The sequence below is a fragment of the Microcaecilia unicolor genome, chromosome 1, assembly GCF_901765095.1.
Source record: "Microcaecilia unicolor chromosome 1, aMicUni1.1, whole genome shotgun sequence".
NCBI classification, from domain to species: domain Eukaryota; kingdom Metazoa; phylum Chordata; class Amphibia; order Gymnophiona; family Siphonopidae; genus Microcaecilia; species Microcaecilia unicolor.
The window spans coordinates 265,396,452-265,540,630 of record NC_044031.1 but is presented as its reverse complement, the minus strand read 5'-3'; the positions used below and the strand labels follow the sequence as shown (position 1 = coordinate 265,540,630).

The following is a 144,179-nucleotide window of genomic DNA, read 5'->3' as shown; positions in this document are numbered from 1 at the left end:
GTAATATGTTTGTTTTGTATTTGCTTATGTTTGCTTTTATTTTTGCCTGGTACTTATAATTAGCAATATAAATAAAGTGAAAAAAAGGAAAACTAAAATGCGCAGACAACAAAGGTTGAAAAAAAGTATTTTATTCTGAATTTATTAATTGGAATGTCAGCTTTTGGAAATGAAACAAAACAAAAAAAGGCACAAAACTGCTTGCACAAAAGCATAAACAAACAAAAAGCAGAATAAGATCAAAAAGGTTTATTGGAACAATACCCGACGTGGCCACGTTTCGCCCTCAGGCTGCATCAGGGGTACAACTATTAAAGGTGTATAGTTCAAAAACCAGGTTCCAATCAGAACCTTCCTCTTACTCCAACAGAATAGATCAGTTCTGTTGGAGTAAGAGGAAGGTACTGATTGGAACTTGGTTTTTGAACAATTTTTGGTTTCACCATAAGTGTGTATAATATATTTATATACACCTTTAATAGTTGTACCCCTGACGCAGCCTGAGGGCGAAACGTGGCCACGTTGGGTATTGTTCCAATAAACCTTTTTGATCTTATTCTGCTTTTTGTTTGTTTAAGCTTTTGGAAATGCACATCTCTGATATTTTATATTTCAGTTTCCATTTCTGCCTTCATATATTTATTACTGATCTGTGGTCCCTTGTTTCATATTTGTCTCTCTGTGTCCTGCGTATGTGATTGGAGTATGGTCTTCTAGAGAATATTGTTTCCGTGTAGTGATCTTGTAGTAGTCCCATTTGTTGTGTTTTCTCACTAGTGACCCTGTTTACTAAGCAGCGTTATAGGCGCGTTAACATTTTTAACGTGCGTTAACTGTGTATATGCGTTAACCATGTATGTGCCTACAATATCCCTATAGGCGCCTACACGGTTAGCAAGCGCATTGTGTAGGCGTGCTAAAAACACTAACGCACCTTAGTAAACATGGCCCTAGGTGTGGTGTATTAGTATTTTAGGACCCAGTGTAATATTTACAGTGCTATCTTTTCACTCATAAAATTGTTGCTCTTTGAGTCCTGGTCTGGTAAGGTTCCAACTCTGTTTTGCACAAGTTTGGGCAGAGTGTTTTCGTGGAGGGATTGTATGTTGGCCTTACTGAGGTTATATCAAAATAATAATATAATTTTAGTTTACATAAGTACATAAGTATTTCCATACTGGGACAGACTGAAGGTCCATCAAGCCCAGCATCCTGTTTCAAACAGTGGCCAATCCAGGTTACAAGTACCTGGCAAAATCCCAAAACAGTACCACACATTTTATGATGCTTATTCTAGAAATAAGCAGTGCATTTTCCCTAAGTCATTTTAATAATGGCTTGTGCACTTTTCTTTTAGGAAGCTATCCAAACCTTTTTAAAACCCCGCTAAGCTAACTGCTTTTACTACATTCCCTGGCAACTAATTCCAGAGTTTAATTACACATTGAGTGAAGAAATATTTTCTCCAATTTGTTTTAAATTTCCTACTTTGTAGCTTCATTGCGTCCCCCTAGTCCTAGTATTTTCGGGAAGAGTAAACAAGTGATTCATATCTACCCGTTCCACTCCACTCATTATTTTATAGACCTCTATCTTAACCCAGTATGGCTATTCTTATGTTCTTATAAAGCGCTTGGGGACAGACTTAAAGAACTCAATATGTATACTTTTTGGAAGAAAAGCGGGAAAGGGGAGATATGATAGAGACATTTAGGGTCCTTTTTACTAAGGTGCGTGTTTTTAGCGTGTGTGCTAACCATGTAGGTGCCTATAGGAATATGGTAGGCACGTACATGATTAACACACGTACATGGTTAATGCACATTAAAAACATTAACGTGCTTATAACGCTGCTTAGTGAACAGAGCCCTTATATACATATATGGCATAAATGCACAGGAGGTGAAAAGAAACTCTGGAATGAGGAGGCATAGGATGAAGGTGAAAGGGGATAGTCTCAGAAGTAACCAAAGGAAACATTTCTTCATGGAAAGGGTGGTGAATTTGTGGAACAGCCTCCCAATGGAAGTGTTAGAAAGAAAACAGTATCTGAATTCAAGAGAGTACATAGGATCTTTAAGGGAATGATAGGGAGAGTAGATGGCATGGATGAGCAGACTGGATAGGCCATATGGTCTTTATCTGCCTTCATTTTTCTCTGTTTCTAAGGTTACAGTAATGGCATGTATACACATCTGAGTGCAAACACCTACGTATGCCAAAAGTGTCCTTATGGACTATTTTGTAATTACATGCTTATCTTACATGGTGCATAGTTAGCTGGTGGGTGTACACATGGACAGAATGTGGGTGGGGCAGACATTTATATGCATAACTTATAGAATACTATAAATTATGGATGTATCACACACTTAGAACTGCTCTGTGGGTGATGCAAATGCTTGTGCCTTAGAGGGGCATAATCGAAAGGGACGCACAAGTTTTGCTGAGGACGTCCTCGCAAAACATCCCGGTGGAGGAGCGAGGAAACCCGTATTAGCGAAACAAGATGAACGTCCATCTTTCGTTTCAATAATACGGTCGGGAACGCCCAAATCTTGAAATTTAGGTAGTCCTTAGAGATGGTCGTCCCTAGACTTGGTCATTTCTGATTTTCGGCGATAATGGAAACCAAGGACGTCCATCTCAGAAACGACCAAATGCAAGCCCTTTGGTCATGGGAGGGGCCAGCATTCGTAGTGCACTGGTCCCCATCACATGCCAGGACACCAACTGGGCACCCTAGGGGGCACTGCAGTGGACTTCACAAATTGATCCCAGGTGCATAACTCCCTTACTTTGGGTGCTGAGTCCCCCAAAACCCACTATTGTACACCACTGCCATTGCCCTTACGGGTGATGGTGGGCACCTAGATGTGGGTACAGTGGGTTTCTGGTGGGTTTTGGAGGGCTCACATTTACCACCACAAGTGTAACAGGTGGTGGGGATGTGCCTGGGTCCACCTGCCTGAAATGCACTGCACCCACTAAAACTGCTCCAGGTACCTGCATACTGCTGTGATGGACCTGAGTATGACATTTGAGGCTGGCACAAAATATTTTTAAAGATTTTTTTGAGGGTGCGAGGGGGTTAGTGACCACTGGGGGAGTAAGGGGAAGTGATCCCCGATTCTCTCCGGTTGTCATCTGGTCAGTTCGGGCACCTTTTTGTGGCTTGGTCGTAAGAAAAACAGGACCAGGTAAAGTCGTCCAAGTGCTTGTCAGGAACGTCCTTTTTTTTCCATTACGGAAAGCATCTGGGAACGCCCAAAATCGGCTTTCGATTATGCTGATTTGGGCGACCCTGTGAGAAGGACGCCCATCTTCCGATTTGTGTCAAAAGATGGGTGTCCTTCTCTTTAAAAAATGAGCCTGTTAGTGTATGCATAAATACCTACCCAACATGTTAGTACTCTGTAAAGAAAGTAGGTGTCTGCTTTCCTTTATAGAATATGTGCCTATACATAGATGCACAGTTATAAGATTACCCCCCACTATGGCTAGTCCCATAGAGGAATGCATTTGGTACATAAAATCAATGCAGAGACATCCCTTTTCTCTCCTTTCTCGCTTTCCATCCCTCCTAGGAGATGGGAGAAGGTCGCTGCTGGAGAAATCCTCTAAAATTCTCCAAATGTTCTTAACTCTCTTACACTGTGCTCTTTTCCTTTATAGCTATCCTTTACTACCTAATAATGTAGTTCCTTTCAATCTTTTATGATTACATATTTGCAACAATTAAACTGCTCAGATAGTCCACTAATGAGCGGTATATCAAAAATGCAATACACTTAGAAACTATTCTCTTCATGCATTCTGAAAATTTGCTCCCTGGCTATTTCATCATCAGATTGATCTGGCTCTTTGCAGTAAAGTTCATTCCTGTAGCTCTCTGCCATACTGGGTCAGACCAAAGGTCCATCAAGCCAGTCCAAGTCACAAGTACCTGGTAGGATCCCCAAAATATTCTATACTGCTTAACCCCATTGATAAACAGTGGTTTTCCCCCCAAGTCTATTGTAATAATGGCTTATGGATTGTTTCTCTGGGAACTTGACCAAATCTTTTTTAGAAACATGATGGCAGATAAGGTCAAGTGGCACATCCAAGCTGCCCATCTTCAACAACCACTATCTCCTCCTTTACTTAAGATCCCACATGCCTGTCCCATGCTTTCTTAAATTCAGACACAGTCTTCATCTCCACCACCTCCACCGGGAGGCTATTCCACGCATCCTCCACCCTTTCCATGAAAATGCATTTCCTTAAATTACTCTTGAGCCTATAATTTCTTAACTTCATCCTATGCCCTCTCATTCCAGAGTTTTTATTCATTTGAAAAAGGCTCACCTCCTGTACATTAATACCACAGAGGTATTTAAATGTCTTTATCATGTCCCATTTCTTCCAGAGTAAACATATCGAGGTCTATGTCTGTCCCCATACTCTTTATAATACAGACCGCTGACCAGTTCTGTAGCCACCCTCTGGACCAACTCCATCCTTTTCCTTCAGTACACACTTTATTGTTTGTACTGGAAAGGTTAATCAATGGAGCTGCCAGAACTTCTCCAAGTTCCTTGAGTACCCTTGGATGTATCCCATCAGGCCTCATCGTTTTGTCTAATTTTAATTTAGCTAGCTCCTCATGAATACAGTCTTCTGAAAATCGGTCCTGGTCTACCACATATTCATTCCCATTAGTATTTGTTTTCTGTGGTCTTACCCCCGGCCTTTCATCCGTGATCACAGAGCAGAAATAATATTCCTCCCCGTCATCCTTGAGCCTCAAATTGCCATTTCAGCACTTCTAAAATGGCATTGTGAGACTGGCTTCTTTTACCCTATCCTCCAACAACAAATTCCAGAGATTCATTATGCAATGAATTGTTCAAATAAAATAATTTTAACACATCTTTGATAGCTGAAAGTTTCTATTTATTTCATTTAGGAGACCGGCCAACGGAAAACAACATACAATGCACACATAGCACAGACAGAATTGTAGTCAGGTTTTGACGTCAGGAGGAGCAGACCTTTTGTAAAATAGGCACTGGTGCAAGGCTGAAGGGCTGGTCTACATAGGCACCATTTCATTCAAAATCCGTTTGAGGGGAGCAGCCGCTGTCCTTGCCCCCCCCCCCCCCCCCCCCCACACACACACACATACATCGCCACCACCACTACCTCTGAGCACTGCTGGGTACTGCAATAGTGCCTTCAACATTCCATCAGGTTTATAGACAAAGAAGTATCTGTGATTTTTAATTAAAGCACAAAGGCTATTTTCTCTTCAAAGCACATTCTTTTGTCACAAACATCACTTAATCCTCACACATTGCTGTATGACCTTGAGTAAGAAACACCAGATCCTTTGCTGCTACATTTACAAGCTGATTTCTAGCTACTTTCCTTTTTAATGCTTCTTCGTTTAACCCTTTCTTCACTTATGGACACTAGGGCCTAAATTTACATTTACTGAGGTGAAAAAAATATTTTTTTCCTCTTCCATTTTAAAATGTGCTACTTAGTATCTTCATGGTATGCCCCTTAATCTTTTTTTGAACTGGCACACCTCAAAACATGAGCTAGCTAAGACATAGGTTTTAATGCACTGGGCAAGATCCTCTGAGGCAATTTGGCTAACATTGCTCTCCTCGATTTCCTGTTTTGCAGCATCTTCAAAGGCCTTGGCCTAGACTTCAGCAGCAGCTGCATCCTTTCCTGATGTAGCATTTCCAAACATATCCAGTTTGGCCTTTTTACGTGTGACTACTACAGTCATTTTCTGCTCTTCATCCTCCATCCTAACCCCTTTTCTATCTTCAAGGTGGTCTTTTTTTTCACTAATCTAATGTAGGATTTATTTACTGCCAAATCCCTGTAAAGGTTCAAAGCTGTTTACAAAAATACAGTGATACAAACAAGTATTTATATTACCAAATCTAAATTAATTCATCAGTAACATATTCTTCATCAAGAAACAAAAATATAAACAGCTCAACTGATTAAACAAGTAAGTTTTAAGATTTTTCCAAAACAAGCTGGGGTGTATGTCCTCCTAACAGATTCTGCTGAGCATGTGTGACTCTGTTTCTTGTGGACAGGTTCGAGTGCACTGGCTTAACTGACCTTGAAGATCTAAAAGAGCTGGAATGCTGTGATGTAACTTCCTTTATCAGCTCTATTCTGGCCTCTGTCATTATTAGAGTATCTTCCACTAGGTTTTCACATTCTCGATCCATGCCATTTTGAAAGTCTTTTCTTTTTCTCTGAATTGAATTTTATTAGGAAACATTAAACACCCCATGCTTGGTTTCTTCTCATGCTTTCTCTAATCTCATTATATTCCTATTTTTTTCTGTTTTATAATTCTCCCAGGCTTTGGGGTCAATCTGACAGGCTAGGGCTTGAGCTGAGTACCTTTCTATTTCAGTAATCAGATGGCTTTCTGCTGATGTAACATTTGCCATTATTCTGCAGTGTCTGTGTCTGAGCAATCTCTGACTTCAAAACAAGTATAAAAAAAACAAATTTGGGGGGGGGGGGGGGTTTAGCTCACACTTGTTCAGTATATAATATTGTGGATATCCTGAAAACTATACACTTACATGACCCTCACAGAGTAGTAGAAAGAGAGTTATATTCGGGTACAGTAGGACTTACAAGTCTCCATAGGGCATACAATCTAAGGGGCCCTTATACTAAACCGTATAAGCGTCTACATGCGCCCAATGTACGCCAAAATGGAGTTACTGCCCGGCTACTGCATGGCTCTTGCAGTGATTTCATTTTAGGTGTGTGTCTGATATGCGTGTCCAAATAATTTTTATTTTCGGATGTGCATATCGGACGCACACCAAGTGGCATTTGACGCAAGTAGGTCATTACCATCCGGTTATCGCGTCAGTCTTTACCAAAGGGTATGGATTTTTTTGGGGGGGTGGGAGTGTGATTTTTGAGATCTTTTTTCCTACAAAAAAAAACAGTTCATAAGCACAGTGGGCTTAACCCAAGTGCCAAAGAGTTTTGTGATATTTTGTGAAAATGTATCCTGTTAAAGTGTCTTTCTAGGAACAAGACTAACAAAAAGTGAGGAATCTGGGACCCAGAAGGAGTAAGTTTACAGTTACAGTTTATTCAGACTTGATATACTGCTTCTCTACTATAGCAATTGAAACGGTTTCCAATAATAAATCATAATAACATATAAAAAGAACTTTATAAAAAATAGTAAATCACAATCACCCAAAATCACACAGCCATCTAATCCAAACATACCAAATAAAAAACAAAAACAATATTTATCTGAATATATATCTTTATCTGGGCTCACCGATCTTCAAAACAGTCTAACCCTCAGGTAGAGAGACTGAAAAAGCCTGCTGAAAAAAATGGGCCTTCAACAGTCTCGTAAAATGAACTAGAGACTGCATCTCCCTAAGTTCCTGTGGCAAAGCATTCCACAGTCTAAGTACAAGATTTAAAAACACTGCGTAGCTTCCAGCTGGGCACATGTCACCGCAGGCATCTGCAACAAAAGTTCTGTTCTGGAACACAACATTCTTCCTGGCACATATGATACTAATAACTTCCGTAATGTTGATGGAACACCAGTATGACAAACTTTATGAGTTAAGACTAGCACCTTAAACTACATCCTATAATAAACTGGTAGCCAATGATAAAGTACATATAATGAAGTTACATGATCATACCTTCGCAGACCTCCCAATAGGCAAATCACTATGTTTTGCAAGGTTTGCATCTTATGCAATTCGACCTGTGGAACAGCAGTCAGCTACGAATTAGCATAGTCAAGTTGAGACATTAATAAACTATGCAAAAGTGTTAGAAAAGAATCACAATCTACCAAATTACGAATGGCCCTCAATTTCCAAAGCATCACATACCCCCGTAGCATCAACCCAGCCACATGAGGCAAAAATGACAGCTTTCCATCAATCAAATACCCCTAGGTATTTAAAAGATTCTACCACAGGTAAGGACCGTCCAAACAAAGTCACCAAAGGATCCATTACTCCCCTTCCACCATGAATCCAACAGGCCACTGTCTTCTCAATATCACCAATCTATTCACAGCCAACCATGTGTCAGGTGTGGCTACACTCTCCTGCAGACCTTTCAAATCCAGTTGCAATTTCTTAACCATACCAACAGGCGTACTTTATAGAATAAGCCTAAATTTCCATGCGGTTTATAAAATATGTCAAGCACCAGTCCGCGCTGCTAAATTTAATCACGGGCAGTTACGCCAAGTAAAACCTGGTGTAAATGCCGACGCCTAAATTAAGTACATGGATTCTAGGAATGCCCATGGCCCAGAATTTACATGCAGCACGTTATAGAATACACTTAGACAGTTCTGCGTGTAAATTCTAATTAATGTCAATTAGTGTCAACAATTGCTTGTTAATTGGGAATTATCAGCACTGATTGGCTTGTTAACCAATTACGTTATACACATTGTTAAGGAATACGCTTCAATTTCCATGCAGAAATCTCAGCGCAATATATAGAATCCAGGGGATAAGGACTAATCCCATGAGTCTGAATCACACTCACCAGCGGAGCAACAGAAACATTAAATAAGATGGGAGACAAGGCCAAGCCTTGTGGTACTCCACACCGTAAAGGCCAAGAAGTAGACACCTCAAGTCACTGTACCACTGTTCAGTTAAGAAATTCAAAAATCCTACTCAAAAGCAGCCCATACGCAGATGCTGTACCAACAAATCATTATCTACTTTATCAAAAGCAGAGACCAGGTCCAGGGATACTACTAGGGCCTGGTCCCCTGAATCTAATATACATCTCAATTCACAAACAAATTTTATCAATATCATTTCAGTACTATATCCCACATGATACGCAGTTTGCCTAGGATGTAACAAATCAGAAGAAACAAAATCAATTAACTGTTCAATTACAACCCGCTCTGTTACTTTCGCCAACAGAGGCAAATTTGAAATCAGCAGGTATTGCTTAGGCTTCAACGGATCCAGCTGTACTCCTCTCAATACTGGTCAAACTGCTGCATGCTTCCAATTCTTAGGCACCTGGCCAGTTGCCAAATTCTGATCCACCATGGCCAGAACAAACGGCAAAGGGCCATGGGTTGGCAACAACAACCACTTAGGGGGTATAACATCCAACACTGGCATAGACTTCCCTACCCTCCTTATTATCTTTTCCAATTTGAACGACACCAACTGGAACTCTCTCCACGGACTTACAGTATCCGCACCCAACCACCTTGAATCAACAAAGCTGGATAGTGAAGCACCAAAAGCAATGGCCTGAAGTCGTAAAGTGAATAAGGTGGCTAATACATTGAGGATCAAGAAGAAAATCTTTGTTTCTATTGGTCTTTGATGGAATTTTGATCTGAAGAAACTAGTTTGTTCAAATTTTCCTTGAGCAATTTTTATTCTTCTAAACCACTCAAATAAAGGTGAATTGTATTAAAAGGAACACATCCTGTGGACTTATTGTTATGTGGAGTGAAAGCAAGAATGAGGTTTTACAAGTCCGGCATCTCCCTCCCTCCACCTACTAGAATCCCTTTTATAGGGTTTTACAAATTACATGGGCAGCTGAGAAGGAAGATAAAGTAGCTCATGTTCTTGTGAAAATGCCTCACACATGCACTGGTTTATTTATTTATTGCATTTGTATCCCACATTTTCCCACCTTTTTGCGGGCTCAGTGTGGCTTACAATACATTATGAATGATAGAAATACAGTTTGTTACAATTCGGTTATGGATTACATTGTGAAGAGTTATACGAGACAAAATCAAAGTATCGTTAAAGAATATATCAATGGAAAAGAACATTAAAACATTGGAAGGAAAACAACGGGAAACTAGAGGGTCTGAGGACAATATATAATATATAATAACGAAAAACATATGGTATACATTGAGGCATATTTTCAAAGCACTTAGCCTCCCAAAGTTCCATAGAAACCTATGGAACTTAGCCTCCCAAAGTGCTTTGAAAATATGCCTCATTTTCTGTGATTAAAGGTATGAGTGTGGTGAGATTTCAGGATTGAGAATTCATAAGTGGATGTGTTGTTGTATAACTGAACAGTGAGTGTGGATTTTATATGTTTTGGTTCTTTCCGTAGATTTTATCAAAAAGATGTGTGTTCAGTAATTTGCATCCTCAACCTAAACATGGCCAAAGAAAGGCCTCTTTCTAGTGGTGCTAAAAGTGAAAGTATTGTGATCCGCTTCCCCTGTGTCTAATTCTCAGCCTCTATTAGAGGATCAAGTTTCAATCAGGCCAATTTACTCCAAGCACTATATACTACTACTACTACTACTACTACTACTACTTAACATTTCTAAAGCGCTTCTAGGGTTACGCAGTGCTGTACAATTTAACATAAAAGGACAGTCCCTGCTCAAAGAGCTTACAATCTAAAGGACAAGTGAACAGTCAGTCCAATAGGGGCAGTCAAATTGGGGCAGTCTGGATTTCTTGAAAGGTAAGAGTTAGGTGCCGAAAGCAGCATTGAAGAGGTGGGCTTTAAGGAAAGACTTGAAGATGCCTACTCACTTAAATGGCTTTGAAAATTGCCCTCACAGTATTTTTGGAACAGGTAATGTAGGTCTACATAAAGGAAGTCCTCAAAAATCATTTTTACACATTGCTGGGACCAAATTAAAAAGCATTTCCTGTCTTGTAGCAGATGCCTCAAGCAGTAGTCATATTTGTTTCTCTCACCTTAGCTGCTAGGAAGCAGTTGTGTTGCTATGATGAGTCATTTGTTCGATCTGTCCTGTCCCACCTCTGTTACTGCCAGTCCTTCATACGCTAAATATGAGAACATTGCTTACACATTATATTACGCACCGAAGGCAAGCAGATGCAGGCTCACTGTACGTCAGAGGAAAAGCTTTGGGAAATAACTGCCTTACACGTGTACATCCAAGATAAATACATTCTTTTCTAAATGAAAAGAATAAATTTGTACGGAGGCCTGTCTCAAGTGTGCAGATGAAGCACCTAGACTCAGTTCCTAAGCTGACTCTTTGATCTTTTTCTGAATACAAGCTAGAGACTCTGGAAACTGTGCTCAGGGCCCTTGAGGGGGTAGAAAATGCCAGAAGCTCCAAACTCATATTGTGAGACTCACCAAACATGTATATACGTACCCATCCCTGGCAGAATCTGGACTCTTATGTTCCTCACAAGACTATCACTGCAATATCAGAGTTGTCACATTTAGGTGATATATATAAGCCATGTATGTTATTTTTTTTTTTATTGTAAGTCTGTTTATTGACGTATTATAGCAACAGTACATTCATAATTTTGTAACAGAGAACATTGCTAATACAACCGTAGTCTATTATATCTAATACAAACGTCAAATCAATTTCTTCAAAATATCCCCAACCAATTCCCTCCCCCACCTGACCCCTCCCTGCCGTATAGACACTGGAACAATATGTAATGGTAAACAGCCCATTTATAGGTATGTAGTAACCTTAGTAACAAGTATATACATCTGTTAGAAAACATAATCTGAGTTGTGCAAGGAAAACATCGCCCCATTGTTGACAATCCAAGTTGCTCTCCTTCTTCCATCCCTCCCCCTAAATGCAGTGTTCAGTATCTCTGCTGTACTCCCTTACTTGGGATCAGGGGCGTAGCTACGGGTGGGCCTGGATGGGCCCAGGCCCACCCAGTTTAGCCTCAGGCCCGCCCAGAAGCAGATCCAGTTGCCGTGACCGTCTCCCACCCCTGCCGCAGCGCTTCATTTAATGTTGTCTGCGCTGCTGTTAGTTTCCCACCCCCGCGGCGGCGCTTTACACTTTACCTGACGGCAACGCTACAGATGCAGCGCTGACATCCGACGTCCTGCTCCGGGCCTTCCACGCTGATGTAACTTCCTGTTACGGAGGCGGGACGCGGAAGGCCCCGGAGCAGGACATCGGACGTCAGCGCTGCATCTGTAGCGTTGCCGTCAGGTAAAGTGTAAAGCGCCGCCGCGGGGGTGGGAAACTGTAACAGCAGCGCAGACAACATTAAATAAAGCGCTGCGGCAGGGGTGGGAGAGGGTGAGGAAGTCAGTGGGGTGCTGCGTGCTGGCCCAGTAAGGGGAGGCAGGGAGGGGAGGGAACAGAAGGGTGCTGGACTTGCAAGGGGCAGAGGGTTGGAGGGAAGGGAGAGAGATTTTGGGATTTGCAGAAGGGAGGTTGGAAGGAAGGGGAGAGGTTTTGGAATTTGCAGAAGGGAGGTTGGAGGGAAGGGAAGAGGTTTTGGATTTGCAGAGGGGAGGTTGGAAGGAAGGGAGAGAAGTTTTGGGATTTGCAGAGGGGAGGTTGGAAGGAAGGAGAGAGGTTTTGGGATTTGCAGAGGGGAGGTTGGAAGGAAGGGGAGAGGTTTTGGGATTTGCAGAGGGGAGGTTGGAGGGAAGGGGAGAGGTTTTGGATTTGCAGAGGGGAGGTTGGAGGGAAGGGAGAGGTTTTGGATATATAGGGGGGATGGAAGGAAGGAAGGGGAGAGGTGCTGGATATGCAGGGGGGTGGAGGGAAAGGGGAGAAGTGCTGGATATGCAGAGGGTTGAAGTGAAGGGGAGAGGTGCTGGACATGTATGGGAGTTGGATGAAAGGGAAAGAGGTGCTGAACATGTAGGGGGGCTGGATGAAAGGGAGAGATGCTGGACGTGTGTGTGTGGGGGGGGGGCTGAAGGAGAGGTGCTGGATATGCAGATGATGATATGCAGAGGGAAGGGAGAGAGATGCAGGGAGAAAGAGCCAGATGCATAAGGGGAAGGAAAGAGAGGAAGAGAAGCTGGTTGGGGGTGGGATCAGAGAGGAGAGGGACACATTGGTGTGGAGGAGGGAGAAAGGGGACCTAGGGAAGTATACAGATACAGAAGGGAGATGATGGGCATTAGGTGAGAGCATGGGGACAGGGACACAAATGTGAGATGCTGTATGGGGATGGCACATGGGCACAGAGGGGTAATGCCTGACCAAGGGGGGGGGGGTATAGAATAGAGATAAAATTCTGGACACTGGAGAGAGGGGTATATGGACACGGGGGTGGGGGGGAGATACCAGACAAGGGAGAGAATAGGAATGCAGAAGGGATATGCTGGGCATGGGGTGCATAGGTGCACAGAGGAATGATGATGGATGAGGGGATATGAACACAGGGGAGATACTGAACAAGGAAATATAGGAAAACAGAGATGGGAGATGGATGATGGACATGAAGAAAGAAGAAATGTCAAATAGGAGACCCTGGCAAGTGAGTTAAGAGAAGACAGAGGGAAGCAGAAACCAGAGACTGGGACCAATATGATTTCAGAAAAAATGACCAGACAACAAAAAGGTATAAAAAATATTTTATTTTCAATGTTGTGAATATAATATGTTGGATTTGGAATGTACATCTTGCCAAAGTTGATGGTAAACATGGCTGGGGTCCAGGACAGAAATCTAGGAAAGGACCCCAAAGTCCATTACCAGGCTGCTCCTTCAGCTTCCAGCATGCAGGCTTTCTCTGGCCAAGGAACCAAGCACAATTGCCCTAGTTCCATCCCCTAACACCATCCCTGGCATGTGCCATCTTTATATTTTGCACAGGAGCAAGTGCCTTTCTTTCTTGTTTCTCTGGTGTTGTACTACATGCAAGGTCTAGTTTCTTGGGGTTTCCGTTTAATTTATATTTCTAGAGTTTGTGGTCACTTATTCTGTATTTGGCATTTGTGTCTTGTGTGTGTGACTGAGGTATTCTGTTAGCATGAAGTTTCCATGTAGCATTCTGTAGTAATTTGGCTTGTTCAGCTTTCCTGATAAATGTATTTGTATTTTAGGGCCCTACTATAATATTTAAGGCACTTCTTTTTCATAGGTAGGATCTTTGTTTTTGGAAGTTAATATTGGCATGGTAGATTTGCTCTAGGTTCTGAGTGACTTTTGTTTTATAGATTTTTTTAAAGTTAATTTATAATATGTCTGTAATTGAGATTACACTAGAAAACAAAATTTCTTTATATGATGAGTTTTATGGAGAATTGTCCTTGCTGTGCTCTGTATCCATTGTTGGTGGACGGCCAGGAGGTCCTCTGGATGCAGAATGTGTGGCTCAATGGGGCTGAATAGTGCAGTCTATTGTACTTCCCTTAGGTCTCAATTGGCCTGCAGCCACTGAAGCCTGCACTGCAACCCTCATTGAAGTTATGGGGAGTGGGGTAGGGACAGAGCATGGGTGCATCAGGTTTGCTGTTTTTTTCTTTTTCAAAAAAGTTGGCAACTCTAGTGCCCACCCATCCAACCTGTTGGGCCACCCAAAAATTGCCTTCTGGCTACGCCACTGCTTGGGATCCCCTATATCTCACCCCTTCTCCTTCCCCCCCCCCCCCCCCCCCTTGCTGCAGAAAATGTCTCAAAAACTCAAGAAATGTATTTTTTTTATTAACTCATTGATTGGTTATGTATTAACCGCCTCTATGTTTATTAAAATTCTTATATACAGCTGCACAATACAAATGAATGATTGACCTAAGTGATTTACATGAAAACACTGATAAAATCATAAATAAATCATAAAGCCAAAACCAAATCAAAATTAAAAAAAAAAATGCCTCCTCACAAGTCAACCACATTCATCAAGAACCTTTTTATTTTTAATTAAGAGGTAAAGATCCAAGTTTTTAATCATTTCTTTAATTTCTTCATATCATTCTTCAAATGAAGTTCCTAAGGCAGTGTACAGCAGTTACACAGTTTAACATAATATTTACAATTTGTTAACAGTATAACAATAGTAAAATGACCAAATATAAGCACAAACACAATCAATGAGGTAAATCTGAAGATGGAAAATTGAATCCTAGTAATAGGACTAATATGATACCGTTTCAGAAATATACACATTTAACAGCACTGTAGAGCAATCATATAACAGAAATATGATAAATATGATTTATGCTGCTGTCCAGTTTGCTTCTGCCCTAACATGGAGGTAAACTAATCAAGGCAGTTTGCAACTGGCAAAAAAAAAAAAAAATCACAAAATGCTGTCACTGTTCTAAATCATAAATTATATACCCAGGTCATTAAAGAGAGAATTTTCATTTTCATATATAAATGGTCTGTTTTAAAATCCAGAATGCTGTAAAAGTGCATGCTTTTACATAAAAGCACTGCTATTTAAACTCTTTACTACTAGTGAACAAGCACTATCACCTCAACCCTTATGTCGAACATGGTCTCTCCATAATCGACAACCTAATAAATGTTATAATCCAATTGTCACTCAGGAACCTTCATGCAATACCATAATGTGTTCTTCTTTACCATGTATGTATGCACATGGTATATATATATATATATATATATATATATATATATATATATATATATATATATATATATATACCATGAACTGTTTCATCTATGTTACCATGTATGTATGCACCTTAACGCAACACCACTTGTATTCTGTTACCCGGAAATGGCAACCGCCATTACGGCAAATGTAAGCCACATTGAGCCTGCAAATTGGTGGGAAAATGTGGGATACAAATGCTACAAATAAAAAATAAAAATGCCAAATTCTTTGCTGGTAGGGGCAGAATACAGAAATATGTGCTTAGATTATAAAAATCCACTAATTTTTGCACATACTTAAACTTCAATATCTAAGCAAGACATTTTTACTTGCTACTGTGCCTGCACCTACCTGCCTTTATAAAACTGACAAAATAGGCATACGGAAGCTCACTTACCCTAGGTACCTCCTTATAAAATTATCATCTGAATGCCCTAGAAAATCAAAGTATTGCCTCAGGAATTAACTCAGGGGCCCTTTTACTAAGCCTATGTGCACCCAACGCGTGTAAATTTGGAGTTGCTGCCTGGCTACTGCTTGGCCCGTGCGGTAATTTCATTTTTTATGCACGTCTGCTACACGTGCCAGAAAATATATGTTATTTTCTGGCGTGTGGCGAAAATCGGGCGGTAACTCTGACTTGACGTGTGTAGGCGATTACCGCATGGTTAATTCAAGAGACCTTACTGCTAAGTCAATGGCTGGCAGTAAGGTCTCAGACTCAAAATGGACGTGTGCCAATTTTTATTTTGCCACACGTCCATTTTTGGCAAAAAATGTAAAAAGGCATTTTTTACAGGCTCGCTGATAAATGGATCTGCATGCGACTAAAACCCACGCCTACACTACCGCAGGCCATTTTTCAACACATCTTAGTGAAAGGACCCCACAGTGTCTGGTGGTCCGATGTGTTTTTGTGCTACTGGGGTACCTGTTACCTGGTATGCAATATGTGGATGTTTCTCCCTGGGAAGGGTCGTAGGAGGAGGTTAGGTAAGATTATAGAGGGTATAAGAGTAGCTAAGAAGGAAAACTGCATTTTGCTTCTTTCTCTCAAAGAGGGAGCATAGGGCTGGGTCTTGGGCACTGGCCTAATCTCTTGACAAAGGGAGATAAATTGACAGTTTCTTTTTTGTCTTACCAGACAGGTAGAGAGCTTGATGATTCCAGAGCTCCAGGCCTCAGGCATACATACCAAGTCACATACATTAGGCATGTGAAACATGCAATTGTCCCACTTCATACACCAAGGCTGTCCTGGGTCCTTGCTCTCCCCTTTCACATAGGCCTACATGTGCTGTCAAACCATGCCACATATATACAGTGACTGTATGTGGGGACTTGTGTTTGGGCAGATGAGATGGGATGTGCGTTTGTGAGTACAGCTGGGTCATATGTGCCCTGTCCACATGTAAAAAAGGTCATGGACTTGAAATACCACCTTTTCTGTGGTACAACCAAAGTGGTTTATATATTCTCTTTTTTTAAGGAATCTTTTTATTAATAACAAGCAGAGCATTCCAATGCAAACAAAAAGCAAATACACTCCAAATTCTAAGCAGGTAATTTCTCTGTCTCTACTGGGTTCACAATCTACATTTTTGTACCTAGATGACAATGGATGGTTAAGTGACTTGTCCAGGGTCACAAGAAGTAGCAGTGGGAATCAAACTGAGTTCCCCTGGTTCTCAGCCCTACTGCACTAACCATTATACTACTCCTCTAGGCATGTGATATCCTTTCTCTAGCCCTCTCCCAGTACCAATCTTATCCTGTTCAGAATATGTGCTGGAGATATGTCTCTGGCCCATACCAGACATGTGTGCCAATTTCTTGCATGGATTCAGTTTCAGATATGTCTATTTCCCTTACATATCCTCCCAGCTCTGCCCCTCTGTTGCAACTTACTTTCCTGGGGAATGATGCCTGCCTGTTGAATCTGGTCCTCAGCCTCTCCCAGGACCTTCTCCCAAATATTGAATGCTGATGCCCAGACATGGCCTGGCACTGAATATCCTGACATAACACCACCGGAAGTCAAAAAAGTCTCCACCACCAGCTGAATATTTACCCCTTTAGTGAAATTTGGAGTATAAATGTAGGCACTTAGCCCTACTAGATATTGAGAGAGATCAATTTAGGAACATAGCTCTCAAATGGCCCCTTTTACAAAGTGGCAATACACGTACTGTGGCTTTGCCGTGCACCAATCCGGCATTACTGCTGGGCTACCATAGGAGCCCAGCGGTGGTGTTTGCCCCCAACATGCACCATTTCTGGTGCTGAAAAATACTTTTATTTATTTTAGCACTGGGGGCTTGACTTAACTTGACTTAATTTACCTTGGCAATATTTAAATCGCCACAGGTTAAATAGTAGTAAGATGCAAAACATGAAAATGCATATTTTGCATCTCATTACAATGTAAATAGCTTAATGCGACAAATTCTGGGGTTAGTTTACCATGCCAGGAGCATCAGGACTCAAACTACGGCCCAATGCTCCCAACTGGAGCTTAAAGATGCTACAGTGCAAATTCTGGACCCTCCCGATGCAAGTCTCCCACCCCCCTGACCCAGTCCCCACACACACACACACACAATGAAGCCCCCAACTTCCATAAGCCCCCCCCCCCCCTGCCACCACCATCCCTGTGATCATACCTGTCTGGCTTGATGGTTTAGCAGTCAGAGGGCAGGAGTGATCCCCAGTTGCTCCTGCCCTCCCAGTGCCAGGTGTCAAAATGGGGTCCCTTGCGATAGTTTCATATTACTACCACTAGGCTAGGGGGTCATGTTTCTTTATACCTGGATATTTAACACCCGGCCATACACATGCACCTGCACTTAATATCCAGGTATTAAGCAAGCTCTGACACTTATCCAGGTACCAGCAATATTCAGACCAGTACCCGGATAACTCTCCACATAAAGGGGTACAATGCGTACTAAAATGCGGTACAATCTGAGTCTAGCATGTTCTAACATGAGACTTTCCTGCACAGTAAGCCTAGATGTACCGCAACATTTTTGTAGGGCTTTTTCTTTTTTGCAGGTCCTGCATTGTTTGCATTAGCACACGGTACCTGCAAAAAATTAACACAGGAGCTCTTACACAGGGCTCCCACATTGACCTACCATTATCCAGTTAGCATGACCTAACCCTAAGGCACAAGTTTGTTTTCCTGGTTGCTGTACACTGTGAGCTGTTTTTGAGCTGTGATTTCCACCTATGATTGTTCTGGGCTGCCCCTCTTTGGATCTTCCATCTTGCTGTTTGCCCCCACTGGGACATTGCTGGCTTCGTCCCCAGTGACATCACCGGGTGTGCGGAGTGAAGACCAGGAAGCGAATGCCGGAGGCGCTACATGCTGGAGGTGTCATGCCACATTGGAATGCACTACCGAATGCCTTAAAAACAACTCACGATCTGACAGCCTTCCGGAGGTCACTGAAAACCAAATTATTCAATGAGACTTATAATAAGAATCCTTCATAAAAGACTCACTATGATATCTGCATTAGAACCAATCTACACTGTACTCCTCAATTTGATTACTTTAACTATACTGTTATTATCTAACATTATACTTTATCCTACATTTTGCTTATCTGATATGTATTAATTATTTCTTTACTCTTATTTTCTTGATATCTTATGTACCTAACGATACTCTGTTCTTCTCATACTGTTAATGACGATTGTCATTGCAGCATAATGTAAGCCACATTGAGCCTGCAAAGAGGTGGGAGAATGTGGGATACAAATGCAGCAAATAAATAAATAAAATAAAGGAGCAGCATTTGAGCAGCTATTGTTATTATTATTACTTTATTTATTTGAGTTGTGTTTTTGTTGGAGATTTATGTGTAAGATTTCTGTTGTTATGGGGCATGTCCTCGATATAGTGGGGTCATAAAAGGGGAGGGGGTGTATTTTGTATGAAATTCCATTACAAGATATATAGTTTAAGGATACCGTTTTTTTTTTTGCAGGTGGGATTATTAAATGCTTGGTCTATTTGGGGGGAAAACTTCTTTAGTGTATGATTTATTCTCACAGTATAATTTGGATATTTGGGGGAAAACAGAATCATGGTTGGAGACTTCTGATGTGGTTCTTGTAAACTCCTTTCGCTTAATGGGTTTTTTGTGGGAATGGGTTTGTAGGGAGGAACGGAGAGGAGGAGGAGTTTTACTAATTTATCGTGCCTCATTAAAATTTATCAAGATATTTGAGAGGACATGTTGTGGAGCTGAAATTCTAGTATTAAAAGGGAATATATGCTCTGTTCGTTGTACTGCCCACCACAATTGTTTCAAGGGGATTATTCTGCTCTTCTGATGAGTTTGATATCTTTAAAGTAGATATCTCCAGATTAGTAATTATGTGAGATTTTAATATCCCCTTTTCACCAGGTACACAAGTGGGTCATCAGATATTGGTTGTGCTATCTGGACTCTTCTTGGAATAGATTGTTAAAGTAGCTATGCATCATGCAGGGCACATCCTGGATCTGATATTTGACCCTTCTGTATGGGTTGATAATGTAATAATGGATGTACAGACGTTGGGATGGACTGATCATGCTATGGTGTTGTTTTCTATGCCTGTTATTTTAAGGGCGGAATTAAGAAATCAGTAGTATTGTAAGTGATCTTGGGTAGATACTGATTTATTGGTACAGGAATGGGCATCTAGATTGGGGGATATATCTTCCGTGTCTTTTGATAAGATGGTTTCTCATTGGAATGTTACTTTGGAGGAAGCTCTTGATGTTGTTGCACTTAAGTGGATCCTTAATCAAAGGGACATTGATAGGTCTGTGCCTTGGTTATCAGGTGAAACAGGTTAGGAGGGAATTAAGGCAAGCTGAGAGGATGTGGCAAAAAAACTAGAGATGAGGATTTGAGAGATAATTATATAGTGAAATTAGTAGAATATACTGCTATTGTGAGGAATGAGTAAGAGGTTTACTTTTAAAAAACATAACACTGAGACATTGCTAGCTGCCAAGGTGGATGAAATAAGGACAAGTCTAGATAGTCATCAATGTTTGGTTTTTTTTTGCCTCTATGGACATAACAGCAGCCTTTGACATCGTAGACCACAACATATTATTATTACAGCACCTCAGTGCCTGTGGCCTTGCAGGAACCATTTTTGATTGGTTTCATTCCTTTCTCTATTACAGGATGGCTGTGGTACAGTGTGTCGGCTGTCTATCATTTTGCAACTGGGGTACCACAAGGGTCAGTTTTGTCAACCTTTGTGTCTTCTATTACAATCTTTAGGAGTTTCTTGCAGGATTTATACAGATGACATCCACATTTTTTTGCCTGTGACAGTGACTGATACCAATCTGATTTCCCCATTGCATTTGATTTTTGAAGCTGAAATAATGTGGGTTGTGTCAGATTCTTCATTGGTGTTGCCTTCACAATTGGAAATACAGGGTGTACTTGTTAAGACTGTAACGCAGATGAAGAACGTTGGAATTGTGTTGGATCCAGCCTTTACATTTAGAACGCAGGTCCAAGCTTTGATTCGTTCATTGTATTTTAAATTGAGAATGTTATCTTGATTGAAATCACTTTTGTCATGGCATGATTTTATAACAGTGTTGCAGTCTATGGTGATTAGTTGCCTAGATCATTGCAACATTGTGTACCTTGGCCTGCCAACGTATTTACTTCAAGCACTTCAGACAGTCATGAATTCTGCAGTGCGATTGTTGATGGGGCTTTCCCGTTCTGAAAATATTACCCCTTGTAGGAAGCGCTTGAAATGGTTACCAGGACAATGAAGAATATTGTATAAACTGGTTGAATTTACCAAGATTCAGATCACTATTTGAAAACTGCTGTGCAACAGTATATGCCATCTCAATATCTATGCTGTGAGCACCAGCATATGCTTGTGATTCTTGCATTACAGCATGTGCATTTGGAACTGACAAAGCTGGGTACTTATTCCATCAGAGGTCCCATTAAATGGAACAGTTTGCCACTGCGGCTTAAATATGAAACCAGTAAATCAGTATTTCGGAAGCATCTACTACTACTACTATAAATCACTTCTATAGCGCTACCAGTCGTACACAGCGCTTTACAATTGAACATGAAGAAAGACAGTCCCTGCTCAAAAGAGCTTACAATCTAAATCAGGACAAACAGACAGGACCAAAAAGGAGAAGGGAAGGACAGACAGAAGGACACATAAGGATATGATAAAAGCTACAAGTCAGGAGTCGAGAGCAGCATCTTTTGTTTAAGGCCTTTTATAATTCTGACTGATGATGTATTTGTGATACACTTTGATTTTTCTGTTTTCTGTATTTGTTCATTGTAATTTTTATGAATGTTTTATTGTCACCCGCCCTGGATAAGGGCAGGCTAAAAATAATAAATCTAATCTAAGCTGGATAATGCAGAAACACTCACACTCCATCTGTGACATGCCCCCTTCAAAAACATTTTTTTTATAACAGCTAATGCGCAGTGGAAAATATGTAGACTGTTGGACCTTTAATAAAAGGGCCCGAAAGTTAGGGAAGGCTTTTTCGTCATCCTTACCTTATCTGGTTAGTTATCAGGGTGCCAGTCGAAATATGATTGGTACCCAGATAAATGCCTGCTCCAGCCTAGCTCCATCCCAGATTGCCACAGCAGTATCCATCCACATAGTGCCTGGGGGAGGGGAGGGGTCTTCTTAAATACTGATTTAGCAATTTATCAATGAACTATTTCAATGGCATTAAGTAGGTACCACTGAAATTGGGTGGCGGAGCAGTTGGGGGGAAGAGGGGGTGGTGGTTGGGAGGCGAGGAGAGGGGAGGGCAGACTTGTACGGTCTGTACCAGAGCCGGTGATGGGAGGCGGGACTGGTGGTTGGGAGGCGGGAAATACTGCTGGGCAGACTTGTACGGTCTGTGCCCTGAAAAAGGCAGGTACAAATCAAGGTAAGGTATACACATATGAGTTTGTCTTGGGCAGACTGGATGGACCATGCAGGTCTTTTTCTGCCGTCATCTACTATGTTACTTGCATTATCTTTCGTAGAAAGATTGAGCAGAACACAAAGCACATCTTTATTTTATTTATTTATTTATTTATTAATGATGCTGTGTTCACTGAAACAAAAAATATTTCCAGCCAGAACTATTCTTTTAAAATCTAGTTGGAGACTCAGTGCACTTTTATCTACTCTCTCAATTTGCTTACCTACCCAGTCAATTACATATGTAAAAACAGTGTGAATGAGCATAGCACTCATTATTATGCAGAACAAAAGCACAGTGAGATGAATAGCCTATTGATACAGTGACATAGAGTTTGTATTATATGGCATGAGAAATAATTTGGTAATGAAGGTTTTGTACTATTAGATATAAAACTGCTGACTTATGACATGTTCTTGTGTCAAAACCATGTAATTGGTTCCCAGCAAGCTAGGAGCTGATGATGTCTCCGTTCAAAACACAGCAGAGATGTCATTTGTATTGTGTCCAATCAGTGCAAGGGCGTTGGGTCTGTATGCAAACCTTGGCATTTTGCCCCCTCGGTGATCTTTCAGGCCCCTAGGTTTCCACACACCACCACCCCCCTCTAGAATTTGATAGCTAATCATGATCACTTCAACATCACCTCTCCCAGAATGATCCTGTAAAACCACATTGGTTGATCCTAATTCAGAACCCAACATTTTGTGCCTGTAGTTGAGTTTGTTTTTCACTGTGTTCATCATCACTTTGCACTTTTTGTTCACTTGGAGGGTGACTGTATAATAGTCAACCTATTCGGTGCCTACTTTTTATAACCCGGATCTCACCGCCACTAGCTCAGTTCTCCTTCGGGGGCTCAGACACCCCCAGCATGACCCGGGTCACAGGGATAAAACACTTTTTTCTCTTTCACACAGTTTATCTCCAACTCACACAGTCACAAATTATCCCAATTCGAGCTTGGGTGTGGGACAGGCCCTGAATAGAGGTGATGGGGAATTAAGTGGACTTCTCAAAGGTACCCTGCCAGTCCAGGGAGCAAGGGTCCTCACTCCCACTCCAAAGACCACACTGTACTCCAAGGATTTGATTTTATGCAAATTCAACTTTACTGAACTTTTTGCAACAGGCAGGTAAACTTGCTTGTAACTCCTAACATAGTAACATAACATGGAAGGGCATTTTCAATATGACACCTAAGTCCAACTTTGGACGTTTTACCAAAAACGTCCAAAATTCAAGTGGGGAATATAGCCATTTTCAAAACAGAAAACCGTCTATCTTTTTTTTTTTTAATGACTATTTGGTAGATGATTTTGTGCTCTGTACATTTATCTTTCTGGTCCATTTTTGAAAAAAAAAAGTCCAACTCAAAAACACACAAACTCAAGCCATTTGGATGTAGGAGGAGCCAAACATTTTTAGTAGATTGGCCACACAGCCATCCCAGGAGAGCAATGGGGCACCCTAGGGAGTGCTGCAGTGGACTTCAAATAAATGCTCCCAGGTACATATCTCACCGTTGCTCCCTTGTCTGCTGAGCCCACCACCTCCCCCCCCAACCCCCCCCCCCCCATACCCTCAACTGTACACCATTACAACAGCCCTTATGAATGAAGGGGCACCTATATTTATTTATTTATTTTATTTATTTGTTGCATTTGTATCCCACATTTTCCCATCTACTTGCAGGCTCAATGTGGCTTACGTGGAGGGGCATAATCGAACGTGAACGCCTGTCTCCATGGGCGTCTATGTCCAAAAACGGGTACGTGAGGAGGCGGGAGAGACCATATTTTCGAAAAAAATGGACATTTTTCAGCTGGGCGTTTATTTTTTTAGCAATAATGGAAACTAAAAACACCCAGCTCAAAAACGTCCTAATCCGAGCCATTTGGTCGTGGGAGGGGCCACAATTCGTAGTACACTCGCCCCCCTGACATGCCAGGACACCAACTGGGCACCCTAGAGTTCAGTGCGGTGGACTTCAGACAACGCTCCCACATGCATAGGTCCCTTACCACGGGTGCTGAGCCCCCAACCCCCTCCCCCAAAACCCACTACCCACAAATGTACAACACTACCATAGCTCTTAGGGGTGAAGGGGGCACCTACATGTGGGTACTGTGGGTTTTGGAGGCCTCCCATTTACCAGTACAAGTGTTACAGGTAGGGGGGATGGGCCTAGGTCTGCCTGGCTTAAGTGCACTGCGGTACCCACTAAAAGTGCTCCAGGGACCTGCATACACGCAGGCCTCTAGGACTTGTTGCTGCTATATAACATTGGCACAGCAGTTGACACCTGAAGACTAATCTCTCCGAAAATGTCCTTTATTGGAATAAGCACGCTTACTCACAGTTAACTGCAGATCAGAGGTTGTGCCCCACTGGCAACAAGTCTCCCTGGTACTGAGATGAGCAGTAGGTCAGAGCTGGCAGAATGCTGTACAGTGCCCTCTTTCAGCCACATTCAAGGTAAGAACTAAGTTCTGTAACGTGGCTAACACGTGAAAGGGATCTAAAACTGGCTTACAAAAATGGCCACTACCTCATGGACTACCGGAAACAAAACAGGGCACACTCTGACCCAGTAAGCAGGGGGAAAAGCACCATTGGAGTAGAGCCTACCAACTACCAACATCGTGAGCATTTGCCACAAGCTAGTGGAATCACGGAGCCCAATACCCTACACCCACCACAATGCATTGCTGATGTGACTCTGCAGTGCGCATAACAGAAAAGGTGTCACACTCACCTGAGAGCCACATCAGAACCAGGGAAAGGCTGTCACAGGATAGAACACATTTTGCTGTCATAGAGGTGGGTACGGCATTTGAGGCTGGCATAGAGGCCGGAAAAAAAGTTTGTAAAGTGTTTTTTTTTTGGTGGGAGGGGGTTAGTGACCACTGGGGGAGTCCGGGGAGGTCATCCCCGATTCCCTCCAGTGGTCATCTGGTCAGTTGGGGCACTTTTTTGGGACCTGTTCGTGAAAAAAAAGGGTCCAAAAAAAGTGACCTAAAATCGCGGTAAAAACGCCTTTTTTTTTTTTCGATTATCGGCTAAAGACGCCCATCTCTCCTCGGCCGATAACCACGCCCCAGTTCCGCCTTCACCACGCCTCCAACACGCCCCATCAACTTTACCTGTTTCCGCAACGGATTGCAGTTTGAAACGCCCAAAATCGGCTTTCGATTATACCGATTTGTGCGTCCACGGGACAAAGACGCCCATCTCCCGATTTGGGTCACAATATAGGCGTTTTTCTCTTTCGATTATAAGCTGGATAGTACCGTAAAGGCGTTCGCCAATTCCGGTATAAAACAAATACACAGTGATATTGAGGTAGGATAGAGTTCGTGTGGAACAGACTTATAGGGAATCGTAGCGAGGAAGGGTTATGTTGTATCCATTATGTGCTTTGATTTCGTAGTGTTGCAGGGTTCAGGCATTTAAGTTGGATCGGGAGGGTATGCCTTTATGAACAGGTAAGTTTTTAATGATTTCCGGAAGTTTAAGTGGTTATAAGTTGTTTTCATGGCTTTTGGTAATTTGTTCCATAGTTGTGTACTTATGTAGGAAAAGCTGGATGCATAAGTTGATTTGTATTTGAGTCCTTTGCAGTTTGGGTAGTGGAGATTTAGGTATGTTTGTGTTGACCTGGTTGTGTTTCTGATTGGTAAGTCTATAAGGTCTGTCATGTATCCTGGGGCCTCTCCATAGTTAATTTTATGAACCAGGGTGCAGATTTTGAAAGCAATACATTCTTTGATAGGGAGCCAATGCAATTTTTCTCTGAGGGGTTTTGGCGCTTTCGAATCGCGTTTTTCCAAATATAAGTCTGGCTGCCATGTTTTAGGTGGTCTGAAGTTTCTTTGAGTTGTTCTTTACATCCAGCATAAATTCCATTGCAGTAGTCTACATGGCTTAGTACCATTGATTGTATCAGGTTGCGAAATGTTTCCCTCGGGAAGAACGGTTTCACGTGTTTGAGTTTCCACATAGAGTGGAACATTTTCTTTGTTGTAGATTTCACTTGGCTCTCAAGTGTTAGGTTGCGGTCGATTGTAACACTGAGGATTTTCAGGCTATCTGAGATGGGGAGGGTGTAGTCTGGGGTGCTTATGGTTGTGAGGTTGTTTATGTTGTATTGGGATGAAAGGATGAGACAGTGTGTTTTTTCCTGTATTGAGTTTTAGTTGAAATGTGTTTGCCCATGAGTCCATGATGTTCAAACCATGGGTACAGTGGGTTTCTGGTGAGTTTTGGAGGGCTCACAGTTTCTACCACAAGTGTAACAGGTAGGGGGAGGTATGGGCCTGGGTCCACTTGTCTGCAGTGCAGTGCACTGCACCCACCACTAGACTACTCCAGGGACCTGCGTGCTGCTCTAATGGACCTCAGTATTTATTTATTTGTTTGTTTGTTTATTTATTTATTGCATTTGTATCCCACATTTTCCCACCTCTTTGCAGGCTCAATGTGGCTTACATTACATCATGAATAGTGGAAATACATAAGAAAATAGACAATTAGTATTGCATAATATAGTATATCATCTGATGCTGGCATAGAGGCTGGTAAGTAATGTTTTTGATCTCAACTTTTGGGGGTGGGAGGGGGTCAGTGAGCACTGGAGGAGTAAGGGGAGGTCATCCCTGATTCTCTCCAGTGGTCATCTGGTCATTTAGGGCATTTTTTTGTGGCTTATTCATTAATAAATCAGGTCTAGACCAACGCATCCAACTTATAGCCCTGGATGTTATTGTTTTGTTCCATTATGGCAGAAAAACGTCCAAGTGTCCACCCTTAACATGTCCCTGGCATACCCCCTTGTGATTTGAAGACTCTTCTGAAAGACTTCATAGGAAAACATCTAAATTGGTTTTGAAAATACCAATTTGGACATTTTTGTGAGAAACATAACAAAGAATGGTCAATTGAGTCCCGCAACGGCGAGGACAAAAAAACAAAATTGACCTGAAACCAAACTCAACTAATTGAGAGTGCAGAATAAAAATGGGCCTAGGGGGGGTGGAGTTGGATTCTAAACCCCAAACAGACTCTGCAGCACCGACTGCCCAAACCGACTGTCGCGTCGGCTATGCTGCTGAAGGCAGTAATGTGATGTGAATGTGTGGATCGAAGCCCACGTCGCAGCTTTGCAAATCTCTTCTATGGTGGCTGACTTTAGATGAGCCAGTGACGCCGCCATGGCTCTAACATTATGAGCCGTGACATGGCCATCCAAAGTCAGCCCAGCTTGGGCGTAAGAGAAGGAAATGCAATCTGCTAGCCAATTAGAGATGGTGCGTTTTCCGACAGCAACTCCCCTCTTATTGGGATTAAAAGAAACAAACAGATGGGCGGACTGTCTGAAGGGGCGTGTCCGCTCCACGTAACAGGCCAGTGCTCTTTTACAGTCCAAAGTGTGCAACTTGCTTTCGCCCGGGCTCGTGTGAGGAGGGGGAAAAAATGTTGGCAAGACAATTGACTGGTTCAGATGGAACTCCGACACCACCTTCGGTAGAAACTTTGGGTGCGTGCGGAGAACTACTCTGTCATGATGAAAGACAAGGAATGGTGCATGAACTACCAGGGCTTGAAGCTCACTGACCCTACGAGCTGAAGTAACAGCCACCAAGAAAATGACCTTTAAGGTCAAGTACTTCAGATGACAGGAATCCAGTGGCTCGAAAGGAGTTGTCATCAGCTGGGTGAGAACGACATTGAGATCCCATGGCACTGGAGGAGGTTTGATAGGGGGCTTTGACAAAAACAAACCTCTCATGAAACGCATGACTAAAGGCTGTCCAGAAATCGGCAAGCCATCAACAAGCACTGATTGCGCTAAGATGAACCTTGACCGAGTTAGTCTTAAGACCAGACTCGGATAAATGCAGAAGGTACTCAAGCAAGGTCTGTGCAGGACAAGAGAAAGGATCTAGACCATTGCTGTCACACCAGACGGCAAACCTCCTCCATTTAAAAGAGTAACACCTATGTGTGGAATCTTTCCTGGAAGCAAACAGAACTCTGGAGACACCCTCAGAGAGACCAAAGGAGGCAACCTCTATGCTCGCAACATCCAGGCCGTGAGAGCTAGAGACCGGAGGTTGGGATGTAGAAGCGCCCCCTCGTTCTGAGTAATGAGGGTCGGAAAACAGTCCAATCTCCATGGCTCTTCTGACGAAAGTTCCAGAAGAAGGGGAAACCATATCTGACGGGGCCAAAAGGGCGCTATCAGAATCATGGTTCCCTGGTCTTGCTTGAGTTTCAGGAGAGTCTTCCCCACTAAAGGGATGGGAGGATACGCATAAAGGAGTCCTGTCCCCCAAAAAAGGAGGAAGGCATCCGACGCTAGTCTGCCGTGGGCCTGAAGTCTGGAACAGAATTGAGGAACCTTGTGAGTGTCCTGAGAAGCAAAAAGATCTATCGATGGAGTGCCCCAAACTCAAAAGATCTTTTTGGCAATAGTCATGTTCAAGGACCACTCGTGAGGCTGCATAACTCTGCTCAGCTTGTCGGCTAGACTGTTGTTTACACCGGCTAGATAAGTGGCTTGGAGAAACATTCCGTTTTGATAAGCCCATAGCCACATCTGCACGGCCTCCTGACACAGAGGACGAGATCCGGTACCCCCTTGCTTGTTGGTGTAATACATAGCCACCTGATTGTCTGTCTGAATGAGGACAATTTTGTTGGCTAGCCGATCTCTGAAGGCCTTCAGGGCGTTCCAGATCGCTCGCAATTCCAGGAGATTGATCTGGAGATGCCTCTCCTGAAGAGACCAAGCTCCTTGAGTGTGAAGCCCATCTACATGCGCTCCCCACCCGAGGAGGGATGCATCCGTCGTCAGCACTTTTTGTGGCTGAGGAATTTGGAATGGGCGTCCCAAGACCAGATTGGATCGAATGGTCCACCAATTGAGGGAGTTGCGAAAATTGATGGACAGCCGGACTACATCCTCTAGATTCCCCGTGGCCTGAAACCACTGAGAAGCTAGGGTCCATTGAGCAGATCTCATGTGTAAACGTGCCATGGGTGTCACATGAACTGTGGAGGCCATGTGGCCAAGCAATCTCAACATCTGCCGAGCTGTGATCTGCTGAGACGCTTGCACTGTGGAAACCAGAGACAGAAGTCTGTCCGCTCTGGGTCCTGGGAGATAAGCGCAAGCTGTCTTTGTGCACAACAGAGCTCCTATAAATTCCAATTTTTGAGCTGGGACGAGATGGGACTTGGGATAATTGATGACAAACCCCAACATCTCTAGCACCTGAATAGTCATCCGCATGGACACCAAAGTTTCTTGCGGGGAGGTGTTCTTCACCAGCCAATCGTCCAGATAAGGGAACACATGCACTCCCAGTCTGCGTAGCGACGCTGCCACAACTGCCAGGCACTTTGTGAATACCCTGGGTGCAGACGCCAAGCCAAAAGGCAAAACACAGTACTGAAAGTGCTGTGATCCCAGCCGAAATCGAAGATACCTCCTGTGAGCTGGAAGTATCGATATGTGGGTGTAAGCGTCCTTCAAGTCCAGAGAGCATAGCCAATCGTTTTCCTGAATCATGGGAAGAAGGGTGCCCAGGGAAAGCATCCTGAACTTTTCTTGGACCAGGAATTTGTTCAGGGCCCTTAGGTCTAGGATGGGACGCATCCCCCCTATTTTCTTTTCCACAAGGAAGTACCTGGAATAGAATCCCTGCCCTTCTTGCCCTGGTGGAACGGGCTCGACCGCATTGGCGCTGAGAAGGGCGGAGAGTTCCTCTGCAAGTACCTGCTTGTGGTAGGAGCTGAAAGACTGAGCTCCTGGTGGGCAATTTGGAGGTTCGGAAATCAAATTGAGAGCGTACCCGTACCGGACTATTTGGAGAACCCACCGATCGGAGGTTAAGAGAGGCCACCTTTGGTGAAAAAATTTTAACCTCCCCCCGACCGGCAGATCGTCCGGCACAGGTACTTTGATTCTGGCTATGCTCTGCTGGAGCCAGTCAAAAACCCGTCCCTGGTTTTTGCTGGGGAGCTGCAGGGGCCTGCTTCGGTGCCCGCTGCTGACGAGAGCGAGCGGGCTGGGGTCGAGCCTGGACCGGCTGACGGGAATAAGGAGTGTACTTTCGGTTCCTAGAAGCGAAAGGAGCACTTCTTTTTCCCTTAAAAAACTTCCTAGCAGTGGAAGTGGTTGCAGAAGGCGCCCGGCGGGAGAGAGAATCCATAGCGTTATCACGCTGGTAGAGAAGATCAATCATCTCTTCTACCTTCTCTCCAAAAAGGTGATCCCCCCGGCATGGGATATCTGCTATCTTCCGCTGAGTTCGTTCCTCCAGGTTAGAGGCACGCAGCCATGAGAGCCTGCGCATCGCTATACCTTGAGCAGAGAAGCGAGATACCACATCGCAAGTGTCAAAAATGCCCCTGGACAGGAACTTGCAACACGCTTTCTGCTGCCTGATCACTTGACGAAAGGGTTCGGCCTTCTCCTCAGGGAGTGTATCTACCAAACTCTCAAGTTGCCTCACAGAGTTCCGTAAATGAATACTCGTGTAGAGTTGGTATGACTGGATCTTGGCGGCGAGCAGACCGGCCTGATACGCCTTTCTCCCAAAAGCGTCCAGAGTTCCAAACTCCCGCCCCGGGGGCGCCGAGGAGAAGCTCCTGGAACTCTTGGCCCTTCTGAGAGCGGAGTCCACCACCGCTGAATCATGAGACAATTGGGTCTGCATGAGACTGGGTTCCCCGTGGATCCGGTATTGGGACTCAACTTTTTTAGGGACGGTTGGGCAAGAAAAAGGCTTCTCCCAGTTCCTCAGCATAAGTTCCTTGAGAGTCTCATGAAAAGGAACTGTGGCAGAAGATGAAGGTGGAGATGGATAGTCCAGAACCTCCAGCATTTTGGCTCTGGGCTCGTCCACAATTTCCACGGGGAAGGGGATGGCCTCAGACATCTCCCGAACAAAAGATGAAAAAGACAAGCTCTCGGGAGGAGACAGCTGCCTCTGTGGCGAGGGAGTGGAATCAGATGGAATGCCTTGAGAATCCTCGCCAAAGAACTCCCCATGCACTCCATCATCATCCTCAGATGAGGTATTGTCAGATGGGGCTAAAAGCTCAGACAGAGCCGCCCGGATCTGAGCCCGTCTCGACGAAGAGGCTTGATGGCCTCTATGATGATGCCGAGAAGTTGACGGTCCCTGAGACTCCGGAGAAGCTTCCTGCCCCGATGTCTCGGGAGAGTCAACTCGGGAAGTCAAAGACACCGGCGCCGGAGGCGGCACCGGTGAGACAGACCTCACCACAGGCTGAAGGCCTGATGCAGAAACATCCGGCACCGGCAATGTCGACACCTCCGACGCCGTCGGCACCGGTGCCTCTGAAAACATCGACACCGGCACCGCCGACGCCGTCGGCACCGACAACCTCGATGCCGACTGCCACTGCTGCATCATGTCCATAAAAAATGGGAACATGGCCTGCATACGCTCATCCAAAGTTGGTGCCGGAAGATGCTGCGGGGTCGGTTGAGGCATCGGAGGCAAAGTCTGCTGAGGTTGGGGAGTGGGGACTCGGCTGCCAGTGACCCCACGCGTCGGAACCTCAGTAATAGAGGGAGAGCGGTCCTCTCGGCACCGACGCTTCTCGGGTATCGATGACCCGGAGCTCCCGGTGCCGTGTCTCGAAGGAGATCGACGACGATGCCTCTTGGCCTTCGCCCGACGCATGTCGTCGAGACTCCTCGGCACCGGAGAAGAGGACGTGGAATCCACACGTCTCTTCGGGGCCGGGTCCGACGCAGGACGGTCCCGGGGGGTCTGCAAAGCAGGAGGCGCCGAGGTGGGTGGAGACCCACTCGATGCATCACTGCTCCCAGCGTGCATCGGTCGAATGGCAGCCTGTCCCCGGACTCCCGGTGCCGACGCTTCCTTCGACGTCGACCTCGACGACGCCAGCCCTGAAGACATCGTCCTCGACGGCACCGACTTCACCGGCACCGACTTCCCCAGCGCCGATTTGGACGGTGCCGCCTTAGATGACGCCGACTGCGCCGACGTCGACGGCGCCGATGCCAAAGCACCGGGCCCAAAAATCTTTTCTCTCTGGGCGTCTCGAGAGAGTAGTGTCTGCTTCTTCATGGCGAGACACAACTTACAGCTCTCCGAGCGGTGGTTCGGCCCAAGGCACTGAATACACCACGAGTGTGTGTCAGTGCCAGAGATGGCCCGATGACAGCGGGCACAAGGCTTGAAGCCGCTGGGCGTCTTCGTTGACATCTCGGGAAAAACTATCCCTGCCAAATCAAAAGACGCGATTGTGTCTATAAAAAGAGGACACAAAGAAAAAAGAAAAAGGGGAAATAAACCCGACCTAGCGATTTAAATAAAATCGCAGGCTAAAGAAAGGAAACTTAATAAACGAAAAAATTTCTAAGATAACTAGAAAGGATACTTCCTTTTCTTCTTGAATCTTCACCTCCGGGCACAGGAGGAACACGAAGACGAAGGTCGAGCTCCGTGTCACCTCAGACGCGGAGAAGAAAAAACTGAGGAATGTGCCCGCGCGACGGGCGGGAAAGTGGACGCGCGCATGCGCACTGCATCCGCCCGCGCGACGGGGGACATTTTTTAATTTTGTCATGGACTTTGCTAGAAAGTCCTCCGGGCCGACGTGACGTCACCCATCAGTGAGAATATTGGCCTGCTTGTCTTTGGAGAAACATGATCGCATGTCCTGGGCATTTGCTTCCTGGTTGCACTGCACCCTGGGTAATTGCAAAGCATTATGGTCCCGGGTGCACTGAGTTGTGGGTAATTTGCAGAGCATTATGGTCCTGGGTGCACTGGGTAATGTAGTTGTAACATGATCACATGTTATAAGTCTTTATTCTGCAGATGTGCTGGCGTCTGTTGTCTGAGGTAGCCAGCAAATGGTTTAGCAAGCAAATGGCCTCCTGTTTATGATTTCCTCTGAATCCTTTTGTCTTCAATAGCTGGATTCACACCTTTCCAGCCTTTCTGTCTTTTGGTGTCTTTGATCTCTTGTTCTTCGGAGATGTCTTGATGAGCCTTCAGGTACCCACCCAGCCAAGCTTTGGTTATCAGTCCTTCAGGTGGGAGGGGGAGAGGAAGTTTAAAACCTTTTGAAGCAGTCCCTGTATTTGTTTTTGACTAGCCTTTTGTTCCAGAGGGAGGAAGGGGGGAAAGAGGGACTTGAGATCCAGACCAGTCAATTATTCTGCTACATATTTCAATAATTCTGACAATTAAACTCATATCATTACACTCCCACGACCAAAGGGTTTTCTAGCCAGCTGTTTCTGACGAAGATTATGAGAGAGAGATGGATTTGCAGCTCTCCCTGTCTTGGGGGTCGGAGTGGACGCTTGCCGCTATCTATCACAACGAGTCAACACCTCCTCAACCTTTGGAGCTTCCACGGGTGTTTAACAGCATTTGCCTGGACCATTTTGGACTCCTTTATCTCTACTCTTTTTCTTTCTCTCTACTCTGATTACATATCTATTTAATATTGTATTTGTATGTTCACTGGTTTGGCACTAGCCTTTTCAGTCACTTGTAAGCCACTTTGAGCCTGCATCTTGTGGGAAAAGGTGGGGTATAAATACGATAAATAAATAAATAGCAACAGTTCCGCTGACCCCCAACAGCCTAATATCCAAAATATGCATCATGTATCGCCGTACAGATGACAAAAACTGTCGAATCATTAGACAGCTCCAGAAGGAATGAGGAAAGGTACTGTCCTCTCTACCGCACTTAATACACAAAGGGGTCTGTATGCCCTCCACAACATACAACCATCTTTGCATAAAATAAGCCCTAAGTAATACCCTATAATAACATTCTCTTCACCAAGCACAGGTGGTAAGTGCGAGCATGCTCCTAATAGTAACTAAAAGGTTCCAAAAACTAGATTCCAATCTGACAGATCCAATCCCATATCACTGGCCCATTTTTGTCAATGTGGGAGCAAAGATTAGCACAAATAGCATGCAATTACATACAAATGTATGTTAATGAGGTCATTTCCTATTCCCTTCCAATGTTCAATGAACAGAGCACAATACAAAGCAACCCTTACTTACCACTGAAAACTTAATGCTAACTCGGAGCATGCATTGGGGTGTGTGAAGAGAGGATTTCTCACAATTTTTTTACTTTAAAAGCTGACGGTTTTTAGTTAATTTGAAAGCAAAAGAAGGCTCATGCGAGCCTCTAAGCCAGAGATTTTCAACCTTTTTAGTCTCACGGCACACTTACATGGCACTAAAATTGTCAAGGCACACCTTCACAAATGGTCCTGAATTTTACCTTCTACCCCACCCCCACCCACACATGGTCCAGCATTTTCCCTCCCCCCCCCCCCACCTGCACCCCACCAAATAGTCCAGCGTTTACCTTCTTCCCCACCCCCATCCTCACAAATAGTCCAGTATCTCTCCCTCCTGTTCCCTCTCCAGTCAGCGACCAGGCATCTTCCCCCCCCCCCCCCCCCCCCACCCCAGCTACTTTTTAACATTTTTCTTGTCTCCAGAGCTCAGTGGCAGCGATTGGTACAAGCTGATAAGCTGTTCATGCCAATCCTGGAGCCTTCTCTCTGATGTTATTTCCTACTTATGTGGAAGCAAGAAGTTACATCAGAGAGAAGGCTCCATGGTTAGCGGAAGCAGGTTGTATGAGTCACTGCTCACTGATATCGACCACTAGAGACAGGGAAACTTTTAAAAGGTACACTTTGTTCTGACACAAATTAAGCTGGCTCTACTAATAAATGACCCTCAACTCCCGCAGTACACCTACAGACCAGCTGCGGCACACTGGTTGAAAAACACAGTTCTAAGCGGTGGTAGTGAGTGACAAATGTATTCAAGTCAGAGCAAACCCGAAAGTGAAAGCACACATTGGTGCCTGTTTTCTTCAAGCTTTTCATCCCAAAAATGTTTTGAAAAACTTATATTTTAAGGTGCAGAAGAATGGAGCCATGTGTACTTTGCTTCCAGGCTTAACTGGCGCATGCGTACAAAGGCCGTGCTTATCGCAAAACTCTTATTCGCATGCACCAGGCATGTTCTTCTCCCTTGCTTTCAGTCAAACAGCGCGCATATCATTTGCATCTTTTTATGATTGAGAGTTGGGGAGTTATTTTTCTTCACTGCTCCCGCGGTACTGATCGGGTGCTGTTCTAGATAGCGCCGAGTTCTGAGCATTGGACCATAGGTGCTTATTTGTGAGACAATTTTTCAATGGTATTGGCTGGGAGAGTGAGACATGCAGACACAGCGATCCTTTAAAGCTAAATTCCCCATAGGAATCTAGGCCAAAGAATGAACAACAAAAAAAGCTGACACGTGGCATCCGAGACATGCCAGAACTGGGCTGCTGTCAGTCTCTGATGCTGCTCTTACGTGGCTTAGCTCAGCAGTTTCCAAACTGGTCCTTGAGGTACACGTCGCTATTTTGGTTTTCAGGAGATGCATGAGGCACAAATTCACTGTGGGTATCCCAAAACCAGACTGACTGGGTGTGCTCGGAGGACTTGTTTGGGCATCACTGCTTTAGCCGATGAACGTGTCTCCTTCTACCACTGGAAGCTTAAATGTTAAAGGAGGCAGGAAGTGGACGCACTGTGCAGCTGAGTCAGACAGGGCCCAAAACCGTGACTTGATAGTGGCTCTAGACTGGTACTGCTCTATAGTGAATGATGTTTTAAATTGCTGTTTTTCTCTTTCACTTTTCCCTCTGTAAAATGTCCATCCCAGAAGGCATGCCTGAAAGTCAAAGGGCATCTTTTCTATTAATGATAGACCCGTGGGTCCTTTCAGAGGCCAAATTCTAGCCTGTGTGTGCTGCAGTACAGACTAAACTACAGGGGTCGGCTCTCTCACTTTTAATTGCTTCACAGATGGCTCTTCCTGGAAGGCTTTTAACTGTAGGGCTTGTTCATAAATTGATAAACAAGAACCCACAGATAAAAGATGTAGTTTTTCCAACCTGATATACCCACTTATTAAGTTGCTGAAATATTACTCATGAACTTCTAAGAAATTGCTTTAGCTGCATCGGATTTTTGGAAGTGAACATGCTACAAATCACTCCACCCTTTTAATAACGTACTCATATGTCGTGTCTTGCTTTAAAATCTATATATTGCATGTGTAGACCTTGTTCCACAGTTATGAAATTATGCAGCCCTTAGAGTGGCTTAACTGTCTATGTACAGTATAGACCACTGTATGCTTTGGGTTTTCTTTAGAAAATCAATTCTGGATCAAAAACTTAAGATCTTATCTCCTTTTATTTTATTGTTTTTTTTTTTAGTATGCATTAGCGCTTCTTTCTAAATTTAAAAGTGTTGTGTTGGTCAATGAGTAAAGCAGAAATTCACATGTGAGAAGCTGCTCTATAGATGATAAGTCAGGAAGACTGCAAGCCCAGATGCCTGGATCTTCTAATTCCCAGGATCTCTACATCACATAAAGAATCATTAAAGCTGCAAGCTAGGTGAGGGCTGTGTGATGCTGACCAACTACAGTACAACCTCACAGAGACCTTTAAATGGCACGGCCTGTTCTGTTTTGTTTTTTCTCTTTTGCAAACTGGAGTAGTATAATGGCCAGTGCAGTGGGTTTGATTTCCACTGCAGCTCCTTGTGATCCTGGGCAAGCCACTTAACCCTGCATTTGTGAAAACTGTCACAAGAGAAACAACACCTTTGTAATAACTTTTTTTTTTTTTATAGATGGGATTTGGAGAGGGGTGGGATAAGGGAATTATATTGATTATATTGATCTTTGATTTTGAATATTATGTTTGCTTGGATTTGGGGCTTGTTCCTAATCATTTAAGCTTGAGATTTTGAATTAGATTTGAGTTGCCACCTTGCTTTCTTCTTATTACTTATAGTTTGCATATAAAAGTTCATTCTGGATGTTGAAGTTTGCTGTAATAGTATAGCAAAGAGAGGGAGCAAAGTACAAACCAAAGTCTGAAGAACAAAAAACAAAAAGTACCAGGGGCCTTCAAAAAAAGGGGAACACCTTTATTGATATATTTTGTTGAAAACAATCCTTAAATGGACCCGACATGGTCCATGTTTCAGTGTGCAGCGCCTGCGTCAGGGGTCACAAAGCGTAGCATTCAATACATATGCTTGAAGCGATGTGTCTCACCACCGTTTTATCCCTTCTCACATGATTGAACAGAGAGAACTCCTTGAGTTGCAAGATCAGTGATGATGTGGAGGAACTGACAGAAATCTCAGTGAACCTGGAAGACATACTGAGACAAATTGACAAGTTAAAGAATGATAAAACACCTGAATCAGATGGCATACATCCCAGGGTACTGAAAGAACTCAAACATGAAATTGCTGACATTGCTGCCTGGATGTCTCAGCGCCATCTGAAACTAAACATGACCAAGACTGAGCTTCTTATCTTTCCCCCTAAACCAACCTCTCCTCCTCCCCCCTTTCTCTATTTCTGTGGATAACACTCTCATCCTTCCTGTCTCATCAGCTCGTAACCTTGGGGTCATCTTCGACTCCTCCCTCTCCTTCTCTGCACATTTTCAACAGACTGCTAAAACCTGTCGTTTCTTTCTCTATAATATCAGCAAAATTCGCCCTTTCCTTTCTGAGCACACTACCAGAACCCTCATCCACACTCTTATCACCTCTCGCTTAGACTATTGCAACTTGCTTCTTACAGGTCTCCCACTTAGCCATCTCTCTCCTCTTCAATCTGTTCAAAATTCTGCTGCACGACTAATATTCCGCCAGTATTGTTATTTATTTTATGGCATTTGTATCCCACATTATCCCACCTCTTTGCAGGCTCAATGTGGCTTACATTTCGTCAAGGATGCTGGAAATAGCAGTGAATATACATTTGGTTTACAGAGGGTTTTTTATACATTTGGTTTACAGAGGGTTTTGTGTTACATGGTGGTGAAATACATGAAGGCGGTAAAGCAGAAAGACATTATAAGACAGTCTGGAAGTTTTAAGATTATACAGTTATACATGTTAGATTATACAGTTACACATGTTGATCTTTGTGATATATCTTGTCGAAGAGATAGGTTTTCAATAGTTTGCGGAAATTGGTCAGTTCATAGACCATTTTCAGGTTACGTGGCAGCGCGTTCCAGAGTTGCGTGCTTGTATAGGAAAAGGCAGATGCATGCATTGATTTGTATTTCAGACCCTTGCACTTGGGAGGATGGAGATTAAGGAATGTGCGAGAGGATCTTTTTGCGTTCCTGGGTGGTAGATCTATCAGGTCTGACATATAGGCTGGGGCGTTACCATGGATGATTTTATGGACTAGGGTGCAAAGTTTGAACATGATGCGTTCCTTTAGTGGGAGCCAGTGTAGTTTTTCCCGCAGGGGTTTCGTGCTTTCGTATTTTGGTGTGCCAAATATTAGTCTGGCTGCTGTATTCTGGGCTGTCTAGAGTTTTTTAAGTATTTGCTCTTTACAGCCAGCGTAGAGTGAGTTACCAGATTGCGGAAGACAGTTCTTGGAAAAAATGGTCTAACTCTTTTTAGTTTCCACATTGAATGAAACATCTTTTTAGTTGTGTTATTTGCATGGTTCTCAAGTGTTAGGTGTCGATCAATGGTGACACCAAGAATTTTTAGGGAGTCCGAGACTGGTAGATTTAGTTTAGGTGTGTTGATGGTGGTAAATTTATTCTTGTTGTATTGCGAGGTTAGTACCAAACATTGGGTTTTCTCTGCATTGAGTTTCAACTGAAATGCATCTGCCCAGGAATTCATAGTATGTAGGCTTTGCTTGATTTCACTGGAGATTTCCCTTAGATCTTGTTTGAATGGGATGAAGATTGTTACATCGTCAGCGTATGGGTTTAGGTTCTGATTCGATAGTAGTTTGGCCAAGGGTGTCATCATTAGGTTGAATATGGTCGGTGAGAGGGGGGATCCCTGTGGAACTCCGCATTCAGGTATCCATGTAGCTGATGTAGTCGAATTTATTGTCACTTAGTATGAGCGTGTAGTGAGGAACCCTTTGAACCAGTTGAGAACGTTGCCTCCGATTCCGAAGTATTCGAGGATGTGTAGTAGAATTCCATGGTCAACCATGTCAAATGCACTTGACATGTCAAATTGTAACAATAGAATGTTGTTGCCGTTTGCTATCAGTTGTTTGAGTTTGGTCATGAGCGTGACTAGTACGGTTTCAGTGCTGTGATTAGAGCGAAATCCTGACTGAGAATCGTGTAATATTGAGAACTTGTTTAGATAGTCTGTGAATTGTTTGGTCACTATACCTTCTGTTATTTTGGTAATTAGTGGGATGGATGCTACTGGTCTATAGTTCGTTAGTTCATTAGTGTTTTTCTTTGCATCCTTGGGTATAGGGGTGAGTAAAATGTTACCTTTTTCCCTTGGGAAGAGTCCATTTTGTAGCATAAAGTTCACGTGATTTGTTAGGTCCGTTATAAATTGTTGAGGGGCCGATTTCATGAGGTTGTTTGGGCATATATCTAGTTTGCAGTGGGATTTGGCGTATCTTTTAAGCATTTGTGAGATAAGATCTTCCGGTAGTGTTGTGAATTCAGTCCAAATCCTGTCTGCTGGGTAGATTCCAGGGTCTGGGTCCAGTTGAATGATTTTCTCCTTGAAGTATTTCGCCAAGTCGTCAGCTCCTGGTGTGTCTTTGCAGTTGTTGGTGACTGGAGTGGTGTCTAATAATTTATTCACAAGTTGGAAGAGTTTGTGTGTGTCTTTGTAATTTGGTCCAATTTCAGTTTTGTAGTATTGTCTTTTGGTTTGTCTTATGGTGTATTTATATTTCCTTCAGAGTTGCTTCCAATTGTTAAGTGTGGGATCGTCTTTCTTTTTGTTCCATGCACGTTCCAGTTTTCCTAACTTGTGTTTTGAGTTTTTTCAGTTCTTCGTTGAACCAAGGTATTGAGTTCTTTCTGTGCGAAGTTCTGGTTTGGATCGGGGCGATGTTGTCTAGTGTTAGTTTACATCTATTATCCCAATTATCTCCTCCACCGCTAACTCCAGACTCCGTTCCTTTTATCTTGCTGCACCATATGCCTGGAATAGACTTCCTGAGCCGGTACGTCAAGCTCCATCTCTGGCCGTCTTCAAATCTAAGCTAAAAGCCCACCTTTTTGATGCTGCTTTTAACTCCTATCCCTTATTCACTTGTTCAGAACCCTTATTTTATCATCCTCACCTTAATATTCCCTTATCTCTTGTTTGTCCTGTTTATCTGTCCTAATTAGATTGTAAGCTCTGTCGAGCAGGGACTGTCTCTTCATGTTCAAGTGTACAGCGCTGCGTACGTCTAGTAGCGCTATAGAAATGATAAATAGTAGTAGTAGTGATATCACTCCTGGAATTCCAGTAACTGCATGTGCTTGCAGCAAGCTAAGGATGTACCCAAAAACATTTTAACACTTATATTTCCAAGTTTCTAATGGTTATCAATTCCAAAGCAGTTCTTTAAAAACTTGTACTCACACTCATTCACTTGCATGATAGAGCTCTGGCACTCATGCTGTCAATCACACAGACACCCAACCCAACACTGCAGCTCTAGCATTCCAAGAGTTTGCTCCTGCAGCCTCTGCAGCTCCTACCCACCCCTGGTGAGCACATATTTTTTTTAGCCTGCTTACAGTGACAACATTCAGGGTTGGGGGAAATGGAAGGAGCTGGGGGAAGGGAACAGATTGGCACTATAAAGGAAAAAAGAGAGTGAGGAAGATAAAAGATGGGAGGAGTAAGAGAGAAGCTGAATGAGAATGAGATAGAAAACTGGAGAATGGAGATGGAGGGAGAGAATATTAGAGAGTGGAGAGGATGGTGAGAAATAAAGAGTTTGAGACCTGAGGAGGGTCAGCACTAAGGTGTGTGAGTGGGGGGGGGGGGGGGGGGGGAGGAGTTATCAATGTGGGCTACCATTAAGATGGGATATTTTGCTGTAACCCAGGTTATTAGTAATTGGGTCTCACTGCATAAAATGGGTCCTGTGCAAAAACATGAGATAGTGGTAAAATAATCCATCTTAACAGTAGCCCATGTTGATAACAGACTGACTGTCTCATATGTCTTATGTATAGGCCTGGTAATACTATATAAATGTCAATAATAATACTTTCCTTAATTAATCTCCTTGTTTTCTAACTCCTGTTATTCTGTCTTAACTATCTATATGTTCCATCTCTGCTTACACTCTATGCTGTCTTTTAAAATGTTTTATTGTGTATTATGTTGGCATTTTAATGTAGTATACTATGCCATACCTTGTATTTTTATCTGAATAATTTAACTGCTGAAATTGTCTATTGCCTATGTTTGACTTATTCAAACAATATACAGTCTTGAGTGAATTCCTTCAAACAGGCAGTAAATAAATCCTAATGAATAAATAATGGACTAATGAATAAATGGTGGACTAATATTTGCACATTTACTGATTCCCATCCTATGATTCTCACCATGCTAACGGAGCAATAGCTTATACAGCATACCATAGCAGGAGAAAGATTCCTTTCATTTCTTAGAGCAGTCGGTGGTTGGAAATGACACAGAAGTATTGCTCAGCGCTCTGGAGAGGAATGATTGTTCACAATTGCTCCCCAATGACAGTGACTTGGCTCTGAACAACCCTGTTTGCCTCACCTTGTTCTACAGGAGGTAGCTGCAGCTACAGATTTATACAGGCAGAATTCCTGTAAAATGTGAAGAAACATTCAAGAATCACTGATGATGCCATCCTGTTTGAAAACCTCAGAAGCGTTACTGCTCTGGGGTGCTGTTTAACATTTACATAAATGATCTGGGAAAAAGAATGTGTGAGGTGATCAAATCTGCCAAATCTGCTGATGACACACATTTATTTAAAGCTGTTAAAACCTGAGCACATTGTGAGGAGTTACAGGAACACCTGGAGTGGGGGGGGGGGGGGGGGGGGGGGCTGGAAATCTAAATGGCAGATTAAATTTGATGTAGACAAGCATGAAGTGATAAACAGAGAGAGAAAAATAATCCCAACTCCAGGTACAAAATGCTGGGTTCAGTATTAGAAGTCACTGCCTGGGAAACTGATGTTGTAGTCATTGTGGAGAATATGTTGAAATCTACTTCAGCCCACTGTGCAAACAGAGTATTGAGGAATATTAGGAGGAAAAAAAATGTATTGCTGCATGGTGCATTTGCAGTCCTGCGCTCCAGCTCCAGAGAAGAACAACCTTAAATGATAAAGGGGATGGAAGGGCTTCCTTACAAAGAGAGGTTAAAAAGATTAGTGCTCTTCATCCTGAAAAAGAAATGACTGAGAGAGTGGATATGACAGAGGTCTGCAAAATCATGAGTAGGGTGGAACAGGTAAATAAGGAACATAAAATTATATATATAGTAAAAAAGGCCCATTTCTGTTTTAAAGGAAACGGGCGCTAGCAAGGTTTTCCTCGGAGTGTGTATGTTTGAGAGAGTGTGAATATGCAAGTATGTGTGTGTGTGTGACAGAGAGAAAGTGAGACTGGGTGCGAGTGTGGGTGTGAGAATGAGAGTATGTGCCAGGGTCCCCCCTCTCTCCCAGTTCCAGGGTCGTCCCCCCCCCGGTATGTCTCCCATTTGCAGGGGTGTCCCCCCCTCCCTCCCAGTTGCAGGGTCCCCCCTCCCTCCCTTCCTCCTTTGTTCCCAGTTGCAGGGTCCCCCCTCCCAGTTGCAGGGTCTTTGTGTCTCCCCCCTCCTTTTGTCCAGTGGAAACAGCTGTAAAAACGGCAATGAGAAGCAGCTTCTAGGTTTCCTTTTTTTTTTGAGTGTATAGGAATGACTGCTGCTTTGGGGAGTGGAATCAGAGATTAACCAATGGGCTTCCTTGCTTACCATATACTTGCTTTGTTCACTTCCACTCCTGTCTATTGAAAGTCCTGCAGCATGTCATAGCAGCCAATCAGTGGCACTTCAGGAATGATGTCACTTTTATCTACTCCACTTTCCTGAGCAGCTGTGGCCGGAAACCACGGTTCCAGGCAGCCTCAGAACGTTGGAGGTGAGAATTATTATATAGGATATATATATATATATATATATAGGAAACCCTGTGTGCAGGAGCTCATCATTAGTCTAATGCTCAACTCAGCTGGTATGGGTGTGGGGGAAGCTAATGGAAGGAGAATGATTGGTTGTGAGAGCAGAAGCCAGGGATTGATTAGGCAGGTGGGAAGGAGTCCCTGCTCCACACCACTCAGGATTTTGTAGACCTTAATCATAGCCATCTCTTTTCCAAGCTGAAGAGCCCCAACCTCTTTAGCCTTTCCTCGTATGGGAACGGTTCCATCCCCCTATCATTTTGGTCGCTCTCTCTTGTTCCCACTTGCTCTATTCCATATGCCGGTGACATGAGAATGACACTACATGTTTTATGTACACAGTATAATGAACCTAAAGAGTAGCCCCCCCAACCCCCCCCCCCCCCCCCCCCCCATATAAACGGGGGCTTATTCACCTTCTTTGAGATATTCTAACCATTTTCAAACAGACCATGAAGATTTTTATTTTTCCACTATGGTGAATAACTCTTTGCCAGAAAATGTTCTATAAATCCTGAGTGGCGGTGAATCATGCCTGTATATGATCTGTTCTTAAAACCTTTTTCTGTCATCACCATTTCAAAGTCCTGAATTTGGGTGAATCTAGCCCTGTAGTGCAGCAGCCAACACATTTCCAAATATGTAAACTGTGCAAACACCAAGCTGTTGAAGATCAGCAAACTGTTTGACATGGAATACTCTTCTTTTAACCTTGTGCTAAACCAGAAAGCACAAATCATTCAAGGACTGAAAAAGTGCTGGCTTGATGATATCACATGTTTTTGTAGATCTTTTTATTCTTGTACAGTATAGCCAAGATTAGCTAAAAGTGGGTTAGGCATCAAGGGAACAAAAGTGTATTGATGTGAAAACAGTGCTTGTTATTGATGCTTCTATAGGTCTGTTGTTTCAGTAAACTTCTAAGAACAGCAGCACAATAGAACAATACAAGTCAACAATAGAAATACCCAGTAGGTATCCACAGTGCCAGCAGTGTAGATAAGAAAATAAGGCAGACTAGCAATGCCTTAGCTGCAGAGATGTTTTACATTTCTACATGCAAAGACCCTTTGCCTTATTAAAGAATAACATAGTAACATAGTAGATGACTGCAGAAAAAGACCTGCATGGTCCATCCAGTCTGCCCAACAACATAAACTCATATGTGCTACTTTTTGTGTATACCTTACCTTGATTTGTATCTGTCATTTTCAGGGCACAGACCATATAAGTCTGCCCAGCACTATCCCTGCCTCCCAACCACCGGCTCTGGGACATTGTTTAACACAACACATGGCATATTTCTGTACCTCGCTGGCTGCGCAAGAGATAGTTTCTTTCAAGAGAGGGAGTGTACAGCTCCTATAGAAGAAATTTGTCTTTAACCTTCTCCTGCAATAAGCAGAAGCCATCTGCCCCAGCATATTGAAAGGAGAGCAAAGTAGCTCATCTAGGAATCAGCATGTCTGAGGAATTCATGTACTGCCACGTATACCTTTGGACTGAGCTCAAGAAAGTCCTTTTTCTATTCAATTCAGGGCCTTGTCACAAATATACATAAGTTAGTCCAGTAACAAGTGGGAAATGCACACAGACTATGGGACATGGATTTCTTTACAACCTTTTCTGTATATGTGTGTGTTAATGATAGATAGATAGATAGATAGATAGATAGATAGATAGATAGATAGATAGATAGATAGATAGATAGATGTCAAAAAATCCAAATAAATAAATTGTCAACAGATTTAAAAGGACAGATTTTATAGTTTAGCCACAGAGTACACTGTCCCTAGGCACCTAAGTTCCTCTATAGAACAGGCTCCTACCATGTGCCCTATTATAGAACTAGCCGTTAAGCCCGTAAAAACGGGTTAGTATAGTTAAGGGGGGGTTGAAAGCCCCTTCCAGTCACCGCTGCAAGGCCCCCCCCGCCACCGAGCTCGCCCCCCCCCCCCCGAGTCGCTGCCACCCCTCCACCCGGCCAGGCCCTTGCTCCGCTATTGAAACAGCGAGGGAACACAGCACACAGCTCTGCTCTGCTGAGCTGCCGTCGGCCTTCCTTCTTCTTCTCTGCCTGTGTCCCGCCCTCGTGTGATGTAACATCGTCGAGGGCGGGACACAGGCAGAGAAGAGGAAGGAAGGGCGGCAGCTCAGCAGAGCAGAGCTGTGTGCTGCATTCCCTCGCTGTTTCAATAGCGGAGCGAGGGCCCGGCCGGGTGGAGGGTGGGTGGCGGCGGCGACTCCGGGTGGGGGGTGCGTTAGCGACAGCAATTTCGTCCCTCGCAAATGCGCAGTAGAGACCCTCTCTGTTCCGCCCCCGTCATCATGTATTGACGCGGGGGCGGGGCAGAGAGGGTCTCTACTGTGCATTTGTGAGTGAGTACGACACTCGCCATTTATATGTTTGATTTCTCTCCAAGTGTCTTTTTTGCAGAGTTGTACATTACTTCACAAAGGGGTCCTTTTACCAAACTGTGCTAAAAAGTGTGGGTTTTCCGCATGCTGTGGCCACTTTTAGCACAGCGGTAAAATGGCCACCTTGGCATAATTTCTGTAATGGCCATGCATTAATGTCCCCATTAGCGTGTGGCCATTGCCATGGGAGCCCTTACTGCGACCTATTTAGGAGGTGATGAAGGTTACTGCGCTAATTGGGTAGCACGCGGCAATGTGCCTGTGCTACCCGATTAGTGCTGGCACACCTCCCACGCTGGAAAATAACAAATATTTTTCAGCATGGGATTTGCACGGGCTGAGGGGGAAGCTACTGCGGGTCACCTCAGCATGTCCCACGCTAGTTCTATTATAGCATGCGGTAGGCCCACGTTAGGCCTACCACACCTTAGTAAAAGGGCCCCAAAGAGTCTGGCACTGGAATGTAAGTGTGGCATTCCTATAAAGATACCACAGTTTTAATATTTAAATATTTGGCATGGTAAGTTGTATGAGGAAATGTCATAGCTCCATTGTTAGGAGAATATGGAGAATATATTACAGAACCGAGAGGTATGTGATTTATATTGAAATTCTGTCCCATCCTGTCTATATGCCAGATTTCACCCCATGCAGAAGAATTAATTGAATCACACTATCAAACAATTATGATAGTAGTTTTATTGAGTGGCTGAAAGCAACCAGGGGATTCTTTATGCATAAAAAAAGACTGCTGGAATCTATTTTGCAGTATCTTTTATAGATAATTTAAATGTGGGAAAGGGAGAAGTGTGATGTGCAGAAATGTCATTTTGGTTTCCTCCCTCCAAACTTGATGCCCCCTCTATTGCCTCCCCAAATACTTCTGCCTAGAGATGTCAACTGATGGTTGAAATGAGGAAAAAGGAGTGTGTGCTACCTAAAGGGCACAGAATGGGAAACCATGGGATAGAATGGAATCTCCAGCAACAGAAGAAAGTAGGATGCAGAGGCAAGGAGAACTGAAATAGGAGCCTCAGACGATGTGCCAGTAAATTTAAAAAATGCAAAATCTACTCCCTCACGGAATTAATTCTTCCATTAAAAACTATGAAGAAATTAGATCTTTGATCTCAGTCCTTTACCATACAATGGACAAAAATAAACATAGCAAGTATGAAACATATTTTCCTTACTGGGCTTAAAAAATGGTTTTGAGCAAGTTTCTGGAGGGCAGATCCATTAACAACCATCTCTTGCTGCTGAGAACTGGGAGGAAACAACATGAATGAATCTCTGCATTAAGACCTGTTAGGTACTTTAGTGGCATAGCCAAAGGTGGATTTGGGTGGGCTGGAACTTGCCCAGTTTGGAATCAGGCACACCCAAAACTGTGGTATTCTTGCTGTGGCTGGCAGAGATCCCCAAACCCCGCCTACTGAAGAATTCCTCCTCCTGGGGAAACCAGTGCTATTCCAAATGGCAGCTGGCAACACTTGCTTTGAGCTGATGCCGACACCGGCCCCTCTGCAGCTTTCGTACATGTGCAAGCACTGAGCATGCATGACCTTCTGGTGGAAGCAGCTCGAAGCAAGTGCTGCCAGCTGCCATGTGGAAGAGCACAGGCTTCCTAAAGAGGAGGAAATCTTCAACTGGAAGGGTTTGGGGATCCCCGCCAGCTCAGGTATTTAATATTTTAGGTTTGCGGGTGAGATGAAGGGTGGAGAGTGGGCAGCAGAGCACTGAGAGCCTATTCTTAATAGCATCTGAACACCCAGATTACATCATAAAATACTAGCATAACCTGTCATTGGTGCGCCTTAACACTGACACATCTGCAGTTACACCAGCCATAGACCTGGTATAACTTCAGGCAGCTAAATGCAGCAAGAGTGTGTGTAAGTGTCGCGTCCCGCGTTCCTACCTGCTCCTCCGCGGCGAGGGGTAGCGGCCCGGAGGCCTCGGCGGGGATCCGAGGGCCGCCGCAGTGATGGCCGTTCCGGCCGGGACCGAGGCCGGAGGCTGGCGACTGCGGCCGCCAGTCTCTCGGTCGCTGGCTGTGGGGGCTATGTTTGCGCCGCCGAAGGAGGCGGCGCCGAGGCGCGATGGTCGGCGTCTTCTTCCCTCCCGGGCGGGAGGGCCCAGAGCTCCGCCTCTGAGGCGACGGATTGGGAGGCCAAGTTGGTGGTCCCGCCTGGGAAATCTGACAGAGCCAATCAGAGGGGCTCTGCCGATACCCAGAGCCGGATTGGTCGGCTTTACCTATGGGGGCGGGGCGGCTGATATTGTATTGTATTTAAGGAAGGGAACTGAGCTAGCACTTTGCTTCAGGTTCTGTTCCCGAGGCCATTCTCCGTGGTCCCTGTGTTTCGTCGTTTCCCTGGTATTGCTGTTTCTGGATTTTGGACTGTTTCCTGGTTGTTCCTGCCTAGCTGCCTGCCTAGACCTCTAGCCTGACTTTGACCCCTCTACTAGCCGCCTGCCTTGACCTCTTGCCTAACTCCGACTTCGCTATTGCTGTCTACCCTGATCAGCTGCCAGTTTGTGGACTTTGCTTTACCACCTGCCCGCTTCTCTCCCGGTTCCAGCCAGGTCAGTCCGTCAACCCCGCGGTTCCTGAAGTCCCGTTGACCGCCTGCAGCTGGGGGCTCAACCCTTGGTGAACGGCGGTCGCTGCGGGTGAAGACTTGGGGTTGCATGGCTGTCCTCTGAGGTCCTTCTGGGCCTTGCGGGACCTAAGGGCTCACCCACCATGTGGACAAGACAGTAAGTGACTAAAACTCTTCTATTAAAGGGCATTAAAACCCTTTAGTGTCCAATGTTCCCAATCAATCTGTTCCCATATGGCTTATTACGGGAACATCAGACACTAAAGGGTTAAATTAAGCACTTAACTTGTGGTTGATGTGCTGAAACAGGCTATTGTGTGGTTGCGTTAAGGGGTTTTGCTTTAATTTGCCTGTTTGTATCCATTAAACCATGTGTTACAGAATTTTTCAGTCAGGCAGCATAGAATGGGTGGAGAGTGGAAGGTGAAGAAGCAGGCATGATAAAATTAGATTAAAAAAGCCTTTATTGTAGAAAGCCAGATAAACAAACGCCCAACACAGCCAAGTTTCACCCAGCAGGTTGTCTTCAGGGGCAATACTTATACTAATAAACATATAAAAACATAAGTTAGCATTAAAATGCATATACACATCTAATATAATAAAACGCACCGTGAACGTTCTAATGAGGACAACGTTCTGAAGTCACTCAAACATTTCTTAGGGTTCGTGGATTCGTGGTGTGAAGCCAGCCAGGCTGCCAGCCGTCTCTGCCCCGCCCTCGCGTCAAACGTCATGACGTCCAGGGCAAACGTCATGACGTCGACGGCGCAAAAAAAAACAAAAAACAAAACGCAGCGTCAGGGAAGGAGGCGGCGCTCCCCACGTCTCTAGCCTTCCCTTCGCTGTGTTCCGCCTTCTTCTGACGTCAGAAGAAGGCGGAACACAACGAAGGGAAGGCTAGACGTCGGGAGCGCCGCCTCCTTCCCTGACGCTGCGCTGCCGGAACCGCCGCCACGGAGGTAAATTAAAAAAAAAAAAAAAGGGATGTAGGGGGAAGAGAAGAGGGTGGGCAGTTGAACAATGGGAGCGGGAGGGCAGAGGAGAAACGACAGCAAGGATGAGAAGGGGGGGGGGAAGAAGGGGGCGGGACATGCTGGGACATGGGAGACAGAAGAGCATGGATGCGAAGGGGGGGTCATGGAAGGGAGAGAGGGGAATTGCTGGAAAAGGATGAATGGAGGGGGCAGGGGACAGAGAAGCATGGATGGGCATGGATTGAGATGGCAGGGCTCAGGGTGAGAGGGGAATTGCTGTAAAAAGGATGAATGGAGGGGGCAGGGGACAGATGGGCATGGATTGAGATGGCAGGGCTCAGGGAGAGAGGGGAATTGCTGGAAAATGATGAATGGAGGGGGCAGGTGACAGAGGAGCATGGATGGGCATGGATTGGAAGGGCAGGACTCAGGGAGAGGGGAATTGCTGGATAGGGATGAATGGAGGGGACAGATGGGCATGGATGGATATGGATTGCAGGCCAGGCCTCAGGGAGAGAGGGCAATTGCTGGATAGGGAAAAATGGAGGGGCCAGGTGACAGAGGAGCATGGATGGGCATGGATTGGAAGGGCAGGACTCAGGGAGAGGGGAATTGCTGGATAGGGATGAATGGAGGGGACAGATGGGCATGGATGGATATGGATTGCAGGGCAGGCCTCAGGCAGAGAGGGGAAATGCTGGATAGGGAAAAATGGAGGGGCCAGGTGACAGAGGAGCATGGATGGGCATGGATTGGAAGGGCAGGACTCAGGGAGAGGGGAATTGCTGGATAGGGATGAATGGAGGGGACAGATGGGCATGGATGGATATGGATTGCAGGGCAGGCCTCAGGCAGAGAGGGGAAATGCTGGATAGGGATGAATGGAGGGGGCAGGTGACAGAGGAGCATGGATGGCCATGGATTGGGAGGGCAGGGCTCAGGGAGAGAGGGGAATTGCTGGAAAAGGATGAATGGAGGGGGCAGGGGACAGATGGCCATGGATTGGGAGGGCACGGCTCACACTCTCTCTCTCATATACAGTGTCTTTCTGACTCTCACTCTCACACACTCTGTCTCACACTGTATCACATTCACTCTCTATGTGCCACACAGTCACTCACACACTCGCTTGGTCTCATACACTCACTCTCACAGAGAATCTGTGTCTCACACACACTCTCTCTCTCGCCCACACACACACACTCTCTCTCACACTGTGTCTCACATACACACTTGCACACACTCTCATTCTCACACACACACTCTCTCACAAACACACTCACACCCAGACTCACTCTCTCTCTCACACACTCACACTTTCACTCTGACTCTCAAAAAGTCACTCTCACATACACTCTCCCAAACATACACACTCCGAGGAAAACCTTGCTAGCGCCCGTTTCATTTGAGTCAGAAACGGGCCTTTTTTACTAGTATCTAATAAACACAGACTAGAAAAGCCATACTGGGTCAGACCAATGGTCCATCCAGCCCAGTATCCTGCTTCCAGCAGTGGCCAATCCAGGTCTCAAGTACCTAACAGAAACACTATTAGTAGCACCATTCCACGCTACCAATCCAAGAGCAAGCAACGGCTTCCCCCATGTCCATCTCAATAGCAGGCTATGGACTTTTCCTCCAGGAACTTCTCCAAACCTTTTTTAAACCCAGATACACTAACTGCCATTAACACATTCTCTGGCAATGAGTTCTAATCTCACTTCAATGCAAAATACTCTGAGAAGGAAACCAGAAAGAAAACAACACTTTACAACATTCATGCAGGGCATGCTGGATAATGGCCATGCAGAGCCAGCCCCATCGTTGAAAGACAATGAAGAGTGTTGATACTTACCTTCCTGTGGGGTGTATCACCCACAAAAGCCAGGCCAGATCAGGACTGTGTTCGATTCCAGTGCTCAGTTTCAAGGAAGCTCACTCAACAATGTGCTGCTTTCTGGACCTGATTCACACCTAATAGGAGTTTTGATTCACTTCAGAAAAGACCCTATCGCCATAACAGCAGATATTCTGCAAATGTTCTACTGCTTTGTTGTACACCTAGACTACAGAAACTTCTTGAGATTCCTGTGGTACCATGGCAATGACATTAACCAGGAAATTGTAGAATACAGAATGAGAGTTCATGTCTTTGGTAAGTCCATCCCCTGCAGTAGCAACCTACAGGCTTAGAAGGACAGCCCAAAAGGGAGAAAGAGAATATGGCACAGATGCTCCATTGAAAGAAACTTTTACGTTGATGATGGTTTGAAATCCTTGCCTACTCCTGGAGAGGCCATTGACTTGCTAAAGAGAACACAAGAACTGCTGGCAGAGGCCAATTTGAGACTTCATAAAATAGCCTCCAACAGTCCAGAAGTAATGAGAGCATTTCCTGCAAAGGATCATGCCAAAGATTTAAAAGATCTGGATCTAGGAGTAGACACCCCTCCACTTCAGAGAAGCCTTGGATTATACTGGGATCTAAAGAAAGATTACCTTTCAAGTCTCCACCCAAGAGAAACCATATACATACAGAGGTGTCTTGTCCACAGTCAATAGTTTGCACGATCCACTGGGGTTTGTGGCTCCAGTCACCATTCAAGGAAGATTCCTATTGAGAGAAATTTCTCAAAGTACTGATGAGTGGGATGTTCCATTGTCATCAGAAATGCGACAAGAATGGGAGAAATAGAAAGATTCTCTAAAAACTCTTGAACAACTGTACATCCCATGCACTTACATCCCTGCAGCACTCAGTACTGCCTCTCACAAAGAAATTTACATCTTCTCAGACACTTCTGAAAAGGACATAGCAGCAGTGGCCTACTTGAAAGGTACAGACACAGAGATGCACCCAGAGATGACCATTCTTGCAAACAACATTGCATCTTCATCTCATCAACCAGCTGATGAAAGAGCAGACATCTAAAAAGTGCCATCAGAGATACAGACCTACAGATCATCAATGACAACTTGGCACTACCTGGGAGCTTTGATACAAGACTTCCCTAGAAGACAAGGAACTTCTTCAACAGAGCCATCACTGGGCCAGTGATCCACACCACACAGAGATGAGGACAACGTGGACTGTAGTCCACTCCAGAGACCTTTTCTTTCTCTCTTTTATGTTGTCTGTCTCTCATTTCAGCTTCTACAAGACTGCAAGAGAGAAGTTGTCAGAGCAACAGTGAACCAGAGACAAGCAAGAAGTTGCCAGGCTTCAAGATCTGGCTTTATTTAGGGACACTACATTGACTTTGTAGTATTTATAACTTGAGAATTTAAATAGTGGTATCTACCAATACCAGGTGGGGAGTGTCTGCCCCCATAGTCATATCGGTCAGCTTCTGAATTTAAAAGAACGGTGGATTTTTCAACTTCATACACTTTATCCAGATGGACTCAACTCTGAAATTGATTGGTGGTCTTTACTTTGATAAGATTGGGTGCTTTGCAGTTTTTTTTTTATATAGCCTATCACAAGCTTGTGTTTCTGATCAGCTATAGCCTATTTAAAATTTGAATCCGCGTTGAGACGCCACAGCCATTTTTTTTCTATGCAGGAGCATGTGTACCATGGAGCTGTGAGTGTTACTGTGAATTTATTATGATAATGAAAATGTAAAATGAGGGATTTTTTTTACTAACATAAGATTACTTTTTGCCCTTTTAGAGAGCCTCTTCCCTGAGGAAGTTTTTTCGAAACCTGGCCACATCAGCGGAGGTTCTCCTGTGGTTAAAAGTCACTGCCGTTTAAAAAAAAAGATAAGTGTTATGATAAGTGTTGATGCTCCATGATGCATATTTTTGGACAAAGATAAAAGATGTTGCTTTACTATGCACTTTTTTGGACAAATGTTTCCTATTGAAAATGCACATTAGAAAATTCTTAAAGGGTGATCTTATGACGATTTGCGCCACAACCATTGTTCAATAGAAGAAGGAATGCAGAGCTCCTATGGTATGAGCTGCAGTACTATCTGATGATCCCCACAAAAAGAGATGTATATTTCACTAAGTGTGATATAGGTGACATAAGATTGATTTCATGCTACTCCTGTTCAGAATCTTTATAAAATATTTGTGAATATATAAGATTTATAATTGAAGCTCTACTGTTTGGGACAATATATATTGTTGTTCATATTCAAGTCCCCACATATAAAATATAATTGGAATTTCCCATATTCATGGAGGCAGGTTTTTTTTTTCTATATGTATATGCTGTACATTGTTATATCAGATTGCATTGCCTGTAAATGGTTACATTGCTTGTGGCTTTACGAAAGGCAGGAAGTGCTTTTGGACTACAAATATTAGAATAGGCTTTTCCTGTGCACATGTCCCAGTTCCCTATGCCTTGTGGGACTTTTCCTATTGACTGGCTTCTTGTCTGTGTATGATGAGATGTAGCCTGCACATTCTCTCTCCACTGAGTAATAGGAATCTGTCTGCAGAATGGGGTTCTGTGTCTAGCTGCTTTATGCCTTTCAGAAGCCTTGTAACATCATCACATTTTCACCATTTAAAGTACTGACAGCATTACTCATCAGCCAGTTCTGACATTTCTTGGCTTCCCTGGTTACAGGGTGAGCTGGTAGAGAATGGACTCCCAGTTCTGCAAGGCAGAGACTCTTGTGCATCACACAAACTGTAAGTCATATTTTCTTTGTTTGATTTGCATTAAAGAAGTTTTGATTCAAGAGTTCTGAGTCTGCACAGTGATGTTCTATACTATAGTTTAGCTGACAGTCTAACTAAGGGTATGAGACAGCACTTCTGCAAGGACTGTACACACGGGCTGAGACTTCATTTTAGTTATGTGATATACTGAATGCACCTGAGCAGCTGGACTGATGCATTATCAGAGGGGGAACTCTACCAGGCATGTCACTTTCAAAGATGCCAAGAGTGGACCATCCCAAAGAGATTTACTATGCCACCGAAGACCAGTGTGTGAGATTTTTTTAGACAATATTTATGGGGTATAAACCTAGAAAAATGTAAGCGTTGCATTGCTTTGTGAATGAGAAAAATGCAGCATGAAAGTATATTTAATTTCATTTTGTGCCTCTGGAAAGATATAGACAGAATGGAGGCAATATAAGAGAATTTTCAAAGGAGTTACTCAGGAAAGTAAAGTTACCTGACTGAATTCTCTGGGCTGAAAACTGCCATGCACTCACTTTTGTATGACTTATCAATATTTTTGTGGTTGTAACCCCATGAACGGTGATCAAATAAAATGTTGTGATCTCCCCCCCCCCCAAAGTGCAAAATAATGATGTATGTATGGACAGCCCACCCAGGTTCAGACCCCAAAGGGGTTTTGTGAGCCCATTTGGTATCCCGACACACAATTTGGGAATCTCTGCACTACTGTATCTGAATGTACACTGTTTTGATAGCTTTTAGACTTGTAAGCAGTATATAAATAATAATAATAATAATGACAGATTTCACTGAACATGCATAGGGGAAAGGGATAGTGCAGAGGGGGGGCAAAGTATGTAGAAGGAGTGGCCTAGTGGTTAGGGTGGTGGACTTTGGTCCTGGGGAACGGAGGAACTGAGTTTGATTCCCACTTCAGGCACAGGCAGCTCCTTGTGACTCTGGGCAAGTCACTTAACCCTCCATTGCCCCAGGTACAAATAAGTACCTAAGCCGCATTGAGCCTGCCATGAGTGGGAAAGTGCGGGGTACAAATGTAACATAAATAAATAGAAAGGTATACTTAGATTACAGTAGGAATAGTTGACTTTTACTCTCTTAGGCCCAGATGATCAAAAGCAAACGCTGGTGCTAGTGGCTGTTAGCGCCACACTAGCGCCGGCGTTTGCTACCACCACATGATTAGAGCCCTCGAGCATGTGAAACAACGTGCTCGAAGGCTCTTTGCGCAAGTAGCATGCAAATGCATGCTAAACAGGGCATTAGGTATTCCTCCGCAATGATCAGTGGCCAGCGCGGCAAAATTTGGGTCGCTGGCCGTGGCAAACCCTACACCAGCTCTGAGCGAGCGTTAGGGTTTGCCGATCATTGGGGAGGAATGGTGAGCCCTGTCCAGCATGAGGTTGCATGCTGGCAGGCCCCCATTCCCCCCCAAAGCAAACCTGCCACCTGCCAACAGGGGGCTGGAGGTCCGGCGGACCTCCGGTCCCCCCCTGACAATCCCACCCCCCATGTTCAGGGAGGGCTGGAGATCTGGTGGGTCTCCAGACCCCCAAACCCCCAGAAAATGGTCCTGCAGTGGTCTAGTCAAGTGGCCGCTGGCCAAACCCTCTCCCACCCGGGGGGGGGGGGCTGGAGGTCCAGCAGAACTCCCCCCCAGCGTTGTCCAACCAATCCCTGGTGGTCTAGCGTTAAGGACAACCCCCTCCTGGCCCCCCTACCTTTAGTTGGAGGAGGGACGCAGCCTGCCTCCCTCCTCTTCCTTGTGTTGACACTGCCGCAAAATGGCGGCACCCAGCCCCGCCTATTGCATCCTGGGATGCGCTGGGTGCGGCTACAGACCATGTAAGGGAGCAATTGCCTTACATGGTCTGTAGCCCCGCCATTTTGCAGCAGCGTCAACACAAGGAAGAGGAGGGAGTGAGAGTGTGAGACTGGGCACAGCTGCACACTTTATTAGAGGAGCCCCTTTGCCCCAAGGCACAGGGCATTGCCTACTTTATTCCTTACTCTCACACTGTTGTCCCCCCCCCCCTTTTTTTTTGAAACTAAGGTCTCCTACTTGAAAAAATAGCGAAGATTGCTCTTGAGCAGGGACTGTCTTTTCTACATGTTAAATTGTGAAGTGCTAGCGCTTCAATCTACACCTCTTCCCTGGGCTCGCTGATCTCGTCTCATGGTTTTCAGTATCATCTTTATGCTGATGACACCCAGCTATACCTCTCCACACCTGACATCACCGTGGAGACCCAGGCCAAGGTATCGGCCTGTTTATCCGACATTGCGGCATGGATGTCCAACCGCCACCTGAAGCTGAACATGTCCAAGACCGAGCTCCTCGTCTTTCCTCCTAAACCCACTTCTCCTCTTCCTCCACTCTCTATCTCTGTTGATAACACCCCTATCCTCCCTGTCCCATCTGCCCGCAACCTCGGAGTCATTTTCGACTCCTCCCTCTCCTTCTCTGCGCATATCCAACAGACTGCCAAGACCTGTCGCTTCTTCCTCTTCAACATCAGCAAAATTCGCCCTTTCCTCTCTGAGCACACCACCAGAACTCTCGTCCACGCTCTCATTACCTCTCGCCTTGATTACTGCAACTTACTCCTCACCGGCCTCCCACTCAGCCATCTATCCCCCCTTCATTCAGTTCAGAACGCTGCTGCACGTCTTATATTCCGCCAAAACCGATATACTCATATCACCCCTCTCCTCAAATCACTTCACTGGCTTCCGATCAGTTATCGCATACAATTCAAGCTCCTCCTCCTTACCTACAAATGCACTCAGTCCGCGGCTCCTCACTACCTCTCCACCCTCATCTCCCCCTATGTTCCCGCCCGTAACCTCCGCTCACAGGACAAAGCCCTTCTCTCAGTACCCTTCTCCACCACTGCCAACTCCAGACTCCGCCCATTCTGCCTTGCCTCACCCCATGCCTGGAACAATCTTCCTTCACCCATACGCCATGCCCCTTCCCTACCCATCTTCAAATCTCTGCTTAAAGCTCACCTCTTCAATGCTGCCTTCGGCGCCTAACCACTCGAGATATATAAAATACCCCAATCTATCCACCCTATCAGACTAACTGTTCACTCGTCCTCTAGATTGTTCACTTGTCTTTAGATTGTTTTCTTGTCTTTTAGATTGTAAGCTCTTTGAGCAGGGACTGTCCTATGTTTAAATTGTACAGCGCTGCGTAACCCTAGTAGCGCTTTAGAAATGCTAGTTAGTAGTAGTAGTAGTAGTAGTAGTAGCGCTATAGAAATGATCTATAGTAGTAGTAGTCTCGAGGAAAATAAATACATCAAGGAACCCTGCTGGGTCTCAAACAACTGTCTTACACACTCACAACACTGGGCTGGTTAAGGTTTCCTTGTTGAATCTTTCCTCCTATCAAGTTTCCCTGCCTTTCGCCAGGGCAGCCAATCAGAGACGTCTTTCTAACAACCCGCCTCCTTCCAACTTGTCGTCTTTTCTCCGCGACAAAACAAGCGCGCGCGCGCACCTCACATACGTCAGTCAGCTCACTCACACCAAGGAGGTTGGGTGAAGAAGACTGGCTGCTGCTGACACCACTTCTCTTCCTCTCCCCACCAATCCGAACCACAGGCCCGAGTCTTTTGCACAGAAGCTAGCCAAGGAGGACCAACAGCCAATGCGGGAGTGCACAAGCTACTGCGACTTCCGGCCGGCGTCCCTAGGACCGGGCGAGGGGCTACGGAAGCACGCACGCTAGTACGCCGCGGCTGGGCGGGAGTCGAGGGATTAGTGGGAGGGCCGGCGGCTGTCGTACGAACTGTAAAAGAAAAAGACATTGGGCGGAGCGGAGAGAGAGGAGTCAAAAATCATAGACTCGGGGACCGAGAAGGAAGCGAGTGTCTGGGTACTTAGCCGCTGGTGGCCATTACCCGACCTCCTCCCCCCCCCTCCTCCGCCTTTCGTCTGGCGAGTGACCGCGCATTCAAGAGAGAGACACGGCCCTCGGTGACCCTAGTTTCTCCCGCTCCTCAACGATGCGGCCTCAGCGGCGTACGGGCGGAGCGGGCGGTAGGCGCCGGGAGCGGGCGCGCGCCCAGTGACCGATTCTTCCCCCCTCCGCCACCGAGGATGGGACCCTCGGAGCACCTCAGCTGAGAGCGACCGCAGCTGTTGCTATTTGCTGCCGCCATCAAGCGCTTGTCGGCGTCTCCGTCCTCCCTCCCTCCCTCCAGCGCCGCCACTCCCGCAGCGGGCATGGCCGGCTTCAAGCGCGGCTACGACGGCAAGATCGCGGGGCTCTACGACCTGGACAAGACCCTGGGCAGGGGCCACTTCGCCGTGGTGAAGCTCGCGCGGCACGTCTTCACGGGCGAGAAGGTGGCCGTGAAAGTCATCGACAAGACCAAGCTGGACTCGTTGGCCACGGGGCACCTGTTCCAGGAGGTGCGCTGCATGAAGCTGGTGCAGCACCCCAACATAGTGCGCCTGTACGAGGTGATCGACACGCAGACCAAGCTGTACCTCATCCTGGAGCTGGGCGACGGCGGCGACATGTTCGACTACATCATGAAGCACGAGGACGGGCTGAGCGAGGAGCTGGCCAAGAGGTACTTCGCGCAGGTGGTACACGCCATCTCCTATTGCCACAAGCTGCATGTCGTGCACCGCGACTTGAAACCCGAGAACGTGGTCTTCTTCGAGAAGCAGGGGCTCGTCAAGCTCACCGACTTCGGCTTCAGCAACAAGTTCCAGCCCGGCAAGAAGCTCACCACCAGCTGCGGCTCCCTGGCCTATTCGGCTCCCGAAATCCTCCTGGGGGACGAGTATGATGCACCGGCTGTGGGTAGGTAACCTGTCCGTTTAGAGGAACGGTAGATGTATGTGTTTTCTGATTCATCAGCAACTTTTTTTTTTCGTCTGCAGTTTTCATTCATTATAAAATTTGTAAGAATAGCCTGGCTTTTCTTCCTTTGCGTGATGACACTTTGGATTGTGCTGCTGTTGCAGGATGTACTGGTTCATTTACCTGTGGCTGGTTTACTAAAACGAAAGTAATTTGACATTCAAGTAGGAAATGGCTGTCTGGTGATAGTCAAGTGTAGGCTTTACCAGTGAGGATGCTATTTGGATGGAATTGTAACTGAATGCCACAATGAGCTTATACGGAGAGACATTTTCTTAGAGACGTGGATTTTTTAAATTTTGTTTGTGTATAAGCCGAGATGTATATGTTGCCTCAGATATTAGAAAATATCAATGGAATTCTCTGTCAGTGTTTCTTGGGGTAAAGCACACGAACAGGAAGAAGCCTATACTGCAGCAGCAGCAGCAATTGACTGAATTTGTTTCTACTGTTTTGAACGAGAAATGGGAAGCAGGTGTCGACTGGAGCAGGCACACTTGGTTTGATTTGACTTCGAGTTTGATGTGATCTCTCAGGCTGCTTCATCAAGTTCCTCCTGCATATTTTCTTTTCTCCTGTTTCTTCTCCACACTACTGGTACTTTTCCTACACGTCTGTCTTGCCCATTTCCCCCCTTCAGTTGCCTTTTTAACTTCTGCTTTTCCATCCACTTTTCGATGAGAGAGAATATCTATATAAATAATTCTCACCCAGTAATTCTTAGCACCACTCACTGTCACTCCACCACTCCCTGCCCCTCACCTCTCACTGTCACCACTCCCTGCCCCTCACCCTTCACTGTCACTCACCCGCCCCCCAGCCACGCCCAACAGCCCCGCCTCTTCCACACATAATTCGCAAGGCCAGCGTTCTAAGTGAAGCTGCACTTCCGGAATGTGAGGCGGCATAGATCGGAATGTGTCCCCACAAGTGTCCGCCCTGCCCTCGCGTCCGAATGTCGTGACGTCCCCATGACGTCCGAACATCATCGCCGCCCCGCCCTCACGTCAACACGCCGAGGGCGGCTGAACATAACACACTACAAACACCGCGAACGCCACTATGCAACCCCCTACAAACAACATTGGTGCCCGCCCTCGCGTTTACACATCGAGGGCTCGGGAGGACTTCCATAGTCTTGATCTGTGCCTCAGAGGACCGCGACAGCGAACAAAATGCAGCGGCGGTAGGTAAACAAGGTGGACTCCTTCCTCCACCACTTCAGACACAACAGATGACGTGCTAAGCACGACTGACATCACTCCCCTTCACTCGCGCGCAGGCAGGCAAGGAAGCAGGGAGGGAAGGGGGGGGAGGAGCGACTCTCTCTCACACACACACACTTGCCCACAATCACTCTCTCTGTCACAAACACACACTTCCACCTGGGAGGGCCACCCTGGCACAAAATCCTCTTCAAGACATTCATTGCACAAAACAGATACCTTGCTAGCGCCCGTTTCATTGCTCTCAGAAACGGGCCTTTTTTACTAGTGTAAAGATAAAAAAATGCACCCTTTTTTATTCTTTGTATTTGTTAATGCTTGGTAAAAATGCATATTTTTCACTGAAGAGTGGGCATACTCTTCTTTTATTTTGTTTCTGTACCTTTACCAGAAACAGCACAGGATATGTACTTTTTTTATTTTGGTACTTCCTCCTTCCTTTGGTTGCTAGCATCACCATATCTTTTTCTTTTGGGTTTCAGATAGTGTTGGCTATATTAAAAGGAGTAGATCAGCCAGAGATTTGTACTGTGTGGTAGTGGAAACATGGGGTCAGTGGCTGAGGTTTGTCTTGTGACTACACTGGTGTAAAACATTTTGTTTATAGGTATATAATGTAGCAAGTATGGGGTAGTCAATAGCTCTGCTGATTGTGCTACTTCTACAGAAATGCTTGAGAACCAGGATGCCTCATAATACTTTATAGTGAGCACTGTTTTGTTATAGTGTCAGCTTACTAAGATGACCCAACAAAACCTTCTTATGTGGTTGTGCTGGCCATGTCTACAGGGCAAGAGTTAAATTTACTCTATTCCACCAAGTAGCTGATCGCCTGGTAGGCTCCTTAAACTCTTTCTCGCCATGATTCTGTGATTCTTAAATTAGATGAAGAATTTTTATTACTAAAATTAATGTCCCTGAAAGTTCTTTTAAAATGAAAGAAAATCTTTTGGAAGTTGTTTGTGTTTTGATTTAAGATTTAGCTTGTACACTTTCATTGGTAGCTCAGTTCAAGCTTTGCTCAGGTACAGAAGGTATTTCCTTATTCTCAGAGGGCTTAAAAGCTAAGCATTAGTTTTGCTTAAGTGTGTGCTAACATGCCTTTAACATGTGTTCTTGCAGGTTGCATTTTATGTAGTGGGACCTGCTGTATTTACTAACAATGCTAATGTGGCAGCCTACTTTGGTTAATCTAGCCCAAAGTTCATCTGATGCAAGAAATTCAGTGGGATTTGACCCTGGTTAGCCACTGTTCTATTAGGCTACTCATATGTGAACCTGCATCAGCTCTGCACACCAACATGTTAATGATGGAGGTCTAAAGATGGGATCTTTGGATTTCTTATTTGTACTGCTTGTTTTTCTTTGTTTCCTTTAGTGTTCTTTATCTTGTCTGCCAGTACATATAGATGCTAGTGATCTGTAACCTGTTATTAAAGTCATCAGTAGTAGTTGAAAGGGAAATGTGACTTGACATACTGCCTTTCTGTGGTTTTTGCAACTACATTCAAAGCGGTTTACATAGTATATACAGGTACTTGTTTGTACCTGGGGCAATGGAGGGTTAAGTGACTTTCCCAGAGTCACAGAGCTGCAGTGGTAGTCAAACCCAGTTTCTCTGGATCAAAGTCTGTTGCACTAACCACTAGGCTACTCCTCCACTCTGAAAACTGGAGGGTGGCCAATATTAATGCTGATATTTAAAAAGGGTTTCAGGGGTGAGATGGGAAATTACAGACCAGTAAGCCTGACTTCAGTGCCGGTCAAAGTAGTAGAAACTATTATAAAGAATAAAATTACGGAACATATTGACAAACATGGTTTAATGGGATCAAGTGGTCATGGATTCAGCCAAGGGAAGCCTTGCCTCACCATTTGCTTCATTTCTTTGAAAGCAAGCATGAATAAACACATGGATAAAGGTGAGCTGGTTGATGTAGTGTATCTAGATTTTCAGAAAGCTTTTGACAGAGTACCTCATGAGACACTACTAAGAAAATTAAGGAGTCATGGGATAGGTAATGTTCTTCTTTAGGTTAAGAATTGGTTATTGGACAAATATAGAGGATAGGGTTAAATGGACTTTCTTTTTCAATGGAGGAGGGGTGAATAGTGGAGTGCCGCAGGGATCTGTACTAGGACCGATGCTATTTAACATATTTATAAATGATCTGGAAATCAGAATGACGAGCGAGGTGATTACATTTTCAAATGACACAAAACTATTCAAAGTTGTCAAATCCCATGTGGATTGTGAAAAACTGCAGGAATACCTCAGGAAATTGGAAGACAAGGCATCCAAATGGCAGATTAAATTTAATGTAGACAAACGCTAAGTGGTGCATGTTGGGAAGAATAAACTGAATCATAGTTAAATGATGCTAGAGTTTACTTAGGAGTCAATACTCAAGAAGAAAGACCTAGGTGTCATTTTAGACAATACTCTGAAATCATGTGCTCAATGTGTGGCAGTGGCCAAGAAAGCAAACAGGATGCTAGAAAGAGGAGAAGGATGCAAAATATGACCAAAGATGATATAATTCCTCTTTATCCGCTCCCACCTTCCGTATTATGTTCAATTCTGGTCACTATATCTCAAAACAGATATAGAGAAATTAGAAAAGGTTTAAAGAAGAGCAACCACAATAATAGAGGGCATGGAACTGCTCTCAGCTTTGAGTTGGACATGGAGGAAGCCACTGCTTGCCCTGGAGTTGGTAGCATGGAATGGTGCTACAAATTAGGTTTCTGCCAGATACTTGTGACCTGGATTGGCCACTGCTGGAAGCAGGATATTGGGCTAGATGGATCATTGGTCTGATCCAGTATGCATAGTATAAGAACCTGAACCGCAACCTTCTCTGCCTGTCGGACCCACTGCCTCTTTCCTCCCATCCACCCCTGGCTGTTCTGCAACAGAGTTTGGCTGCCTCCCATTGCACTGCTGCTACCGGACCCGCCACGCTCATAAACAGTGATAGAAGAGCGTAGGACCCGGCTCTCTGCAACGCCGCTAGCGCTTCTTGTGCTGGTCCCGTAAGTTTATATCGGAAGAGGCAGAACCGTCACAGGAAGCACTAGCGGCGCTGTAGAGTCTGGTCCCGCGCTCTTCATTGCTTATTAGCACGGGACCGGTGGCAGCTGGCAGAAGTACAACAAGGCCTCCCCCCAGCCTGCGCGCGTCCCCGGCTCTCTGCTGCCTCATCCGCGACAGCTGAAAACGATTCCAACTTTTCCTCCTCTTTGGTGCAGCAGATGGCTGTGTTCGGGGAATGCCTTCGCCTAGCGCTTCCCTGTCTGCTGCTCTCGATGGGGTCCTGTGCTTCTGGGTCCAGGAGAACCATCCCACGAGAACCAGGTGGTGAGAAAGAAAGAGACAAGAGAAGGGATGCAGGATGGCAGGTGTGGGGAGTAGAGGAGAGAGAGAGACAATGGGCATTGCTGCATTCTGGGGGAGAGAGACAGACAGGCATTGCTGGATGACAGGGGTATGTGGAGGAACATAGAGGAGATGCTGGTTTCAGGGAGAGACAGGAGGTGAGAGAGGCAGAAGCAATACTGCATGGGGGGAGAGAAGGGGGCAATGCTGGATGGTGGGGGTAAGGGAAAGAGACAGAGACGAGATACTTTATGGTGGTAGGGGCAGAGAGACAAGAAGGGATGCTAGCTGGCGGGAGGGGGGTGAGAAAGAAAGAGACGAGAGGGGATGCAGGATGGCAGGTGGGAGAGAAAGATGAGAGGTAATGGTAGATGGTGGTGGGAGAGTGAGAGAGAAGATACTGGATTGCAGGTGATAGAAACAGAAAGGGAGGAGTTGCTGGATGAAAGGGGTAGAGAGAGGAGATGCAATGCTGGATGGTGGTGGTGGTGGGAGAGAGACAGTGACAGAGAAATGCTGGATGGCAGGTGATACAGAAAAGGATGAGATACTAGATGGCAGAGGTAGAGAGAGAGGAGATGCTGAATGGCAGTGGGAGAGAGAGAGGAAAAAACTAGTGAAAGACTGGGGAATAAGAGAAAGGAGAATCGGAGGGCCAGAGTGAGGAAAAGAGATGAAAAGCTGTAGGTGGATGCAATAAAAAGAGGGAGATGGAAGACTGGATAATATGAATGAAATCTGAATGGCTAGGTAACAAAAAAAAAATGGAAGAAAGCTGAAAGGAACAGATTAGTGTTGATGATAGTTATGGAAGAGGTGAAGAAGACAGAAGAGAAAAAAATGACACATGGACAGGAGACCCAAGGAAAGAGAGTTAAAAGAAAAGCAGACTGCAAAGGTAGAAAATATAATTTTATTTTTAATTTAGGATGAAGTAATGTAGCAGCCATGTTAGTCCACTTTAAAAGTTAGTTATAAAATAAAAAAAGGTGACTAAATACATTGTTGTGACTCTGAGACCAAAACCTAATTCTCCAGGTCAGGACAGTATACTGCTATAACAGTATGCTCATCCTGAAGAAGGAGTTTTTGTCTTCTGAAAACTAGCCAAAAATGTTGTTAGTTGAATAAGAAGATATCATCTTATTTTTTGGTTTTGTTTTATTTGCTAATTTTTAATGTAGCAATTGAAATGTTTTTTTTTTTAAATTTACATCTTCTCTTTAGATTTTCCACAGTACAAAGGGATGTGTCACTGTTTCTATTTCTTTGGTTTTGCATTGTATGCAGAGTATGGCTTCTTGAGGTTCAGTTTAAATTTTGTCTACATATTTCTATTTTTAGTTTGTGGTTACTTATTCTATACTTGATTAGAGTCTACTTGTGATCATGTATGAAAAAAGCTGGGTATTCTGTTAGCATTGAGTGTCTGTGTAGGACTGATATGTACTAATCCAGCTTGTTTAGCTTTCTAATAGGTATATTGATGATGTTCTGTCCACTGCAATTTACGATGACTCCTGACGGTTAGTGTTATGGTAGAATTGCTTTATGGGTCCTAAGTGATTTTTTGATGGGTTTTGTATTACTTCACAGTATGCCTGGTACTGGATTTGGATTTAGTTCATGCCTTTTTCAATTGTAGCTCAGTGAGAGTTATATTAAGATGCAGTAGGTATTTTCCTATCTCTGGAGGACTTACAAATCTGTGCTAAATAATTGTATATATTTCCAGAATACTGCAAGTATTGTCCTGTTTAATAGGTTGTATTGTTTTGGTTCACTATATTCGTTTTTTGGCACATAATTCCTGGATTGTATTGTGTGCATATTACAGAGGTACTGGGGAGACAGCTTATAGAGTGGCACCAGAACCACAAAGTGAAGGATTAATTCTTAGCAGTGTTCAAATGTTCTCCACTATCGTTTCCCCCAACTGCAAGCATTTTAACGTGCTCTGTTCTATTCCATCTGTCCCATACCCTGATCTTAGCCCCGCCGTATAACTTCATCTAGCCCCACCCACTTTAGCCTCCCCAAACAGCTGAGTCACCGACTGCCTATGTCAGTGTGGCTATTCTTATGTTTCTTAATCCAGTTTGCAGAAGTAGAAGCTGAAAACTCATCTGATTTTCTTACCTGGTACTAGTTAGTGCTCCCACTGTAACATTATATACTTGGTCCTGTGATTGGATCCATAATGTCAGGTTATCAGTTAGTGTTAGTATTTGACCAAGAAATGCTATAAATAGTAAATTAAATTTTAAGCGTGTTTTCTTCATGGATGCAAATGGCAATAGACCTTAGTAAATCAGATCCTTAGGCAGACGTTCATGTACTTATAAATGTAAGTCTTGCCCTCATGCTCTCATTATTAAATTGCAAAATCCATGTGAGCCACAGAAGGGATATTAGAGGTAATCTAATTTTCAGTTGATGCAATTTTTGAAAACTACCAACTCAATACCATTTATATGCATTTTAGTTATAGATTTTTTTTTTTCTGTTGCAGCTCTTTGAGTGCCTTCACTCCAGTGGGATGTGGAAACATTTGTGTAAAATACCTTCTAGTGATGGGCACTTGAAAATTGGATTCTTTGCAAGTTATCTTCTTTTTTTTTTTAATTTGAAATAACAGTACTGTGAGCTTTTGCATCAGTGTAGGCTGCTGCTTCTGAGTTTTCCTTTTGCTGCTAGTGATAGGATTAGAGTTATAGAAGTACTTAATGTGCAACATTTTGATGATGACCACCTTTAAAAAAAAAATGATCAGACTTCAGTGTATTTAGTGATATAATTATCTTCGGCATCTTCAAATGTTTCCTGTTTGGTTAACTTCATTTTGTAGTTATAGAAAAAACCCATTTCAGTGTATGTAATAGTTATAAGTTGAATATCTATGTACAGTATTGATCTTGGTTATGCCTGGTATTCAGGTGATTTTTCTGCTTTCACATTTGTTTTGACTGTGATGATAGAAAAGTGAACTGAAAATTTGGGATAGTTAATACTTTACCACTGAAGGCTTACCTGCTATTCCTGCATTTCTCATGACAGGAACATTTCCAGTTTCACCCTCTGTTCGTACAAGCTTTCCCCAGCAAATATTATTATTATTTATTATTTATTGCATTTGTATCCCACATTCCCCCACCTATTTGCAGGCTCAATGTGGCTTACATAGATTTGAAACATTGTCATTAAGAGGTGAGAAAGCTCAATCTTTGTTGTGAAGTTAATGGCTTGCTTTTATCTGTAACTATAATACACATCTCTTCTTATCAACTGGCAAGTATTAGTTGAAAGAATATAATGTAAATATTGAAGTGGTTTGTAATTTAACTTCTCTGACACTGGTGTGAAATTTGTCAGTTTTTCTATGTTACTATCAAGTTCAAGCAATTTTTAGCCTCCAACTCCACTTTTTGGTAATGAAAAGTAACAGGTGTCTGCTTTAGAAAAATGAATCTTTATTATCCCTTTTGTCACTTTTTTTGCTTCCCTACAGCATTTTTTTTAAATTTCTGCTCAGTTTATCTGTAGCATCAGTTATTTTCCCGCTTGCTGCTTCTCCCACTCACGTTTCCAGTTGCTGCTTAGACACAGTTTGGGTCATTTGAATACATATTGTAGGAACTGATTTTTTAAAAAGATACGTAAATATAACTTTCACAATGTCATTTTAAAAATGGTGGCATACAGAATCCCCCCCCCCCCCCCCGGTTTAAATTTCTTTGATTTTATACAAAAAGTGCAAAATCTATGCATGAAAGACTTTAACATAATTAACAACTAATAACAAGAAATGACAGCAAGGAAATCAAGTAGTATCTTACATATGTTGAGAGAGGTGATCATTTGGACCGAAATTTGTGCAACAAATTAGATTTTCTGGTAATATATGCTTCATATCTATAGGTAAGGAAAACAAAATTCCACCAGGAACAATAATTGTTGTGCCAAGTCTTTCCAGGAATTAAGGATAATTGCAATAGCAAGTAAGGTATCTAATAAAGAACTTTTCGTGTGAATTTAAAATATTTTAAAAACATTGATCTCAATATAATATGCTTATGCTGAAGAGAATCCTGAATAGGAAAGACTTTACATATAGAGGCTTATTTTCAAAGCACTTAGCCTCCCAAAGTTCCATAGAAACCTATGGAACTTAGCCTCCCAAAGTGCTTTGAAAATATGCCTCATTGTGGACCAAACTGAATTTCAATAAGTTTGAGAATAATTGCAATTAAATATTATGTTGTAAGGCACCCTTTTCTTTACCACAAGACCAGCAATTTGGAGACATATTCAAATTAATATGGTGTGATCTAACAGGTGTCCAATAGGATCTATGAGAGAGAACATGGACTGTGTTATAGTCGCATATCTAGAAGAAGAAAAAAACTGAATGTCTCCCAATCCTTTTTCTTGAAAAGTAAAGTTTAAATGTTCTTGCCATGAGGTTTGCAACTCTGACAAATGTTCGTGTTTAAATAAAAATGGGAAGCAGTGTGGCCCAAAGCATGAAAATGTTTGCAGTGGGTTAGCAGAGAGGCAGACGAGGAATAGTGAGTACATTGAGTGTAAGGGTTGGAGCCATTGATAAAAAAAAAAAGAGTAGGGAATATCGAAGCTTTGTTCTCAGCTCAGAAAGTGTTTTCCAAGGTAGAGAAGCATTAACAGTATTACTACTGCTGGTGGGATGGGAAGAGGGAGCATGTTCAGCATGCAGGTTGATAAATCTCTGATGTCTCATATCCCTAGAACCTGCCAGTAGGCCCATGACACTGCTTTCTTTCTTTTCTTTTTTCTTTCCCCTCCCCCAATTAAAATTTTTGGATTATTTCATATGGAGGTAAAGTTGGCAGAAGTCCAGGGTATTTCCAAAGAGATACCTAATTCTTTAAGAACATTGTAGATGGTCGTAATTATGGGATTGGAAAGGAGGGTAGTAGTTGGAAACTACATAACAGGGGATTTAGATAGGAGGGCAGGGGACAGTAGAGTTTGTTCAATTTGTGGCCATCTTTTTTGCAAAATATTAAGGTTAGAATCAGTAAATGTGGGTAACCAGGCTGCTCCTTGACATAGCATATGTGCTTTATGGTACTGTGCTAAGTCAGGAAAATTAACTCCTCCTGGAAGTTTTGGGGCTTTTAGTTTAGCTAAGGAGATTCTAGAGGCTTTATTTGCCTGGAGAAACTTAACCATTAATTTTTCCAAGGATGTATAAAAACTGGAGGGGAACAAAATGGGAAACACATTCAGAGGGGACAGTCATAATTTTTAGTGTGTCTAACTTTGCCCCACCACGAAAGGTGGAGAGGAGATCAGTGAGTTAAATTTTGTTTGACTGTAGAGAGAATTCCATAAATAAGTAAATATTTTTAATTAAGAATTGTGGATCCAAGACAATCCAAGATATTTAATATGGGAGGTATTCCAACAGAATAGACAATTTGGAATGGTAAATGCAGTGCGTACTGTATCTAGTGGCATGAGCTCAGTTTTGTCCCAGTTTACTTTGTAACCTGAAAGGGAAGAAAATACAGACACAATGTGGGCAAATTGCAACATGGAAGCTTGAGGATTGGACATATACAGTAAAAAGTCATCAGCATAAGCAGATAATTTAAATTCTATGTACACTGATACCATTTATGAGAAGGTCCTGTCTAATCTTAGCCAAGAAAGTTTCCAAGGCAAGATTAAACAATAGAGGAGACGTAGGGGCAACCTTGATCAGTGCTGACTAGATCTGAGAGAGCATCATTAGCAAATATCCTAGCAGAGGGGCTGGAATATAGTAACAACCATTTGTAAACAAGGTTCAGGAAAGCAGAAGTGTGTTAAAATGGTGAAGAGAGGTCCACTAAACTCAGTCAAATGCCTTTTCAGTATCTATATCCACTATAAGTAGGGGGTCAGATCTTGACCTAGCGAAGTGGAGGAGATGATACAATCTAGTGTTATCAGATCCAAAGCAACCTTTTAAGAAATCAACTTGATCTGGATGTATAAGAGATGTTACCATTTTTTTTCAAATCTGTTGACCATTAGTTTGAAAATGTTGTAGTCTAAATCAATAAGGATATTGGGTGATAGTTCTGGACTAATTGTGGATCATGGTTAGGTTTAGGTAGAACCACAATATGCGCTAGAAATCTCCCAGTGGAGTGTGGTGTTTCAAGAGGTCCTGAAAATAAAAATCCAGCTTCTGGACGAGAAGGATAGGGAAGGTTTTTGAAGAATTCAGCTGGTAAGCCATCGGCCAGGTGATTTGGCAGAAGCAAGAGCTTTAATAGCTGATTGAATTTCAGAGGCAGTGATGTTTTGAGATACACAAGCCTTTTGGTCGAGATGGGGGAGTTGGATGGAGTCCAGGAATTCCAAGATGTAGCTGTATGTTTGCAGTTGATTCTGGTTTTGTAGAGATCCTGGTAGAACAAATGGAACGATTGAAGAATGTCTGAAGTAGAAGTTTAGGGTTCCAGAAGGATGTTTAATACCTGAGACTCTGCATAGTGTGTTGTCCTTTTAAGTATGGTAACATTTTATCTGCTTTGTTGGCTGAAGCATAGTATACAATTTGACTAAAAATTGACAAAAATTTGATTATTTGAATTTTAAGGATTTCAGACGAGAGAATGTTTGCATCATGATGTTTATACAGTGTGGATTCCAGCAAGCCAATTTCTTTCTCTTGTGATGTTTATATAATGTGGATTCCAGCAAGTGAATTACTTTGTACGATTCCCAAATTGTAGAAAAATTTAGGTTCGGAGTATGATTCCTGGAGTCCTCAGATGTGGCTTGTATGTGTTTAATGAATTCTGGATCAGCAAGGAGTGAGTTGTCTTTAGGTGACTTGCTATATATAGGAGGAGACAGCTGCATGGTTTGATATAGTGATGTCATGAATTTTTGAGGATTGTAGTAAGGGAATAAAGTTTTGGTTGCAAAAAAAATAGTCAAGCCAGGAGTATGTATGGTAAGGAGGAGGAGAGTAGAAGGTATTTTCTTTATCATTAGGATGTAGCAGTCTCCATAAATCAGTCCATCTATACTCTTGCATAAAGGAGGATAAAACAGATCTAGCTTGTAGTTTGGTGGAGCAGTAGTTGGATGTCAGTTCTAAGAAAGGGTCTATGGAAAATAGAAATCATAACCTGGTATTATGAGGTTTTGGCAATATAGTTAATAGAGAACACATTTATTTATTTTATTTGTTGCATTTGTATCCCACATTTTCCCACCTATTTGCAGGCTCAATGTGGCTTACAATGCTCCGTTATGGCATTCGCCATTCCAGAGTGGAAGTTACAATTGTTACATAGAGAATGGGTAAAGAAAGCAGGATAATCTGTTAGGCGCATAAATATTAAGCAATGTGATAGCCTTCTACACATACCCATCTGCCATTAATATCCACTTGAAGTGATTGATATTGAAAGCCAATGTTTTTCTTAAGAATGAGTGTTCCATTTTTCTTCCCCAATGCAGGGGTAGCATAACAGTGTTCACAATATCTTCCAACTAATTTTTTGTGGCTCCCAGGTCAGAAAGATGAGATTCTTAAATCTAGCAGATACAGCTAATATGGTTGATGCCCTTAACATTTAAGGATACTAAAAGTAAGTTAGTCATTTAGAAGTAGAGATATGATGCTTGAAGCAATAAAGGAATTCTGCTTTCAGATAAGCAAGACACTGTTACTTATTTATTTATTACATTTGCATCCCGCGCTGTCCCACTCAAAGCACGTTCAATGCAGCTTACAAAGTAATAGGGAATATAGAACATTGTTAGAGAAAGTAGAAATTAAGTATAACAGAATAGTAGAATAGATAAGTAGGTAGAGATAGGCAATGGAGAAGGGGGTAAGGTGGGAGATAGTCTGGGTCAATTTCGTTGTCTCCTGGGTATCTGTTGGGTAGATGGGTTCATAAGATTAGTCTGGGTCTTTTGGATAGGCTTGCTTGAATAAATGGGTTTTTAGTGCTTTCCGGAAGGGTAGATGGTCACAGATTGATCGGATAGGTCTGGGGTGAGGGCATTCCGGAGTTGGCTGCCTAGGAAGGAGAAGTTGGATCCATAATTTTTGTACTTGAGTCCTTTACAGTTGGGGTAATACAGGTTGAGGTAATTTCTTGAAGATTCAGACATGTTTCTTGTTGGAAGGTCAATCAGATTTAGCATATAGTCTGGAGATTCACCGTGGATAATCTTGTGGATTAATGTGTGGAACTTAAAGTTGATTCGCTCTTTGATGGGGAGCCAGTGAAGTTTTACACGGAGAGGAGTTGCACACTCAAAACGTGATTTGCCAAAGATGTCTCGCTGCTTTATTTTGGGCAGTCTGACGTTTTTTCAGGATGTGGGCCTTGCAGCCTAAGAAAATACTATTACAGTAATCGACATGAGTAATTACCGTGGATCGCACCAAATTCTGGAATGTTTTCAGGGGGAGATAGGGTTTTACGCATTTCAGTATCCACATCATATTGAACATTTTCTTTGTGGTGGATTTAGCGTGATTCTCGAGCGAAAGGTGTCTAGTGTCACTCCAAGGATTTTCAGGTTGTATCTATGTTGTAGATATAAGCTTAATATAAGGGTGGTAGATCAGTTTGCCATCAGAAATATAATGAATTGAAAAGAATTCCATGCTATCAACAACAGGTGCAAATAAAATTGCAGAAATGGAGGCCATGGAACGTCTGAAGGTGGCGTGTGAGTGCCATTGACAATTTGAGTATCGAAGATTTACAAAAATCTTTATCAGCTATCAGTTACAGTGAGGTAGAGTGGATATTCTGAAGGAAAGATAACCTTTCATGTAGTTGCTGATGTGGAGTGTTCTAAGTAAAGACGTAGTTGTTCAAGGTTGTCAAACGATTTAGTAACGTTATGATAAGTGTTTTTATTGTATCTGGGTAAAAAAAAGTCCATATTGTGTTGCAAGCACTTTAAGTTTTGGTTGCAAATCTAGAAAGCTTTTTCTTGCCCTTGCAGTGGTTTTTGCCAGGTCAGGAGTGAGTATCAGTTTTTTTGCCTTGAAAATGAATAGGGGGCTTGGATTTGGCAGTTTGAAGTATTTTGAAGTGCCTGGTGATATGTGAGCAGTTTCATAATTACTGGGTCAGTCTTTAGTAGATCATGATGGGATTCTATGTACACACTCAGTTTCTAAAGGTGGATTAAATTCCAAGCCAAGAAGGTTAGGAATTAGAAATGCACAGAGATCGGATTCTTCATAGGCTTCTGGGAGTCCGAGAGTATGAACATTATTCCTGCACATACTGTTGGCAAGGTGAGTGATCTCAGTTTGAAGAGAGTCTGATTTTACCAGCCATTGCTGTGTGGCTTGGGCCTGTTTATGTGCCGTCAAAAAATGGTTCCTGTTATAATTTCTTGAGTATAGCTGTGTAGAGCGAGTCTCGTGGAGGTGGATGGATTTGCAGAAGTTCACACTGTCAAGTGGAGGAATCGGTGAACATACACCACCTGTTCATCCTCTGGCACCGTGGGATTATCACTTAGCAGTTTTGTTCTGGATGAAATGAAACATAATCCGGTTTGTGGTATTTGTTAAATGTTTTATCAAATTAATGGGACGAGTCATTTATTTGGTGTGTCTTTTTTAGGAGGTATCATATATGATCTGAGTGTAGTTAGTGGAATATTCTGACCTTTTTGTTGGAATGCAAAATTTGACTGCCACTTCTGAATATAATCATGTACACTTTTTTTTTTTTTATCAAGTGTCCGAACTGTGCAATGTGGTTCCTGATATAAATGTTCTCTAACTTAACTAAACTATAGAGTTGTTGATAGCAGTATGGAGTTGGGTTTTTTTTTTTTACTTTTGGTATTTTGGGTTTCTGAGCAATCAGTGTGAAGCTAATGGGGAGAGTGCCTTATTGTGTTCTTCTTGGTGCTAGTCATTTGGCTTATTAATATATAGGTTTCTATTGATTAATCCAGAGAACAGTATTGAAATGATTTATAGCCTATGCTAGCCCAGTTTTTCTTTGCTTTTGAGATCAGATCTTCTAGCATTTTGCAAGGCTGACACTTAAGATCAAACTTCCTGATTCACTGCTGGGGCTGCACAGTGTATCTCTTGTTCGCAGTGAAAAGTGGGTGGCAGAAGTTTTACTGGTGCTTGCTGTTGGCTCCCTTCAGTATCTTCAATGATCTTCCCTTGCCCCCCACCCCCAAAGGAGTAGCTTATTGGTTACAGCAGCAAGCTGCGAACCAGATAAGCTCACTTCAAATCCCCAATATGGCACCTTGTGCTCCTCAGCGAGTCACTCAACTCGTTGCCTCAGGTACAAACTGAGACTGTCAGCACTCTGGGAACAGGAAAATAGTATAACTTAAAATTTAATCTGCTAAACCTTTCAGTTAGTAGTGGAGTACAATACTAAGAAATTAGAAATTACCAGGAATTACAAGTTATTGAAGTAATAAGTCATATCCATTCTACCCTGATCAAATATTGTCAATTTGTGCTGCCCAATACATATTGGGCCAGGTTCTATATATGGTGCCGATAAACCGCGCTTAGAGCTATTTTATAAATCTCACCTAAAGTTAGGTACAGTTTATAGAATGTGTAGTAGCCATTCCGTGACTAAAATTAAAGTGTAGTCGTTTACACCAACTGAAACCTGGTCTAAATGGACACATCTTATTTAGGCATTGATGGGGGATATTTTGTAATAGTGCATGTAATTTTCAGGAACACTTGAGGCCATGCCCCCTTTTTGTGATCCACATGAGAAGTTGCATGCATAACTTTACAGAATACTAGTAAAAAAGGCCCGTTTCGGAAAGAAATGAAACGGGCGCTAGCCAGGTTTTCCTCGTAGTGTGTAGAAGCGCTGCTGGGCCGCCTTCTCTTCCACATTGCGCCCTCTCTCCCGCCTCCTCTTCGTCGTTCCGCCCTCTCTCCTGCTTTCGGCTACTGATTGGCTCCTTGAATGTGCTCCGCCCTCAACGTCATTACGTTTGACGCGAGGGCGGGGCCCACAGACTGTGCTACAGAGCTTCGAACCCGCCTCCTCTTCGTCGTTCCGCCCTCTCTCCTGCTTTCGGCTACTGATTGGCTCCTTGAATGTGCTCCGCCCTCAACGTCATTACGTTTGACGCGAGGGCGGGGCCCACAGACTGTGCTACAGAGCTTCGAACAAACGAACTGGCTTCATTGACGTCAGTGGTCAATGGAACGTTGAGAGTGGTTTTTATGTCCAGATGGGGCGTGGCCTAGGGCGCAGATGGGCGTGGCTGAGTGCGGGAGTCCAAATAGCCTAGGTCAGGAGCCACAGTTGGAGTGAGGTGAGCTTCAGAATGTCTGAGGGGGATTTTATTTATATAGATGCTTAGAAAAGTTGCATGCGTAAATTCTAATTAGTTCTGATAATTGCTTGTTAGTGACCGATTATCAGTGCTGATTAACTTTTTTTTTTTTTTAATTCTTTATAAGTTTTGACATTTATATCATCAAACATAAATGCATTGAAATATCAGAAATATAATAAAATGTATGACATAATACTTTATATCATTCAAAAATAAGGAAAAAAAATTTATATAATTTGTCCACAATTAGCTGATTAACTTGTTAAACAAGTTGTGTGCACAAATTGGCTATGCATGCAGATTTATGCACACAATTTTAGTCACCGTTTATGGGATCTTTGGAGAGGAGAAAATTTTGATATTTTGAAAATGTGGCAAATGTCTGTATGTTAGCTCTTGATAATACCACCTGTCAACCAAAAAATCAAAAGCAGTTTACAACAATCATTATATGACAAGAAAGAATAAAGGGGATAGAGATTGACTTGTTTGCCCTTAATCTTTTATGTCCTTAAGAATGCTGAAGTTTGAAGGGGTTTTGTTTTGTGATTTATACCTATGTGGGGTATTTTCTTTTTGTTCTGGGATTTGAATCTGTTTTGACATCCAAGTCTTTTGATCATCAGTCTGGGATTCGAGGTTTCACCATGGATGCATCTTTGAATAGTGCCAGGCTAATTGAATAAGACATCACCCAGATGCGTAGTCTCTCATCTTAGAACCCTGGTGAGTTTTTATTCTGAGAATGAAGTCTGGTTTAAACCTTACTTGCTCTGGCAAGTCAACAAGTTTCTGTCCCATTGTTGCTGAAATGCTTGTTGGTGCAGTGCTCCCTCCCAGCAAACTGTCTGAATCTAATTCCACTGTGTGACTTTGTTGCAGTCTGCTGTGTAACTGCACATCACAAAGGCTAAAAAGCCTAGCAGGTAGTAACAATGCTTGCTGTTCTCTAAATGGTTCAGATCTAGTTAGTGAGATTGGATTATTTGAACCATTTAGAGGACAGCAAGTATTGTACTACCTGCCTGCTAGGCTTTTAGCCTTTATATCATGCAGTTATACTCAGCAGCCTGCAACAATGCCACACAGTGGAATAAGATTTAGATCAGTTATTGGTGATTGTCATTTAATGTCAGTGGGAGTGGAGGATTAGCCTAGTGGTTAGTGCAGCGGACTTTGATCCCACTGAAGCTCCTTGTGACTCTGGGCAAGTTGCTTAACCCTCCAGTTGCCAAACTTGCCAGGGTTGCGGTTAAGCCGCAGAATTGGGCGGCTTTTCAGAAACGGCTGCGGGGAATTTTCGAATCGCGTGGGTTGCGGGGATTTGGGCGGGTTTTCGAGCGGCCGCGGTGCGGGATTGGGTTGTTTTTCGCAGCCGCTGATTGGCCGGTTTTCCCGCTGCCGGGGCTTCTATTGGTCCAATTTGGTCCAATAGAAGCCTTTCAGGGGCGGGGTTGACGTCAGGGGTGACGTCGGGGGCGGGGCTAGTGATGCGGGAGGCGTGGTTAGGTGGCACAGGGGTTGGCTGCGGGCGGTTTTTGGGCGGGTTTACGGCTGGTTTTGGGCTGGGAAAATTTTTCCCAGCTGGCAACCTTGCCAGTTGCCCCAGGTACAAATAAATACCTGTATATACTATGTAAACTGCTTTGAATGTAGTTGCAAAAACCACAGGAAGGCGGTATTTCAAGTCCCCTTTCTGAGCCATTCCCAGTACTACTGGGCCCCCATTCAGTGTAGAGCAGTATACTGCACCTTCAGTAGGGCAGAGCACAGATCCCTCTCTCATCTGCTTCTGTGGATGAGAGGCCTGGCATGTTAGTTTGCTGAGTAAGCCAGTAACCATGCTCCTTTTACATTGATGATACATTCATTGCTCTGGTAACAGGGTGAAATTGGAGCAGAGAGCTTCTGGCTCCTCAATCAAGTTGTTATGCAGGTAGTTTCCCTTGTTTTGTTACTGCTTAAGGCACTGTCATTTTTGTTATATTTACAGCAGCTATTTAAATTTAAAATACTTGGCTGACTGTTCTGCATAAACCGTTAAATATTTTTTCTTTGAATTCTAGGTTAGGTTTGTTTGTTCCTGCTACTGCATATTAAAACTAAGAAAAATATGTGCCTCACAGAAAGGAAGGAATATGTTGGTGGGGGGAAAGACCACAGAAAAGGAAGAAATGGATGGTCTTACAGTCAAGTGGGCTGACCCATTTTGCACACTTGATGTGGCTGGCCCAGCTGCCCATGTGGCCAGTGGGGAATAGCCTGTTCAATGATGTGCAAAAATCTGCAAAATTCATTGGGTTTTAGCTTAATCCACTTGTCTTTAGGTAAATACTGTTGTCTTGATGCACTTGATTAGTATATCGTTCTGATGTTTGTGAAGGACGGTATATCAAGTTTTATTAAACCAACTAAACTAAATTAGATTCAAAAAGCTGCAAATTGGTAAAATTGAGGGTTAGCCCACTTGTCCCTAAGACCATCCAAATATAAGGAAGTGAATCCTATCCTCATGCTATCCCTTGGAGCCAGACTCCACTGGTAGTTCTATATGTGTTGCTGCTGCTGGCCTGTTAAGTGTCGGTCACACAATGCTTTCATAGGAACAGTTGCTGATTGCTTTAGATGTTTTACCTATTGTAATTTCATTGGCACCTTTTTAGTTTTATTAAAGGGACAGTAGTAGTGACTATGTAGTAGCCTTTTTGAAGGATTTTGTCCCCTCCCATACCTTGTGTTGTCAGGTTCCCCAGTAGCAGAGCATGAATGTTCATGTCGGTGTTTAAAAAAAAAAAAAAAGCTGACATGTTTTTTTTCCATTGCATGTAGTAAAGAAATGTGCAGCCCAATAATTACTATGAGAGTCATTAGTGCAGAGGCTGTAGAGTCTCACACATATTATCTTGCTGAATAGGAAGTGAAAACTGAACTTTAGAGGGGGAAAAACCCCTACCAAAATAAAAATGCTAAGGAAAAGATGTTTTTTTTTAATTCTGCTGTCAAAACAGCAGCTTAACCGCGTTCGTCATTGCACCCAGCAGAAGCAGATGTTGGGCAGTGATAACGTGGTAATCAGATTAACTCCATTTTCTACATGAACTATTAACTTGTGACAGATGAATGCTGTTTCCTTCATCATTCTTGCATGCAAGACAGCTTTTCTCAATGTAACCTAATTTCAGACCTGAATTAGACAGTGGAGAGGAGAGGATGTTTTTAGTTACCAGCTATTAGGGTGGCTTTTTGTGTATGTGTGTGCACACTTGTTGCGTGTGTATGTGTTGCCCTTAAGGCAAAACTGTTCTGCTGGCTTTCTGGCTGGTCTGACAGGGAGCAGCAGTGATGCGGTTGGTTCCTATGACACTGAGCCTGTTTTCTCACAAGGCTGCTTGTGAACAGGGATAGCTGTTGCGGCTCAGAAGAGATCGGTCACCTTCATCCTCTCTCCCATCCTGCGCACCCCCCCCCCCCCCCCCCCAAAAAAAAACTTTGGAAGGAGGATCTCTTTTTAGAAAGCAGTTAACATTAATTAAAATTAACATACATCCACATAAGAAACCTTTGGGAAGAGAAGTTCCAGGTTTTTTTTTATTTTTGCAAAAAAAAAGTTTTAATGGCTAAAAGGTTGGTGCCTGTGGAACATCCATGGACCTCTACCATTAAGGGATCTCACTAAATTATTTAGATGCACTCGTGGCAATTTAGGAATGTTTCCGTTTTTATATTCTGTCCCTTGGTTAATTTTTTTTCTGGCTTTAGAGCAAATATATGATTTGTAGGAATAACATTTTGTTCTCTTCCATTTGAGCTGATTTGTGTCTTTGATAATTTTTTTGTTTAAAAAGTTTTTGTAGTTTTCTTTTATCCCTCTTCTCCCCCCACCAGATAATTTCTATGCAGAGTCTGAAATGACCTTTAGAGCAGGATGCCACCCCCCCCCCCCCAAAACAAAAAACAAACAAACAACCTACTCCCTATGATATGGAGGACCTGATCTCTCTGGGAGGCTCAGTTATGCTACCGCTCAAGCCCCATGACAAATAGAAAAGACCAAGAAAGGGCAGGCCTGGTGGGTGGGGAAGAAAGATATGGAAGGGCTGTGTATGAGGAGCTCAGATGTAAAGCTTCGGTAAGGGATGCAGGTGGAGCGAATGGGCTTGCTTGGTGCCTCCTTCTCAGTGCCTCAGTAGGGCATTGCACCAAGTCGGGGAATCAGAAGAGACCAAGCAGAACATCAATAGCTTCTCTGTTCTATGGCACTGACGGTGGAGATGGTACCATTCTTTAGGATACACATGAGTTCACTCCAACACGCATTACTATCAAGGTGGTCCCCTCGCATTCAGAATTTTGAGACTTCATCTTCTCTCAAGAGGCAGCTAGCTTGGTGGGTTATTCCATGTTTATTAAGTGGTGTCACTCGTAACAACTGACACCAGCCTGCAGGGTTTGGAGCCCTTTGCCTAGGGAAGTTTAGGGGTGTTCGGCCATAATACTTCCTGAAACAACACCACCACAGTAGTGTTTCTAGGGGGGAATGAGTGCACTGCTGTTCTTGGAGATTGAGCTTTGTACTTGGGCAGAGGATCATCTCTTGGTGATCTCAGCTTTGCATTTTACAGGAGTGAACAATGTTCAGGCAGACTTTTTCAGCAGACATTAATTGGACCCAGGGAACTCTTAACAGTTTTCTTCTTTTTTTTTAATTGTAACTTTATGTATTTCGCATCCCTTGTTCTCCAAGGACCAACAAAAAATCCCTACTGTACCCCCTCTGAGATAATTTGAGTTTCCTTAGTGTCCATCTGGATTGACCCAGCAGAACTTACCCAGCAGAACTTATGGGTTGTGCATGCCTTTCAGCAGGTGGAGACGGAGAATAATGTTTCTTGAGAGAGCCAATAACAGTCCAGCTCAGCTCTACAAGTCTCAGTATTCTGTTTCCAGCAGGTGGAAGACATGGTGAGCCCTTCAGTCTCATTCTTTCTTTGCCTTTCTGTCTTAAAAAAAAAAAAAATCCTTAGTTCTTGCTGTCTCTTTCTCTTTGCGCAGCTGGGGATAATTGCTGGCTGAGACCCGCAGGGGTTTCTGCTGCTCGGGAGTGTACGCTTGGGTGGCCGGGTCCCTCCCTTCTCTTTCTGTGAGCCTTCCTTGCACGCTAGTCGGCTGCAGTGGTAGTAATCTGAAGGCTGGCCTACACCCTTTTGGGGAAGAGTGCTTTAGAGCTATGGGGAATAGCTGTGTTGCCTCAATTGTATTAAAAAAAGAAAAAAATCCAATACAGGGAGAGTTCATATCAGAGGCAGTGCAATGGTCTTTCTTAAAAAATCAGACCAGCGCATCGCCGCTTGCTATTTTCTCCCTGGTCCAGTTGAGTGTGGCTGTTCCGCTGGGAGTTTCGAGTGGCAGCTGCTCATGCAGTACTGTCGGAGAAGCTCCACAGATGTGTGGTATCAACGCTGGGGAGTCTCTGCCGCTAGGATATGTAAGGTTTGCACCATGTCGGAATCGGAGCTTCTGGCGGTTACCACAGATGTAGTTGCATGGAGTTGGGTGTTTCTCCTGACTCGGGATAGAGTTGCAAACAGGGCCAGTTTTGGCAGGAAGCTCTGCCATTTTAGGAATGCCGGCTGATTCGGGGCAGCCTGTGGCATGTGTTTTTAGGCAGGCCCAGGTGTTGGCTGAACCGACAGGAGTGCAGGGAGGGCCCCTTTAGAGGGGATTCCCTCCAGACTTTGTATTGGCAATGTACATTCCTTAGCGTCCGCAGCAGATGAATCCAGATGTGTGGGTTGTGTCCATCTACCAGCAGGTGGAGAGCGCTGAATTGTACCGTCTTATAGAGCGGTATTCTCCCTGGCCATTTAGTATTCTCTATCTCCAGCAGGCGAATGGAAGGTTTCTCACAAGCTTCTGGCCTCATCTGGTTGTGGCTTCTATTCTGGGTCTCCCAGTTTAGTAGAGCTAAGGGGTGTGTGGCTGAGCGGATACACCAGCCCACCCCCAAGTCCTTCCCTCACCCTTTCCCACCTCTCCAGCCATTATCCTTCTTTGCTCCTTCGTCACATAAAAAGAAATATATGTAATAATAATAGATCTGGCACTGCACGACCCTGTATGGCTGTAGCTAGTTATGGGAGAGAGTGTGGATGCTATTTCAGGCAGCTGGAGGATTACTTAGCAGCAATTGATAACTTGATTTCAGCTCCATGGCAAGTGTTCTCTTTTTGGTTGCTTTTGTCTACAGCTTGGGTTGCTAGCACAGTTCAGCTCCGTTTCTGATGGCGAGCGGCAGGGCACCATCAAGACTGTGTCTAGCCAGCACCTAGTCGTTTCTAACTGCTTGAATACCTTCTGCACATCTGGAATGGTACATCTCAGAGCAATCAGTTCTTACTATTTACTATGTGTGTGTTTGGTGTGGGGGGGGGGGGGGGGCGGTAAGCCCATCTCTATACAGCCTCTAGTTCGATTCATGAGAGGTTTGCTGTGGACAGCCCCCCGTCAAACCTTCTACAGTGTCATGGGATGTCAGCTTCGTTCTCATCCAGTTGATGAAAGCTCCATTTGAGCCACTGGATGTCTGTCATCTGAAGTATCAGATCTGAAAAGTTGTATTTTTGGTGGTGCTCACTTAAGCTCGCAGAGTCAGTGAGCTTCAGGCCCTAGTAGCTGATCCACCTTACACTAAATGTTATCACAGTAGAGTAGTCCTTTGCATGCACCCCTAAGTTCAGGTGTGTCAGATTTCCATTTTAACTAGTCAGCCGTTCTGCCAACATTTTTCCCCAAACCTGATGCCCATCCTGGTGAAAGCACACTGCACGCCTTGGACTGTAAGTGATCCTTGGCCTTCTATTTGGAGTGGACTAAAGCTCTTAGACAGTCTACCCAGTTTTTTGTTTCTTTTGACCCAAACAGGATGGGAATAGCCATTGGCAAACACATCTCCTTCACTTTTTACCAGACTGGGCTGACTCTTCAGGGTCATGTCAATGGCTTATAATGGCAGAGCCATGGCTACATCGGAAGTCCACTTGAGATCAGCCTCCATTGAGGAGATATGCAAGGTTGCGACGTGGTCTTCAGTCCATACATTCACATCTCTCTACTGTCTTGAGCAGGATACCCGACGTGACAGTGGGTTCGATCAGACAGTCCTGCAGGCTTTGTTTGGTGTCTATAATCCATACCCCCCCCCCCCCCCCCCCCCCCAACCCGGCCTATTTTTGTTCTGTTCACAACTAGCTAGCTATACTTTCAGGTTAACTGGCTTCGAGGCTTCGACATTTCGAGTCCTTATTGTCCTAACCTTGATGTTTTCAGTGAGTCTGGTAGCTAGGGATTCCTACATGCGAGAATATATTGGGCCCGCTTGTCCTTGGAGAAAGCGAAGTTACTCGCTTATAGCAGGTGTTCTCTGAGGACAGCAGGCTCAGTATTCTTGCATACCCTCCCACCTCCCCATGGAGTTGTCATCTTTAGCTATATCATCAGACTGAGATATCCGCACTTGTGTATCAGGCAGGACAGCGCCTGCACGGGTGCGATGGAACGCTGCCAGAACTTTCCTAAAGCTATGCATACTAGGCAGTGCCTGCACCGGGCTCTGTCAGATAACATCACCCACATGTGAGAATACTGGGCCTGCTGTCCTCGGAGAACATCTGCTACAGGTGAGTTACTTCGCTTTTCTGCATCTCTGCACAAAAAATGTAATAACAGAAAAAATGTGTAGGGCCATTGGGTTCCATCATCTATCTGCAGCATTGGCTAAAATACCAAATCCCCAACTGTCTTGTTACAGAGACATTAAAAAAAAAAAAATCAATGCACCAACATTTCAGCGTCTGATGCCCTTTGATTGGTAAGGGCGTCTGCCAAGCAGATGTCCTTGACGGTGACTGCTAGGCGTTTGCTGTGGCTTCGCCATTGATGGCGAATATGGCCTCTAAGTAGTTCCTGGTGAAATTACCCTATCGGGGGAAGCTCTTGTTTGGAGAGGATTTGGAAAAGATCGTTAGACCTAGGAGATTCCAAATCCCAGTGTGTCCCTGAGGACAAACCCAAGTCTTCGACTAAGAGCTCCTCCGCTAAGCCTTGGTTTTGGGAAGCCCGTCGATACCGTCCGGGGCAGGCTTTGGGCTCTTTTCAGCATTCCTCCTTTCGCTGTGACAAGAGATCCGCGGGTTCCAGCCAGAGACAAGGAGCACAAGGATGTTCAATGCAATGATGGGGCGCCGGTCCACTCTTCCATTCCCAACATAGGGGGTCGATTGTCCCTTTTCTACGAAGAGTGGACCAAAGTTACGTCAGACCAGTGGGTCCTGGATTTGGTCAGAGACAGGTACAGGTTGGAGTTTGCTGCGCCCGTAGGAGACACCTTTTTGGAATCACGCTGTGCCACGGCTGTCAAGTGGGCGACTGTAAATGACACGTTGTGGTTGCTGCTGGATTTGGGGGCTGTGGTTCCCGTTCCGCAGTCCGAGCTTTCTTTCAGGTTCAATACTGGTCGCCGCATCTTAAGAAAGATATAGTAGCATTGGAAAAGGTGCAGCGAAGGGCGACTAAAATGATAGCGGGGATGGGACGACTTCCCTATGAAGAAAGACTAAGGAGGCTAGGGCTTTTCAGCTTGGAGAAGAGACGGCTGAGGGGAGACATGATAGAGGTATATAAAATAATGAGTGGAGTGGAACAGGTGGATGTGAAGCGTCTGTTTACACTTTCCAAAAATACTAGGACTAGGGGGCATGCGTTGAAACTACAGTGTAGTAAATTTAAAACAAATCGGCGAAAAGTTTTCTTCACCCAATGCATAATTAAACTCTGGAATTAGTTTCTGGAGAACGTGGTGACGGTGGTTAGCTTGGCAGAGTTTAAAAAGGGGTTAGATGGTTTCCTAAAGGACAAGTCCATAAACCACTACTAAATGGACTTGGGGAAAAATCCACAATTCCAAGAATAACGTATAGAATGTTTGTACATTCTGGGAAGCTTGCCAGGTACCCTTGACCTGTATTGGCTGCTGTCATAGACAGGATGCTGGGCTCGATGGACCCTTGGTCTTTTCCCAGTGTGGCATTACTTACATATGTACTGACTAGTGGAAAAGGCCCGTTCTGACACGAATGAAACGGGCGCTAGCAAGGTTTTCCTCGGAGTGTGTATGTTTGAGAGTGTGTGTGTGAGAGAGAGAGAGAGTGTAAATGTGCGAGTATTTGTGTGTGACAGAGATTGAGACTGGGTGTGAGTGTGTCTGTGAGAGAGAGAGTGTGTGAGAATCAGAGTGTGTGCCAGGGGTCCCCACCCCCCCGTCCCTCCGAGTTTCAGGGACTTCCTCCGAGCTCCAGGCTCCCACCCTACCACAGTGCTTCTCACGTCCACCAGCTAAGTCCTGGCCTGACCCACAGCCAGCAGGAGCTCCCTCATACTGTGCGACTCACAGACATCGAGAGGCAACGGCGGTTTTGCTTCGTGCGTATGCTGTTTGCTTAGTTCTTCGTTCGCTCGGCCACCAACCGTGAGACACAGAGATGGTAGGCGGTGTGCAGGCGCGCTGAAAACTATTTTCGTTGGTTGGTTGCCTTGCCTCTCACTGTTCCACCCTCGACGTCGTCACGTTTTGACGCGAGGGCGGGGCAGAGAGAGATGGTGACAGACTGATGAACCTAACGAACCGTACAAACCCTTCAGTGAAGCCACGGAGTCAGCTTCAGAACGTTGGCGGTGGAAATTATTATAGTAGAGATGTAAGATGTCTGGTCCTAAACTTTGGAATACCTTAGCTTTTAAACTTAAGCAGGTATCACAGAAAAGCTTCTAAATGATTTTCTGTATTGAAAGATATTAATATACAAACAAACCTCTTCCAGATATGTGGAGGTAATAGAACTAGAGAACATGAATTGATGTTACAGAGTAATAGACTTAAGGGTAATGTCAGGAAATACTTTATCACCTTCTAGAAGAGTGTTCTAGGCATCCACTACTCCAGAGATTTTCAACCTTTTTCATCTCATGGCCCACTTACACGGCACTAAAATTGTCAAGGCACACCCCTACACATGGTCCAGCATTTTACCTTCTTCCTCCCCCCCCACCCATATCTCCACACATGGTGCAGCATTTGACCTTCTTCCCCTCACAGAGTCCAATATTTACCTTCTCTTCCCCTCTCACAATTAGTCCAGCATTTCTCATCTCTTCCCCCCTCACAAATAGTCCAGCATTTCTCATCTCTTCCCGCCTCACAAATAGTCCAGCATTTACCTTTTCTTCCCCCCACAACCACAAAAATAGTCCTGCATTTCTCCCTCCTGTCCCCTCTTCAGCTCCCTCCCCCTTGTACCTTTTCAAAGGTTTTCTTGTCTCTAGCAATTGATGGCAGCGAGCAGCAATTTCGTACAGCATACTCGTGCTAACCCTAGAGCCTTCTCTCTGACGCTTCCCATTTTTGTGGAAACAGGAAGTTACATCAGAGAGAAGACTCCAGGGTTGGTACGAGCAGGCTGAATGAATCGCTGCTCCCTGCCATTGATGACTAGAGACAAAAGTAGTAGTCCATTCTGGCACAAATGAAGCTGGCCTAACTCCAGTGGCACACCTGCAGAGCAGCTGCATCACACCAATGTGCCATGGCACACTGGTTGAAAAAGATTGCACTATTCTCTCTGTGAAAGAGTCAAAAATGGTGAAGGAATTCAAAAATGTGTGGGATAAACACAAGGTTGCATAAATAGGAGGATGGAAACAAAACATGGCTGTTGAGATATTGTATTTGGCAAGAGTAGTTGGGAACTAAAGCCAGTGCCAGATGGACTTCAGTGGTCTGTCTCTCACAAATGGCAAAAGACAGATGAAGATTAAGTCTGCATATTGTTTATCATTTTAAAATCATATAGTACAAGTGAGGGTATTGTATATCTCAAGGGGGAGGGGGAAACATCTTTAATGTTGAGATTTAGCAAGTTAAACAGTTGGGACAATATTTTTGGTTATAAAATATTGTCCCAAGACACTGTCATATTTAACTACTTGAGTCGTTTGCATGATGGCAAGTTGCCAACCAGTGTTTAAGCATGAATGACAATTTTGTTGGGCAGACTGGATGGACCATGCCATCATTTTACTATGTTATGGTGTTCCCCATCTAGGGTTTTAGGTAGTGCGGGCTATAATATTTTAAAATAAGTATAGTGATATTTTATCTTTTTTGAAGATTCCATTGCTTACCTGTTTAGAATACTGTAGCGTAGTGCTTGTCAATCATTTGATGGTTGTGGCCCCATAATAGCTGCCAAGTAAAGCTATGTGACCCTTCTTTGGAGGGGTAGAATAATGTTTATTTCTATACCGTCCAACTTATCAATTATAAGCTGTAATTTTTGTTCCACTGCCGCTTTGACCTCCTCTGTGATTTCGGCCGCCCAGAAGGAGCTGGGGGTCGGCGAAGACGGCGCTCCTCTGTCCGCCATTTTGGCTTCTCCCGTTCGCGCCTTATCTTTCGAGTCTTTTCTTGTCATTTTAATCGCCATTCTGCCCCTCACTAAGCGCCTTGCCGTGCGGTCAGATTATATACCAATTTGTCTGCTGCACTTCAGGGAAGGATGGCTTTTCGTTCGCAAGATGTTCGGGTGTCCCGGAGCAGCTCTCCCATGTGACCTCGCTACTCCGTAGCCCAACCGGAAGTCCTAATGTTTATTTCCATTACGTAGCTTCCCACTATTCAGTACCTTTGGGATAGTTGTCTGTCAACTACTCCTGTCAGAATTGTGCACCAAAAAAATTAAAATTCTGCAGAGTTCTGTGCACAAAATTTTCAAATTTGTGTGCAGCTCCCTCCCTCCTATCCACAGCATCTCTCCCTTTTTTTTTTTTTTTTTGCAGTCACCTCTCATCCACAGCATCCTCTTTTTTTTTGTTTTTTTTTTTTTGTAACAGCCGCTCCTCTCCCCCCCCCCCTTTTTTTTATACAGCTGCTGCCTCCAGACACCACCACACTTACCAGAGGTGGAGTAGGAGCTACAACAAGAGTACCTCTTCGGCAGCAGGAAGGAACCCCATTCTTCTCTGTCCCGCTGCCCTTTTGCTGGGCTGTGCTTTTTGAGTGGAAGAGTGGCCTAGTGGTTAGGATGGTGGACTTTGGTCCTGAGGAACTGAGTTTGATTCCCGGCACAGGCAGCTCCTTGTGACTCTGGGCAAGTCACTTAACCCTCCATTGCCTGCCGCATTGAGCCTGCCATGAGTGGGAAAAGCACAGGGTACAAATGTAACAATTTTTTTTTTTTTTCAAAATGGTCACTGAAACTTGAAGTGGTAGGCTCACAAGATTACTGCTTGAAGTCTATGTGGCCATTTTGAAAAAGTAGAACACCAGCAAGAGAGCGGTGGCAGCGGGGCAGGAGAGAGTGGCGTTCTTTTCTGACCTACCCGCCGAAGAGGCCACTAGATCAGGGAATGCATAGGTGGGCCAGGTGTCAGTGGGCGGGAGGTCAGCTGAGTGGTGGGGGTCCGTCCTTTACCACAGCCCGCAGATTCTGTGGGGAAGTGTTTAGTTCTGCATGACTGGGGAATTCTGCATTCCACAGTTGCGCAGAATTCTGGCAGGAGTAATCAACCAGCAGATGGAGATAGAGAATTGAAAACTGAGCTGACAGATATCTGTCTTGGCATCCAGTCCAGCTCCTCGGTATTTTCTATCAACCAGCAGGAGGATGGACACACTGTCCAGCCAATGGTTCTGAGAGATTTGATTCTGGGCCATTTGGTCAGCTGGTCCCCAGTGGAGCTTTACGGGTGGCTTGAGTCTGCAGAGTCATTTTTGGAGGTCTTCAGATCCCTGTCTATGGTTTCTGTGAATTTACTTCTTCCACCCCTTCACCTCTCCCCTGTTTCCTGTGGAGCGCTCCTTTTCCAGCACAGCCACCTTTATTTAAAAAAAAAAAGAAGGAAACAGGTTTGTTGGAGAGCATGGGACAGAATATCAGTCTTGAGCCTTTCTCATCTGTGGTAAGACTTGTGATGACTGTGAGCTTGGGGGCAGCAGCTGGCAGTGGTAAGTCCGACTGAAGTTTGATTCGGAACCACTTGGAGGACTGCAAACTACTTGGTGTAGGGAAGGGATCATGACTCGCTGTTTGGGAAACATGTTGCGTTTGTGACAGTCGGTGTGAATAGCAGCTCCTACGGAGGCAGTTGAGTAGTTGTCCTGCTGTGGGGTACATCGGGGCATTGCAGTGTGTGCAAATTGGGAATCCCAGGGGACACAGAGGAAATGGTCGGCATCAGCAAATCTTTAGATTTTGCACAGTATCCAACTATGTCAGGGTCTTTTGGGGTCTCTGATAAGGCTGGTGTGCAGTTTGATGCAGGAGAGTGTGGGAACGGGTGCTATTTTATCGGGGCCAACTGGCAGTGAGGGAGCAGCCTCTGATCATGCATGAGCTACCATTTTACAGCTTCGGGGCCTGACAGTGCATTCAGCTGCATTGGGATCTTTGTTTTCTCTAGAGTTTGTATTGCTCTTGTACTAGGCCTATTTAGTGAAGCAGGGACGGTCAGAGTTGCTGCAAGGTGCTTCAGTTTCTCACCCCACTGCCCCTCCAGCTCCTAAGAGATTTTTAGACCTCTAGGAGTGGGCAGATAAGGCTTTCTGCTTCTTCCTCTTGATCTGATGTGGCCTCGGCCTATTGAGAGGAACCATCATTGAAGGAGCCGTTAGAGGAGGGAAATGATACGAAAGTACTGAGGTGGTTCATAAAGAGAAGCTCAGTGTTCTTTATTTCTGAGGCACTAGCAATGCTTTCCATTGAGGAGCCTGCTGCTTCGGCATCAGGAGTTCCATCTTTGTCAATCAGGGGTGGGGGGTGGGGAACATAGGCCCTTCTAAGGCCTTCCCAATATAATCAGGTCCTGAATGTCTAGATGCAGCAAAATGGGTCTTGCCGAATGCAGGGTTGAAAGGGGGAAGAGCCATGGCTCACCTCTACCCATTAGTTCTGGAGGAGATAGATAAATTGCAGCTTCCCAGGGTCGACTCCCTTGTTACTGCAGTGACTAAGAAGGCCACCTTGCCAGTGGAAGGGGACTTTGCCCTAAAAGACCTATAGGATAGGAAGCTAGAAGGCCCACTTAAGCCTTTTGAAGTGGCCGCTTTGGGCCTTCGCAACAGTGTGCAGCATGTTTGTGGCAAGAGTAATCTGAAGTGGCATCAGCAGTTGGCAACACAGGACAGAAGCCATAAAGCCCAGCTGTAAACAGGGTTGTCCTACTTGGTGGACGCTATTATGACATGTTACGGGTTGTGGTCTGCAGTATCTTCAGCTGTCATAGTATGTTGGCAATTCTAGCTGCAGTATTGGGCAGCAGATGCAGCGTTGGTCATGTCTAGTTAAACTGCCCTTTCGGGGCAAGTGGCTATTTGAAGAATATCTCAGTAACTTAGTGAAGAACTGGGGGAAACTAAGCCACAGCGGTTGCCGTAGGATAAGCTGAAAGTCTCTGGTCATCCATTTTCTGTGGGCTTGCAATCTTGATTTTAAGATGGCAGATGGTACCGGTCTTGTCCGCAATATGGTCAGAAGTCCCATTTTCAGGCACACCAATCTTCCTTTTGTGTGAAAAGGAACGCTCCTCTGTCAGCTAGAGCACCCAATTCCTCCAGAGCTTTGTAACGATGTGAGGCTAGTCCACTCTTCTCTTCCTCTGGTGTGAGGATGTCTTCAGGAATTTTGGGAGGAGTGGGTTTTGGATATCCTTACAGAAAGTTATAAGTTGGTGTTCTCCTGCCCAGTCACTCCTCTCTTCTTGCAGCCTGCTTGTCAAAAGGGAACCAAGGCGCGGTCAAGGTTCAGGCCATCGTAGATTCCTTGCTGGCACTCCAGGCCATTGTTCAGTTCCCCAGGCCAAACGGGGACACGGTAGATACTCTGAGATCTAACACCAGACAAAAAGTTGCCTTCCTTCTTTGAGATAATGAAATAGACAGAGTATAAAGGTCTAAACCGCAGCCTCCAGGTGCCCCACACTCGTATGGAGACACTAAGAGCAGTCATAGCCTTGGTTCAAGCGGTTCTCACTGCCCGCGATCTCAAGGGAGGCATACTTGGCATATACCCATATGGCCGCTGCATCAGAGGTTTCTATGTTTTGCTGTGCTGGGCCATCATTTACAGTTCAGGGCTTTGTCCTTCGGTCTTGTCATGGCTCCAAGAATGTTGACCAAGGTTATGGTGATGGTGTCCTTCCTTCAGCACCAGGAAATCAGAGTTCACCTGTATCTCGACGACTGATTTATTCGTTCATCATCCTATTCGGACAGTGTGGCAACAATGAACAAAGTTGTCTTATCTTCTGCAGTTGTTGGGTTGGGTGATCAATTTCAAGAAGGGCAGACAACTGCTGGAGTAACTGGGTGTTCTAATTGACAGCGTGGGAGAGGGTCTTCCTCACGGAGCGCAGGTCAAAATTGATTCAACAGTCATCTTTTCCTCAGTCAAGGTAGGCCCAGGGTTTGGGACTACGTCCAGGTTCTAGGGTCAGTAACTGTGGAAATGGAAGTGTTGCCATTGACAAGGGTTCGTATGCGGCCATTACAGGAGTCTCTTCTCAGCCGCTGGTCTCCGGTGTCGCAGAAGTATGACCTTCATTTTCCTTGGATCCTGGTTGCCAGATGGAGTATGCAGTGGTGGTTGTCGCCTAGGAATTTGACAGAGCTCCCTTTCTAATAACACAATGGGAGGTGGTAATTGCCGCCAGCAAGTTGGGTTGGGGAGCTCATTACAAGTTCCATCTGGTACAGGGTACCTGAATGGAACAGGAGTTTCCATGGTCGATATATAAATCACTTGGAGCTCAGGGCAGTGCAGAATGCCTTACGTGACTTCACTCCCTTTCTGGCGGGGGCCCTGGTCTGAGTTTTTCTCTGACAATGCGATGGCAGTGGTTTATATCAACAAGCATGTAGGGGACCCACAGTCATCTGATGGTGGTGGAGGCAACCTCCCTTGTGAATTGGGCAGGAAAAAAATCTTCTCTGCTTGTTGGCAGCTCACATTGCAGATTCCTTGAATGTGGAGGCAGACTTCTCTGCAGGCACTCTATGGACCTAGGGGAATGGTAACTATCCAGCCAGGAGTTTCAGCTGATAGTGGAATGATAGGGTTCTCTGCTTCTGATCTTGGTGGCAATGAAAAGGAATGCCAAAGTTTTTCAGCCATTGGAAAGAACAGAGCTTGATGGGGACTGGTGCCCCTTTTGCAGTTTTGGCTGAACACACATATATTGTACATCTTCCCTCCTTGGCCCATTTGTAAACTGCTTGTTGAAAAGGATCATATTGCAATGGGGTTGAATTATTCTTGTAGCCCCGGATTGGCCACGGAGGCTGTGGTATTCAAACCTGAGTCGACTGCTGGACAGGTGCAAGGCCTAGTGCTTATGGAGATCCATGCCCCTTTGGTCTTATGACTTGGCTATTGAAAGAGCTTGGTTGAGATGAAAAGGCAATTCTGATTTGGTCATTGCTACCGTGCTTCAGGCTTGGAAATGCTGTACATCCATGATGTACACGAGGGTGTGAAGGATGTTCGAGGTTCTGGTGTTCTGAGCGCGGACTGTGGACTTCTCTGCTCAGATTGCTCACATCCTAGCATTTCTCCAGGCAGGCCTTCAGAAAGGATTGGTGTTGGCCCGTTTCAAGGACCGATTACAGAAGACCTCTCTTGTGTCTTGCCTGGATATCGTTTTTCTTGCAGGGAGCAAGCCACTTGCAGCCTCCCTTCTGTATGTCGTGTCCAGAGGGGAACCGTAATTTAGTCCTTTTGAGGCCTCTTTGAAGGATCTTCTGCTAAAGACAGCATTCTTGGTGGCTGTTGCGTCAGCACATAGTTTGAGATTCAGTCTGTCTAGTCGGGATCCCTATCTTTGCTTTTCAAGATTGGTGTTGGGTTTTCTAAAAGTTCAAGTTCAGGTTGCAGCTTTGGCCTGTTTCAGGGGCTGATTACAGAAGACATCTCTCTTGCGTCTCGCCTGGACCGATTTCTTTCAGGGAGCAGTCTGCTTGCAGCCTCCCTTCTGTACATCATGTCCAGAGGGGAACCTTACTTTGGGCTCTTCAGAAGCCTCCTTTTTTTTTTTTTTTATTTCTTTATTCATATATTTCAATATATCATCACAATACGTGAATATGCAATCGGTATTTATACAAGAGGCAAAAATAAAGGAAATATCATTAACAGCCTTCTGTCCACAAGTTTAGGAAATTTGGAATCCAAGAATTTAAAGTAAAACATATTGCAATAATTACGGAGTAGTGGTTGCAACCTCTGGTTCAGACCCCAGCCTGCTTTTAGGGAGGGCACACAACATTCAATTCCACTCTAGCATCTAGAAATTGTTTTAACTGTTTTGGGTCTACAAATTGAAACTGTTTACCCTCAAGCATTACGTTACAATAACAAGGAAAACTTAATATAAAAGTTGCTCCCAGTGCCACCACCCTAGGGCGGAGTTCCAAAAAGGCCCTCCGTCTCATCTGTGTAGGCCTTGAGAGATCAGGAAAAATACGAATTTTTGAGCCCAAAAACAGAATTTCTAAGTGTCTCAAGGAAAGCCTTAATACGGCATTCCTATCAGGCTCCAGCACAAAAGTAACAAGCAGAGTCAACCTCTGAGTAATTATCTCCAATGAACTTTCAAGGAAAGAAGTAAGATCCATTCCTTCCCCTGCTATCTGGGGATTTTCTTCCACCACTCCTGATGTAATAAGCCCGAGTAAGGGGAGGCAGTGAGTCCTTATCCATTCCAAGAATATCAATCATATATTTTTTAATCATGTCCAAAGGGGAAATTAAAGGCGATTTGGGAAAATTAAGAAACCTGAGGTTGTCTTCTAGCCTGGTTTTCCAGGTACTCCAATCTTTTATGTAGGAAATTATTATCCTTAACCAAAGCCGTTTCTACAGATCCCATTTCTTGAATTTTAATATTCACAGTCTCCAAATCTAAGGTTTGCTGTGCAGTCTTTTGCGCCTGAAGCAGGGCAGCCTCAGAAAGAGTCTTTATATCAGAAGTATTCATTTTTAAAGTAGTTGCATAGAAGTGTGAATGCTGTAAACCATATCCCATAGTGACTCTAATGTCACAGTTGCTGGTCTATTCACACCACTAATGGCTGGAGAAGGGTGAGGTTGATCTTCAACACGAGCAACTTTAGAAACTATATCCTGGGGCAATACCTTTGAAGCTGATTGTAGCAATAGTTCTCAGCGTTGAGATTCAGCCTCCGTTACTGCAGACACTCCCTCAAACAGGTCGGGCTGAGCCCCTTCGGCTTCCTTCCCTGTCAGAGCTGCCAGCAACTCCCCTCCAGGCTGGGGTGGAGCAACTCATTCCACGGGGCTCAGGGAAGCCCCGTTTCCATTCTCAATCAACGCCGAAGTGCCGAGAGTTGCAGAGGGGGTCGAAAAGCTCTGAGGACCTGGTTGCTGTCTGAAAAATTGCAAAGTTGTCTGCCTCGTCGCTGAAGAAGTCACAGGAGCTGAGGGGTGTTCCTTCACTTTTCCCCTCCGTTTCCCCATGCTTGATGAGGCAACAGAGGCACCGAAGAGGACCTACAAACAGAGCAACTTCCAGGAGCTAACACAGGTGCGTCCATTCACAACGCCATCTTGGATCCCATACTGTACCAGAAGCCTCCTTTTGAGATTGCTTTTGAACATTCCACAGGTTCTGAAATTGGGGGAAGCTACTTAATGGAAGGAGAAATTAGGTCTTACCTGAAGATTTTCTTTCCATTAATCCTTCACACTATTCCAGAGGCCCACCTGAGGTTTCTGAGATGTTTAGTCTGTGCGAAGTAATGGGTCAAATAATGACACTCACCTTGCATGGTGCTTCCTTCATATTTCTTATTCTCTACAGGTTGACCAGAGATAATAGGTCCACATGTATGCTTGACTTTCTAAAGTCTGTAATGACCTGTTCCTTGCCAAATCCAGAGGCCACTACTCTATCCTCATCCTCCTGGATCTATCCGCCGCTTTTGACACTGTCAATCATGACTTACTTCTTGCCACACTGTCCTCATTTGGGTTCCAGGGCTCTGTCCTCTCCTGGTTCTCCTCCTATCTCTCCCACCGCACCTTCAAAGTTCACTCTCATGGATCTTCCTCCACCCCCATCCCCTTATCTGTTGGTGTTCCCCAGGGATCGGTCCTTGGACCCCTTCTCTTCTCAATCTACACCTCTTCCCTGGGCTCCCTGATCTCATCTCATGGTTTCCAGTATCATCTCTATGCTGATGACACCCAACTGTATCTCTCCACACCAGACATCACCGCGGAGACCCAGGCAAAGGTATCGGCCTGCTTATCCGACATTGCTGCCTGGATGTCCAACCGCCACCTGAAACTGAACATGTCCAAGACCGAGCTTATCGTCTTTCCACCAAAACCCACTTCTCCTCTTCCTCCACTTTCTATCTCAGTTGATAACACCCTCATCCTCCCCGTCTCATCTGCCCGCAACCTCGGAGTCATCTTTGACTCCTCTCTTTCCTTCTCTGCGCATATCCAGCAGATAGCCAAGACCTGTCGCTTCTTCCTCTTTAACATCAGCAAAATTCGCCCTTTCCTCTCTGAACACAACCACCCGAACTCTCGTCCACGCTCTCATTACCTCTCGCCTGGACTACTGCAACTTACTCCTCACCGGCCTCCCACTTAGCCATCTATCCCCCCTTCAGTCTGTTCAGAACTCTGCTGCACGTCTCATATTCCGCCCAGAACCGATATACTCATATCACCCCTCTCCTCAGGTCACTTCACTGGCTTCCGATCAGATACCGCATTCAATTCAAGCTTCTCCTTCTTACCTACAAATGCACTCAGTCTGCTGCCCCTCACTACCTCTCTACCCTCATCTCCCCTTACGTTCCCGCCCGTAACCTCCGTTCACAGGATAAATCCCTCCTCTCAGTACCCTTCTCCACCACCGCCAACTCCAGGCTCCGCTCATTCTGCCTCGCCTCACCCTATGCTTGGAACAACCTTCCTGAACCCTTACGCCAAGCCCCCTCCCTGCCCATCTTCAAGTCTTTGCTTAAAGCCCACCTCTTCAATGCTGCGTTCGGCACCTAACCCTTACCGTTCAGTGAATCCAGACTGCCCCAATTTGACTGCCCCTATCGGACCGACCGTTCACTTGTCTATTAGATTGTAAGCTCTTTGAGCAGGGACTGTCTCTCTTTGTTAAATTGTACAGCGCTGCGTAACCCTAGTAGCGCTCTAGAAATGTTAAGTAGTAGTAGTAAGTAGTTGGTGTTGGTTTGTGTTTATTCTGAGTTTCTCATTACTGCTTGTCTACATAAATACTGAGGAGCTGGACTGGATGCCAAGAGAGATGTCTTAGCTCAGAGTTCAGTTCTCTATCTCCGCCTGCTGGTTGGACATAACTATCCCACAGGTTCTAGAATAGTGGGAAGGACTAAGAGAGAGAAAGTTATCAGGTAAGACCTAATTTCTCCTTTTGGAGAGAGCTCATCCAAATCATGACCTCATTTGTTTGGGAGTTCTGCTCTAGTGTATAGGTCTGGTTTATAAGGTTTTTCATAGTGTAACCAAATCTGAATTCAATGGATTTTTATGTTATCCTCAGAGAAGCCTTCCAATCATTGCAACAATGCTTGCTTACTGTGCCTATTTATGTAGTATTTACAAGATCAAGGATTTTGGGGCTGAATATTAACATTTTTAGGAATAAGTTGAACTTTTGCTTATTTATCAATGTGTTTAAATTTCTTAGGGACCCTTTTTTTTTTCTAAAGCTTAGTGTGCACTAACAGAATTAGCACATACTAAATGCCAGAAAGCCCATTTTATACTTATGGGCTTTTTAGCATATGCTAAGCTATCCTAAAAGGACCCCTTAATGTGCTGTGTTTCCCTTATTGATTTTGTGTATTGTAATATATATGATAATAGGCATACCATTTGATAAATTGATAGGGAGTATAAAGTAAATAAATAAAATGAAATACTCTGAAAACACTGTTCAGGGTCCCCAGGATGTGCTTGAGAAGCTCATACTTAGGTTGCAGATTTTCTGCATTTGCAAAGATGACATCTAATGACAGGGTTGTTATATGAGTATCCAAGAAGATTTTGTAGAGATTTTGCTAAAAGGCTGTTCAGTATTCAGTAAAGTAGTCTAGGAAAGCACGTATTGAAATAATAGTTGGGAGTTAATTTAAAAGGAGAGTGAAGCATTCTTCTGAACATAGGTAATGGCACTCTGAAACCTGTTACTTCAGCATTGCTTTTAATAAAGTGTTAGCAACTTAGAATGACCAATTTATCTGTAGGGTTCTTCTCCTGAAAGTTCTAACTCTCCCTTGACAGATTTAAGCACACTTTTACAGAAGGATTGAAGGTGATGCCTTGTGGTGATTGTTTATTTCTGATTAAGAAAAAATATCAAAATTAAATTACCAGCAGGTCATTGGGGGAGAAAAGAAAATGAAACCTGTCCTCTTCCTTCTTGCAGTTTTGGAATGGGACACTTGAGTCTTTACGAATAACATGTCTTGCTGCTGTTCAAGTTTGGTATCAGGGAATCCTATGAAGAAATGTATTTTCATAAATGCTCCCCCAAAAGGGTTTAAGCATTTCCTTGTAATGTTGCCTGACAGGAATTTTTCTTCTTTCCTTCTTTCTTTTTCTTTGCAGTGTGAATTTCAGTCTTGAGCCACTGCCACAGCTTACTTGTCTGGCGCGCATGCACACATTTAGTCCAGTTGTTTGCTTTTGTAGGAAGGGAATAATATCTGATGGACTTTTCTGTGAAAGGGAAGCCATAGCAAGACATAGCAACCTGGAGGCTTCTAAAGGGGCAACAGTTTATTTCAAACACCTGGGGAATTCTAACTGAAAGACATATTTTACACTAGTGAAAAAGGCCCGTTTCTGAAACGAATGAAACGGGCGCTAGGAAGGTGTTTCCTCAGAGTGTGTACGTCTGAAAGAGTGTGTGTGAGAAGAGTGAGTGTATGAGAGAGAGAGAGAGAGTGAATATGCGAGTGTGTGTGTGACAGAGAGAGAGAGTGAGACTGGGTGTGTGTGCGAGAGAGAGTGAGACTGGGTGTGTGTGTGATAATGAGAGTCTGTGGGGGGAGGGTCCCCCCTCCCCTCTCCTCACTCCCAGTTCCAGTGTGGTCCATCCAGTTCCAGGGTTGTTGTCACTCCCCACTTCCCCCCCCCCCTCTTCCATGGTCATCCCTACTTCCCAGTTCCAGGTCCCCCACTCCCTCCCTCCAGATTCCAGCTCCTTCCCTCTGTGTTTGATGATCCTCCCTCCCTCCCTCCGTCCCTGTTTCTGGATCCCTTCCTCCGTCACAGTTGGAGGGTCCTCTCTCCCTCCCAGTTCCAGAGTGCTCCCTGACTTCTCTGCCTTTTCTCCTACATTGCCCTGCCTTGCAGCATCTGTCCCCATGAACCCCATGTCCACCATCATTCCCTTTCTGTTCCCATCCATGGCCCTCCCTCTGAGTTCTGCGGTCGCCCTTGCCCCCGAGATCGCCGGTCACCGCCCCCCCCCCCCGCGTCTTACCCCCGTTATAAAGTGCTGCACGCCAGGCCATCCATGCCCCTCCCACTAAGCTGTGCAGTCGCCCCTGCCCCCGAGATTGGCGGTCACCATTTCCAACCCTGGCCCACCAACCTGTTTCTTGGCCCACAGAAGCTCCGGGTGAAGTCCTCAGATACGATCCACTGCTTTGCCACGACTGGTTTAACGATGTTTCAGCTGCACTGGAAGTTGAGGCTGTTGTCCTTACCCAGTCAATGAAAATTCCTTTTGAGACCCTAGACTCCTGCCACCCGAAGTACCTGACTTGACTTGAAAGGTCTAGTGGTGCACGCAGTACGCCTCGCCAGCCCAGCAGTTCGCTTCCTTTCGGGTCGTCTCCCTCTTGTGATGTAAGTTCCGGAAGGGCGGGACACAGGGAGGGAAGAAGACCCTAAGAGAAGCGATATGAGAGGCAGTGTTCGTTCATTGGAGGGGGCGTAGTCCATTGCTAGGAAGGGGGGGGGCGGGTTGAGCGGCGAAGTTGTGGGCGTAGTGGTGGCATCGGTGGGTGAGTGAGCGAGCGACCTGGGGCGGGTAGCGGCCAGAGGCTTTGGGGGATGTTTTCCGCAGGAAAGCGTGTTGTCCTCAGGTTCGTGCCAGGGGGAGTCCGGGGGGGCAGTAACGCGAAGGGAGGGGGTGTTGAAATTGGAGGGAGGGGTGAGTGTTGAAGTCGGTGGGAGAGATGGGAGGGGCGTTGAAGTGGCAGCGTTGGAGGAAGAGAGTGACATCTGTGTGGGTGGGGGCGTGGTCGGGTGGTTGGAGCGATCCCTTCACTGTTATAGATCCGCCCTCAACGTCATAACGTTTGACGCGCGGGCGGGGCAGAGAGACATTGTGAGTGGGATGGCTTCACCACCATGAATCCACGAACCCTTCAGCCTGGGAGTGACGTCAGATGGCTTCAGAACGTTGTCTTCAGAACGTTGAGGGTGCGTTTTATTATAGTAGATGTTAAGTGATACCTAAGCATTGATGGCAGTGAGGAACGGGAGGTGGGTACAGATTTATATAAGGGCTTTTTTTAATCTCCCTTTGAGGTGTGGCTTTCAGGACTGTTGATTTGAGCAATCCAATGCTTAAGACTACGAATAGGGTAATTCAGGATAAAATTAAAAATTCTGTACAAAAATTTGGAAACATCTCCACACATTAAAATTCTGTATAGTTTTTCTAAAAGACTAGAATTCCTCTATCATAAGGTCTGAAGACTCCCCCACCCTCACCTATTCCCACAGGCTGCACCGCAGCTCTCTTGCCCTTTCTCTAACCTGCCTTGCCCCTTCTTTCTTTATCTCTGCAAGATTTCTAATTCTCTCCACCCCCAGGGTCGGTCTCTCCCACACACATACACGCTTCTCTCCATATTTCTCCCTGGGACTTAACTCCCACCTTGCTGCCTTTCTCCCTGACCCATGTACAGACACCCCCCCCCCCCCCCACACACACACCCAAAACTCCTATGACCCACCCTGAAGCCTTGCCCTGCCCTCTTCCTACTCACATGGTCATAACATAAGAGTAGCCATACTGGGTCAGACCAGTGGACCATCTAGCCCAGTACAGTGGCCAAGCTAGGTCACACGAACCTGGCAGAAACCCAATTAGCAGCAACATTCTATGCTACCAATCCTGGGGCAAGCAGTTGCTTCCCCATGTTTGTCTCGATAGCAGACTATGGACTTTTCCTCCAGGAATTTATCCAAACCTTTTTTAAACCCAGATACGCTAACTGCTGTTACTACATCCTGTGGCAAAGCGTTCTAGAGATTAACTATTCATTGAGTGAAAAAATATTTCCTCCTATTTGTTTTAAAAGTATTTCCATGTAACTTCCTGGAGTGTCCCCTAGTCTTTGTACTTTTGGAATAAGTAAAAAATTGATTTACTTCTACTCGTACTATACCACTCAGGATTTTGTAGACCTCAATCATATCTCCCCTCATCCGTGTCTCTTCCAGGCTGAAGAGCCTTAACCTCTCTAGCCTTTCCTGCTCCAGAAATTCCTTCCACCTGGCATCCTCCTTCCCCCACTTACCCATCCTGGTCTGTCTGTATCTGGCAAGAGGAGGTGGTGAACTGTACATTAGTCTACATGCTCCTTCTCTGTTATCCTAGATCCTACTTCTCATTTGAAACACTTGGCTACATGGAGGCTCGCACGTTTCAAATGAATTGTCAAGTCTAGGACAACAGAGGAGATGGATGCAGTCCAGTATACTCCTACCTCTTTCCTTAAAATTGGAGCAGAGGGGGGAAGAGAAATGGAGAGTTGCTGTTCAAAATTCTGCACAAGCACCAGCAAGGAAATATTGTACCGACCTCGCCCAAAATTTTCTCAGGAGCCTCTCAAGAGAAAAAAAAAAAAAAATTTCTGGGTGTCCATCCCTAAAGAATTGTTCTGTACTCTTAATTTTGTACTTGATGTGCAGAAATTGGGAGAGAGACCTCCCTGATCATATCTGAGGGCCAGGTGATATACCAGACCCAGGTATATAAATATAGAGAGAGAGAGGCATAATCAGCAGGAAAAGGGAAGCTTCATTTTGAATACAGGGGGGAATGAAGGGAAGTTCATTTTGAACTTTGCATATGAAAAATTAATGTCCTTCAGATCTGAAATGGGACGCAGTCTTTTTTGTCTTGGGAATTGAAAAGTACTTGGAATCGAAGCCCTAATTCCTTTCCTTAAACTGAATGTTATGTTAATAGGGATTTATTACTCGCCAACTCTCAAATAAGATCAAGGCAAGTTAGTTACTCAAAGTAAAAGACTGATAACTATCAGGAGTTAGAAATAAAAATTCAAACAACACACAATAATATAATCCCCAGAGCCTTGTGAACAAATAAGTTTGCAGGGCTCAAAAGGAAGTTTTATTCCAGTACTGAACTGCAGCAAAAAAAGATTTAGAAAAAGTTTTAAACCGTACATCCTTAACAGAAGGAAGAACTAACAACAAAAGTGTTACTCCTAGAAATCCTCCTAAACTTTAATAGGTTCACCAACTGGGAACCATCTTCAGGGCAATATCTGAGCCTGCACTGGCAACCAGTGCAGGGTATCCAGCAAAGGGGTTATGTGATTCTACCAAGATTTCTGAAATAGCCATGCAGCTGAATTTGGATCACCTGAATTCTAGAGAATTGCTTAGAAGATAAACTCAGAGAGAGTTCCCATAATCCATTAGAATTGTCAATTGCACAATAATATTAAAATGATCAGTTAAAAAGTCGCATCTCACCAAACATAGCTGTTCCAACTTGAAATATGATTTCTGATTAAGCTACTAATCTGTGATTCCATGTTCAGTGTGGAATCCAGAATCAATTTCAAGACTCTGAGGTTCTCTTTACCTTAAAATGAGACTCATCACCCAAAATCACCTCTGAAATTGTGGCTGAATTTATCGAAAACCGTAACATTTTTGTTTTAATAGTATTTAAAGTTTGACCTTAGTAGACCAGTCTTTAATCCTGTGTATACAGTTGTTGATATGAGAAAATAAGGAATCTATACCATGAATGATAGGAATCAGAAAATATCGTCTGCATATAGGTTCTACTGTGGCTGGCCAGAAGATTAACTCCTCTGGAAGTAGATGGGTTAGGGCTTGAGGTGCCTTGAGACCAAGTCAAGGGCCAGTCTGGTGGCAGAGACTGAAATCTGAAATGATATCTTGATGAGAACCCCGGACTTGACTGTGATTTGTGGTGGTGGTGGTGGGGGGGGGGGGTTTGCCACTGCTGAAGAAAACTAACAGACCCCTACAGGTAGGGAATGTGGTATATTCTGAAGGGACGCAGATATTACTGTAGAGCAGTGATGGCGAACCTATGGCACACGCGCTGTCGCCAGGGGCGGGCCTGGACGGGCCCAGGCCCACCCACCCAACATCCCCTCGCATGTCCTCCCCGCCGGCGCTGATTACCTCCGTCGAAACAGCTGCGTCTTTGAAAGCCCAGCCCGTCTCTAGCCTTCCCTTCGTGAGTTCATTCCTTCAGAGTCAGTCCCGCCTTCTGACATTTCTGTGAGGGCGGGGCTGACTGAGGGAACAAACTCACGAAGGGAAGGCTAGAGACTGGCAGGGCTTTGAAAGACGAGGCCGCTTCGACGGAGGTAATAAAGATTTACATGCAGGGCATGGATGGAAGCGGGGAGGGCTGGGGAGAGAAGAGAATCGCTGGGTATGGATGGGGAGGGTAGAGGAGAGGAGGGTTGCTGGACATGGGGGGAGGGTAGGGGGAGAGAGGAGGTTTGCTGGACATGGATGGATGGAGGGGAGGGTAATTGTTGGACGGATGGAGGGGAAGGGAGGCAAGGGAAGACAGGAAGGAGGTGCACATGGATGGAGGGGAAGGGAGTTATGAGCATGTATGCAACAGCAAAAATCACATTAATTATTCAAAAGCATGCCAAATGCTTTTAAAGTTCTGTTATTCAGGTTAAATTGCCCTGTTGGCACTTTGCGATAAATAATTAGATTTTGGGTTGCTGTTTGGGCACTTGGTCTCTGAAAGGTTTACCATCACTGCTATAGAGCATAGTCTGTTTTTGGTTGTCAGGTGTGGCCTGCCTTGTTAACCTCCTTTTTCACTGACAAGGTTTAGGAAAGGCTTGATAATGGGCGTGCTGTGGTTGCCTGGCAAAGAAACAAAACTTTTTGTGATAAAAATTTCTGCAGTGGGTTGTGCTTGTTTGCCTAGAGATGATCCAGATATTAGGATGTGTGTTGGGGGAGGGAATGGGACACAGCGGAGAGGTGGTTTATAAACGGTAGAACAGTGGTCCTTTAAGACAATTGTCTTACCTTTATTGCCAGTAAGGGAATCCCCACTATATGACGTGTACCCTAAAGTCTGCTCAGAGGCCAGATGCATACAGCCATGCATGATGTCTAGAGACAATAGCAGAAGTTGAGATTGTTAAAATGAGAGAGATCAAGACTTTGCTAGTTGCTGCAGCTTTGACCTGGCTCCATCTTTCTGCACAGCAAAAATTTCACAACCCACCAATTGGGAAACATCTATCAAAACCTGATAGGATCTTGAATTTTCCTCCGTATAATACTATTACAGCAAAGCGTTCTGCGTGTTTTTGTGGAAGACGTATACAATGTTGATATTCTATTTATACCTTTGCAAAACTAGGCTCTGATGTCTGTTTTTCTAGGTTGCTGCTGCTGCTGTTTTCCCATTGTGTGTGTGTGTGTGGGGGGGGGGGGGGGGGGTCAAGTACTGCTAGTGGTATTGCTTCCATAACAGCAACAGACTTATGCAGTGCTGTACAAGCTTTGACTACTGAGAAACGAATAGAATTAAATACTTCCTTTACACATGTGAAAACTAGAGGAGAAAGGAGCAGGAGATGAGTCTAGGTTACAATTAAAAAAAAAAAAATAGTGTAAGAATTAAACAACAAATTAGGTATGTTAATTCCTGTAGCAGGCAGCTGGTGTTTGTGTCAGCTGCTCTTGCATGCAGGACCCCATGTGTTTACTGGGCAGATATTAATACCAATATGTGCTGAATGGAGAAATGTACACAGTATTGGAGGACTTGGGGAAAAATTGGTGAGGAGTATGGTGATGCATGTCTGTGACAACTTCTCTTGTAGCTGGTATATTTCATTCCCCAAGAGACACTGACCACAGATCCCAACTATTACATCACTAGTAGAGCAGGTGAAAATTTTCCATCTAAGTGACTGAAACAGGGTTTCTGGTTACTAGGAAACTGTTTAGCTAAAAATAGGGTTGTTGGCAGAGTTTCATGTGAATACACATCACTCAGTTTGAAAGTTAGTCTACATATTGTCAGTAGTGAAAATCTTAGAGCACTGCATAATCTTGTAACATAGTAAGTGATGGCAGATAAAGGACCTGAACGGTCCATGCAGTCTGCCCAATAGTCACATTCATTATTGATTCAGGATTAAATCAGCAATGAACGAGAGATTATATACCTGATCATGGTCTTTCTTTGGTGTTTCTCATGAGCAAGTGCTGGCAACAGGGCTGCTCTCTTCCATCCCCGACCTATACTGATCCGTCAACTGCAGCAGTTTAGAAAGACACTACATATCTCTTCTACATTCACTAGGAATGGATCCTAAGGAGCTTAGCCGAGATTGGATGGCAGAGCCGGTGGCGGGAGGCGGGGATGGTGCAGGGCAGACTTATACGGTCTGTGCCAGAGCCAGTGGTGGGAGGCGGGACTGGTGGTTGGGAGGTGGGGATGGTGCTGGGCAGACTTACACGGTCTGTGCCCTGAAAAGGACAGGTACAAATCAAGGTAAGGTATACACAAAAAGTAGCACATAAGTTTATCTTGTTGGGCAGACTGGATGGACCGTGCAGGTCTTTTTCTGCTGTCATCTACTATGTTACTATTAGGCATATTTTCAAAGCACTTAGCCTTCCAAAGTTCCATAGAAACCAATGGAACTTTGGAAGGCTAAGTGCTTTGAAAATGAGCCCCTCAGTTACTTAAAAAAATAAAGTAGGTATCACAAACTCCAGGCCCTGTGCCTCACTACAGCGTTGCCAACCATGTGGCTGGTGTGCACAAGCCTGCACTCTGCAACCAGCCTAAACCCCAGCCCAAGACTCACTACAAGCTTTTCTAAACAGGCTTCATGCTGTGTAATTTGACTTTCACCACTTGTTGAATAGCACAGCAAAAAGTAACTGTGCTGTTCAACATGATTAGCTGTGAACTGTAAAATCAGCAGTGTTCTATATTGTGACATCATTAGACTTTGTTTAAAACTAATATTTCTGAAAACCTTATGTTGTGCATGCAATTTCATTACAGTTCCAAATCATACTTAGGTGCTATACATGATAGAATTCTCATTTTATACATCTGATTGTATTATTATGCAGATCCGACTTATCTTTAAATCTATGTAGTTTGTGAAAGGTAAAAGCTATCCTGAGTCTAATAGCTGAAATTGCTAATCCATAATCCTAAATTATAAACTATAACAGTACATTCAACATTTGTTATTGTGAGACTTTGCTTTTATACCCTCTTTGACACACTTAAATGATTTTTTGTTTGTTTTCAGATATATGGAGTCTAGGCGTTATTCTTTTTATGTTGGTATGTGGAACACCACCTTTTCAAGAAGCAAATGACAGTGAAACCCTGACCATGATCATGGACTGTAAATACACAGTGCCAGTGCATGTATCCAAAGACTGTAAAGAGTAAGTAGAGAGGATTACCCCAGTAAAGGTCCTTCCTTGTATGTGATCCCTGTCATGTCTGATTTGACTCTCTGCTAATATTTATATAAATGAATTTATACCCACTTTTGTGACATTCCTAAGCGGTTTCAAATAAACATACACAGTAAGTAATGAAACTTAGCACAACAAAATAAGAAAGATCAGTGCACCATGTAAACATTAAACTGCAAAAAAAATTACTTGGAGAAAGTCAAGGTAGACAAACAAGTCTTTGCCAGTTTCTGAGCATGCAGACACTCTCCTTCTTAAAAGCATGAGGAAGCAAGTTCGAGGGGGGAGGGTAGAAACACCCTGAAGTAAGTCGTGAATGCTTCTATACCAAGCAAACCTGTAGCACCAATGGAATTGCAGTGTATTCAGTGGAGATCATTGTAGGGATTGAGAAGGAAAGCGTCTTGCTGGGAGTACTCCTAGGTTCAAAGTGGTAATACCATGAATAATCTTGAAGATAAAGCACAAACATTTAAAGTGGATTGATAAGTACATTTTATATATGTTCTCCATAGGCAGCATGATTTAATCAGGCATACAAATACGTAGAAACAGAGAAATGTATTTTCTCCTGCACTCTGCAAAATACAAAAATAGAAAAGACGTACATTTCACAAAGCAGGCACATCTCGGTCCTTAAAAAGTATTAAAAATATTTCTTTTCAACCTTTGTTGTCCGAGCACTTTATTTTTCAAATTGGGCTGGTCCCAGTCTCTTTTCCACTTTCCACGTGTCCGTCTTCTCTAAATTCTTTTCCACGTTGGCGTTTCCATTTCTTCTCTCTCCTGTTGGCTTTGTCCTTTCCTTCTCTACATCTGTATGGCAGTGACCGTTCATTTCATGTCTCCCCCCACCTTATTTGTGTTTTTCACCCTTTCTCTTACCTTAGTCTCTGTTTCACTTCTCATCTACCTACTAGCTTTTACCATTGCTCCCTCTGTCTCTCACTTCATATCCAGTCTCCTAAACCCCTATCTTTTTTCACCCACTTCCTTAGCCCTCATTTCCATCCTATTAGCCTTCATCTACCCTCCACTGGATCTCATCACCCTATCAGACCCCAGCTCCATCCGTTTTTCTTTCATTCCCTTGCTTCCAAGGCCCTATATTTTTTATTTGTTGCATTTGTATCCCAATCCCATGCCCTTCCTTCCTCTTCCCCCTTGCAAGGTCGTGTCACTCTCCCTCCCTCCCTTCTTCCTTCCCTCCAAGGTGCGGTGTCATTTTCCCTCCCTCTACACCTCCACAAAGTCTCGTGTTGCTTTCCTTCCCTCCATTCTTGTCCAGCATTTCTCCTCTCTTCCCTCCCCTCCATCCATGTGCATCTCCATCCTGACTTCCCTCCCCTCCATTCATCCACCCATGTCCAGCAATTCTCCTCTCGCCCCTGCCCTCTCCTCCATTCATCCACCCATGTCCAGCAATTCTCCTCTCTCCTCTATTCATCTACCCATGTCCAGCAATTCTCCTCTCGCCCCTGCCCTCTCCTCTATTCATCCACCCATGTCCAGCAATTTTCCTCTCTCCCCTGCCCTCCCATCCATGTCCAGCGATTCTCCCTGCCCTCCCTCAGCTCCCCGACAGTCTTTCTCTCCGTTCCTTCCTGCCTCCTCCCCCGTGTGCTTTTAAACCTTTTATTTTTCCTTGCAGCGACGGCAGTGAAGCACACAACACATCGGGCTCGCCTCCAGCCTTTCCCTTCCCTCACACAGTTTCCCGCCCTCGCGGAAACAGGAAATACATCATCGCAAAATGGCGGGACACTGAGTGAGGGAAGAGAGAGGCTGGAGGCGAGCCCGCTGTGTTGTGTGCTTCACTGCCGTCGCTGCGAGGAAAATAAAAGGTTTAAACGTGTGCGGGGTGGGCAGGAAGGGAAGGAACAGGAAGCCTGTCCGGGAGCTGAGAGCGGGAAGAGCAGCTTTGCACCAGCCCTGCATTTTGAGGGGGGGGGGGAAAGCCCCCAGCCCCCCCCAAACTACGCCCATGGGTAGGCGTCTGTTGTACTGCGGGTACAGGGGTTATTACTGCTCCTGCGGGGCAAGGAAATAACCTTTTTGCACCCACGGTAAAAGTTTGAAATTTTTCCACATTACTGCAGTTTACCGCGATTACCCACTCCTGTGTCATTCGCTAGGTGCAATCAGTTGCTCTTAAATGCTGTCACACCCCTGACCCACCAATTCTCCTCCTATATCCATACCCCCTTGCAGTAATGCACTAAAGGATTTAGCGCAAAGGCTATAGAATTACAGCTAAGTTCACTTACCTGAATAATGGCAAATTAGTGCCAATAAGCATTAATTAACTCTTATGCCATTTAGCACCTAATTTGTCAAATTATACACGTAACTGGTACTATTCTCTAACCTGTGCACCCAAGTTTACGCACTAAGCACAATAGTGTGCACATAAGATCATAGAATGAGGGGGTTAGGGTTGTGCTTCTTCTGACCTTATTCAAATCTAGCTCAAAAACGTTTTGAGGCTGTTTTAATATTTTAACCCCTTCTCCTGTTCATACCCATGTTTTTAACAGTGTTCTATAATAATTGAAGCACTCTAATTTTCTTTTGTTCTGAATAGATTTTAAGCTCTTATGTGTATATTTATAGTGTTATGTACATTCTAGTAGTGCTATAGAAATCTAGTAGAAGCTTATGGCATCTTTAGCTTAATTTAGGGGTTCTGATTGAACAGGAGGGCCATCAGATCAGGAAGGAAATATGTTTAAATTTGATTACTTACACTTAATTCAAGCAATTTATAATTTAAAAAAAAAAAATCCAATATGTTAGAATAGGAAACAAATACACAGGAGATCACAAAATATCCCTTACATAATGTCTGAGATCCCATCTGCCCACCAGTTCACTGAGAGAATATAGAAAAGGTAAATCTTCAAATTGGTTAATCTTATTTTTTATAATGATATGTGGAGGTGCAGCACTAAAAATGAAGTCTTGTTGGTAGTTTTGGGCATTTCTGTTGGTCAATGCATACATACCTTGTTTTTCCAGCACACTTTTTTTGAAGGATTTTCTGAAGATCTTTGCTCATGTTGTTCTTTCCAGTCTGATTACTCGGATGTTGCAGAGGGATCCAAAGCGAAGAGCATCATTGGAAGAGATTGAAAACCATCCATGGCTCCAAGGAGTTGACCCATCACCTGCAACAAAATACAATATCCCTCTTGTTTCATACAAAAACCTCTCAGAAGAAGAACATAACAGTATAATACAGCGGATGGTCCTTGGTGATATAGCAGATCGAGATACCATAGTAGAGTAAGTTATAAGCTGGTCTGTTACAGGGGGATTCATTTTTTTGATGGTTTTATGTTGTCATTCTTAATTGTTAATATTGACGCACTAGTCAAAATACCAGTTTTGTGTTTGCAAGGCTGAAAATATTGGTATAAAACTTAACTGTTGAATCCATTTTTATTTAGTGAAACATTGTTCAGAAAGGAATCCAACTTGGTCCAAAAATGTAAAATCATGTGCATAGTCCATTAGAGCTGAAATCCCCCATAATCAAAAGTCTTTTTATAATGTCCATCTATATAAATAAAATCCCCCCTCAGACGTTCTGAAGCTCACTCCATCTGTCCTGAACTCCTGTCCTGGTAGACTAGGCTATTCGGACTACTCACCCTCAGTCACGCCATTCTGGGCCGTAGGCCACGCCCCATCTGCACATAAAAAGCACCCTCAACATTCTAAAGCACTCTGAGGCTTCAACAGTTCGTATGTTCGAAGCTCTGTAACCATTTTTAAGCACACTACATCTCTGCCCCGCCCTGACCTATCAGAGAAGGGAGGAGTGGCACAGCTGCACCGCTCTGACCTATCAAAGGGAACTGAAACAGGAAAAGGGAGGAGCGTCACCGAATGACGGACCTATCGGAGGGAAGTCAAATAGAAGAAGGGAGGAGCATCAGAGGCCAACTGACCTATCAAAGGGAACTGAAACAGGAAAAGGGAGGAGCGTCACACTGAATGACGGACCTATCAGAGGGAAGTCAAATAGAAGAAGGGAGGAGCGTCAGAGGCCAAGGGGACGGCCGTATCTACGTCTCATAGGTTTCCTTGCTTTCTTTTCAGTGTATTGCAGCTGCAGCCACTTAGGTCAGTCTAGCAAGCCTGTCAGCTACTGAATACAGAAAGCAAAAGATAGCATGTGGAAACTTGCTCCATTTTGTTCTCTGGAATGCAGTGATTATTATACAAATGGTCTTGCTTCATGACTGTCCACAGTTCCCCCAGTCCTGACACCTGACAGGGGGGACAGGGAAGGACACTCACTGTCTCACATACGCACTCGCACACACTCATTCTCACATACACACACGCTCTCTCACAGACACACTCACACCCCACTCTCTGTCACACACACACACACTTGCACATTCTCACTCTCACACAGTTACTCTCACAGACACTCTCTCAAACATACACACTCCGCGCAAAACCTTGCTAGCGCCCGTTTCATTTCAGCCAGAAACGGGCCTTTTTTACTAGTAGAATATAAAGCTGCTGGCTCCAATGATCTGAAGCCTCTAACAGAATAAAGTTGCACAATTAGCTTTGTTTCTGTTCTCCCATCTTTTCTTCTGCCTTTTTAAGTATTGCAAAGATTAGACTGGATTCTTTGCTAATGTAGATGTGGAAGTGTTCCCTTTTTTTCAGGATGGTGTACACTTTCAGAAATTGATCTGTGACAGAGTAGCAGCACTTTCAAAATTAATATTTTGAAGTCTAATATTTTGAAGTCTTGATATGTAATTCAATCAGCAGTATTTAAGCATGCTCAGTGGCATGAGTAATGTCTACTTCTGAGCTGGTTGTATTGGCTAATATACTGCAGGAGAGTGGGGTCCCCACATGTGTCCTGTGTGCTTCCTCATGTGGTTTTGGGTTTGGTAGGTCAGTGAATTTCAATGTTTGGGTTTTGCTCAATCATGTGTCCATAAGTGTAGAGGGCTCTCCGTTGCCTGGATTTTAAATTGTTATATGGAGCAAATGTGAGCTTTTATGACTTCCATGTAACTTCTGGTTTCTTTTGACCCTAGTAAATCTGGAGTGTGACCTGGATTGCATCTCCTTTTCATATACCTTTGCCTGATCTTTGAGGGTGACCGACATCAAATGGTCCCTATCTCAAGCCTTCCTTGCTGAGGAAATTTTTCAAAGTTGTGACATGAAATGTGAATGTGAGACTGAATTTTATTTCCTGGACAGTTTTTCAGGTAGCCTAGGAGATTTGGACTGTTTTATTCTCTGTAGTCTTTGGTAGAACCAGTACAATACCTGATAGAGCTTGTTATGATTTGATTGTCTTCTCTGTTTTCCCAGACAGTCATTCACACCTCTTGATGGTTCTGCTGGTGCTGGATTTTCTCCCTTTCTCTACCCCACGTTTGTTTTTAGGGAAAAAGAAAAAGGTTGTAATTTTTCTTAAGGTAGTAAGTACATCATTAAGTCCCATGGGAATTCTGTGCACAATATTTTTAAAATTCTGCAAAATTCAGCATAGTTTATTTGTAGTTTTTGCTTTGTGGGTTTCTGTTAGCAGTGGTTGTGCAGCATTCTCCTCCCTCATCATAAGGCCTGAAATGCCCCGTCCCCTGCCTTTCCCTCTTCAGGTTCCAACTTCCTCAGCTCCCCTTCTCACACCAAACAGAGTGCATTCTCTTCTAATTTCCAGCATGACCTCTAATTCTGTATGTTCCCAGGGTCCACCCCCTGCACAAAGTGCCTCCACCTCTCATTTCTCCCTTCTCCCAACACAGTCTTGGGCCTGCTCAAGTAACCCTCACCCCTCCATGGTACTTACCTCACTTGTGCTTGATATGCCTTCCCTGCCTGCCTCTATCATAGCAAGAGGAGGAGGTGATGGTGAGTAGCCTCACACTGGGCTTTATTCTCCTCTTCCTCTATTATCCTGGGCCGACTGGTCGTTGGAATTATGCCAGCTTCTATGCATCAGCATGGTTCAAATGAACAGTTGTGTCTAGGCTGGCAGAGGAGGAGGATGCATTTACCACCACCTCCTCTTGTACAATTTTTGCAAGGAAAGGGGGAAAGAGGGATCGAGGAAAGCTACCGAGACCTGTTCAGAATATTGCACGAATTTTGCATTATGCAGTTACATGCAGTCCCCCCCCCCCCCCCCTCCCCTCCCATTCCAGAAATAGTCTTGTAATCTGTTCCTAGCCCCGTAACAGCCAGAGGCACAACAGCTGGTCCCTGGCAGGCAGACATCTGCAGCACTATGTTTTATACATTAAAAAAAATATGGGGGAAGTACATTTATATATAGATTTGTGATATGAGAGATTCATCATTGTAGATTCCCTTGATCCTTTTAAAAAATTTGCTGCTTTTACTGTTGAATGGTGTAATTCAGGAAGACAGTGGGGCAACCTTTTCTTCCTTATTGTCCTCACCATACCAGTTCAGTCCTTTTGCATTTGTAAAACATTATTAGCGCCAGGTCAGTGTATGATTATGTACTACATTTGGGACCAAAATTATTTAGGCAGAAAGTTTGGAGACCCACCCAACTTGAGAACTGCTTTGATAACACTCCACATGTTCTGGATTGGTCTGATGAGGATGCTAAGTAAGGAGAAATTAAGTCTTGCCTTCTAATTTTCTTTATTCTCCCACACCAGTCCAGAAGCTCTCCCTAATATTTTTCCAATTATTAAACCACTTTACATTAATATTGCTGTTTTTTAATTCTTTAAAAAGCACGCTCCCCATTTTAAATCTTAAGTATTCTCTAACAAAGTGTTTTACCAGTAATATGTTATGAGTATGGTGTCTTTATGGGGTGAATCATCCAGCACTTTTTTTCTGTCTCCATCTGCTAGTTGGGCACAACCTACATGTATATAGTTGTATCTGGAGCCGATAAAACCTTACGCAAAAAAAATATATATATACTGTGGTAGAACTAAATGAATTAAAATTAGCAGTTAAGACCTAATTTCTACTTTTTAAAATTCTTAACCATTTAATAGAGATGTACAGCCAGAACATTTTTATTCCATGTTTCTAGGAATGTTGGGGGGATTTGGGGGATTTTTAAATGTTGTTATGGGATCAGTGTCATTAAGGATGTTTGCTCTTCATATTTTTTCTGTTTGTTTTTGTTTGCTGGCAACATGAAAAAAGATAGGAAATGTCATTTCAAACAAATGTACTTCCCTATTATTCACTGTAACAAATCAAGAGATCAGTCGGTCTTATGAAAATGTCTGGACTTGGCATGATTCATGAAACTTCTTAGCGTCATCTCCACTGTTCTGAACCAGTGGGTGTTATCTCTTCCTACCAGCAGGTGAAGGTAGAGAGAACTGAATTCTGCCAATGACATCACCAGCATAGACTAAGTGCTCTCTGGAACAATCCAGTATTTTTCTTTTCCTTCAGCGGTGGTAGGTTGTGCTGATAGTGTTCCTCTCGCAGCCAAACAGCGTGGTTGATCCTAACGAGTGCTCCCAGGTCACAGTCTTAGGACTGTATCTGGTTGAGCCGAGAGCTTGACTCCGAAGCCCCAGTCACACTTTTTAGTGCCACTGTGTGAGGCTTTGGCTCAGTCCTGTGGGGCCTTGCCCGAGGGGTGTGGGTCTGCATTCCTCTTGCCAGTTCACCCTGTTTGGGTGTACGCCTCCTCTTCCCCCCCCCCCCCCCCCCGGCTCATGGGGTGGAGGAGTAGTGTTTAGTGCAGCGGATTTTGATCCTGGGGAACTGGGTTTGATTCCCACTGCAGCTCCTTGACTCTGGGCCACGTTGGATCACCCTCCATTGCCACGGGTACAAATAAGTACCTGTATATACTTTGTAAACCACATTGAATGTAGTTGCAAAAACCACAGAAAGGCGGTATATCAAGTCCCATTCCCTTCCCCTCCTCCTCCAGCTCCCAGGCTTTCCAAAAGTGCTCACTTTGGCATCACATATACAAAAAAAAAAAAGGCCTGGCTAGCTTTATAAGGCAGTCCAGGCTTTTATTTCTGCCACTTAAAACAATACCCGACGTGGCCATGTTTTGCCTCCTTAGAGGCTGCATCAGGGGCTGTGACTATGGCAAAATACATATAAAAACATAAATTTATTGAATATAAATAAAAACATATAAATGGATACACTAAATGTGCATAATTAAAACTTCAATTAAAAAGCAAAAGTAGCAAATTGGTGCACATCAAAACGCAAAATCAGCAAACAAATTAATGCACTGGTAAATTATACAAATAAAACATAACCACGTAATACTTAACTCCCAAACTATTTATGACACAGCAACTCTTATAACACAATTGGGCCACAACCTAAATTAGAGAGAGCTCACATCCAAAAGATTTCATAAAACTAAATAAACCTGTTAAAGAGAGACTCTCAATCTAAAACATTTAAAAGGGACACGCACCTATTAGGGTTCCAAAAGGGCATGCACCTAATAGTAGGTAGTCCAAATAAAATCCAGCAGCATATGGCAGCTCAGCCTGAGTGCAGCAAAAATAAGGTTCATGAAAATAGCCAAACCCTGGGGATAAGAGCATAATGACTGACAGCTAGCAGCAGGATCACCACTCACAGAGCAACTCCTCATTCAGCACCAAATAGTCTATCACTGAACTAGCAAACTGCTTAATACTTCCTGTATGAAGTCGGAAGTCACTCATATAAAAACCCTTCAAAAAAGGTACAAAAAGGTTTTTAAAAAAAACAACCCCACAGCACAGCAAGGCTGTCTGGCTAGATAAAAAAAAAAAAATCAGCTGATTGCTAGAAAAATCTTAAAATAAATAAGAGGGCTCAACAAGATCATAAATAAAAACAATCTGTTGAAAATTACAACTAAATGAAACCGATGAAAATTACAACTAAATGAAACCGATGATGAATATCCAAAGTATACCTTCTCCCCACCTGGAAATGCTAAAAATCAAGCAAAATTGCTACAAAATGCTAAAAGTATATTTAAAAAATATATGCATTATAGGCAACCATCTTGTTTTGTGTTCCAGTGATGTCGATGACTTCATCGGAATGAGAGAGGCATATAGAAACATTAGCAGATGTCACAACACATAAAAATGAACTTGAAAAGCAGTAAACTTAAAAAAAAAAAAAAAATACAGGAAAGCCACAGTAAACTGTGAAAATGTGCATAAAGATGGGCATTCATAAGTCACTTCTGTACAGAACTTGCAACTTACAAAAAATAGTATATAACTGTGACTGCTACATTTACAAATCATAAATAATCACTTCCAAATAAAACGAATATCAAATCAACTAAATAAAAAATATTTAAAAACAGCAATCTAATACATTCAATACATAAATATCTCATGAGGTAAAATATAATAAAAAAAAAGTAGCATATGGAAAGTAAATAAAAGAACAGTAATTAAATGGTAGACCACCCTTAAAAGATATACATAGCATAAATAGCAAACCAACCCCCTTGTTTACAAAGCTATGAATGGGCTATGTCAGTATTAGTGCGCAGCTTTGTAAACGGAGGCAAATAATTAAAAACGCCTAATGTACATATCCATCTTTCATAAGAAGAGAACTTGGGTCCCTTTTGTCACATTTTCCACATCAACAAACAGCTGCAGTTGTAACCTTCACTGTTCTTCCTTAATATGCAGACAACAGACCTCTCATAAGAAAACTGACAGATCTATTTCCTGATTCAAACCCTTAGGGGACAAAGTCTGCCACTTAAAAATAAAGCATAGTTCAGCTTGTAAGAATGCTCTATCGATATCCTCTCCCCTCCAGGACACCATAGGTCTATAAATTACTAAATCTGTGATCTTCAAATTTATGATTTGCTATACTATGTAAAATGAGTTTATCTTGTTTGGCAGACTGGATGGACCATACAGGTCTTTATCTGCCGTCATTTACTATGATACCATTAGTGATCGTGGGCTTCTCTGTTGCTTTCTTTTGATTGCACACTTTTGTGTTCTATTAATCTTTTATTGAATGCTCTTTGTTTTTTCCACATATAAAAGATTACAGGAGTTTGAATGTACAAAATAAGTACCTGTATATATGTCAACCGCTTTGAATGTAGTTGCAAAATACCACAGAAAGGCGGTATATCAAGTCCCATTACCCTTCCCTTAACTCATTTCTTTCATTAGTGGTGGAATGGTAAAAACATTTGATTTTTAGATTCACATTGCACACTGAGCAACTCCCACAAGGAAAGTGTCCCAATAACTTCTTAGAACTACTCAAGTCAGAGAAACAGTTGAGAAATGCTTTCAGAGTACAGTTCAAGAGAATTATTAAAATATAGTACCAAAAAGAAGATAAAATTGTCTGCACTTTGGATTTTAACCATTTATCATAGGATATTGTCAAGATTCTGAAGAAACACTGGTATATAGTTCAAAATATAGATATGTTTAATGATAAAGATCTATTAGTGGCATATAAGAAGAATCATAATCTGAAGGCTCTGTTGGCACCGTCTTGGAGGTCCTCTTGTGCCCCCAGTCCAGTGGACTCTGTTTCGCCCGTCCAGTTTTGGATGCATTCATGACCTCTCCCTGCGGCTCTAAAACACCAGGCTGTCGTTATTACCCTTCAGCATATCTGCGATATGGGAACAGTGGAACCTGTTCTGCGGCGAAGCACAGCCTGGAGTGGTATGCCATCTATTTCATGGTCTCGAATAAGGGTGGCTCCATCTGGCCCATCTTGAACATCAAAGGAGGCTCTGTGCTTGGTCATTGCGTCGGTGCAGCCAGGGTTGTTTGGCTTACCTGGAACTCACGGAGGCTTATATCCCCTATTCCCATTGTGATTCAACACAGGAGATATCTATTCTGCACTTCTGTGTGCTGGGGCAGCATTTTAAATTTCAGGCCTTGCCTTTTGGCCTGGCTATGGCACCGCCCATGTTCTCCAAAGTAGCAGTGCCAGGGGATTTCGGTTCACCCATACCTGGATGACTGGCTGATTGAGTGGAGAAGTGGCCTAGTGGTTAGGGTGGTGGACTTTGGTCCTGAGGAACTGAGTTTGATTCCCACTTCAGGCACTGGCAGCTCCTTGTGACTCTGGGCAAGTCACTTAACCCTCCATTGCCTCATGTAAGCCGCATTGAGCCTGCCATGAGTGGGAAAGCGCGGGGTACAAATGTAACAAAAATAAAAAAATAAATTCGAGCAGATTCAGTAGTAGAGGCCAGTCAGACCACCACTCAGGTTATCTGTCTAGGAGTCTCTAGGCTGGGTCATGTTTGTGCAGCGCTGCGTATGCCTTGTAGCGCTATAGAAATGCTAAATAGTAGTAGTAGTAGATCCAAGAACCACCTTTCTCTGTCTCAGGTTCTGGAGTACCTGGGGGTCCATCACGAGTTGGAGGATGGTTTTCTTTATGGAGGAGCAGCAGAGAAGCTGAGGGCATAGAGGTCAGTTGTGCGAGCTTCTGTAGAGCATGGTCTGGGACTATTTGCCGCTCCTGGGCTCCATGGCTGTGACTGGAGATGGTGCTGTGAATGAGAGCTCACATGCATCCTCTACAGCAAGCCCTGTTGTCCCAGTGAGTACCTGCCTCTCAGAACTTCCAGTGTCCTCTGCTCACGCCCAGGGTAAGGATCAGTCTGGCTTGGTGGGACATTCTGGTTAACTTTTTAAGAGGGGTTCCTCCTGGGTGGGTGCCAGTCACCATGGATGCAAGTCTCCTTGGTTGGGGAGCTCACTGTGCTGGACCTAATAGATCTGCTTCAGTTTATCCCATTGGTTTTGAACAGAGGAGGAGAAATGATCTTATCTGATGATTTTCTTTTCTTTAGCCACACTGTTCGGAATCCTGCCCTTGGAAGACCTCAATCCCGGGATTCTGGGTGTGTTCTGTGCTTCCTTTTCAGTGCTTTTTAAAATATGGGTTCCTGTGATATGGCTATATCCTGGTATATGCAGTGTAATGAATACCACTCTGTACTGTTATACTTGATTATCATTGCAACTGCAGTGGTGGTTGAAGCATGTACATGTTACAAAGGGACCTTCTGCTTGGGGTGATGCATACTGAATTGCTCCAGGGTGCACCTTTAGCTTATGCTGGTGATGTCACTGGCAGAATTGTTTTCTCTAACTCCACCTGCTGGTAGGAAGGGAATAATGCTCATTTGTACAGAATGGTATTGCTGATTAGAAAATTATCAGGTAAGACTTTCTCCTGTGTACACATTTTATACAGAGTTTATGTTGTGGAGTGTTATGGTTCTACTGATTCACAAAGTGTGTTAATTACTTGGGGGTCCTTTTACTAAGGTGCACTAATGGATTTAGCGCACACTAAATAAGATGCCCATTATATTCCTATGGGTGTCTTATTTAGTGTGTGCCAAATCTGTTAGCGCATCTTAGTAAAAGGGACCCCCTTTGTATATTAAAACAAAATCATGCCAGATGTGTTTAATCAGTTTTTTTTTCACTCTGGTTTCTAAATAAAATTATGCCTAGAATTGCCAACGGATTTTTCACTTCTGTCTTCTATGGTTCCCCTTTGGACTACTTTTGGATATATTTATATGAAGGGGAAACTGTTACTTGGAATTTGGAGTGCCTTTGCACTGGGGGAGCATTCTTAAGTTTATTTGGAAGACTGGAACACTGGGTTTGCCCAGCTACTTAGGACCCTGCCACCGATGCTTCAGAAACCTTTACTTTCTGCCAAGCCTATTGTTAAATTTGCTACCTGTACGCTGATGTGCACTGCTACATTCTTGGTTTTCATGTTTTGTTTTCATACATCCCAGAACAGGAAAGGTTAAAAACTAGGACTGTGCATTTCTGGCATTACTGACGGCACACTCAGGTTTAAAAAGTGTTAATACTGGGGTTCTTTAACAGATAGTCATATTGTTTGTGTTTGGAAATAGGCCAAAATGTGTCCCAGTTGGATGACTGACTTGTTTCTGCTCAACCACAAGGCATTTTGTCAAGAATGCTAATTTTCCTTTTGCTTTTTTGTGACTAGCATTGATTTGTAAGTTGTGTGAGCCACATGTCCACTGTGAAGAAATCTTTCATGTGCACTGTGCCATTTTTCTTTTTGTTTTCCTTAGTGCCCTGGAAACCAATAAGTACAATCATATCACTGCTACATACTTTCTGCTAGCTGAGAGGATCCTGAGAGAAAAACAGGAAAGAGAAATACAAACCAGATCTGCTAGCCCTAGCAACATCAAAGCCCAGTTCAGGTATAATATGTGTTTTACTTTGAGTGCAGTTTTTAATTTTAGCAAGACAGACATAGGGGCTTTTGGATAGTGTGCTATGAAAAATGAAGATAATGCAGTTTAGGACTAATAGAGTACATTTAGCAGTAATCACTGATGGAAATGTTATGTGCCCATTAGTGAGAGAGACTTGCATAAGAGGAGGTAGGAGTTACGTTTGTGTCTGGTTATCCCTTTTGTGCGAAGTCTAAAGAGCTGCACGTTCTAAAATGGTGTGGGTATTTTCTTAGTATTTCTGTAAACTGCAATAAAATGAGCTCCACAGGTGCATCATAGGAAGCTTGAAAAAAGGTCACAGCTTGAAGCCCCCTGTTAATGTAGGGTGTGGCAGAATGTTCAAGTTTTAAAACTATAGGGAAAATGATTTTATACTATGAAAACTAAGCTGTGCTGTAAAACTAAAATTAAATATGTAAACTGGGGTTTCCTGTGACTATCAGCTCTTTCTCCGAGGACAAGAGGGCTGCTTGTTCTCGCATGTGGGTCGACGTCGGCCCAGGAATCAGCATTTTACGAGTAAAAGATTTTAAAAGTTTTGCCAGAGTCTTCTGGCGTGCATGAGCGAACTGATTTCCCGCCTGTCGCGTGAGCACTTCTCTTCAGTTTTTGTTTCTCCGCGTTGAGGTGCGGCAGAGTTCGTTTCTGCTCCTCTTCAGGCCCAGGAAGAGTCTTTACTGATTGCGAGTTCGTGCGCTTCTGTTTCTTTAATTTTTTTCTTACATGATTAAAACAAAAAATAGAAAAATAAGGTTCCTGTAGTTTCCTTTTAGTTTTTTCACCTATTTTAAGTTTTCTTTCTTTTTCGTCGCGGCCGGCCTCTCCCCTTTTCTCTTTTGTGCCTTTTTCTGTTTTTAGGCACAATCCCGTCTTTTGGTTTTGCCGAAGCTGTTTTTCCTTCCATGTCATTGAAGACTCCCAGCGGCTTCAAGCGTTGTACTTGGTACTGATACCCATGCCTGGTGTATTCAGTGCCTGGGGCCCGATCATAGCCCAGCCGCTTGTAGTCCGTGTCTTCTTATGAAGAAACGGACCCAAGCGTCTCGAGGCCCAACGAGAAAACCTTTTTGGTGCTCAGTCCGGTCCTTCAACACCGACATTGGTACTGAGGTTTGCGGCGTCGGGGAGAGAGGTAGTGGCTGCTATGAGACCAACTAGTGCTGGGAGCAGTTAGGCGTTGAGTGGGTCTCCACCAGCCTCAAGAGAGTCGGCACCCAAGAAGCGTTGGCGCCGAGAGGATCGCTCCCCCTTGATACAGGAGGTGCTGATGCGTCGGTCTCCTAGCAGTCCGATGCCTGCTACCGAGCCTCCACGGATTCTAACACTGCCTATCCCACTGGCCCCACAGCCTTCTCCGATGGTGGCTCTCGACGAGCGTATCCGGGCCTTGTTTCCAGAACTTCTGGAGGGACTGCAACGTCATTCAGCTTCGGTGTAGGGGGTGCTTGCGCCTTCTGTACTATCTGCTGCAGCGGTGTCTGGCCCTTCACCTGTGGTGAGGTCCCCGGCCGCAATGCTGCCCGCCACCCAGGTCGATTCCCCTTCGAGATCGGTGGAGGGAGCTTCGCCGCAGTCGGACTGGGCATCGACCTCTCAACATCGCCATAGAGGACATCGTTCCACGGCATTGAGGCAGGTCCAGTGTCGAAGCAACTTAACTCGGGTATTATCCGACACTGAGCAGGAGCGTTCATGGGAGTCAGATGAGGATCCCAGGTACTTCTGATGAGTCCTTTGGGATTCCCTCTGATCCTTCCCCTCCGCTAGAAAGGAGTCTGTGTCCACAGGAGAGTATGTCCTTTTCCTCTTTTGTCCGGGAAATGGCTACAGCTATTCCCTTCCCTGTTGAGGATGAGCCCAGGACTGAGATGCTCGAGGTCTTGGATTATTCTTCTCCATCTAAAGAGGCTGTGACAGTTCCTCTGCATAACGTACTGAAGGAAGTCCTTATGCGTAACTGGTCAGCCCCTCTGTCTGGCCCCGTGGTCCTGAAAAAAGCTGAATCACAGTATCAGATCCATGGTGAACCTGGATTTGAGGTCTGTTACCCCCACAATTCCATGGTGGTGGACTCTGCCCTCAAGAGAGCCAGGTGTACTAGAGACTATGCTTCGGCGCCCCCAGGCAGAGAAGCTAGGACTCTTGATTCTATTGGGAGGAAGATGTACCAGGCCGCTATGCTCGCTGCCAAGATCCAGTCATACCAACTCTTCACGAGTGTACACTTGTGGGACTCGATACATCAACTGTCCAGCTTGGTTGATGCACTCCCTATGGAGCTGGCCGAGCCTTTTTGCCAGGTAGTCAGGCAGCAGAAGGCGTGTTGCAAGTTCCTGGCCAGGGGTACTTTTGACACTTTTGACGTGACATCCAGAATCGCTGCTCAAGGTATAGTGATGCACAGACTCTCATGGCTGCGTGTCTCTGACCTGGATCATTCTGTCCAGCAGCGGATGTTCCTTGCCGGGGGGACAATCTTTTTGGAGAAAAAGTAGAGGATCTAGTTGATCAAATCAAGAAGCATAATGATGCTATGGATTCTCTCTCCCACCGGGTGCCTTCTGCTACTGCCTCCTCATCTAGAAGGTTTTTTGGAGGGAGGGAGGAGTGCCCCCTATACCTACTCTAGATGTAGGTACACTCCTGCTTCTCGGCAGCCTGCCCAGGCTCAACCCCAGCGCGTTCGTTCTTGTCAACAGCGTGCGACTAAGGCCCATTCTGCTCCCCAGGTAAAGCAAGGGACGGGCTTTTGACTGGCTCTAGTTCAGCATAGCCTCAGTAAAAGTGTCCATTCTGGACAACTTACCGGTAGGAGGGAGGTTGATGTTTTTTCACCAAAGGTGGCCTCTCATAACCTCCAACCGGGTGGGTTCTTCAAATAGTCCGGTTAGGATACATTCTCAATCTGGAATCTAAACCTCCAAATTGCCCACAGGGAGCTCAATCTTACAGTTCCCAGCACAAGCAGGTACTTACAAAGGAACTCTCCACCCTTCTAAAGATCAGTGCAGTTAAACCCATTCCACCAGGGGAAGAAGGGCTGGGATTCTATTCCAGATACTTCCTTGTATAAAAGAAAACGGGGGGGGGGGGGGGGGGGGGGGGAAATGCGTCCCATCCTAGACCTAAGGGGCCTGAACAAATTTCGAGTTCGAGAAAAGTTCAGGATGGTTTCCATGGGCACCCTTCTTCCCATGATTCAAGAGAACGATTGGCTATGCTCTCTGGACTTAAAGGATGCTTACACACACATCTCGATACTTCCAGCCCACAGGAAGTATCTTCGATTTCGGCTGGGAACTCAGCACTTTCAGTACTGTGTTCTGCCTTTTGGTCTGTCGTCTGCACCCAGAGTATTCACAGAGTGCCTGGTGGTAGTCACAGCGTCGCTATGCAGGCTGGGAGTGCATGTATTCCCTTATTTCGACGATTGGCTGGTGAAGAGCACCTCGAAGGCAGGCGCTGAGCAGTCCATACGAATGATTATTCAGGTGCTGACGACGGATGCATCCCTCCTGGGGTGGGGAGCTCATGTAGATGGGCTTCACACTCAAGGAGTCTGGTCCTTTCAGGAAAAAGGTCTTCAATCTCCTGCAATTATGAGCGATCTGGAACGCTCTAAAGGCTTTCAGAGACCGGCTGTCCAACCAAATCGTATTGATTCAGACAGACAATTAGGTTGCCATGTATTACACCAACAAGCGGGGGGGCACTGGTTCTCGCCCTCTGTGTCAGGAAGCCATCCAGATGTGGTTGTGGGCGCGCCGTCATGGCATGTTTCTACAAGCCACTTATCTGTCAGGCGTAAACAACAGTCTGGCCGACAGGTTGAGCAGGATAATGCAACCTCACGAGTGGTCACTGAACATGGGCGTAGTCCGCAAGACTACATAACACCTTTCATGTGTCCTTGCTGAAGCCTGTGATTCTGAGAAAAGGGGCTTTGCCCGCGTTGCCTGCTAGTCCAGCCATCTCAGCCTCCCAGGGGGAATACGAAGTCCGGGATGTCTTGGATGCAAGGTGCTTCCGGGGACATCTCCAGTATCTCATTGCATGGAAGGGATATGGACCGGCAGACAACTCCTGGGAGGACGCTACTCATGTCCACGCGCCAGTCCTAGTCAGACGGTTCCATCGCCTTTTCCCTCACAAACCTAAACCTCGTGGACAGGGTGGGGGGGCCCTTGAAGGGGGGTGATGTTATGATTCTGCCGGTTTGGCTGAGGGGGAGGGGGGACATCTCTTCTGATTGGCTGCCAGGGGTTGTGCTGACGTCAGGGGATAGTACTTTAGCCTGCAGCTGAAGAGTTTCTCTGCTTTTGCGTTACTTGGTGGTAACAGGAAAGCCTGATAGGTTTCTCTCAGAACGTGCTCTAGGTTCTGACAGGGATCTGTGTTGTATTAGAGTATTCTTTTCCTTCCCTCTGGGTTAGCTGCTGCTGTGTGTGTGTGTGTGCGGGTAGCTCTGTAATCAGGGTCAGCTGCTCCTTTGTTTAGTGGGGGCTGGGCATTGCTCAGCCTCGGGAGCTCTGGGCTGAGTGAGAGCCTTCTCCTTTGTTTGTTTGTTTTAAGGATTTCTCTTCCCAGTGTCCGGGCCTGCTGGCTCAGTGAGTTTAACCCTTTGTGTACTGTGTGTATTGTATTCCTGCCTCTGCCAGTGTATTTGTTGGATGGGCTCCACGCCCTCTCGGGAGGGGAAGCATTCTCTCTGTTTGTTGATTTATGGCACTCTCTGCTGGCTCTACAAGCTTAACCCTTTGTGTTCTGTGTGCCTCTGTTTACAGTGGGTTTGAGGCAAAGGCTTTCTGCCTTCCTTTTGTGTCTGGTTCCTCTGGCTTCTGCCTGGGGCTCCTGCCCTGGTGGGGGGGGGGGGGGTTGCTGTGTTAGCTCCCCTGTCCTGCGCTAGTCCCCTGCGTGGGCGTGGCCCGCTCTGGTCCTTTGTTTCCCCCTCTGCCCTATTGCTGGTGTTCAGCGCGTGTCTGGCATCTTGGGGCCCTCTGGGTTCTTTCACCCCTCCCTGTGTGTGATTGGGTTCCAGTTCAGCCGTGAGGCTCCCACGAGTGGCTCTGTGTGCGTGGGTTCCGGTTCGTCCGCGAGGCCCGCCTGTTTGCCTATTTCCCTTCTTCCTGAGGGACCGTGGGGAGGGGTAGCTTGGGGGTATTGTGTAGCTAGGGTGTGCGGTGGTGGGTCGGTCTCCCCTTGGCCTGGGTCGGCGCCCTGCTGGCCTCGGCCAGGGCCCAAGGGCTCACGACCAACCCAATGGATTACAGTCAGTGGTAAAACACTCTTATCAAATGCTAAAATCAAGTCCTCTCCACCCTCATTTTAGATAGGTGGCCACTTATTTGAAGTGTACTAAAGTCACCACACCTCTTCCCTTCTTATCTCAGGCCTGGTCCAATTCTTACCTTTGGCCTGGTCTAAGAAAGATAACTTGGAATTGCTGTCTGGTTTGAAACAAATCGGTTGAAGTATGCCAGGGCTCACTCTCAAAACACACAGCAGGTGTGCGCTTGCCAATAAACAGAGTGAGCATTCAAGTACAGAATCTTTAATCCCAGTTGAGTTCTGATAACACTTGAGCTCCCCTTGTACACCTACTAACTATCAATTAACAGAGGTAAGTATCTGTCCATCCTTGCTTTACCCCTGTACATTAAACTAGCACTGTATTGTCCTTGGCCTGGTACAAACAGATCATATTTCTCCACGTACATTTTGTCTTATGTCATTAGTTTGCCCCTTCAATGGCACAGCAACTTAGGTCAAGCTAAATAAGTAAATAAAATATTGCTAAGACATTTGCAAGCAATATAAGTCCAAATAAGAGCAATCATAGTATGCAAGCAGCCCTTTTCCTCCATGGAGGAAATGCTGCTTGAAAGAATGGCAGATGAATTATAGAAGCACTAGATACAAGCAGTCAGATCTCTTGAAAAAGCCGGTGGCTAAACGGGACCCCGTCAGAGATTGCTGCAAGAAAGTTAAGTGCTGGTTATTGGTTATGTGTGCTTTGAAAATAGAAAAAAGAATCGCTATTTTGCTGTTTTAATTGCAAAGAAAAAAAAAAACTGAGGTTTTTTTGACCAGTGATTGATCTGTACACCGATTGAGTGCTAAAAAAAAATTGTGCTGCGGCACTGAAGCACGGTAGGCTTGGTTCCCCCCCCCCTTTCCAAAATAAATAACACTAACAAATCTTTAGATAGAAATATATATATATATATATATATATATATATATATATTTCTCCGAGGACAAGCAGGCTGCTTGTTCTCACTGATGGGTGACGTCCACGGCAGCCCCTCCAATCGGAAAACTTCACTAGCAAAGTCGTTTGCTAGTCCTCGCGCGCCTGCGCGCACCGCGCATGCGCGGCCGTCTTCCCGCCCGAAACCGGCTCGAGCCGGCCAGTCTTCTTTTGTCCGCCGTGTCGAGCCCCGGAAAGTCGACCTCGCGCGTCCAAAGTTTTTTTGAGCGTGTTTTTTCTTCGGAAAAGCTTTGTTCTAGTGCGGGAAGTGCTCCGGAAACCCTCCCCGGGTTTCGTGTCAATCCTCCCCGTACTTCCAGCTTTTTGCCCCGATAAGTTTTCTTTCGTCGTCGGGGTAGGCCTCTTTCGGCCTCGGTCGAGATTTTTCTCCCTCTAAATTTTGGTGTTTCAATTTTCGCCATTTCGGCTTTTGATTTCGCCGGCGTGATTTTTCCGCCCATGACATCGAAGCCTTCCAGCGGCTTCAAGAAGTGCACCCAGTGCGCCCGGGTTATCTCGCTCACTGATCGACACTCGTCGTGTCTTCAGTGTCTGGGGGCTGAGCACCGCCCTCAGAACTGCAGTCTGTGTTCCCTGCTTCAAAGGCGGACTCAGGTAGCGAGACTAGCCCAGTGGAACGTGTTGTTCTCGGGCTCTTCGTCGGCATCGGCACCGGGATCTTCGAGTGCATCGACGTCGTCAGCGTCCAGACCATCTTCCTCGGCCGCCCTTGCATCGAGTGCATCGAGGCATCGGGCCTCTGCATCGGCGCCGAGACATCGGATAGCTGCATCGACGTCGGTGGTACCGGGACCTCGTCTCCTGATGTCGTCGGACGGTGGTGCATCGAGTGGAGTGCAGGTGAGGGCTGTCCATTCCCCTGCTGGTGGCGGTGAGCCCTCGGGTGGGTCTCCTCCTACCCTGAGGGCTCCTGCGGTACAGCCCCCCCCGAGATCGACCCTCTTCGGTCTCGGCCCCGAGGAAGCGACGGATGGATTCTACGTCCTCCTCGTCGGTGCCGGGGAGCTCCGGTGACATGCTTCGGAAGAAATCGAAGAAGCATCGACACCGGTCTCCTCCCCGTGTCGGCACCGAGAGCTCTGGGTCGCCGAGGGATTCGGCACCCAGCAGGCATCGGCACCGAGAGGACCGCTCACCCTCTGTTCAAGAGGTGTCGATGCGCTCCACTCTGGACAGCCCGGAACAGCCTCCTCGCCCGGAACAGGTTCTGACGTCGACGCCTGCATCGACCTCTTAGCCTTTTTCTGCAGCCACTCTGAACGAGAGCCTCCGGGCCGTTCTCCCAGAGATTCTGGGAGAGCTGTTGCGCCCTACCCCTCCGGTACCGGCGGTGCTTGCGCCTCCGGTACCGTCGAGCGTGGCGCCGGCTGGCCCATCGCCCAGGTTGAGGTCCCCGACGTCGGTACCACGTGCGGTATCGACCGCGGCCACCTCCCAGGAGGGCTCCCCGACTACGTCGGCGGAGGGAGCTTCGCCGATGCGGGCGAGGGAGTCTTCCTCTCGACGCCCCCGTCGTGGACGTGGTTCCACTGAGTCGAGCAGGGCGAGGTTGCAGACACAGGTTCGGAAACTTGTGTCTGACACCGAGGGTGAGGCCTCGTGGGAGGAAGAGGAAGACCCCAGATATTTCTCTGACGAGGAGTCTGAGGGTCTTCCGTCTGATCCCACTCCCTCTCCTGAAAGGCAGCTTTCTCCTCCTGAGAGCCTGTCTTTCGCTTCCTTTGTCCGGGAGATGTCTACGGCCATCCCCTTCCCGGTGGTTGTGGAGGACGAGCCCAGGGCTGAAATGTTTGAGCTCCTGGACTATCCTTCTCCACCTAAGGAAGCGTCCACTGTTCCCTTGCACCATGTCCTAAAAAAGACATTGCTTGCGAACTGGACAAAACCCTTAACTAATCCCCACATTCCCAAGAAGATCGAGTCCCAGTACCGGATCCATGGGGACCCAGAGCTGATGCGCACTCAGTTGCCTCATGACTCTGGAGTTGTGGATTTGGCCCTAAAGAAGGCTAAGAGTTCTAGGGAACATGCTTCGGCGCCCCCGGGCAAGGACGCTAGAACCTTAGACTCCTTTGGGAGGAAGGCCTACCATTCCTCTATGCTCGTGTCCAAGATCCAGTCTTACCAGCTCTACACGGGCATACACATGCGGAACATGTGCGGCAGTTGGCGGGCTTGGTTGATGCTCTTCCCCCCGAGCAAGCCAAGCCTTTTCAGGAGGTGGTCAGGCAGCTGAAGGCGTGCAGAAAATTCCTGGCCAGAGGAGTTTATGACACTTTTGATGTTGCGTCCAGGGCCGCTGCTCAAGGTGTGGTGATGCGCAGGCTCTCATGGCTGCGTGCCGCCGACCTGGAGAATAGACTCCAGCAGCGGATTGCGGACTCGCCTTGCCGTGCGGACAATATTTTTGGCGAAAAAGTTGAACAGGTGGTAGAGTCTCTCCACCAGCGGGACACCGCATTCGACAAATTCGCCCGCCGGCAGCCTTCAGCCTCTACCTCTACAGGTAGACGATTTTTCGGGGGAAGGAAGACTGTTCCCTACTCTTCTGGCAAGCGTAGGTACAATCCTCCTTCCCGACAGCCTGCGGCCCAGGCTAAGCCCCAGCGCGCTCGCTCTCGTCAGCAGCGTGCGACTCAGCAAGGCCCCGCGGCTCCCCAGCAAAAGCAAGGGGCGAGCTTTTGACTGGCTCCAGCAGAGCATAGCCGACATCCAAGTGTCCGTGCCGGGCGACCTGCCAGTCGGAGGGAGGTTGAAAGCTTTTCACCAAAGGTGGCCTCTCATAACCTCCGATCAGTGGGTTCTGCAAATAGTCCGGCAGGGATACACCCTCAATTTGACATCAAAACCTCCAAATTGTCCACCGGGAGCTCAGTCTTACAGCTTCCAACACAAGAAGGTACTTGCAGAGGAACTCTCCGCCCTTCTCAGCGCCAATGCGGTCGAGCCCGTGCCATCCGGGCAAGAAGGGCTGGGATTCTATTCTAGGTACTTCCTTGTGGAAAAGAAAACAGGGGGGATGCGTCCCATCCTAGACCTAAGGGCCCTGAACAAATATCTCGAAAAAGAAAAGTTCAGGATGCTTTCCCTGGGCACCCTTCTCCCCATGATTCAGCAAAACGATTGGCTATGCTCTCTGGACTTGAAGGATGCCTACACACACATCCCGATACTGCCAGCTCACAGACAGTATCTGCGATTTCAGGTGGGCACACGCCACTTCCAGTACTGTGTGCTACCCTTTGGGCTCGCCTCTGCGCCCAGGGTGTTCACAAAGTGCCTAGCTGTGGTAGCAGCGGCACTCCGCAGGCTGGGGGTGCACGTGTTCCCATATCTCGACGATTGGCTGGTAAAGAACACATCAGAGGCAGGAGCCCTGCAGTCCATGCAGATGACTATTCGCCTACTGGAGCTACTGGGGTTTGTGATAAATTATCCAAAGTCCCACCTTCTCCCAGCGCAGAGACTCGAATTCATAGGAGCTCTGCTGGATTCTCGGACGGCTCGCGCCTATCTCCCAGAGACGAGAGCCAACAACTTGTTGTCCCTCGTCTCGCGGGTGCGAGCGTCCCAGCAGATCACAGCTCGGCAGATGTTGAGTTTGCTGGGCCACATGGCCTCCACAGTTCATGTGACTCCCATGGCCCGCCTTCACATGAGATCTGCTCAATGGACCCTGGCCTCTCAGTGGTATCAGGCCGCCGGAGGTCTAGAGGACGTGATCCACCTGTCCACGAGTTTTCTCGAATCCCTGTATTGGTGGACGATTTGCTCCAATTTGACTCTGGGACGTCCCTTCCAAATTCCTCAGCCACAAAAAGTGCTGACCACGGATGCGTCCCTCCTGGGATGGGGAGCTCATGTCGATGGGCTCCACACCCAAGGAAGCTGGTCCCTCCAGGAACGCGATCTGCAGATCAATCTTCTGGAGTTACGAGCGATCTGGAACGCTCTGAAGGCTTTCAGAGATCGGTTGTCCCACCAAATTATCCAAATTCAGACAGACAACCAGGTTGCCATGTACTATGTCAACAAGCAGGGGGGCACCGGATCTCGCCCCCTGTGTCAGGAAGCCGTCAGCATGTGGCTCTGGGCTCGCCGTCAAGGCATGGTGCTCCAAGCCACATATCTGGCAGGCGTAAACAACAGTCTGGCCGACAGGTTGAGCAGGATTATGCAACCTCACGAGTGGTCGCTCAACTCCCGAGTGGTGCGCCAGGTCTTCCAAGCGTGGGGCACCCCCTTGGTAGATCTCTTCGCATCTCGAGTGAACCACAAAGTCCCTCAGTTCTGTTCCAGGCTTCAGGCCCACGGCAGACTGGCATCGGATGCCTTCCTCCTGGATTGGGGGAAGGGCCTGCTGTATGCTTATCCTCCCATCCCTCTGGTGGGGAAGACTTTGTTGAAACTCAAGCAAGACCGAGGCACCATGATTCTGATTGCTCCCTTTTGGCCGCGTCAGATCTGGTTCCCTCTTCTTCTGGAGTTGTCCTCCGAAGAACCGTGGAGATTGGAGTGTTTTCCGACCCTCATCACACAGGACGAAGGGGCTCTTCTGCATCCCAACCTCCAGTCGCTGGCTCTTACGGCCTGGATGTTGAGGGCGTAGACTTTGCCTCTTTGGGTCTGTCAGAGGGTGTCTCCCGCATCTTGCTTGCTTCCAGGAAAGATTCCACTAAGAGGAGTTACTTCTTCCATTGGAGGAGGTTTGCCGTCTGGTGTGACAGCAAGGCCTTAGATCCTCGCTCTTGTCCTACACAGACCCTGCTTGATTACCTTCTGCACTTGTCTGAGTCTGGTCTCAAGACCAACTCCGTAAGGGTTCACCTTAGTGCGATTAGTGCATACCATTACCGTGTGGAAGGTAAGCCGATCTCAGGACAGCCTTTAGTTGTTCGCTTCATGAGAGGTTTGCTTTTGTCAAAGCCCCCTGTCAAGCCTCCTACAGTGTCATGGGATCTCAGTGTCGTTCTCACCCAGCTGATGAAACCTCCTTTTGAGCCACTGAATTCCTGCCATCCGAAGTACTTGACCTGGAAGGTCATTTTCTTGGTGGCAGTTACTTCGGCTCGTAGAGTCAGTGAGCTTCAGGCCCTGGTAGCCCAGGCCCCTTACACCAAATTTCATCACAACAGAGTAGTCCTCCGCACTCACCCTAAGTTTCTGCCAAAGGTCGTGTCGGAGTTCCATCTGAACCAGTCAATTGTCTTGCCAACATTCTTTCCCCGTCCTCATTCCTGCCCTGCTGAACGTCAGCTGCACACATTGGACTGCAAGAGAGCATTGGCCTTCTATCTGGAGCGGACACAGCCCCACAGACAGTCCGCCCAATTGTTTGTTTCTTTTGATCCCAATAGGAGGGGAGTGGCTGTAGGAAAACGCACCATATCCAATTGGCTAGCAGATTGCATTTCCTTCACTTACGCCCAGGCGGGGCTGGCTCTTGAGGGTCATGTCACGGCTCATAATGTTCGAGCCATGGCTGCGTCGGTAGCCCACTTGAAGTCAGCCTCCATTGAAGAAATTTGCAAAGCTGCGACGTGGTCATCTGTCCACACATTCACATCTCATTACTGCCTGCAGCAGGATACCCGACGCGACAGTCGGTTCGGGCAGTCAGTTCTTCAGAACCTGTTTGGGCTTTAGGATCCAACTCCACCCCCCGAGGGCCCTGTTTGTTCTGTTCCAGGCTACACTCTCAGTTAGTTGGTAAATTTTTTAGGTCAATCTCAGTTATGTCCTCGCCGTTGCGAGGCCCAATTGACCATGGTTGTTGTTTTGAGTGAGCCTGGGGGCTAGGGATACCCCATCAGTGAGAACAAGCAGCCTGCTTGTCCTCGGAGAAAGCGAATGCTACATACCTGTAGAAGGTATTCTCCGAGGACAGCAGGCTGATTGTTCTCACAAACCCGCCCGCCTCCCCTTTGGAGTTGTGTCTTCCCTTGAAGTGTATTGTCTTGCTACATACTGGACTGGCCGGCTCGAGCCGGTTTCGGGCGGGAAGACGGCCGCGCATGCGCGGTGCGCGCGGGTGCGCGAGGACTAGCAAACGACTTTGCTAGTGAAGTTTTCCGATTGAAGGGGCTGCCGTGGACGTCACCCATCAGTGAGAACAATCAGCCTGCTGTCCTCGGAGAATACCTTCTACAGGTATGTAGCATTCGCTATATATATATATATATATATATACACACACACACACACACACTGTGAGGTTGTAATCTGTTCTGTAATCCTGTGCTACAGTTTGTTTATGAAGCTGTGGTCATGACATCACTGAATATAATACGCACATACGCAAAGGTGTGACTTGGTCCTTGCTTCATGTGCTTAGTCTGCACTACCATTCCATAGTTAGAGGCAGCTCATTTGGTTGAGCTGTACTAGCCAACCTAACATTAGGAAGTCTAATGTTTTTTATTTTGACTGAGCTGTTCCTGGACAGTGGACAAACCATCACTAAATTGAGCAGCTCTGAGCTTGGAAATGACCCACTTGTGTGCCTGATTTAACTCTGTCCTGGTTGTTGACGGAAAAAAACCCCATTGTATAGTCACATGTAACAGGTATTTTCTAGACCACAGGATTGGTAGGCATGCAATTCTTCCCCCCACCCACCCCCTTTTTTTTTTTTTTTTTTTTTTTAATCGGATTCATTCTTAGCTGTGGAACTGAACAGAGACCACTGTGCACAGGAAGGGCCACAGTTCTCAACTTTACACCAGTTTTGAGCTCTGGGAGAGCTGTTCGTCCTGGTACAGTTGGATTACATTTCTCCTACTTGTGTGCCTGATCAGTCTCATCATACCTGTTACATGTCAATGCTAACCTCAAATAGATTGGAATTTGTGCCTCATTCACTTTCTCTATAAAGATATATTACATTAAATAATATCAACCTCAAATCTCCCGTTAGTGGTTATTTCAATACTTAGTGTATCATTCCCTGTCGTTCATGGGAGTCTTATTATCCTAGGTTCTTTTTGTAAAAAAAAAAGGAAAAAAGAATCTGCATCAAAAACTCCCTTCCTATGGAGAAAATCTACTGATTAAAAAAAAAAACACCTCTTTTAAATATGTAGAATAAAGTGAATGAACACACAAACCTTAAATTATTGACAAATCCAGAAATTAAATCCTAATAATGTTAGACTAGAGCTAAGCAAGTAAGCTTACAGCATTCAATGTCATTTGTAAAAGCACCAAGGAAACATTTACTAGCAGACCAAAAATCAAGAAGGACTATAATAATGGCGTTGAATTCACTTAGCTGAAAAGACATCCATAAGCCCATCAAAATAGCTCAAACCGAGCCCACATCCACTAGTAGTTCCATCTGTGTAACACATTGAGCAGTGCACTGCCAGTTTCACTTAATATTTTCTTCAACAAGAGTGCCTTGTTTCGCTTCTCAAGTGCTGCTTCAGGAAGAATCTTCAAATTTCAGTGGATTACTCATTGGTCACTTCAAATTTTCTTTTTTCTGTTACCAATTAACATATAGAAGAGTACAAAAATGGAGATGATCCAAACATCAAGAATGTGTAGAACAGCTCAAAAGCAGTGAGGCAAAAAAAGCAAGGTTTCCAAAAAGTCAATGTAGGACCTTTAATGTGCACAGCAAATCTTTGATATGTTGGATTTTCTGTACATATTAAAGGTCCTACATTGACATTTCGGAATCCTTGTTTTTTTTTTGCCTCGCTGCTTTTGTACCAATTAACATATCCTAAAAATTTATTACTCTTTCAGTATCGTGGAAGCTGTTATAAAGAATACAGTTATGGTTTAACTACCCGTTAAAACAGGCAAGATTTGTAATTCTCACCTCCATGTCCAGCAACCCTCCTCTCTCCCCTGGCCTCACCCAGTCCACCGACCCTCCTCGCCGCCGCTCCCTCCGTGCTGGGCCCCCTGCACTGACATGAGAGCGCCTCTCACCTCCGTGTGAAAGCACTGCAGGCAGCAGCAGATCGCTCTGCTGCTGCCTGCAGCGCTTCCACACAGAGGTGAGAGGCGCGCTCATGTCAGTGCAGGGGGCCCAATACGGAGGGGGGAGGGAGCGGAGGCGGCGACGACGTCAGGGAGGATGGAGGTTGGTGCGCCGGCGATGTTCCTTTCATTCGTCTCCAGGCTCTCCAGCGACATGCCGGCAGCGTCTGTTTCCCTCTCTGTTCCGCCCTCTGACGTCATCACATCTTGACGCGAGGGCGGGACAGAGAGGGAAGTCTCTACTGTGCATTTGCGGGTGAGTCCGGTCACTTGTCTTTTATATGTTTGATGGTCTAGACAGTGTGGTTTTAGCCAAGGGAAGTCTTGTCTTGCCAATTTGCTTCATTTCTTTGAAGGTGTAAACACATGGATAAAGGTGACAATGTCCTTCTGTAGATTAGGAATTGGTTATTGGACAGAAAACAGAGGGTAGAGTTAAATGGCCATTTCTCTCAGTGGAGGGACTGGTGCTGTTTAACATATTTATAAATTATCTGTTAATCTGAATGATGAGCAAGGTGAAAATTTGCAGATGAGACAAAATGTTGCATGTGTTTTAACAACCTTGAAGACTGAAAAATTTGCAGGAAGACATTAGGAAATTGGAAGACTGGGCATCCAAATGGCAGATGAAATTTAATGTGGACAAATGCAAAGTGATACACATTGGGAAGAACAATCCAAATCATAGTTACCTGATGCTGGGGTCCACCTTAGGGGTCAGCACCCAAGAAAAAGATCTAGGTGTCATTGTAGACAATACATTGAAATCTGTGCAGTGTGTGGCGGCAGCCAAAAAAGCAAACAGGATGCTAGGAATCATTAGGAAAGAGATGGTAAATCAGACCTATAGTAATAATGCCTCTGTATCACTCCATGGTGCAACTGCACCTTGAGTATTGAGTTCTTGTTGCCGTATGTCAAAAAAAGAGATGGCAGAATTAGAAAAGGTTCAAAGAAGAGCAACCAAAATGATGAAGAGGATGAAACTTCTCTCATATGAGGAAAGGCTAAAGAGGTTAGGGCTCTTCATCTTGGAAAATACGGGTGAGGGGGGATATGATTGTGGTCTATAGAAGCCTGAATGGTGTAGAACGGGTAAAAGTGAATCAATTTTTTTACTCTTTCAAAAAGTACAAGGACTGGGGGGACACAATGAAATTATATGGAAATACTTTTTAAAACAAATAGGAGGAAATATTTTTTCACTCAATGAATAGTTAAGCTCTGGAACTTGTTAGCAGAGGATATAGTAACTGTGGTTAGCATATCTGGGTTTAAAAAAGGGTTGGACAAGTTCCTGGAAGAAAAGTCCATAGTCTGCTATTGAGACAGAGATGGGGAGGTACTGCTTGCCCTGGGATTGGTAGCATGGAATGTTGCAACTAATCAATTTTCTGCCAGGTACTTGTGACCTGGATTAGCCACAGTTGGCAACAGGATACTGGACTAGATGGACCACTGGTCTGACCCAGTATGGCTATTCTTATGTTATGTTAGGTTCTTAAGATTATGCAAGATTTTGACTGACATGGAAAAGATCTCAAATGAACCTACAGATATTAAAACAGGATAGAGCTAACTTTTAACTGTATTATTGGTGCTTCTACTTTAAGGCAGTGTATTTCCGGTCTGTTCTTTTCTGTACCTACTGTACAAGATGAGAGTTCACAATATTCAAAAACTAGGCCCCAGATTTTGAAGGGTTATCTGTCCCAACCCACAATTCATCACTGACTTTTTTTTTTTATAAGGAATATGGGAAGAATCCTCTGGCATGGGTTTCGTACAAGTTGGCTAATGACAGTTGGTCTAAGGATATATTCATCTAAAGACCAATTCGTCCAAAGAGACAAGCTGTCTAAAAGTTAATTCATCTATTACACAATTGGTTTAAAAAGATGTGAAGTCATGTGACAGATCCTTTTTTTTTTTAAGTCAATAATGAGAATACGCCAAAACATTTACCCTACATGGCATTGCCCACAATCTGCACTTTAGAACAACATTGACAAACTGTTTTAATTTTTCTCATATTAGCTTTCGTCAGTCTTTTTTGTTTTTTTATAGGTTTATAAAATTGGTGTCTCCCATAAAGTTTATGTGCTAATCTTTTAATTTCTGAAAATCAAAAGAATGGAGACCTGTATCTTGCTATAGTTTTTTCTTACAAAATTACACTAATTTTTATATATGTATCTTGTTTAGACCATTAGCAGTCATGTATTTTAGACCAGTTGTCCATTAGAGGAACTATCATTAGACCAATTGTCGGGGACCCCTCTAGCATTCCCCAAAAGATGACTTAAATTTCTCAGCATTTTTACAAGTGATGATTTTTCAGACCAGATATTTTTATAGGAGCACCATCGAAATGAAACGATAAGGAAAATCAAATCACTATCATTTTCTGTATACCACAGAGGGGAAATCTAAATCCAAAGGAGTAGAATTTCCAAAGAAATTTGAGAGGACTAGAAAACTTGGCTTATGCCTGAAGCATCTAAAAAAAAAAAAACTTAAAATGCACAATATATTTACATGGAAATCTTAACTGAAAAGAGGCACCGGGAGGGTTTCCTGGCTTGTAGCCAGAAAGGGTTTCTGCCTCTTGTATCTGCTTATGCCTGTCAGGAAAAATGTTAATTTTCTCCCCACTTAAACAACAAAAAAAATTAAAGTACGGGTGGAAAACATTTTATCCTGAGCTAACGCAAAGGTGAGCTAACAATGTAGCTGTTCCCTCAAATTCTTCCTGTAGGCTTTCCAAAATTCCTTTCAAGTCAAGACAGTCTTGAATACTTCATCTCCGTGTTTGACATACTATGTTGTTCCCGACTTCTAGCTCTTCCGGGTAGATATCTGTTGCAGAGGTGGCAATGAACTCTCTAGTAATTTCAGTATCTTCCTCAAATATTGATGGAACAAGTCTCATGGGGAACTGTCTACTGTGCAGGAAATTTTTAAATCCTCATTCAGATGTCTCAAGTGTGTTCTATTTTATTTTTTTGTGTGCTTTCTGTGCCCAGTGATCTTATTGTATAAGTTCTCACATGCCTGTAATGTATGAGCTAATGGAGGAAATTTTTACATGAGCCGCAGAAACTTACTGAAGTAATGCTGAGAGAGTCCAGATGTTCCAAAGTAATCTCTGTAGGCCTCATAGAGGGCAGGAGGATAACCGTATCAATTGTAGGGCCCATTTCTGCATCCATACCAGCTGCTCCCTTCAACTCCAGCTGCATGCCCTGCTGTAATACTGTCTGGTCTCACCATTAATGGAAGAAAAGCATGCTATTCTTACAGAGCCCCTGATGCCAGCAAATTCAACCCTACCTCCAGAGCCTTCAGTGGCATCACCATTTCGGGACATGTGCAACTCTGGGCATTTAGGACCAAGTGAGCTGAGCCAAACTTCGCTCACCTCATCTTTCTCAAAGAGCCCTGTTCAGAATTTTGTGTGTTGCTTAATCTTAGAGTAAAGATGTAATAGCCAATTCTACTTTTTTTCCAGTTGCACTTTAGCTTTCAAATCAGAACTTTGGGACCTGTCAAATGTCAGGATCCCTACAATTGCTACGCATGACAGATTTGCATACATTGGTTCCAAAAATTGAGTTAAACTTACAGGCTTTGATTACCTGGAAAACCAAACCTCTTCTGAGTATTGCTTGGATTTGAAACAAGTGTGTGTGAATATTTTGTCATTTCTACACCTCTGCTACAAAAGAGTATATGAGCAGCGCTAAACATCTCTCCCCATTCTGTGTGGAGTTAAATTGCATCTTATTGTGCCTATATTTTAAACAGTGCCATTTTTTTTTTTACAAATACAGCAATCCAGTTGATTTTTGCAACTGTATATGAAAACGGAGACTATTCTTAGCAGAAGCACGGTCTTTTCACTTTAACATGTAATCAATAGAAATAAAACATGGAAAAGAAAATAAGATGATACCTTTTTTTATTGGACATAACTTAATACATTTCTTGATTAGCTTTCGAAGGTTGCCCTTCTTCGTCAGATCGGAAATAAGCAAATGTGGTAGATGACAGTATATATAAGTGAAACATCAAAGCATTTCAGTGATAGTCTAACAGGATGGGGGTGGATAGGTGAGAGGAGGGTGACAGAGCAATACAACTTTATGGTCTATAATGGGCTACAAAACCCAGATCCTCTCTACACCTCTCTACACTTTAACATGAAAGTTTAAGCTGTACGAATTACATTTTTATCTCGGCTGAAGTTTTCTTTGGCCATTCTTAATAGGTGTGATGGGTTGTTCATAACATTGTACTTCCACATTTAGAAACGGTCTTGCTATTCATTTTCTTCCACATTTTTCCTTCTGTATAGATGCTTAAGATGCTACAAATGTTTTAGTTTAATAATTCTGCTATGACACTTTTTTTGTTTTCTTTTACAGTTGCTATGTATAGATTTTTGTTAGTATATCACATAATGCTTTCCAAGTTTTACAAACTCTTTTTATTTTTCGACTACTTCTAGGCAGTCATGGCCAACAAAAATTGATGTGCCACAGGACCTTGAGGATGATCTAACAGCTTCTCCCATATCTCATGCAACAGTCCCTCAGTCTCCAGCACGTGTGGCAGAAAATGTCCTCAATGGCCATAGGAATAAGACACTGAGTGAATCTGCAAAGAAGGATGACGCCCCTGAGTTAGCCGGAGCAACAGTTTCAGGAGCTCCATCTGGAAGCTTAAAGCCCACAACTAGCGGCCGCAAGTGTCTGTTCAGGGTGGAAGAAGATGAAGAAGAAGATGAAGAGGAGAAAAAACCTGTACCTCTTTCAACACAAGTTGTTCTACGCCGCAAATCTTCTGTCACAAACCGCCTCACATCCAGAAAGAGCGCACCAGTGCTCAACCAGATCTTCGAAGAGGGAGAATCGGATGATGAGTTCGATATGGATGAAAATTTACCTCCAAAGCTCAGCAGGTTAAAAATGAATATTGCGTCTCCTGGGACTGTGCACAAACGTTATCATAGAAGAAAAAGTCAAGGAAGAGGATCTAGCTGCAGTAGCTCTGAAACCAGCGATGATGATTCTGAAAGCAGGCGGCGGCTGGACAAGGATAGTGGCTTTACATATTCCTGGCATAGACGAGATAGTAGTGAAGGGCCACCTGGCAACCAAGGGGATGGAGGTGGCCAGGGCAAACCAAGCAATGGCAATGGAGGCATAGATAAAACAAGCCCTGGTGATGATAAAGGTGGAGGAAGCCCTTCTAATAACTCCGGTGGCAGTACCAATAACACCTCTGGGTCTACCCGAAGTTGTGCTGGTTCTGGAAATTCAGCGCAGCAGTCTCCTAGAAGTGCAGAGGAACTGGTTGAAAGCCTAAAGCTTATGAGCCTCTGCTTAAGTTCACAGCTTCACAACGGCACAAGGTTCATTATTGATCCTCAAAACGCTTTGTCATTCGCCAGCGTGAAGGTGCAAGAGAAGTCTGCATGGAAAATGTGCATAAGCTCTAATGGGAGTACAACCAAGCTGCCTTCTGTGGGCAGCATAAGACTGTTTTCTGATCAAATGTCAGATATGTCAAATGAATTGGAATTCATAAAGAGCAAGAACTTCAAAAATAATGTGCTACAACTACCTCTGTGTGAAAAAACAATATCTGTGAATATCCAGCGGAATCCCAAGGATGGACTGCTGTGTGTCCCCAGTCAGACCGGCTGTTGCCATGTCATTTGACTCTGGCTTGACTTAGTAGCTCAGTGTAACATCATTTTTCCTCTTCAGAGCTGTGAACATCTTATTTCATTCTACCCCATTTTGTTGTCTTAAGATTTTAATGTGGACTTTAGGAGACATTTATTTATTGCTTTGTTTGCTAGAAGTTATGACAACGCATGGTCTTTGTGTATGCTGCTAGCTAATACAGTTTTTGTTTCCAACAGAAATAGAATATTTTTATTGTGTAAGTTCTACATTTTATTATTTGAATGTGGAAAAAACCAGGAGTAAAGTAAGCTGTGATCTGGAGCACTTAGTTTCATGTTCAGCACTTAAGCTAGGCAAAAAGACAAAAACTTTTAAATTTTTTTTTTTTTGTACTCTTTTATTTCTATGGTAAATGAATTTAACCCATGCTCTACTTTGTTGTATCTGCGAGATGGAACCAAAGCAATAATGAGTTGATGCTGAAACCTCTTCAGAGAGTTTTCGGATGTTCCAAGGCTTGTACAAAGCAAAATGCACTGAAAATTAGTGATCTTAACAGTGGTTATTACCCACACCTGTTTGTCTTAAACTAAAATACAGAGAAACCTGTGATCCAAAAAAAAAAAAAAAACCTAACATTTAAAAAAAAAAAAAAAATTGTTTGCAAGATGCATTTTTTTCTTCTGCTTCTCCCAGTATTAGCATTGAATTAGACCAGTCACCAGTCTTACTGAGGGCATGACTTGTGCGTCCACAGAAAACGTATGAACCCCAAGTGGTGCAGGGCAGTGACGTCCTATGGAGTACCTGCTTAGGTCAAACATGATTTCCTGACCCCAAATGGGATTGTAATCCACACTTTGGGAAACGTTTTGAATTTGACAATCTTGTTCTAATATACTAAAGTAAATTATAAAGTCTTATGCTAGTTAGCGATTTTTACAATCCATTATAATAAATATTGCATAAAATTATTTCTTATAGGTTTAATACAGAAATGTCTTAATGTTAAATCTGTCTCAGTATAACTTTGATCCAAGGAGCTCAAAATGTAGGGCTCTGTTCAGTAATGTTCCCTTTCAAACAGATCTTGTGCTGTGGATGGCAATTAAGGAACATGTACAGCGCTTGCGTAGCCCAAGGTGCTGTTTGGATTGGGCCTTAAGTGCTCCCTTCTTCCATTTTTCTCCCCACTGGTTTTTGCAGCTAATTCAGTTCTGATCCTGTGCTGTGCAAATCCTCAATATGGATTTGTACATACTAGGAAAGCAAACATTGCCCATATTGGCTGATTGGAGCTTTCCTGGCATGTAAAACTAGTGTATCCAGTGACAAGAATGTGAGGAGAGGTTTAAATTGGACATATTTATTCATATGGTTGGTATGGCTTGTCACTTGAAATCCGCTTTTCTGTGCAGTAGGAATGAAAAGGATTAAATAGGAGGTGGTGATGATGGATTTGGCTTACTTTATAATTGCTGTCTACTTGGTCACAAATCTGACTCCGCGGTCTTCACTTTTGGTTGAAAAAGGGTCTCTTCCACCAAACTGTATTTTTCAGAAACATGACTGACTAATCTGAATCTCATAACCCAGCTTTTAGTTATGTCACCTCTGTAGCATGTAGGAAATAATTGAGCAGCCTATCTTCTTTCCCCCAGCTTGTCATCCCTCCCTCTTTTGCTTTAATTGCAACATTCATATCCTGTTGCATACCAGTGAAAAATGGTACTTCAAATAAAGTTGCCTTTTTGTGTCATTCTTAATGTGCACAATAAAATGTGCACTTGAGGCCTGGTTTGGAAAGGGCACGTCATGCCAGTAGCCGACATAAAGTAGCAGAGTTCTGTCTTGGGTGCTCTGCTTTTACTATTAAAGCTCTTAAACTGAGTTAATACAGTACCCAAGTCACTGAGGCCTTTCTCCTATTCTGGGTCTGCTGAGGGTGGAATGGACCTCAAGCGAGTAGAGCATATAATGCATTTCCTGTGCAACAATCCAAGCAGTACTATAAAGTGGATATTAATGATGATAGTACACACTGGCTTTCCTAAACTAAGGAACCCTTTGTTAAGGGTTTTTTTTTTTTTGGCTTAAGGCAGAATTCCACACTAAATAAAGACTATGGGGGGGGGGGGGGGGGGGGCTTTTACTGTAGTGCCCTAAGCAGTTCGCATGTGAATTAGTTCCTGTAACCATTGACATGCTAGTGCAGTTCTTCACGAACTAATGGCATAGTCTGTCATGGTGTGGGGGAAGGGCTTGGATTACACATTGCCGTTAGCGCACGGTACCTCACTATGTGCTGTCATTGGCACAAATAGTGCGGATGCATTTTTCTAAGTAGTGCGGATGCACTTATTGCCTCCTATCTGTACCTACTGCATGGTAAAAGGTTTTTCTGTGCGGTAACCCTGGGAACATGCTGGGAATGCCCCAGACAGTGAATAGGCCTTGCACTTATTACCTGGTAAGTGTAGAACTTTACCGCACTTTAGTAAAAGTATTCCAGCTTATATATTTTACCATCTGAACTACTGTACTGTAAACCTTTCTGGTCTCGCACGTCTTAAGGACTGTAAATGCTAGACACCACACACAGCAAATGGTTTACAAATTTGCACTTGAGGTTTATATTCTAAAGGCATGTCTAACTAATAATTGGAAGCTTCATGAAGAGAGGTGTGGGTGAAGCCATAGACTGTGTGCTATGATTCTTCAGCAGGGATCTTGAAAAGGGCCAGCTGTGGGTATACCATCTATATGAGTGTACAGCCAGAGACAAGATTCTAAAGGGCATTGGCAATAACTTATCTGTTGCAACTGTTTTTCCAAGTGTTGTTAGTGTTTTATGTACAGCCTTGGAATGGCATTTCACTAACAATGTTTTTGTTTTCAAAAGTGTGTGTGTGTGTGTGTATATGTATATATATTTATATATGTATGTATACACATGTATATATGGTGCTCACTTTAGAACAGCAGTGTTGGTTATTTATGCTGTCTAGCTGTATTATAGCCTTATTGATTTTGTGTGGTGGGTTGAACCTCTGGGTGTGCAGATGTTAGTCTGACTGATGTCTTTTACTCCAGTTTACAGGTGAATGATTGTGCATGTGTTGTCATATTATGTGAACGGAAGGGAGATAGTAACCACTACATAAGATACTTATGGACCAAACCATTTACTTGCTCAAAAGTAATTCTGTAGCCCTTAACTTGTCTTTCAAAGTTGCCTATAGTTAAGAGTTGTGTATAAATTAAATATTGTGCAAAAATGTCTTGTATTTTTCTGTATAAATATAACTAAAGGTGTACTATTTAAGATGACAATCTTGACCCAATTTTTTAGAGAAAAAAAAAAAAAAGCACTAAATTGGAGGTGAAAGGAAACATTTCTCCAAAAAAGAGTTGGCTGGGTTGTGGGGAGGGGGGGGGGGGGGGGGGGGGGGGTGGGCTTTTTTTTTTTTTTTTTAAACATGATCATGGGCATAGAAATTGTAGCTGATCTTTATAGTTTACATTCCAAGGTGCTTGATTTTTCTTAGTTGTACAAATGTTCATAGGTGTTACAGAAATTAGGCCACTTAGTAAGTGGCACTGTAGCAGATGGTATTAATGCTTCTGATATTTTTTTTTTTATCTAAAATATGCTTCATTCCTTTGTCTGAAATTTTGCTCATCACTGACATTCTGGTGAATTTAATAAAAATCACATTGACGTTTATGGAACAAAATCAAAACATACTATAGAATTTTTGTATAGATTTGACCTGATAGAGCAAGCCTTTGTTTTTTGTTGACCATCCCATGCAGTTGACATGTTTTGGCTAAGGAATTAAGCCTGGGAAGCATAGGAGTCATTTCAGAGTACAAGCAGAACATAGTTTCTCAAATGTGGGTGCCGTCATCTACGGATCCCTGGTGTAGACCTTGCCCTGCATACTGATGATTTCAGAAGCCTTTAGCAGGCCTGACAACGCTTGTGTGTGCATGCCGTCCTGCCTGACTCATGTGGGATCCACAGTTTCTCTTCATCCATGGAGTAGTGCAGACATGTCGCGCTGTTCTTTCCTGAGAGAGATTTGTTGCTGTTTGTCTTCCTGCTTGTTCTCACGAGTAGCATGGGACCATTTTTTTCTTATTTCCCTTTGTATTTCTTTAGATTTTTCCGGCTCTTGAGGTGGGTTTTCCCCCCCCTTTTTTTAGTTTTCCCATGGCTGATAGCCCCCTTAGGCCTGAGCATCTTTTTCTTTCTTTTTTTTTTTTTTTTTTTTTTTAAAGCCTTTTTTTTTTTCTTGCAATTGAGCCATTTCATTTTGCTGCAGCTATTTCCCCCGTCATGTCACAGAATCTTTCTAGTGGATTCAAGCGGTGCACAGACTGTTCTAGGACCATGTGTGCCTAACTTGTCTGGGCCCTTATAAGTCCTGTCATTGTTCTCTCTGAGTTTTCTGCATTTGGACACAGTTCATCGACATCAAAGACGTCAGTCCCCATGGCTTCTGGAGCTGCACCAGACACTGGGGACACATTGGCATGGAGGTGGTCTCCTGCCTCGATGTCTGGTGCCAGTAACACCCGCTCAGGTTGAGCATCATCAGACCCAGCACTGAGGACTTGCGTGGATTCCGCTTTGTCCTTGTCAGCACCAAAGTACTCTGATGCTAGCCATCGAGCAAAGGCAAAGAAGTATAAGCATCAGTCCTCCTCAAGGCATGGTGCCAGGAGCTCCAGGATACCAGCCTTATTGGTACTTGAGAAGCATCATTGTGTGAGGACCACTCTGCTCTGTAGAAGCAGTGCTGATGCGCCTGTCTCCCCAAAGCGAGGATCCCAATTCTGATTCGGCTTCGACATCCTGTTCAGACTGTCTTCACACTGGTACTGATGCCTGCCCTCGAGGAGCATTTCCAAGTCAAATTACAAGAGGAACTGGAGCATATTCTAGCTTGGCATGATGCTGAGGCATCGAGGTTGTCGGCACTCAACTCTAGTGCCACTCCAGCCCATCCTGGAGACCTATGCTCTGCCTATTGGCTGTTCATTGACTGCTAGTGCCTCGTGTCTCGCAGTCAATGGCACTGACTTTACATCACAAATATTCTTGTATTCCACAAACACCTTTAAAAGTTCTATTTGGATTACATGTAAAGAAGCCAGATAGTCACTGGCAATATAAACCAATATAGCCAACAATATACAAGTTATTCAGCACAAAATACTGCTGCCCGCCTTTTCTGCAGTGCTCCTGATTTTGAGAAGGCTTCCCCTCTCTTGTAAAAATTCCAGGATCATCATCCTACATGCAACAACTAATTGATTTACCTTCACATAATACAGCAAAAACTTCTAGAGAATATCTCACATTCCATTAGCCAAACTGCAAAGGTTTTTCTTACAAATCAATCCTTGTCGCAGGCTTCACATATTGGCGTAACAAACTTTGGAATTCTTTACCCAAGCAATTAAGGTACTTAGAAGATTATCTGAGGTTCTGTAAAAGACGAACTAATTTTGCCATCTCTTATATGTTTCAACATAAACAGTACTCTAGCCTAGCTTAATGAGAAACACACAATTATTCCTAATATGTTAAATGTTATAATTATGTGACTATCATATTTTGACATTTTTCGTGAATGTAAGCCACATTGAATCTGAGCTTGTTCGGGATAATGTGGGATACAAATGTCATAAATAAAACCCGTTACATAGGTGGCAGACCTCATAAAGAGAATGGATACCATCCAGTCCCGTTGTCGGCCCACTCCTGTGACCTCCACTTCTCAGACGTTTTCGGGTGGAAACAGAAAGCGCGTCTATTCTCAAAGGCGTATGTTCACTCCGTCCCATCCTCAGTAACTGGCCCAGCTCCTGTCCTAGGCAGCAGAGGCCTCAAAAGTACCAGCCAGCTCTAGGGGATGAACTTTTAACTGGCTCTAACAAAGCATAGCTGGCATAAAAGTTCCCATTCTGGATAAACCTACCAGTTGGTGGGAGGCTGAATTTTTTTCCATGAAAGGTGGCCCCATGTAACCTCAGACCT

The 144,179-nt window shown here is 44.5% G+C and overlaps 1 protein-coding gene across 2 annotated transcripts; it reads left to right on the top strand.

The window, feature by feature from the left end:
- The first annotated feature begins 57,692 nt into the window (after nucleotides 1-57,692).
- Nucleotides 57,693-141,542, top strand: SNRK (SNF related kinase). 2 transcript variants are annotated; one of them, XR_003942463.1, is made up of 6 exons: nucleotides 57,693-58,981; nucleotides 104,709-104,850; nucleotides 107,956-108,168; nucleotides 117,998-118,132; nucleotides 136,945-139,965; nucleotides 140,009-141,542. XR_003942463.1 is itself a non-coding variant. In XM_030206145.1 (5 exons), the coding sequence occupies exons 1-5, from the start codon at nucleotides 58,393-58,395 to the stop codon at nucleotides 138,158-138,160; spliced, it is 2,295 nt and encodes a 764-aa protein (XP_030062005.1). In that variant the 5' UTR covers nucleotides 57,693-58,392; the 3' UTR covers nucleotides 138,161-141,542. The 2 variants fall into 2 exon arrangements, 1 of the variants encoding a protein (XP_030062005.1); XM_030206145.1 differs by having other exon boundaries at nucleotides 136,945-141,542.
- The last annotated feature ends 2,637 nt before the right edge of the window (nucleotides 141,543-144,179 follow it).

Coding starts and splice junctions, on each gene's coding strand:
- SNRK (XM_030206145.1), top strand. CDS start 58,393: ATGGCCGGCTTCAAGCGCGGCTACGACGGCAAGATCGCGGGGCTCTAC. Junction 108,169..117,997: donor GATCGAGATACCATAGTAGA/GTAAGTTATAAG, acceptor TGTTTTCCTTAG/TGCCCTGGAAACCAATAAGT. Junction 118,133..136,944: donor AACATCAAAGCCCAGTTCAG/GTATAATATGTG, acceptor GACTACTTCTAG/GCAGTCATGGCCAACAAAAA.